This window comes from Gymnoscopelus braueri, assembly GCF_963280865.1.
Source record: "Gymnoscopelus braueri genome assembly, chromosome: 17".
NCBI lineage: Eukaryota > Metazoa > Chordata > Actinopteri > Myctophiformes > Myctophidae > Gymnoscopelus > Gymnoscopelus braueri.
Genome location: NC_137617.1, coordinates 38,283,869 through 38,428,047, shown reverse-complemented (window position 1 = coordinate 38,428,047; position 144,179 = coordinate 38,283,869). Strand labels below are relative to the sequence as shown.

The window sequence follows — 144,179 nt, the reverse complement described above, 5'->3', positions numbered from 1 at the left end:
AGTAGTCACTGTGACTGACAGTTCTCGTTTTTTGCAACTATGCCTAAACCTAACCCTAACCTCAGTAAAACTATGCCTGCCAGGGAGCCAATCAGACACAGGTAAGGCGGGTCTATGCTATAACGTTGGTGGGATTCATAATCACGGGTTACACACCGAGTGCCGCGCTATGAGCTTGTAGAACTGCTATTTTTTAAAGATCTTGAACATTTTTCAAAATCTTTTAATTTGTAAAGGGAACATTTGCTTCTGGGGGTCCCTGGAACAACATATTTTGAGATGGGGGTCCGGGGAGAAATACATATCCTTTTGGGGGTCCTTGACATGAAAAAAGTTTGAGAACCACTGATATGTTGCAACATATACGTTTTTTAGGATTTAGAAGACATGTGGAATCCCCAGAAGCAAAGATTTGAGTAAAAAAAAAATCGCTTTAAAAATATATATTCAAACCAAAGATTTGCACGAATTTTCCTTTTTTCTTTTGCAGATCTACAAGCTCATAGTGCGGCACTCGGTGCTGCGCTATGAGCTTTTGAATAGGCAAAGAAATCTTAAAATGACACAGATGCCTTTCCAGGTCTTAAGGTTGAGGTTTTCTGCCCGACAGCAACGATGTGTACATTTAAGTGCAAGTACTGTAACACAGAGTTAAAAACTACAAGGATGTGTTTACAGATTGAGGCCACATTTATTTTACCTATGGGGCGGAATCTGACAATGCTTTGTCAATGCAAATGCGTGGATTCTCCAGAAAGATGCGCAAGACCATGAATTCACGCGTTTGCATTGACAAAGCATTGGCAGATTCCGCCCCATAGGTAAAATAAAAGTGCGGTGTGACCGTGCCCTGAATACAGCTCGTTTTGTTTAGATTTTTTTGTTTGTTTTTTTGTCCTTCAGCCTCAGGGAAAAACCTCTTCCTGAGCCTTCAGCCCCGGGGCTTTGAGACAAAACTCAGTCACTTTGCCATTCCACACTGTCACAAACTGTCCATTACTCTGGTGTTGTTTGTCCTTCATAATAATACATTGCTATAACAGCCTGATGTCAACACACACCGTAGCAAAACCCTGAAGCAAAACTCAAACACAAAATATTATTATTTTGTTATCCTATTTTTTTTTTTTTTTACTAGTACAACTTATTCTGCTCTTGTTCTCTTCTACCCTTACGTGAATCTTTGTTTCATTCTTACTGTGGTGCCGCGATGACAATTGAATTTCCCTCCGGATAAAGTCCTCTCTCTCTGTCTCTCTCTGTCTCTCTCTGTCTCTCTCTGTCTCTGTCTCTCTCTGTCTGTCTCTCTCTCTCTCTCTCTCTCTCTCTCTCTCTCTCTCTCTCTCTCTCTCTCTCTCTCTCTCTCTCTCTCTCTCTCTCTCTCTCCGTCTGTCCTTCTGTCTGTCTAGCTATCTATCCTTGGGTAATGACTTACTGTATTTTGTAGATTAAATCCAGTATTTTATCCCACTTACAGATATGTTCTAGTACCTTATAGCAGTGGCTCTCAAACTTTTTCATGTCAAGGACCCCCAAAATGATAATTATTTGGCCACGGAGTCCAAGTACATACAGTACAGTACATAAAGGAAATGGAAACTGCTGTTGTCGGGAGGAGGGGACCCCCTTTTGGGAATATTTGACGCTTTCAGAGTTAAATCAACGATCAGGTTTTTTTTTTACAGGGTAGTTGCCAGTACAAATGAAGTCAGTCAAAGTTGAGGTGAATTGAAAACTAAAGTGTCCTTGGGTGGGTATCTCAATAACTCGGTGATCCTTTGAGATCCCTTATTTGCCTCTCTAATCCTGTATGACCCGTCCACAGGGGACGGACACGGACCCTCTGGACGGGAAAGAGACAGAGATACAGTATTATATTAAAGAAAGAAAAATAGCAAAGAGATTGAGTCAAGTCCTCAGTGAGTGTCAAGTGCTAAAGCTCCTCTCACCCCTATGATTTGATTTTAATTATGTCAAGGATCATAGTCTCGCCCCAGGGAGGGCAGGGGATACGACTTGGGGGGGAAGGGGGGGTTGGGCAGAGGTCAACGCCATGCCGCAACCCAATATCAGCCTAATTAGTGGGTGTTAAAGTGCTAATGACTTTACAGATTAACGGTCAGGGTCGCAGATGACGCCTTGGTGGATGATTTTTTTTTTTTCAAATGCGACAACGTCAGCGTGATGGATAGAGTGTCACACCACACTCGCGTCCCCGCGATTAGACGTGAACGTGCACTAATTGTGTTCTCGAAATGCACGATGGGCGCTTTATGTTCTGTGTTGTTGTTGTTGTTGTGGCGGTGGGGTTCTTTTTTTTCTTCAAAACAACAGCACGTGAGAAGAAGGTCATTTCTCACGAGGGAAGCATCTCTTCCCCTTTCAGGCGCCGCTCTTTTAACTCTTTAAGACTGGGAACGCATCTGTGTGTCATTTTTTGATTTTGTTGGGCTATTCAAAAATAGCAAATATACAAGCTTGTAGATCTGCAATTTTTGAAAAATCATGAAAAGTTGTGCAAATATTTGATTTTTTTTCTTATTTGTAACTCAAATTTTGCTTCTAGGGGTTCCTGGAACTAAATATTTACAAATGTTTGCTTTAAAAAAATATATAATCCAAGATTTTGACACAAATTTACACGATTTTTCAAAAATAGCAGATCTACAAGCTCACTCGGTGCCGCGCTATGAGCTTGTAGATCTGCTATTTTCGAATAGCCAAAGACATCTAAAAATGACACACAAAATGCGTTCCCGGTCTTAATGGGTTAATGTGTGTGAGTGTGAAATTGAAAGCCATGCCCGTTGGCATCAGACCCGACGACGCTGGTATCTGAGGCAGCTGCATGGCAGCTCCCAACGGGGGTTGGTCCAGGCTTTGCCTCCCCCACCCCCAGCACACGCTGGGCAAGACCTGGGATGTTGGTTGTGTAGGAAGTTGACAACCGGAAATGGTTGAATTTGGCGGAAGTACTGCCCAAGGAAATGACGTTGATGCTTTACAAATCTGTTAACATTCTACGTAAATGAAACGAGTGTTGTGATTGGTCCAATAATATCGTTTCCGGGGGAAACGGAAATCCTGTCCACTCAGGACTTCCTAGACACTCGCTGCTTTAGGTCGTGACCAGGCTCTTCTCTTCGCAGATGAGTGAGGCTGGGACCGAGGCTACCCCCAGCAGCAGGAAGCATCTCTGCAGGGGGGTGTATAGGGAAAAGGGCACAAAATATTGTACTTTTACTCCACTACGATTATTTGAAAAGTTTAGTTCCTAGTTACTTTGCAGATATAAATTATTACATTATAAAACATGCGTTAACCACTTTAGCCCTATTTTATACCTAGGCTATTTTGAAAATAGCCGATGCCGACGCGTTGTGAGCTTGTAGATCTGCTATTTTCAAACATTTTAGTACTTGGAAGTATATTTTGATGCCAATACTTTTGTAGTTTTACTCAAGTAACATTTTGAACACAGGCCTTTTTTACTTGTAAGGGCGCGCTCCCACCAAGAGTTGGCTGGCCGCTGTTAAACGCAGGTTGTGCGTGGCCACAGTTTTTTGCAGCCAGCGGATTCTAAAAAACGGGAGTGTCGCGCCTGTCACTCACTTTCAGGAGCCTCCCCGTAACCCGCACCGCCTGTGCCTGCTGCCTTGAGCACCATGTTGCTTCCTGAGTCTTGAGACGGTCCGCCTTCGACTCACCCGATTGGACAGAGGGAGAAAATCAGCGCCTGCCTCCAGCAGTTTTATGCTTAGTCGCGGAGAGCAGATAAACGCAAGGTCTGCGCGACTAGCGGAAAAATCTGCTCTTGCGTGAATCAATGCATTTGCATTGACAATGCATTGGCAGATTCTGCAAACAGCGGCCAGCCAACTCTTGGTGGGAGCGCGCCCTAACAGAGTATTTCTACATTGAGGTATTGATACTTTTCTCCTCAAGTAAAAAATTTGAGTACTTTTTCCACCGCTGCTCGAGGGAAATCAAGAGTGAGAGTTTTATGTCTATTCATCATCATCGCTTAACCCTTTAAGACCGGGAAAGCACGATTTCTTTGGCTATTCAAAAATACCAGATATACAAGCTCATAGCGCGGCACCGAGTGCCGCGCTATGAGCTTGTAGATCTGCTATTTATTGAAAAAACTTTTTTTTTTGCAAATCTTTGAATATCTATTTTTTAAAGCGAACATTTGTAACTCAAATCTTTGCTTATGGGGATTCTACAAATGTCTTCTAAATCCTAACAAAAAATAAACATATGTTGCTATAATGTAATGCTAAATAAATCTAAAAATGACACGGATGCTTCCCCGGTCTTAAGGGGTTAATAGACCCTTCATATTTTGATTTGTCTGCCTTTCATCTAAACCACCGTTTGATACTTGTTCTGATGCTTTTGGATTGATCTGAGGTCCCCCCCATCCCCCCCCCCCCTCTCATGAAGTGGCTGGCGGCGAACGTTATGATTTATTAGCAGTGCTGCAGTAGTATATACTGTATATCTTAATGGATTTTGGCATTATGGATGCAAAGGGGAGGCATAACCGGTCGTAATCACTTTATGGATGGCATAAAAGAAGCCTCTCACAGGGCCGTTAGGGTTTAGAAGAGAAACAGTGCATTAACCCATTAAGACCGGCGGGAACGCGTCTGTGTGTCATTTTTTAGATATCTTTGGCTCGTCAAAAAAAAAATCTATTTTTAAAGCGAACATTTGTATCTCAAAGTTTTGCCTCTGGGAATTTTACAAATGTCTTCTATATCCTAGCAGTTTTCTGAAAAACGTATGTTGCTATAATATCAGTGGTTCTCAAACTTTTTTCATGTCAAGGACCCCCCGAAATGATACGTATTTGGCCACCGACCCCCATCTCAAAATGTTTTGTTCCAGGGACCCCCAGAAGCAAAGATTTGAGTAAAACATTTTCCCTTTAAAAATATATATATATTCAAATATTTGCACAAATGTTCACGATTTTTCCAAAATAGCAGATCTACAAGTATTGTATATCTAAGCTTGTATATCTGCTATTTTTTGAATAGCCCAAAGTATAAAATATGAGTAAAGTGGTTATACACAGAATGCGTTCCCGGTCCTAGTGGGTTAAGGACCGTCAAACGTTGAGATTGTGGAAAGGAATGGTGTTTTAAATAACCGGTCTAGAGCTTTCCAAGGTTCTGCCGCTTGGCTGCTGTCCTGTCGGAGATGTTTGAGGAGGCTTCTCTCCAGCCCCTTTGGCGAGGAGAGGAGGAAGTGAATGGAGAACAGATGTAAAAGGGCTGCTTCTCAGGTCCTTATTCTACCCTGTCCTACTGTAGCTGCTCTATCCTCACTCCTACAAGGGTTCTGGATGAAGGTAGATTATGTTGCAAAAGTCGAGAGCTTGTAGATAGATCGATAGATAGATAGATAGATAGATCATTTTATTTCTGTGTCCTGCACACAAAGTGCCCAACCCTCATGGGTTTATAAGACACCATTTTACGCTTACAACATGCTTTACAATATATTCACATCATACATGTGAGTGTTCTGTCTTCTCTCCCAAGCTTGACAAATAAAATCTGCCACAACAAAAGCTCCTTTAACAAGGAACATATCTCAAGCTTCTCGTAATCATCTAACTCAAGGAAATCACCACAAATACCTCTCTTGTATCATCATATTTAGAGCAAGTAAAACAAAAAGTGAACCTCATTTTCAATTTCACCAAGTTCACAAAACAAAACAGTATCTCTCTTCCTCTGGAGTGGCATTAAACCTGCCAGTCTGTCTAGAGCTAATGGTAGGGTTAGATTTGATTTGAGTCAAACTGAAATTTGAACTTGTAACCTGTAATCCACACACGCGTGATCCGAGTTTGAAGTCGCACCAAAAATGTGACGTCACTGAAGAGATATTCACACACGTGTAGATTGACAGTTTTCATTGCGAGAATTGTTTGTCCTTTGTGCCAAATGCCAATGTACATGTGTTTGAATATTGTATGCAAGTGCAAATTTCAATGTTTACGAGTGCTCAAATAAAATGTACAGGCTCTCGAATTTTGCAACATACAGTATAGATGTCCTTTCCTTCTATTTGAAGTCACGCAAAGAAAAACAAGTGAAGTCATGGAAAAAAGTATTCACAAGTTAACAAGCATTGGTTATTCTTTGTGACTTCAAAAGTCAACTTGCATACAGTACGTATGAACATTTTATGCAAGTACAAATGTCAATGTACACGCGTGTGGATCACATTTTATGGGTGGTGCTCAAATCACTCAAATCAATCTAGAAGCTTTCCAATTTTGCAACCTATCTACCTTTGTATACTGTAGATCGTCCTTTCCTTCTTTATACTGTATACTGCAGGGGTCTTCAACAGGGGGTCTGGGAAACTTAGGGGTCCTCAGAGTTACTACAGGGGGTCCCCCGAATCTTTGTGTGACAGGATTCCGAGGGGAGTGAGGGGAACATTAGCCAAAAATAGCCTGATCTACAAGCTCACAACGCCTTGCGCTGCGAGGTCTTGTGGACTAGATCTGCTATTTTAAGAGGTTCGGTGTACTTGGTTAGCTCTCGTTTCCCTCTGCACTGTAGAGGGAAACAAGAGCTAACCAAGTACAGAGCCAACTGTACTCAGTGGTGGAAAGTAACTAAGTACATTTACTCAAGTACTTTACTTTTAATGCTTTTAATTTTGGCACTTTAAGTACATTTTGATGCCAATACTTTTGCACTTTTACTCAAGTAACATTCTGAACACAGGTCTTTTTACTCGTAACAAAGTATTTCTACACTGCAGCATAGACACTTTTACTTGAGTAAAGATAAATTGAGTACTTTTTCCACCACTGGCTAATAATAATACTGTACAGTGTACTGTAGATCCTTGTAGGAGTGAGGATAGAGGAGCTATAAGAACAGAACAGAGCAGAATAAGGACAGAGTGGAGTAGGTAGGGTTTATCATGACCTCATCAGCGCAGATTAGAACCACATGACATCTCTCCTCATCACATGTCCGATGGGCAGCGTTACCATGGTGACGGAGAGGGACGCGGACACAACAAGCATTATACTAGCTCTGATTGGTTGACTTTGACTGCCCCCTGCTGGTGCTTCTCGGGAGTGTTTTTTTTCTTCTTTTTTAGGGCAATGTTTCCAGTGAATGGGGTCTGCTGGGGACCCAGTTTAACCACTATAACCCTAGCCTAATAATAGCCTATCTACAAGCTCACATTTTTTGTATGGGGGGTCCCTGGCACAAAATCATTTCAGACGGGGGTCCCGACTCCGAGGCCAAATTTATATAAATAAAAATAAACATATTTATTTGAAGTTCCTTGAAATGAAAACCATTTACAATAACAATTTACAATTTGAATTTGGTGGAAAGTACATTTACTTAAGTACTGTACTTAAGTACAATTTTGAGGTATTTGCACTTTACTTGAGTATTTCCAATTTCCAATACTTTTACTTCTACTCCACTACACCTCGGATCCAAATATTGCACTTTTACTCCTCTGCATTTATTTGAAAACTTATGTTACTAGTTACTTTGTAGATTTAGATTATTATCACAAAACATACCACTTCAGCCCTATATACATTTCGGCCAGATGCGACACATTGTGAGCTTGTAGATCGGCTATTTTCAAAAGATTTTTATACATTTGATAACTTCAAATAGGACATTCTGCATAGTGAGTACTCTCTACTTTTGGTACTTTAAGTACATTTGGATGCCAATACTTTTGTACTTTTACCCGAGTACATTTTGAATTCTGGACTTTTTCTTGTAACAGAGTAGTTCTACATTGCAGTATCAATACTTTTACTTAAGTAAAAAAAAAAGTTGTGCTCTTTCCAACACCAGGAGCTGGAGAAACCCCTGCCTCCCCAGAAGCCGCTGCCTGCCGACCCGCTGGGACGGAGCTCTCGTCTGGTACGAAGTCCCTCTGCGGCGCAGGGTGCCGCTGCCGGGGACCACCACCACCAGGGACCCTCTGTGGTGGTCCTCCAAGGGCCCTCTACGGTCAGTGGCCATGCCATGGCCGTCCCCCCCGGTGTGCCCAGACCTGTTCGTCCTCTGCCGCACCCCAACAACAACAGGTGACTCTCTCAGCCATCAACGCTTTTTAGACAGTGGTGTAACTAAGTAACTAAGTACATTTATTCAAGTACTGTACTTAACTCTCTCAGTGCCAATGAAATAAAAAAATATGTTCATACTGTGCAAGCAATTTTTTTCTTTTTTCAAAGTAAAAAAAAAGTGCTTAGGAAGCGAGATACAGCCTTTTTCAGTTATAAGTTAAACAAGGAGTGGATGGAGCTGCAAATCTTCAGATAATTATATCTTGGGTTCTGAATTTTTTTTTCCAAAAACAAAAATATATATATATATATTATTATTTTATTTATTTTTTAACTCAGGATTTTTCGTTCTTGGCACTGAGGGCATTCAGGAAAAAACTCGGGATATCTCGTTGTGTGGCACTGAGAGAGTTAAGTACAGTTTTGAGGTATTTTTACTTTACTGGAGAATTTCCAGTTTTCTGTACTTTTACTTCTACTCCACTACATCTCAGAGGCAAATATTGTACTTTTACTCCACTACAATTATTTGAAAACCTTAGTTAGTAGTTACTTTGTAGAGTTTGATTATTATCACAAAACATACAATTCAGCCCTATATACATTTCGGCCATTTGAGAATAGCTGATCTACAAGCTCACAACGCGTCGCATTGTGAGCTTGTAGATCGGCTTTTTTTTAAATATTTTTACTAGACTGGGGACCCCACCGTCGCCCGTCCCCCACCGTGAAGTATTGAATAGGGCAAGGAACCAAATGGGCCCTTATGGGTCTGTAACTCAGATAGTGTACAAATAGAACACTCTCCTGTACCATTTGTACATTGTCTGAGTACACTCTCTTGAGTTCTGCGCAAAATTAACATTGATTTCACAATATAAATTGGGGTCCCAGAGATATGAATGCCATTAAATGGGGGTCCGTAGCCTAATGCATGTCAAACTGGGGGTCCTTCAAATCTAAAATGGTTGAAAATCACTGCTAGAGCCGTAAATATCTTCTCTTATCCCATTGAGACCTGAAGCCGATTCTACATGTCTCCTAAATCTCAACAGTATTCTGAAAAACTTATGTTTCTATATCAGTGGTGTTCAATCTTTTTCATGTCAAGGACCCCCAAAATGATATGTATTTGGCCGCGGACCCCCATCAAAATATTTTGTTCCAGGGACCCCCAGAAGCAATGATTTGAGTTAAAAATGTTCGCTTTAAATATATATATTTTAAAAGATTTGCACACATTTTCACGATTTTTCAAAAATAGCAGCAAGCTCGTAGCGCGGCACTCGGTGCCGCGCTACGAGCTTGTATATCTGCTATTTTTGAATAGCCTAAGTGTAAAATAATGCTTTTTAGCTCAAATCTAAAAATGACACCGTTCCAGGTCTTAATGGGTTAAGGGGGCTAATAAGTGTCAATATGGAGGTCCTTGACGTGAAAAGGTTTGAGAACCACTGGAATACGGCATTCATTTGCAGAGAATAAACATAACGAAATAATAATAATAATAATAATAATGAAACATGGAGATAGAATGTGTCTGCCCGACAGTCGTGATATAATGCATAGTGTGTTTTTACAGACAAAGAGATCATTGTCATTTCTGTAAAGACCCACAATCTTCCAGTGGTGTAAAGTTAACTGAGTACATGTACTCAGGTACTGTACAATTTTGAGGTACTTTTACTTTTATATAATCTCCAATTATCCATACTTTTACTTTTACTCCACTACATCTGGAGGCAAATATTGTACTTTACTCATTAGTTATTTGAAAACGTTAGTTGCTAGTTACTTTGCAGACATAAATTATTACATTATAAAACACATACATTAACCACTTTAGCCCTATTTTATACCAAGGCTATTTGAAAATAGCCGATCTACAAGCTCAGTTGTGAGCTTGTAGATCTGCTAATTTCAAACATGTTACTTTTGGTACTTTGAGTACATTTTGATACCAATACTTTTGTACTTTTACTCAAGTAAATTTTGAATTCCGGACTTTTACTTGTAACAGAGTACTTCTACATTGCAGCATTGATACTTTTACTTTAAAAAAAAAGTTTAAAGAAATATCTCCCACCACTGTGTAAGACCTACAATCCTCTCTTGTCTCTCTCTCTCTCTCTCTCTCTCTCTCCAGACCGGGTGGCAACAACAAGCAACCCCTGACTCTACCAAAGCCTCGTGTAATCGCCAACATCAAGTACAGCAGCTGAGAGAGAGCCGAACCAGGAGAAAAGGGACATTTAATTGCGATATAAAGACATTACAATTTGCACTATTATGAAAACCTCCGGGGGAGGGAAAAAAAAAACCTTAACAAGATGGTGGCTTCTTCTCGTGGAGTTTTTTAAAAAAGAAAAAAAGAAAAGAGGAGAGCTGATGTCTCCCTTCGGTGCTCTGTCTCTGAATGGTGCTACGAGTCTGAGCTCAGGTACATGTAAAGTATTTATGTTCTGTATTTATTACCACACAGTGCACTGTGCCAGACACTTTTACATCATGGTAGCGTCTTGGGGATGTTTTTTTTTTTCATTTTTTTCTCCCTCTCTCTCTTTTCCTTTTAACTTTTGACGTTTGCCTTCGTTCTGCAGTTTGTTTCTGCAAGAAAAAGAAAAGAAAAGAAAAAACGACAACAAAGAAGGTTTCTTGTGGAAATCTGTGAAATTGCGATCAGTGAAAGTAACTGGAATGATGATAATGAAGGGAAAAACTGACTGTTGTTTTAGCATCGCTTGATATGGTTAACAGGAGAGTTACATACCGAAGCGTCACAGATAAAGGATGATGATGTTGTGATAATCTCATTGTGCAATGACTAGGAGGATTGCCGTTTCAGGGAGGCACACAAGGCCTTCGCTCCCAGCGCCATCGCTCAACTCCCCTGTTTGGCTTTCGGGGAAGACCACTTACAGTTAATTTAAGGCCCGATGGAGTTGATGGACGATGACAGCTTTTGTGAAAGGGGCCGTGCTCTCTGGATCGACACAGAGCCAGTTTGGCAAGCCTTGAAACGGACCAGAGGGGAGAGAGAGAGGCCTGCCTTGGTAATAAGACAGAGGTCCTGCAGTATGATTGTGAACAATATTACTCAGCTAACTTGTATGTAATTACACAGTACAATCCGGTGTGTCAATTTATCCATTGAGTCCCATTTTGTACTTCCTTTTTTTTTTTCCCACGATTTTGCAACTCTTTTTCACCCAGTGCCAATTGTCTAAGTAATCCTGGGCGCTACACTCCCCCTGCCAGCCTAAGGAGCCCAGAGCCGAGCTCATGCCTCCTTCAATGCATGAGAGCCAACTAGCCTTCTTATCACCTGACGGGGGGGGGGGGGGTTTCCCCGGTAGGACGTAGCACGGTATTCCAACCAGTTCCTTTCCCCTCCATCAGGCTGACCAGGGGGAGGTCGGTATAGCGACCAGGATTACTGCATGTTGTTGTGAGGGTACCTACCCACACGGGGAGAACATGCAAACTCCACACAGAAAGGCCCTTTCGTCAACCCCACCTAGGGTATGGGCGCTGAAGAGAGGTCACGGCGGGAATCGAACCTCACTGCGCCACCGTGCCCCCCAACAATTTTGTACTTCCACCTACCGTGGTGTCGCACAAAAATAGCAGAACTATACCAGCTCACAATGGGTTGCATCGTGACACTTGCAGATTGGCTATTTTTTGAAAATGTGTGATGACATGCCCAAATTACGGACCCCATGTTGAAAGTGTTTCTGAGAGTACCATTTTTACCTTCTCAGAGTTGCATTGAATTAAAGGGACCTGTAAGGTTCAATCAATTTGTACAGCCGACGGTAAATTGACACTTTGGATTATACTGTGTACCACACCCACCTTCTGTCAGCAGGGGGCAGCGTAACCAACAGTGTGAGGGTAAAAGAGTGCAATTGTCAGAGCTTTGATGTGTTCATTTAACCCATTAAAACCGGGAACGCATCTGTGTAACCACATTGTAGATCTGCTATTTTTTTTTTTAAGAATCGTGAAAATGTGTGCAAATCTTTGAACATGTATATATTTTTTCAAAGCGAAACATTTTTACTCAAATCTTTGCTTCTTGGGGGTCCCTGCAACAACATAATAAATTTGTAAATTTTTTTGGTACATTTGTAGAATTCCCAGAAGCAAAGATTTGAGTTACAAATGTTAAAACATATATATTAAGATTTGCAAAAATGTTCATGATTTAAAACAAAAAAAAGTAGATCTACAAGCTCATAGCGAGCCAGCCAACTCAGTTAAGGGACGTAGGGACAAGGGTGTGAACTGAACAAGAGTCCTAAATGAGTTGAGATCAAGCAAGCATTCGTCCCTTGGAGAGACTGTGCTACACTGAGATATCGCTCTGCTAAAAGATCATGTGTGCTTTGGATAATTTCCCTTTCGGGCTGCATGTGCTGACTGAGGGGGCCCTTTGTGGGATCGTGTGGATTTGAGTCATAGCATCAACTAACCAAACCCTTCCAGGCAGCCGGTGGCCAAAGCCAAGACATCCGGACAGAGCCTGATTTGAGGGTCAAAATGTGGATATCCTCTATTGAACCAACAAGGTTACTAGGGGCCTGTTCCTCAAAAGGTGAATTAACAAAGCCTGGCCTTAAGCCAAATCAAGGCTTGACAAAGTCGGGTCCGAAAAGCCTCGTTTGTTCCGTTCCTCAGACGCCAAGCCAGGCTGAAAAGGAGCAACTTTGTTGAGCTAGACCTTGTCAAGACAGGCTGTGTCCAGCCAGGATAATGAAGCCAGGCTGAATGGGCGGGGATTCGCCGGCGACGTATTTCTATAAAAGACCATGAACTCGAGCACAGATTCCTTGAACTTGACCAATCACGGAGTCCAAAACCAGAGCAGCGTTCTTCTCTGTGGCTGAATAGCAGCACTGCAGAAGCTCATGAAATCATACAAGGAAGTAAAATGTATTTAAGCAAGAAAGGAAACGCGACCGCAATAAAAGATCCAGGGAGAAAGCATGCCAAAGTATTGCACACACACACACACACACACACACACACACACACACACACACACACACACACAGTGTGTGTGTGTGTGTGTGTGTGTGTGTGTGTGTGTGTGTGTGTGTGTGTGTGTGTGTGTGTGTGTGTGTGTGTGTGTGTGTGTGTGTGTGTGTGTGTGTGTGTGTTTGAGACGGACGGGCAACGGGACGAACGGGACGAACGGGAACGGGACGGGACGGGGGGGGTGTGTACTGCGACGGGGGCCGGGACGGGACAGGACGGGACGGGACGGGACGGGGGGGGGGGGTTGACCGCGACAGGGGGCCGTGACGGGATGAGCGGGGGGGACGGGACGGGACGGGACGAGACACGCAATAAATAACCCCACATTTGCAAGACCACTTTGGTAGAGGTTTGGGTTGTGTAGTTACCTTGCCATCATGATGTAACTCCAAAGGTGGACAAGAAATAAAAAATAATTTCTCCATTGACTAGAAATTGATCATTTAAAATATGCTCCTCATTGACTTACAAAGAGGCTCCTTTAAACCCTTAACTAATATTTTATATATATATATATATATATATATATATATATAATATATATATATATATATATATATATATATATATATATATATATATATATATATATATATATATATAAATTATTAGTTACGGGTATATGTGTGTGTATGTATGTGTCAGACATTTTTTATAATATTTAAAAAAAAATGGAATATATATATATATATAACATCTAACAACAAGATGAACTATAGTGTTAACTATAACAGAGTGACAATTACATATCACATGAGTCATTGTGAAACAATTATGATTATGATTCATGGTCACACACTATTTCAGTAATTCATTTTATTATATCTTATTGTATTTATTTCATTTTATTTGAATGCAGGGTCATTAAAATGAGTCCATATACAAACACATGTTTTGAATTAACTGTGGAAAAACTTGAAGAACAAGGCACTAGATTAAGTAAGCTTGGCTGTTAGCCTGCTCCTGACCAGGCTAACTTCACAGCTAAATTGCCATGGTAACTAAGCTAGGCTTGCTTCAATTCTCTTTTGAGGAATCGGATAAGGCTAAACTTAGCCAGGGTGAACTGGCTAAACTAATCTTCAAGATAATTCACCTTTTGAGGAACCGAGTCAGCTCTAATCCTGGCTAAATTAAGCCAGGATAGGTGGAAAAGCCAGGCTTTAGCTCTAATTCACCTTTTGAGGAACAGGCCCTAGGTTAGCTAGCTCTTCTTTGAGTAGGGGATGATTGGATTCACCTGCCGAGGGAGCAATTCCAGATCTGTCAATGCTCATGAAATAAAGTGTAGTGCACATTCAGTGCAGGCCGGTAGACATGACTCGCCTAGGCTACATACAGTTGACTTGATTGTAGTCGTTTGTGCAGACATTTCACTTTACTTTGCCAACTCTCCAAATGAGTCTTTCAAACCTTTCTACATGTTGGATACAAATACAAAACATGACATAGTTCTACATGTGGTGAAGATTTTATTTACTCTTTATCATTTTACTTTTCTTTTGCAGTATTATCGCTTACTCGGCCGGAGTAACAGTACATTGTATGTACATTCATTCACGCAGAACATTTTTCTTTAAGCACACAGATCTTGTTCACAAAATACCTAGGCTGAGAGTAGACATGTTTTTTTGACGCATATCTAGTATCTCTATGAGTTACGGAACAGAAATTCAGTGTTGAGTGATTACGTTACTTTTGATACTGTGTTTTTTTGAACGATGCACTAGTTTTTACATGATTTTGTTTACTTTGCTATTGCAATGCCAATGCCATGTGTTCATGTATCTAGAACAATAGCTACACCAGTATTCTTGTCCAGTTCCATAATGGCCTTTGTCAGCTCTGCCGGTGAACACATTTTCATGTTAAGTGCATTTTTGTATGATACATCAAGTGTAAAGGAAACCACATGGTTTTCTCTATGTCATGTCTGTACATGGAATTTTTCTCTATGTCATGTCTGTACATGGAATTTTTGAACTCTTGGGCGGTATTAGTAAAATTGTTTATTAAAACACAGATGTGTCTTATTGACTCCTGCACTTACATAATTGTTTACTTGTGATTGAACATAATTCACATGTCATAGACTCATAGTTTTGTCAGTACCAGAGTATTATAGTTTCGTTCTAGGCTGTAGTCAGTACCAGAGTATTAGTGTTTTGTCAGTCCAAGTCGTAGTCAGTACCAGAGTATTAGTGTTTTGTACCAGAGTATTAGTGTTTTGTCAGTCCAAGTCGTAGTCAGTACCAGAGTATTAGTGTTTTGTACCAGAGTATTAGTGTTTTGTCAGTCCAAGTCGTAGTCAGTATTAGTGTTTTGTCAGTACCAGAGTATTATAGTTTTGTTCCAGGCTGTAGTCAGTACCAGAGTATTATAGTTTTGTTCCAGGCTGTAGTCAGTACCAGAGTATTATAGTTTCGTTCCAGGCTGTAGTCAGTACCAGAGTATTATAGTTTCGTTCCAGGCTGTAGTCAGTACTTTGTCCCAGAGTATTAGTGTTTTGTTCCAGGCTGTAGTCAGTACCAGAGTATTATAGTTTCCTTCCAGGCTGTAGTCAGTACCAGAGTATTAGTGTTTTGTCAGTACCAGAGTATTATAGTTTTGTCAGTATCATGGTTTAGGAGAATCATAGTCAGTATCATAGTTTAGGAGAATCGTAGTGTCAGTATCATGTTAATAGTTTAGTCAGTATCATGATGAGAGAGCAGTCATAGTGCCATGCATGATAGGAGAGAGATTTTTTTTGTTGTGTTGTTCGTCAAAGAGGAATGAAGACGATGTCACAGCAAGGCCGCCAAGCTCCTGCTCTGCAGTAACTTCTTTGTCGAGGTTGGGCCGGTCCTGCATTCTCTGCTTGGGCGACCAATCCTGATCCTGGATTTACCGTTTCACTGACAAGTTAAATATTTCCCCCAGACCAAGGATGAGCAGGAACAGCAAGGATTAAATAAAGTTTGAATTTTACACTTTGTCAGCTTGTTCTTTTGTCATTCCATGTCATGATCTAGTAGTTTTTCTTTACATGACCCACACGTCCATTTGGAAATTAGTTGGCTGTTCAAATGGCAAGAGACAATCTCTTACTGCCTTTTTTTGTTTTCATTGTCCAGCTCCTGTACAGGATCTGCCAAAATACATTGACTGATCTGATCATAACGTTACAGCCAATACCTTTAATGATGTTGATGGATCATAACGTTACAGCCAATACCTTTAATGATGTTGATGGACTGGCATTATTTGAGGCCCGGAAACAGGATAGCTGACTACGCCACCCTGCTGGGAGTTTCACCCAGAATACCATATGATGCACAATACACATTGAATACAGGACCACAGGTTATTAATAAACGTGCGTTTCCAGTTTAAAAATATTTTTTTTATTTATAATTCAAGGCAGAATAAGCAACTAAAAATGGAAAGGTCAAGTTGAGGAAATATATTTAATTAGCAATTTCACAACTAATTAAAACATACAGATATCTATCAAAAAGGGGGCAATAGCCTAAGATACCAGTTAGGGGGGGTATAGGTGTCCATAGCACACAGGAGTGAGGAGAGAGGGGTTTCACCGCCACCAAAAGCGCACACAAGCACTTCACTCACTGTAAGACACAAGAGAAATATATTAAACTACACTCAACATTGGGTTGTTAAAATAATGAGAATGCAAGCAATAGATCATGCACTAAAGCTAAATACAAAACCCCAAAACTATAAATAACCAAATCAAATAACCTCCACTCACTCTTTACCCCCTAGGGGCTACAGAAGCACTAGTCAAAAGCAACACAGAAAGCAGCAGGATTAGCCGGTACTAATAGTGTGGCGGACTAAGTCACAGCACAAGGCCTAGCAGTTCCACCAAGCAGAGCTTGCTAGGGCTCGTCGCACTAAGGGCCGCGGGTTCAAGTCCCACTGAAGCAAGGGTACTGAAGTTCGTCTCATCCATGCGTGAGCGGGATGGGCTCGGGGGGTTATTCCCCGGGATTTCCAGACAATAAAGCAGAGGGGTTATGGAAAAAACATAAACGGGTAGCTGAAATTTTACAGAAAAATTTAGAGACTTTTTTGTTTTCATTGTACTGTATCTGATGGACAGCAATTTCACAACTAATTAAAACATAGTACAAATATCTATCAAAAAGGGGCAATAGCCTAAGATACCAGTAGCCGGGGGGTATAGGTGGGAGAGAGGGGTTTCACCGCCACCAAAAGCGCACACAAGCACTTCACTCACTGTAAGACACGAGAGAAATATATTAAAATACACACAACACTGGATTCTTGAGCATGCAAGCAATAGATCATGCACTAAAGCTAAATACTACACCCGTGACCACCCACCTATCGGACGGAGCCAATATACCCTTCATATTATCAGTGAGAACAGCTGGTTTGCACAAACAATAAATCAAAAATAAACCTAAATTAAATGACCAAAAATAATAAGGACAAAAACTGCAGAGGCAAACAGAGCTTCTAACAAAACAAAAGGACATAACCTGATCAATGACTTAAACCAAAAATTACAATGTGCGCAGCGCGACTGCGTTACCTCCATAAAGTGGCAGAGACTGGACGGACACGCACCTCCATTTACAAGGAGGTCGGTGAGCACCTGCAGAGTTAGGACAACATTTCTCTAAGCTCACACATCAATACACAGTTAACACACATAGTTACGGTACCTTAAGAAAGACGCTGAAACGGAACGCTCCCACGACCAGGCAGACAAACGTCAAACTAACTAGCGGCCACTTAGTGAGCCCGCCTAGGGAGCCAGAGGCCCTGGTTGCCCCAGGCCAGACCAGCATATGCGTCGATGAAATGAAATTTGTCCCTGAGCAAGACTCTTAACCCCTAATTGCTCACAGGTTCTCATTGGAAACAAGACCGCAAGGACTTAATTGAACGACCTGTTAAAAGAAATTATCCTTATCCTTATCCTGCCTGTTGATTACGGGGGGCGTTGCGTTGCTAGGGGCAACCAGCAAAAGCTCAACCCACTACAATCTGAAAACTTGAAGTGGGGCATAATGAGTACTTTTGGTACTTGGATAACAATGACATGACTGAAAATGTAGGCTATTTTATTAATAGGGAACAGGAGTTCGTCACATTATATATACCTAGAGAGACGTTAATAAAATGAATTGGCGTCTAATATAGACTATTCACCCTGGGAACGAGAATGCAATTGGATGACGTTGATCTTGTGTCGCAAAGTGTAGAGACGCTGCCTTAGAAACTCCACTCACTCGCTACAGAAGCACTAGTCAAAAGCAACACAGAAAGCAGTGAGAACTAGCCGGTACTATAGCGAGGCGGACTAAGTCAGAGTCACCAAGCCTGGCACACCCGAGATTGCTACCGCTTGCCGTACTAAGGGCCGCGGGTTCAAATCCCAGCTGAAGCATAGTAGAGTAGATCTCTCATCCATGCGTGAGCGGGATGGGCTCGGGGGGTTATTCCCTGGGGTTTCCAGACAATAAAGTGGAGGGGTTATAGAAAAAAAATATAAACTGGCAGCTGACATTTTACAGAAAAATTTAGAGCAGAGGGAACAAGGGTTGTAGAAAAAAAAAAAGGGGAGGGATAAACGGTATCACATATTTAGTTTTTGAATATTACACCACTAATAGTTGTAGTTAATGAGACTTTCTTTTAACTATTCCATAAGACGCTGCCTTCATGATCTGATCTAAACTCCACTCACTCTTTACCCTCTACTGCCCTCTAGGGGCTACAGAAGCACTAGTCAAAAGCAACACAGAAAGCAGCAGGATTAGCCGGTACTAATAGTGTGGCGGACTAAGTCACAGCACAAGGCCTAGCAGTTCCACCAAGCAGAGCTTGCTAGGGCTCGTCGCACTAAGGGCCGCGGGTTCAAGTCACACTGAAGCAAGGGTACTGAAGTTCGTCTCATCCATGCGTGAGCGGGGTGGGCTCGGGGCGTTATTCCCTGGGATTTCCTAACAATGAAGCAGAGGGGTTATAGAAAAAATATAAACAGGCAGCTGAAATTTCACAGAAAAATTGAGACAGAGGGAAGAAGGGTTGTGGCTAGAAAGAAAAATAGGTGGGTGGGGTTATATAGGGAGGGGATAAACTGTATCACATATTTAGTTTTTACCACATTTAGACATGTCTTTCTTTTAACTATTCCATAAATGATGGATTATGACATGTATTATTAGTATCACCATGTTTGTATTTTTTATGGTTTGATGGATATTCTATGATCTAATGGCCAATAATGAACCAAATTAGGCACCACAATTACAACAAGTAGGCCTACAGATCCTGTACAGTTACATGGCACATGTTTAAACCAGTTGAATTGAAGGTAATTCAATGTTTGTTATGTCCCCATTCACTGCTGTTGCCCCTGGTGGTTGAAATCTGAAGCGTTCCTGAATGGCTGGGGAGGAAAAGAGGGACAGACCGACCGACCAACAAAGCCTCATGTAGGCCGACCCCCTGGGCCTGGGTGGATGTGCCACACAGATACAAAACAAACCCATAAAAAATGCAAACATGTTATCCACAGCAACATGGTGATACTAATAATACATGTCATAGTGCAGTGTTGTTCAACCAGCTACCATGGAGGGTCTAATGCAGGGGTCTTCAACAGGGGGTCCGGGACCCCTAGGGAGTCCTCACAGTTACTACAGGTCAATGACTACAGGGGTACTACAGGGGGCCACCAAATATTTGCATTTTTTTTTACACTAGCCACTTCAACCCTAGCCTCGGAAACCCTAGCCCTGGTTCAGAGCGTTAGTGACTTCGCTCTAACGCCCTGGAAGACCCCTCGCTCTGTGCATGTACAAGGAATTCCACTGCCCTGCCAGCGCTCAAGAGTAGTGAAAATAAACAAAACCATTTCGCTACTCACCGAAGCAAAGGCTGTTTTGTGTTGTTGAAAGTCTATTCTCCGCACTGGGGAGCCTCTCAGCACCCCACCTACTCTGTAAAATACACTTTTTGGGCAGAAAATAAAATATGTCAGCGAGACGGAAATAAATTGTATTTACTCCACAGTGCCCTCTACAGATCTGGAGGATTTTAACTTACCATTAACCAAAATCTGTAGAGGGCACTGTGGAGTAAATAAAAATAATTTCCGTCTCGCTGACATATTTTATTTTCTGCCCAAAAAGTGTATTTTACAGAGTAGGTGGGGTGCTGAGAGGCTCCCCAGTGCGGAGAATAGACTTTCAACAACACAAAACAGCCTTTGCTTCGGTGAGTAGCGAAATGGTTTTGTTTATTTTCACTACTCTTGAGCGCTGGCAGGGCAGTGGAATTCCTTGTACATGCGCAGAGCGAGGGGTCTTCCAGGGCGTTAGAGCGAAGTCACTAACGCTCTGAACCAGGGCTACGGAAACCCATGCCTTTTTTTTTTTTTCAAAAGAAAAAAAAGGCTGGGCGAACCATGCAGGAACATTGGTCAGGAGGTTAGGACCTTGTTATCTCCTAACCAATCAGAGTGCAGAGTGGCGTCGCTCTAAATTTGGTGACGTCAGCGTGCTCCGTGAACAGGCCGGGGGGGGGGGGGGTAGGGGAGGGGAGGCGGGGACATAGATTGGTGAAGCAATAGGAAGCGCCGCAGGAATCCCTGCGGCTGGGTTTGGATCCGCCCTTCAAGACCATCGATTGGGCTCGTTCTTTCAGTCTACTTCAACCCTAGCATCCCTATTCTGAGGGGAACATTAGCCGAAATACAAGCTCACAACGGCGATTGAATGGATGAGTTGGATTGCGATCAGTTCGATTGATAAAATAGCTGATGTGCAAGTTTGTGACTCATTGTGTGCTTGTAGATTAGTTTGTGACTCATTGTGAGCTTGTAGATTAGTTTGTGACTCATTGTGAGCTTGTAGACTTGCAGATCAGCTACTTTCTCAATTTGTGCGTTACACCATTGTACGTCAAAGTATAAAATAGGGCTGTTAATGTAATTGATTTAATCAATTAGACAAAAAGTCAATTAGAATTTGTTGATTTGTTGATATAAAAATATATATATAAATGTGTAATCGATAGAGTAATGGCTTTGAAAATAATGGATAGTTGCAGCCCTAGTTTGAAGTGTCTGCTGTTGATTGTACTGGAATCTGGAATCTTGTCATTTAAAGTATACTTGATTCAAAAGCTGCACAATGTGTCCAAAGAATTAGTGCACTTACATTTTGCCCATGCCCATGTTTACTAATTATGTGGTTTTGTTCAAGGAGGTAATTAAAAAAGTATTTGGAAGGAAATAAAGCCTGTGAGAATTAAATGGGAGTATATAGTATACAGCAGTGGTTCTCAAACCTTTTCATGTCAAGGACACCATGACCAAAATGAAATGTATTTGGCCGTGGACAAATATGTTGTTCCAGGGACCCCCAGAAGCAAAGATTTGAGTTACAAATGTTCGCTTAAAAATATATATATATTCAAAGGTTTGCACAAATTGTCACAAGGTTAAAGGTAAAAATTATTGTGACGCTATATTAACACATTCCCTTACACCTTACAATGGTCGTACTCCAGTTTGTGAACCTGGTTTAAATGGAATGTGTTGTCCACATGAACTACTAAATATATACACACACACATATATATATATATATATATATATATATATATATATATATATATATATATATATATATATATATATATATATATATATATATTATATATATATATATATATATATATATATATAGTTCCTGAGACACTTGTGAGATTCTCCTTCAAGTCTATGCCTACATGTCTATTAACCCATTCAATCCGGAAACACATCTCTGTCATTTTTTGATTCATTTGGCTATTCAAATATAGCAGATCTACGCGCTTGTAGATCTGCCATTTTCTTTTTTGAAAAATCGTGACAATTTGTGCAAATCTTTGAATGTGTATATACTTTTAAAAACATAAATATTCAAAGATTTGCACACATTTTTCACAATTTAAAAAAAATAGCAGATCTACAAGCTCATAGCGCGGCGCTCCGTGCTAAAATGATACAGATGCGTTCCTGGTCTTAATGGGTTAACCTCCTGCAGCCCAGGTTGCTGGCCATGGTGTCCAGTATCACTGGCACCATGCTGTGATCATGAGCACGGCCCCGAACGCGCCCACGTTGTGCGTGCCCCACGTTGTGCGTGCCCCACGTTGTGCGTGCCCCATCAGCTTCATCTGGTTCCAGAACTCCACCCGCCGGGTACCGTGCCAGTAGCCCAGGTTCCCGTCGATGAGCAGCACCACTAGGGACAGGGTGGTGGCCAGGGTGGTGGCCAGCACACTGTAGATATAATACCCACACATTTTATTAATTTGAGGGTCCTTGACATGAAAACGTTTTCCACAACCACTGCTGTAACACACATGATAAACAGATCTCTGTCTGTGTCTATCAGTCCAAAGCCTGAACTCTGTCTGTATATCTATATATTACACTACTTGGCAGCATAATATGAACACATTATGCCCAATCATCAAGAATATACCCTGAAGAAGGCCATAAACATGTTGAACAACCCGAAAAGTGTTGGCTTTTAGTGCTCAAAGATGAACTAGCCTTTATATTAAAGCTTTTTAAACTTTAAAGGCTCCCTGCTTGTCTAACCAAAGAGCACCTTCCTACCATCTATCTTACACAGACTTTAAGAACACTGCAGCCCTCCTCTTGTGCTTTTTTATTAGATGTCTGTCCTTCTCTATTGGTCCAAACTAAGCCTAAAATAATGTGGTTAGAAGAATCAACATATCTGCTATATTGTCTATTATATAAAATGGCCAATTATTTCCCCTGCATGTTACACATCTTTCTGTCAAGACCCCAACAACTCAAATGAAACTAGAAAAAGTGCTCCTCGGAGCACAGGTCTCCGCCAGGTTACGAGGTTATTGTGGCCTCCTGGTGGCGCTATAATAGGCCAATGTGAAAAGGGTGCCATTTCTTCTTGGGCCTTTCACGGCAATCGGACCTTCATGATTCATTCATGATTTGAGGCATTTTGTTCCAAAAATGTGTGTTGCTAAATTAGACCTGCTGGTGGTGAAAAGGGTGCCATTTCTTCCTAGGCCTAGTGGGAATGTGCGTGCAAAATTTCAAGGAAATCGCATTCTGTGTTCATGATTTGAGGCATTTTGTTTAAAACAAACCAATCCTGCAAACTTTGGAAGGCAATCTTAACCAATTAGGATGGAATATGGAAAATCGGATCTGTGTTGATCACATGACTATAGAGATACTGTGTACCGATTTGTGTGATGTTTGGAACAAATCTGAAGGAGTACTGTCAAAAATATGTTTTGCACAAATCGGCCTCCTGATGGCGCTATAACAGGCCCATGTGAAACATTTGGGGCAGAGGTTCTGAATTGGCATCCAGGGAGTGTGTGTGCAAAGTTTCGCTGCGATCAAGCCAACGGTGCGGGAGATTAGCTGTTCACAGACGGACACACGGACACACACACGGACGGACGGACACACACACACACACACACGGACGGACAGGGGGTAAAACATACTCTCTCGCCATGCCTTCGGCCTGGCGGAGACAATAATGCAATAACATCAAACTTACCATAAGGAAGCAAACTGCCTATTGGACTAGTGACAGATTAATGGCCCCCAAAATGTGAGATCCCCCTACCGGAGGTATTAGAACCAAACACAAGGTTGTTTTTCATCATCTCTTACCCATACATTAAATGGATTCTTGTATAAAAATATTTAAATGCAAAATCTGTTAAATTGGTGTATATTGTTATACACTCCCAAACTAAACAATGCTAAAATAAATACATAAAGCCAAACTCATGTAGATTCACAATGGAAGCTCTGAGAGGTTTAGAAAAAAACATAAAGGAAGTAGGAGTCATTTTAACACCCACCTACAATAGAACAGAATAACTATTTTACATTTAATTTTACATTGATTGTAGGTATGTGTTCAAAGGACTACATCAGACCTATTTCCATTTTTTCTAGTATTTAGAGCAGGGCTCTGCAACCAGTGTGTTACATCAACATTACATTAAATTACAAAAAAACATACATTAACCACCTCAGCCCTAAATCCACAAGTTTCCTAGGGCGTTGTGGGCATCACTTCCTGTCGATTTGATCAGGTATATCAGGGATCAAATCGACAGGAAGTGATGCCCACAATGCCTGTGAGCATGTAGATCTGCTATTTTCAAAAGATTTTTTGAAATTTGATATATTTTAAAACATGTGAAATTGGACTTTCTGCATAATTGGTACCTTCTACTTTTTTGTACTTTTACTCAAGTAAATTCCGGCCTTTTACTTACTTACAGAGTACTTCTACATTGCAGTATTGATACTTTTAAGTAAAACATTTGACTACTTTTCCCACCACTGGCTTCAAGCATGTCCTGTTTTAATCCTCTCATTGTTGAGTTGATGTGACTAAACCCCCGTACAGTCAGGCTTTATTTCTGTTGCATTAGCATTTGTTTAGGGGTGTATAATAACAATACATCAATTTAAACACTTTTGCAGTCAAATATTTCTGCATTTGATCCATTTAATGTATGGAAGACCTAAGAGATGTTGTGTGGGTGTAGCTCCTCTCCAGTAGGGGGAGCTGTTTGTCACTGCTGGGGAAAAAACCTAACCCTGAAACATGACAGTCATACCATGACAGTCATGGAACCACTTGTTCCTGGTTTGCGAATGTTTTACATTTACAACTGCCACATCACATAAACGGAAACAAATTTCAAATATAAAGTACTTACCCCCAAGGCACGGATGTTCCAAGTTAAAGCGCACCGGTTTAAGTACCCGTATCTTCCGTATTGTTCAATAAAAAGTATTTTAATCCGATCGGCGGCCATTTTATTTTTTAATATAATGTATCAGAGTGCAATACAGCTTCCAACCAATAGGGTCGCGTCGTTGAAAGTATCGGAGAAATGGCCACCAAACGGATTAAAAGGCTTCTTATTGAACAATACGGAAGATACAGGCACTTAGACCAGGGCGCTTTAACTTGTAACATCCGTGGCCGTGGGTTCAGCACTTTATATTTGAAATCTGAACGTTTAGGTAGATGTACAAGTTGTAAATGTACAAACTTTGCAGACCAGGAACAAGTGGTTCCATGACGCTTGTGACAGACGAGCGTCATGTGAACCATGTCTACACTGGCTTCAAGCATGTCCTGTTTAAATCCTCTCATTGTGATTCACAAGATTAGCATTAGTTTAGGGGTGTATAATAACAATAAATACATTTAAACACTTTTGCAGTAAAATATTTTGACATAAGAATCCATTTGATGTATGGAAGACCTTAGAGATGTTGTGTGGTTGTAGCTCCTCTTAAAGAGGTTAAAAAGATACATTTTTAACCATTTTGTAGCAAACCAACATAAACAAAGCAGTGACAATAAAGCAGGTTAACTGTGACTCACCGCTCAGTGTGTTTATAGTTCTGATATCTAAAGGAATTGTCTCTCTGGCAGCAAAACAAACACACCGACTGTTGACCTGGATGTGAGTCATACACAACACCCTGAACCCACAAACCCAAAAGACAGAGCGCGAGCGGCATCTAGTGGACTGGCTGTATTCCATCACATGTGTGAATAAACAAGTTTAGTTTGACACAAAAACTAACACAACACAACACAACACCAAACAGTGATAGGATTGAGGAGTGCAGTTCAGGAAGTGACTTCACCTAGTTGACATTGTTACCTTGGTTATGTAAAAGGTCAGGTGGGTGTTATTTGTGTTGCCATAACCCCTCGTTGTTACTGTGTGGAAACACCGGTACATCGATGAGTATTGGCTTCAGTGCCTGCCATGGCTGGACAACCCTGTGCACCTTACTTGCAGAGACGGGAATAGAACCTGTGGCCCGGCAAGCCGTGTGGCTTCCGATGCCAAAGACCACAGAGGTGTCCACCAACTATCCGCTGCCCTACGGCACCTCCACACATGTACACACGTTTCTTCAGTGCTTTTAACTGTGGTTTCTTGACGTTAGTCTTTAAAACATGCTTCAGAGTAAAGATGCAGGGAGATTTGAACCCACAACCCTCTGCTCATGTAGACACTGTCCTAACAAGATGAGCTACCATGCTGCCTGACCTACTCCCCTTTAATATCGGGTTTTAACACCAGTTTTTTTTTTTTTAAATAGCAGATCTACAAGCTTGTTTAGATGTTTCAATGTCTATGGAAACAAGCCTCTGGCTTTTGTGTGATGAATCCATTTGGCCTTTGTCAGACAACAACCACAATAGATTAATGTCCCTCCCCAGATGGCCAAATATCCATTTGGGGGTCTGTGACAACCAAAAATTGAGAACCACTAGATCATTAAAAGCAGCCGTCATAGCTGAATGTATAGAGAGCCCACCTGCAAAGCAAAAAGGTCCAGGGTTTGATTCCCAGTTCCGGTAATGTGTCACCACATTTATGAATGAGACACTGAAACCCTTAACTGTGAGCAGCAATCAACTGGATGAAACTGAATTTCTCCATAGGATCTATTATGTCTAATTATTATTAAAGAAGGGTGGGATCCAAACACATGGATCTCCACAGAAACCATAACATCGGGGGGGGATGGGGAAAATGACAGTAAACTATATATACAAACTGGTCAAACATTGGTTAAATTGTCAAAATGTGAAAATAGCATATCTACGAGGCGTTGTGAGCTTTTAGATCTGCTATTTTCACCATATTTATCTGAGGAACCCAGTCAAACAAAATGTAATGCCTCGACTCCTACAATTCCAAGTGCTTATCAGGGTGGGAGGGGTCCCCAGTTCTAATATGATCATTTTATAAATTTTACATTTTGGGGGGTCGCGGCCTAAAAAGGTCGAGAACCTGTACTGATTAGACTGTTGATGGTACTGACTTAACTATGGTACTGACTAGACCAGTGGTCTATGTTTTTCAGGCCAAGGACCCCCTAGCTGAGAGACAGATGAAGCAGGGACCCCCCACTACACATTGTACAACATTGTGTTGCAGATCTTTTTCATAGATTTCATAGACTTGTTTGACAGCACTGTTTGGATTCATGTGTATTGTTGTCAGACCTTTAACCACTTAAATCCTCAATACTTGACCTAGTAAACTTGACCTTTAACTCTGTACTTAGTCTGCCCTTTTTTCCCTCTACACCTACCAAATGCTGGGGATAAAAAGAACAAATATATACTGTATATTAATATAAGGAATCTCTGTCAGTCTGTCTGATCTGCATGCATCTCCTCAGTGGGTTGACCAATTGATTGTAACATATTAAAGTTCTTTGTGAATTCAGCGCCAACACCACACAGACAACGGCAGAACACACAGCGCTACCTTTCCTTGGAAACACGTTTCCAAATATCAAATTTATTTCAACTTTTCGTACACCATTCATTTAAATCGGTTACAAAATGATTATTTATCCTTTATAGAATTGAGCGGCCGATCCTGTGAGCTGAACAGAACAAAGAATTATGAAGAAAAATGATTGTATAGAGAGCGTACAAAACTCACTCATCTCTCTGTCGGGTGGAAACCTTGTATGTCCAAAACCGTTACTAAATAATCTGTGTTCCAATGTAGTTATTTAGGCACAAGCTCTTGGTAATACTTTCCATTGGTTTAATAATTATAAAAACACACATACACACTTAACCATTAAAGCTTCACTATTCACATGCAATTCAGTCAGTAAAGTAGGGCATAATGATGATGGTTCATTGTCATTAAAGGTGATTTGCATTGGTTTATCTTGAAAAGAACATAATGGTGGCTCATTGGTCATGGTTTGGTCTATTGGTTTACCATTGACTGCTAGTGCTCAGGTCCTCAGCCACCATAGACCGACCACCCGGCGAGATATGTGAGATATTTGCTTTACTGAGCAACCATTTCTAGTTATTTTATTAAGACTAATAAACTCAGGATATATTTGTTGGTTGTTGTAAAATCCATACGCAAATACAACAGATCATTTGTTGCACCCCAGGAAATATGTATAATATAAACCAGGAAATATGTATAATATAAACCAACCGCCTGAACATAGATTGCTCCTCACACAGGTTCGTTGATACAATTAATTTAAAGGCAGAAACGGTGTTTATACAAAGTACAAAAAGCTTTATTGTATTAAAACATCAATAATAAAAGAGCATGACATTCATTAGCTAAAACAATATGATAATGCACTTAATAATAAAACCTATTTGCCTATAGGGCCAGTGCTGGGGGTTAAGGGGGAGGATGAGCAGGCCGGATGACCCAGAGGAGGGGCACCCCAATATGACACAGTAATACAGAACTATAATGACTTCACACTAAAAGCACAGCAAAGGGGGGGAGGGGAATTACCACAACCCAACTGGGCAGCCGTCACCTGCTCCCTCGCACCAAGGGGTCCCCAGCCACAGGCCTGCAAGACAGGAAATAAAGCTTAGGCAGTGCAGGGAAAATAGATTTAACTTGGTATATTAGTATAATACGATGCCGTCTGTAGGCCTATAGTCTCACCAAAGTAAACCAAACAAATAAACAACACTAAATAAGCAATAATAACAATAACAAAATAAGCAATAACACTAAATAAGCAAAATAAACAAGGAGGCTGGCTGTGAGCCTGAGAATGTGGACCGATGCGTCCGAAAAGAGTAGGCCCACGTTAACCCATATAAGGGCATAAGCTCAGCTGGAGGGGAACCTCAGAGTGGAGCGTCAGTTTGAGAGGGTTCGTAAGGCGTGGGTAATTCAAACCCTGCAAAGCAGCAGCAGGTATCACGGTGCCTGAAACAACAAACGGCCGTGTCATTCTACCAATTTATATTACTAATATTCATTAAGACAGGAGCAGAGAGAGACAAACAGTCACGTACCGCGGTGCAGCAAAAGGCGGAAGCCACAATGGCCTGCCTGCAGCGGCGAACACCGGTAGGAGAAACTGTATTAATAATAAAAGGGCCATGTTATTAAGTGCCTGCCGTGACATAAAATTAACTTGCTCTACTGCGGAGAAGGAGGACCGCCAACGTACCCGTTGTGCAGCGTGAAACAACACAGCACGCCCGGCGCAAAACGCCAACAAGAGGGGTAGACACACCGGGGCTATAAAGCACAAACGGTCATGGTCAAGTTCAAGACCATGCACTACGCAGCATAAGACAATAGCATAAACAGCAAGACGGAGAGACATACCTGCGCTGATGCGCGATGTAGATACAGGCCAGGCCAGCCTGAACTGATAGTGGACCAGTATGGAGACAGACAGCTAACTGTGTTTTGGAGGTGCGTTGCTTTAATACTGTTGCCAATCAGCCCACTGATGAGTGGGCGGAGGATGGGCCGTGGGTAGAGTGGGAACCAACGCCCATCCTGCTACGTATTGTTTAATGTGTGATTGTACTTTTTGCATTGAGAAATGTTTGTTTTTGTTTTGATACAGTTAATTAATCCTCTCCAGTAATGCCTTGCAATCAGTGGTGTAAAGTAACTAAGTACATGTACTCATTACTCAAGTACTGTACTTAAGTAAAATTTTTGGGTATTTGTTCCAATTGTTTCCAATACCTTTACTTCTACTCCCCTACATCTCAGAGGCAAATATTGCTCCTCTACGATTATTTGAAGACTTTAGTTACTTTGAATGTACTGACATAGTCACTGGCTATTTGATTTATTTCATATATTCAACTAATAACAGCTACTCCACTGAGATCTCTATAATATCATTGTGAACAGCGTGACAGGAGCTTGATTGGAAAGTAAAAAAAATACACCAGCACAATGTTTAAAATATTGTCAAATTATTCCTTCATATAGACCACCGAAGTCCTGACGTCATTCGTTCATCCCCAGGTTTGCGGAAGTAATTTCTCTATGGAGAATAACATTGGGTCATCTTAGAATCGTCTCATATAAGAATTGTGGTCCAAAAATAAACAAACTGTCCCGGCGTTAGTGTCAGGGAGGAGGCTCTGTATCGTTTATGATAGTCAGTCAATTATATTTGATACAGTCTGTTTCTGGCGAAAATGTAACTAATTCGGCGGAAGTAACATTACTGTTTTCTCACCGTCAGTTGATGCTTCATATCCATAAGAGTCAAACCGCCGGGGTCATTTGTTTATTTTTGGAACACAGTTCTTATTTGACGCGATATTAAATACGTCTATGGGATTCAGAACGGGGGTGGAAAACTGCGAACCAGGTAGACAATGTAAATGTAAATGACGTCAGACTTCGGTGGTCTATGTCATAGATATGTAGACTGACCGCCCAGCCTTGTGGAGATATGCACTGTATTTATAGACTAGTTCTAGTTGTTTAGTAAGCCTGCAAAACTTCATTTTAATGATGTAGCCATATCCGTTTAGACTTTGATTGTATGTGTGTGTGTGTGTGTGTGTGTGTGTGTGTGTGTGTGTGTGTGTGTGTGTGTGTGTATGTGTATGTGTATGTGTATGTGTGTGTGTGTGTGTGTGTGTGTGTGTGTGTGTGTGTGTGTGTGTGTGTGTGTGTGTGAGAGAGAGAGAGAGAGAGGTAGGCTTACTTTGTACTGCAACAGCACAACCATTTCCATGACTTCTAGTTGAACATGTTAGACATCCTCCAGGTTATTTATGTACATGTTTATCTCTTTGTTAGACGTGTGTCTAGGAGCTCAGAACTAGAGCCCTGCCAGTGTGTGTTTACACACAGGTCTGGAGGTAGGCTTGCTTTTGTATTGTCACAGCACAAGCGTTTCTTTATGAATTAAATGAATATGAGTTCTCACCATGGTGTGTTTTATCACGCAGGCGGTGCTATGACCGAGTGACAAACTGTTTGCACCAACAACCTGGACATTCCCTGATCACCAGGGTACGTGTTCACTGGTATGATAAACATTGTGTCATTGAATGTCTTTTACTGCTACTTGTGTTGATTTTTTTTGTACAGAATTAACCGAAATAACCGAATTAATGTAACAAAAACACCCCAAAAAAGTAACAAACCCAGTGGAAAACCGATGTTGGCGCATGTGAGCTTTGCGCACACGTACACGCACGGGACACATGTGTGACGTGTGTGACATGTGTGACATGACACGCACGGGACACATGTGTCCCGTGCGTGTGCGCTTGTCCTGGGGAAACATGTGTTTCCGAAAACTGTCCTTTGCCTAGGGCGCATTCTGACATTAACACGGCCCTGGCTGCATGTCGTTGCCATTCACATGACAACACGTGGCTGTTGCGTGTGCATTCTGCACGCATGTTCCTGTATGGTATGTTGTACTGTACTGTGCCATGAAATGAATAAACCGGTTTCTGCACATATCTAGGGATGAACGCAGCACTCTTTACAAAATATAGTTCATTACGCAACACGCGTGTGTTCCGCTCTCAGATCCATCTTAAGATTAAAAATCTAAAATGACCACAGATGCTTTCCGGGTTTTAATGAGTTAACCATTTTCACCAGAGTCCTTATTTTGGGGAAATGTTTTCCAAAAAATGTAATGTTTCATCCACCCATCCATCTTCAACCGCTCAGTTCAGGGGTCTTCAACAGGGGGTCCGGGACCCCTAGGGGGTCCTCAGAGTTACTACAGAGGTTCCGCCAAAATATCTGTGTGATATATATATTTTTTACATTAACCACTTGAACCCTAGCATCCCTATTCTGAAGAGAACCTTAGCCAAAAATAGCAGATCTACAAGCTCTCAACGCCTCGCAGCGCGAGGCGTTGAGAGCTTGTCAATAACAAACATTTGAATCATATTACAATGTCACAGATGCAAATAAACATAGGGTTACATGAAACAGGTGCAGACACTATGTAGTGTGTCCTCAAGAAGCACCCTGAATGTCTCTATGTAGTGTGTCCTCAAGAAGTACCCTGAATGTCTCTATGTAGTGTGTCCTCAAGAAGCACCCTGAATGTCTCTATGAAGTGTGTCCTCAAGAAGTACCCTGAATGTCTCTATTTAGTGTGTCCTCAAGAAGCACCCTGAATGTCTCTATTTAGTGTGTCCTCAAGAAGCACCCTGAATGTCTCTATGTAGTGTGTCCTCAAGAAGCACCCTGAATGTCTCTATGTAGTGTGTCCTCAAGAAGCACCCTGAATGTCTCTATGTAGTGTGTCCTCAAGAAGCACCCTGATGTCTCTATGTAGTGTGTCCTCAAGAAGCACCCTGAATGTCTCTATGTAGTGTGTCCTCAAGAAGCACCCTGAATGTCTCTATGTAGTGTGTCCTCAAGAAGCACCCTGAATGTCTCTATGTAGTGTGTCCTCAAGAAGCACCCTGATGTCTCTATGTAGTGTGTCCTCAAGAAGCACCCTGATGTCTCTATGTAGTGTGTCCTCAAGAAGCACCCTGAATGTCTCTATGCAGTGTGTCCTCAAGAAGTACCCTGAATGTCTCTATTTAGTGTGTCCTCAAGAAGCACCCTGAATGTCTCTATTTAGTGTGTCCTCAAGAAGCACCCTGAATGTCTCTATGTAGTGTGTCCTCAAGAAGCACCCTGAATGTCTCTATTTAGTGTGTCCTCAAGAAGCACCCTGAATGTCTCTATGTAGTGTGTCCTCAAGAAGCACCCTGAATGTCTCTATGTAGTGTGTCCTCAAGAAGCACCCTGAATGTCTCTATGTAGTGTGTCCTCAAGAAGCACCCTGAATGTCTCTATGTAGTGTGTCCTCAAGAAGCACCCTGAATGTCTCTATGAAGTCTGTCCTCAAGAAGTACCCTGAATGTCTCTATGTAGTGTGTCCTCAAGAAGCACCCTGAATGTCTCTATGTAGTGTGTCCTCAAGAAGCACCCTGAATGTCTCTATTGAGACCAATCGCACCAGTTTCAGAGAGTCCTGAAGTATGTTCCATTTGTGCGGAGCATAATACATGAAAGCAGTTTTTCCTTGTTCACGGTTCTTACGTGGACTGGTATATCTAATGTGTGTTTGTGAACGTGTTGAATGTCCAGTAACCTTTGTTCCAAAAGCGAGCAATAAAATGATTGCAAGACCACGTGTGACTGATTTAGAATAGAGCTGAGTCGTCTAGCATTTTAGCATTTTTGTTTTTGTCATATGTCATATGAAAGCAGAAAATCATGGCAAAATAACGATGTGTTGGTCCATTAGATTGAGTGAATAGTGTTGAAACTACAGCTTATAGAACTAAAGCCAAGTTCAAAAACGTTTAACCAGAGAAATCAACACTTGAATGGCTCGCATTCAGAGATAGTTTTTATATGTGGATATAAGATCTGACATTAGTGTCAGACATACAGTACTATAGTATGTGAAGAGTCTTGCTGTGCTTGCTTTACACACGTTATGGACAGAAATGTCTGCCAAAAATGTGGCAGTCAAATGTGTAGAGCCCTGGGGGACATAGTACAGAGCAGGGGTCTTCAACAGGGGGTCCGGGACCCCTAGGGGGTCCTCAGAGTTACTACAGGGGGTCTGCCAAATCTTAGTGTGATTTTTTTTAAATTATTTTTTTACTTAACCACTTGAACCCTAGCATCCCTTTTCTGAGGAGAACTTTAGCCAGAAATAGCCGATCTACAAGCTCACAACGCCTCGCGCTGCGAGGCGTTGTGAGCTTGTAGATCGGCTATTTTTGGCAAAGAGGTATAGGTGTAGAGGGAAAAAAAGAACAGTAAACGTAAACAAAAAAAGTTGAATCCAAAACACAATTGTATACAATATATAGAGGGGGTCCCTGCTTCATCTCTCTCTCAGCTAGGGGGTCCTTGGGCTGAAAACGTTGAAGACCCCTGGGTTAAATGAATAGTTGCACCGTCTACCCTATCTGGGTGCTTGCATGTCTGCCTGTCAACACAATCATTTGACTGACAGACTGAAACTTCTTCTGCCCGCCCACACGCATAATACACATGTAAGTATATAAGTATATAAGACAGCTGTCCTGTATCAATAGTCACTGAGTTCCAGGATGGAGGCTTACAGAGCTTTGCTGCTTTTCCTCTTCTGTCTGCGTGAGGCTGAGGCCATGCCAGCTGACGTTGAGCTCCAGCTGAGCCTCAACTACCAGGACGACCAAGGAACCGCGTTGGAGCTGAAATTCGACCACGGGGACCAAGGAACGGCGTTGGAGCTGAGCCTCAACCACCACGAGAACCACGGAACGGCTGACAATGACACGGGTAATGATGATCGAGATGCCGATGCTTGTGCAAAACGTGATTTAACCACTTAACCGCCCTACATACTTTATATCACTTTACAACAAATAGCTAAAATAGTTCACAGCTAAGACGAAACAAAAAGCTCACAAGCAAGATTATTACTTTTTACATTTTTAGTTTTTATATTGTATTTCAGTTTAGTTTTAATTCGTTTTTCAAGTGGGTTTGCTAGGTTACTTTAGTTTTGTATTTATTCATATACTGTGTGTGTGTGTGTGTGTGTGTGTGTGTGTGTGTGTGTGTGTGTGTGTGTGTGTGTGTGTGTGTGTGTGTGTGTGTGTGTGTGTGTGTGTTTAAATATATATATATATATATATATATATATATATATATATATATATATATATATATATATATATATATATATATATATATATATATATATATATATATATATATATATATATAGGGTTACTAGACCGAGACTAGACCGAGATGACTAAGTATTGAGAAAAAAACATTAGTTCACACAACACTGATGAAATCTATGAAAAGGTTTAATCTGCAACACAATTTTATACAATAATATGTAGAGGGGTCCCTGCTTCATCTCTCTCTCTCAGCTAGGGGGTCCCTGGCCTGAAAAGGTTAAAGACCCCTGATCTACTGTATATTGGTAGGTGGCAGTCCTGAGACGGGCATTAAATGTGGCATCATGGTCCAAGTCTAATCCATGTTTGGGATTGTGTTATCAGTGCAGACAGTGCTTCCGCAACACATTACATAAGCAAAAGGGGCCACTTAGCTGCAAAGGGGAGTGGGTGCATGTATACTGCGTCATAATTATGGCAACTCTAGGCATTGCTGGCTTTTCAAATGACAGTATGAAGGAGATCAAGTTCTACCAGATATTTGTTGAAGAAACGTCAAGCAGACCCCAGGCTCTATGGGAGGGAGGGAGGGAGGGAGGGAGAGAGAGAGAGAGAGAGAGAGAGAGAGAGAGAGAGAGAGAGAGAGAGAGATTTATGATAAACCAAGTGTAGCGATATGGAATGGAAAAGCAATTAAACCCCTCTTTCTCTTTTTTCTTCTTAAAATAGCTAAATACAACCCACAAGTAGGGAAGACTGGGGTCAAAAGTAACACTTTTTACATTTTCCTTCATACTTGAAATATACTAGTCATCTTTTGTTTTAAGAAACATACATGGGCCCTAATTACTAATACCATGTATAAGCTTTCACTAATAAGGACAAGACTAAAATATTACTTTTAATGCAATAAGTCAGAGTGTTACAATTGCCCCTGTGACGGCCCAATTATTTTATTTTTCAATTCAGTTTTTTCAAATGTACATCTATTTTTTATTTAAATGTATTTTTACTTAGAAATTTAGTGAAATTTAGTGAAATATGTTCATTTACTAACATAAAAGTATGTAATCCCAGACAAAAAAAATCTGCTTGCAGTGAAACACGCAATTGACCCCGCGGTCACTGTGTTACAATTGCCCCCCGATGTTCCAGGTACCCCCCAGAAGCAAAGAATAGAGTTACAAAAGTTCGCTTTAAACAATATATATTCAAAGATTTGCACACATTTTTACGATTTTTCAAAAATCTACAAGCAGATCTACAAGCAGATCTACAAGCTCATAGCGCGGCACTGAGTGCCGCACTACGAGCTTGTAGATCTGCTATTTTTTAATAGCCAAAGTGTAAAATAATGCTTTTTAGCTCAAATGAAAAAGTGACACAGATGCGTATCAGGTCTTCATGGGTTAAATTAGCTGTCATCTAAACTTTAGATAGCAGAAAGAAAATACTGTACATTCAAAACTGTACAGTTACACCTCAAACTCTGTTTTTGTTAAAAACTTCTGCTGAGATTAAATGATCGTTCTAACCTTCCATAGGCAGAGAGAGGACCCTACTGAGCATGTGCACAAGAAGTCTCGCCCCTCTAGCTTATTTCTGATTAGAATTATTGAGTGTGTTACGTTTTGCCACCCGTTACCTTTGACCCCAGTCTCTCCTACTTAGTTGATTATTTGCGTTGCAGAACGATTCAATACAATACAAAGTCAAACTAATATGATATTTTTCTGTTTGCATATAGATATAGTAGATCGTTGAAAATTCTAAATGATTTTTCGATGCAGTTATTATCGTTAAACCTCTACACTGGCCCTCATTTATCAACGCGGTGCAGACCAAATAATCGGCGTACGGGGAGATCACCGCAACTTTCGGCATTTATCAATATATCCTGACGTTGGCTTCATCCTACCGTACACTGAGATCTGACGTCCAGAGACTAGTTGTTGACTTTGGCTGCGCCCGTTTATTCCATTGTAGACCTGCGGAGCAACATTGTCTGACTGTCTGACAGGCATCTGGACACATAATCCACTTCTAAATGTATATCTACACTGATAAATAATCCCTGTGAAAATATAACATTTTATAATGTAATTTAAACAAACTGCTTTAACAGTCATTCGGTTAAGCTTGCAGATCTGGCTGCATTGGCTATTAGAAAATCTGCAAGCTCACAACGGGTCGCATCGCAACACGTTGTGAGCTTGTAGATCTGCTATTTTCAAAATATACGAGCGCTTCTGCGAGTGCATTTTCGGGACTCCCGACCATCTTTTCATGGACAGTGAGGTGTACAAACTTACAGTAGCTTGTCCTATGGTATGGAGTTATGTCATAGAGAGTTATGAAGACTACAACCTGGCTGGGTTAAGGATATAAAACCGACGCTCCAATCTCTTATTAAGCACGGAATCACTGCAGCCTGCCCGAGTCTGACTTCTTTATTTTAGTGTAACTCGAACGCGCACTGCTCGGTATGGGGTAAATAAATTAATATGCAAACGTATTCCATTCATGGCGATGTGATTGGTATCATAATATGTCATTCATGTAGGCTACAAGCCTACGTGACAAAGATTGTACCGCTACAGATTACATGAAAGACACAGTTGGGCGCGTGTGTGTATGTGTGTGTGTGTGTGTGTGTGTGTGTGTGTGTGTGTGTGTGTGTGTGTGTGTGTGTGTGTGTGTGTGTGTGTGTGTGTGTGTGTGTGTGTGTGTGTGTGTGTGTGTGTGTGTGTGTGTGTGTGTGTGTGTGTGTGTGTGTGTGAGAGAGGCGTGTGTGTGTGCGTGTGTGTGACTTGACAGGCAGCGAGGCGAGGCTGCGAAACTCTTTCTTACTGGCATTCCATGCTGTTTTTTTGTCGTATACTGGTTCTTCATGTCGTAAAATCGGGGTGTTTCCAGAATATTTAAGGGCGTGTTATTTAAATGACGCTCGGTTTCAGCCGTGACATTTATCAAGGCTCCGACCCAATGTACGCTAGGATCGGCTGTATTGGATTCGTTGATAAATGTGACTTCGACGTTGGTGTACGGCCGAATATATGGAAAAATATAAGCCGGTTTATACGCTCTGTTGATAAATGAGGGCCACTATGTTCAGTATATTGCTCAAGGTTGTGGGTCGTGTTTTCACTCTCATCAGGATCCTAGCAGCGCTGTTTTGAATGTACTGAAGCCTCTGGAGGCTCCTGCCAGGGATCCCGATGAGTAGTGCATTCTATTAATCCAGCCTGGAGCAGACCAAGGCATGTGGACCAGCCTATTCACCTGTTTCCTAGGCTGTGTGTTTTCCACTTCCTGTCGATTTGATCCAATGAAATCCAATGAAACTGGTCAGATGACCAATGATATCCAATGAAATCGACAGGAAGTGGAAAACACACAGCCTAGGAAACAGGTGAATAGGGCATAGCAGTGGCGGCCATTTTCTGGTTCCACTCCAAAATAAATGCATTTTTCCCATTGACATTTCCAAAAATATTTATATCAATTCAAGTCTAGAATCAAGCCATCCAGGGTCCTGGTGAATCATGACCATAAAACATTTTTTTCTGTGATTTGTATTTTATTTTATATTTAATTATATGATATAATGCCCTTTGTTTTGCCAATTTCTTTTTCTTCACAGAATCAAACGTTTTATGGTCATGATTCACCAGGACCCTGGATGGCTTGATTCTAGGCTTAAAAAAATTGCTATAAATATTTTTGGAAATGTCAATGGGAATAATGCATTGAATATTTTGGAGTGGAACCAGAAAATGGCCGCCACTGCTATGCCCTATATAGTTCCTCAGCATCTGGCAGGGTGAGTGTGAAGCAGAGTTCATGTTGATGACTCCTGCTTCTAGGGCTTCTAGTTAGTTTATTGACACAATCTTATAAAACTTTGGGTCCAAACAATAAGCGAAAACCCATGAATATATAAAAAAAAAGGTAAAATACATTAAAATATACAATACACTACACAAATCCCATTTGTCATACAACAGGAGCTTTCTACATCATCCTATAAATTAACCCTGAAAAAACTAAAAACAAAATGTTAACTCTGACTACAAAGTATCCTACTCAAAGGGATATTTCACTTTCCCAAAAAGTTTGGGTCATTTTATCGTCTGCTCAGGCTTTTGTGAGCACCCTAAGTTGCTTGATTCAGTATTTAGGTATTTGATATTCATTTTATCAGACATGCCCCCTTCCTATACAAACCCATTGTAACTTCAAACTCCCTTTTAACCATGTTAGATTAATCGGAAACACCCATCCTTGGTTCTGGTGACTGATATTGTCCTTCTAATACGTGAGGAGACCGTGTTTTTTCAATTTTTCAATTATTATTTTTTAAATAAAATGCAATACAAAATTTAAACGAAAAAAAGTAATCGAAAAAACACGGCCCCTCACGTATTAGGAGGGCAGGATGCGTCACCAGAACCAAGGACGGGTGTTTTTGATTAATCTAACATGGTTAAAAGGGAGTTTGAAGTTACAATGGGTTTGTATAGGAAGGGAGCGTGTCTGATAAAATGAATATCAAATATCTATATACTGAATCAAGCAACTTAAAAAGTGTCTGGGGGGCTCACAAAAGCCTGAGTAGACAATATAATAACCCCATTTTTTGGGGGAAAGTGAAATATCCCTTTAAGCCAATAAAACAATTAACTAAATGGTAAAATAAATGGTAAATGGTGCATTTATATAGCGCTTTTATCCAAAGCGCTTTACATAGATTGTGCATTACATTCACCCGTTCACACACACATTCACACACACATTCACACACACATTCACACACCCATTCACACACACATTCATACACCGATGGAGGAGGAAACCATGCAAGGCACCAACCTGCTCATCGGGAGCAATCAGGGGTTCAGCGTCTTGCTCAAGGACACTTCGACACAAACTCGCCCCCGCAACCCTTGCGGTTTCCAGTTCACTCTACCCGGCCACTCTACCCCCGAGCCACTGCCGCCCCCAACTAGCAGACAGTCGCAAAGTAGGCCAATGTGAATGCATATTTCTATGCTGTGTCACAGCTTACGTGTATGTCCCTCACGCACATGTCAGTCCTTATTGTGCTTTGTCTACTTTCACAGGAGGAAAATAACTATGCACGCTAAGTCCTGCAGCGATAGGCGGAGCTGTGACAGGAGATCAAAGAGATGCATGATGTCCCCTTAGAAACGGCTTATTAAGTCTACCTGGCAGGCTTTTAAATAGACACCATACTGTATACAGTAGTTACAGTAATGCCAATAAAGTAAAGTTTTGGCACTGAAGCTACGGAGTGTGCGTCTACTTTGATCTCCTCTGAGTTCTTCAGTCGTACCAGGCACATGTCTGATATTTGTAACACACCAAACCAAAATTATTATTCTGCCATGTTAAATCGTTTTATATTCATATCGATGCCATATGTATTCATTTAAACACAATGTCATTGCATTCATTCTGGTTGAAACAGTGGTGTAGAAGTAAACCGGGAGGAATGGGTCATTTTTGAACACAAGTGTAGCTGTACACACATGTACAGCTAAAATTATAACAATTATATAACAGTAAATTACGCAGATTTACAGTGATGAAAATAATAACAATGGCTCTGGATCTAAATGTTCATTAAACCATTAAACGCCCCCTTGTAGCTGTAACTGTGTGCTCACACACAAATAAGACTGGTAAATCCTAATACCCCCCCCCCCCCAAGCATCCCCCACTAAAATTGTGAGCTTGTAGATCTGTTAAATCTTTTCTTCTTTCTTTTATTTTTCCTTTATTTATTCAGGGAAGCCCATTGAGACCATTTGTGAAACTTTTAAATAATTAAACAAAACAAATCAATAAATAAGCCTGCATTCTTTGAGGCATGTCTATAACATATGTACCAAGGGCAAAAACGTCAAAAAGACAGAGAAATAACACTGATAAGTGTAACTCCCACAGGAGTTTAACTCCTGTAGATACAATCACTCAAAAAAATACTGTCCTGTTTTCACAAGCTCCCGTAAATCACTTGGAGAGTCCTCTCTGCATCTTTCTGTTTAATTTGTTGAGGGATTGCATTCTTCTTTAGTTCCCCTAAAGATAAATGACAGAAATAAGCTATTTTAATAACTCTAGCTTGATTTTTACATTATGAAACATCTTTATTGACTGATAGATATCTGTTCAAAAGTTTGGAATCAGTGAGAAATTATGTTTTTGAAATTAACTGAGTTTGCAGATATGAGTACCGTCTCTGATGGAATGGCCATCACAACTGCCTGATCGAAATCCTATGTTGGGAACAGCTGTACCGTAAGGTTCATGAGAAGTTTCATACAAACCAGTCTCAAAATACGGCAAATTCTACTGAAAATATGGGGTGAAATTTGACCTGGATATCTAGAGAATATGACATCTAGAATGTCTAAGGTCTATAAAGATATTGCTGCACTTGGTGGATTATCTAATAAACAGAAATGTTTAAGAATATAAGTTATTATTATTATTATTATTATTATTATTAAATCTTACTATTTTACAGAAATAATTGCAATTCATGATTTAATTGTGTTTTTTTGGCTTTCAATATTGGAACATATAAATCAAAATTACATTTCTGTTAGTCTTCCAGGCTTTGTAAACAAAACATTGCAAACATTGTCATGGATACGCTTCACAATGTGTTGTGAAGCGTATCCATGACAACAACATGCCCTAAACAGGGACTGCAGGGTTGGCCCGGAGTCCATCAGGGCTCTATACTAGGGTCTTTTCTGTTTTCTGTTATTGTGGGGAAAGTTTTAGCTGAAAAAAGCCGATCGACAAGCTCACAACACGTTACGTTGCAACGCGTAGTGTTGCAACGGAAATAAGCCAAAAAAATACTTATTTTCTATCAATTACACACCCCATGAAGCATTGAATTCATGGAGAGTTCTTTTGTTTTTGTTGGATTCCTAAGCCAATAATTTGATGACCGGCGGGAAAATGCTCAAAAGGTCTCCATTGAGTCTTCAAATTATTGGCTTAGGAACGCAACAAAAACAAAAAAACTCTCCATGAATTCAATGCTTCATGGGGTGTGTATTTTTTTGGGTGAACTACTCCTTTAATTATCATTACCTATGTACATTTTAAAATGTGTATCCTTATCCACAGCATGTACATCTGCTAATCCAACGCCTCAAACCACAAGCATCAGATGGTGTGTGAAATCCGACCAAGAATACTCGAAATGTACAAACCTAACTGCTACAGACTCTACCTTCTCCTGTGTGCAAAAACAAGACACTCTTGAATGCATCCAGGCAATTAAGGTGAGAACGCTATAGTGGTAAAACTGTAATCCACAAGGGTTAGGGTTAGGTTTATTTTAATGATATGTTATTTTCAGGGTTCAAGGTTCGTTTTATTTGTCATTTACATGCAATGCACATGAAACAAAGATCCTACTCTGGACCAGCAGTGTGCAAATGTTCTTCAGGAATTCCGGAAGAAGATCCAGCAGGATTGAAACGTTGATTATTAAGCAGCAATAAAACAAGTGGAGCTGAGATACTAGTGTTTTTTTTTACTGTTGATCATTGTTTGTCCAGCAATTGGGTGAGATCGTTTTTTATCAAATCCCGGGGTAGGACATACAATTTACAGATTGCAGTTTTAATCTCGATAGCTATCAAAATGATATATGCACAACTACCGCCAATACCATAATAAGGACACAATCAAGTTTTTTTGTGTGCACATTTACTGACATAACTGACCAAGGCAAACAAGGAACAACCATTTAATTCCAAAACTACACTGGCAATGTTGGTGTCAAGAGAGAGCTACCAGGCCTCTGCAAATGTGCAAATGTTGTTTAGTAGCAAGATGATAAAGATGTGTTTTTGACAGGACAATGAAGCAGATGCCATCACTCTGGATGGAGGAGACATCTACACAGCTGGAACGACTAACTACAACCTGCACCCCATTATCGCTGAGGACTATGGCCCAGGTAAGATGCATAGTTGTAGATTTTTAAAAGATTTTGATTTTGAATTTTGAATAAAATGTAATTTAGTCAAATATGTATGGTAGAGTATGTTAATACAATATAACTTATACATTTGGGTTGGTTGTATTTTGTCTCCCTGAGACATTTTAGATTTTCAAGGCTTCATGGGGTGTGTACTTGAAAGAACATAAATATTATTTTGGGTGAACTACTTCTTTAACATGTCAAGTTGCAACACATTGTGAGCTTGTAATGCTACTCTTGCTATTATTGAAAATTTGAAGAAAAAAATAACATTAAATGTGTTGCCTATAATGACTGATGTGCGTCAAAATAGGGACACCAGGTTGGTTAAATGTTAAATCCTGTGTCCTCTGTATTGGACCATGCAGACTCAGACACCTGCTACTATGCTCTGGCTGTGGTAAAGAAGAGCTCCAGCTTCAACATCAATGAGCTGAAAGGAAAGAGGTCCTGCCACACTGGACTGGGGAAGTCTGCCGGCTGGAACATTCCCATAGGAACTCTGCTTACCCTGGGAGCCAATGGGATCGTGTGGGCCGGCGTGGACCAGCAAGCCTTGGAACTGGGTGAGTTTTTTAATGGATGCCAGAGCAGAACCTCTGTCCCAAACCGATATAAATCGGTTTGGGACAACATAAATGTGTGATATTACTCGTAGAGATTTTGTCCAAATCGGTACACAGTATGTGAACAAGACAACTCTGTCAAATTCTTTATTGGCTAAGAATGGCTTCCAAAGTTTGCAGGAGTGGCCCGCTTTGAACAAAATGCCTCAAATGATGAACCCAGCGTCCGATTGCCGTGAAACATTGCTGGCCCACAATAAGCTACCTGCCCTGGCGGAGATCTGTGCGCCGAGGAGCAAATTTTTCTAGTTTCCATTGTGGACTTAACGGAACACATGACTAATACAACAAAGTACGTTAAATAAACATAATGCATGAGTGGGTCCTTGTACTTGTATAGTGCTCTAGTAGTCCAGCGCTGTGGCTGTGAGGATATTACAAGTGGGAAATAGTCGAAAGTCGTTGTTTATCTGTCTTGGACCCCTATTTTTAGGCATGGGGGACACCCTATTTTCTTATTCGTGTTTTATTTCATTTATTTTATATTCCTCATGCACCATAAAGTAATGCAACTAAAACTCTCTATTTATTCAAAGCTTCACGGGGTGAGTAACTGATAGAATAAAAGTAATTTTGGGGGTGAAATATTCCTTTAAACAAGCCTATGAGCTACGTGCAATAGTTTTTTTCACCATATATGGTGTGGTGGTCAATCCAAGGTTCCATTGGTCTTAGAGACATGCGTACATTATCAATGATTACACTGCGTTATCCATGTCAGTGTGTCATAAATTAAACATGATTATTCTGGCTTTCTAGCGGTGAGTAATTTCTTCTCGGCCAGCTGTGCACCAGGAGCTGACCCTGATACGTTTCCCAAGCTGTGTCAGCAGTGTCCCAGCCAGGCCTCATCCAACGTGACAAACTGTGATCGCTCATCGTCCAACCCTTACTACGGCTATGCAGGGGCATTCCAGTGAGTATATCTCCCTCCTCATTGTAACATGTGCATCAACCTTTTGTGGATTAGGACCCACTTGAAAATCTCGAAGGCGTTCGCGGCTATTTTTTTTACGATATTTGTTGAGCTTCTCTGCCTTAATTTGGAGTACAGTGAAGACTGACAGGGAACAGGGAGAGAGAGACAGGGAGTGACACGCAGCAAAGGCTGCTGGGTTCGGGGATCGAACCTGAGACTCACTGTCTTGGTATGCGCCATGACCACTAGGCCATCGGCGCCCCACCACTTAACTGTTAAGTGGTCAGAAGTGGCCACCACTGCTGAGGTGAACATCAGGGTTCGGTAGACCCTCTCATAAACAAGGTCAACTAAGGTAGTAAGGGAAAGTACAAAGCAGGCTTATTAGTCAATCTATTCTAGCAAAACATAACTTCACATTAGGAAAGCGCAGGCAGTTTGCTTTGCTCTAGTCATTTTCATAACATCATTATACAAAAGCATAACATCATTATAGAATTTTTTTTTTCTTCCCCATATCAGTGTCTGATTTGTTCATGCTTAGTTAAGGTCCTTACACACTGGGAGCGTAAACTATTAACTTGGTGATTCCTCATTCATACAGGTTGATGCTTTCATTCATCTTTTATTCTAAAATCGACCTCTTTTTCTAAAATGAATCACATCACTTTATCGCAGCGTAATATGCACTCTTGACACAAACAGCAGTGTAAATGAATGTGAATTAATTGCATGAAAATATAAATATATAAATATATAAATATATTAAAATAAAGGCTCCAGATGTGTAAGGACCTTCACTCTGCGTCTGCTAAATGCCTAAATTGTAATCGTCTCATACAGGTGCCTGGTGGACGGAAGTGGAGACGTGGCCTTTGTCAAACACACCACTGTTCCCGGTCAGTATTGCAACATGTTCTACACTGATATGAAATAACGGCTGTGTTAATATTGATTTATATACACAAGGCTGTACTAGTCAAGTAGTCTAGTGGGTCGGGCTACAATATTATGTATTTAAAGCTGCAATCTGTAACTTTCCTGTCCTACCAGGGTTTACACTCTATAACATTCGAAGGATCAGACCCTTCCTCACCCAGGAGTCAGCCCAGCTCCTTATCTAGACATCACTCATATCAAACCTTGACTACTGTAACTGGCTCCTCACTGGCCTCCCGGGGATGTGCAATTAAGCCCCTCCAAATGATCCAGAATCAAGCGTGTTCATCAAAAGGAGGTTTTATTTCCCCCTAATGTTATGGATTGACGCTTGATTGACGTGTGTGTGTGTGTGTGTGTGTGTGTGTGTGTGTGTGTGTGTGTGTGTGTGTGTGTGTGTGTGTGTGTGTGTGTGTGTGTGTGTGTGTGTGTGTGTGCGTGTGTGTGTGTGTGTGTGTGTGTGTGTGTGTGTGTGTGCGCGCAGACGAAGTGAAGGACAGCTATGAGTTGCTGTGTAAGGACGGCAGCAGAGCCAGCATCGACAGCTACAAGAGCTGTCATCTGGCCAAGGTGCCAGCCCACGCTGTGGTCACCCGCCCGGACGAGCCGGAGCTGGCCGCCCTCATCTTCACTAAACTCACCTCAGCTGCCACCGTAAGACACAGCTGGCACACACACATATAAATATCGTTGCTGTCGGGCAGAAACCTCTTATCTCCATATTTCAACATTTTGTGTGTGTGTTTTTTTTTTCTCGTAAATTAACGTCTGCCCCATACTGTATCTAACTATCTATTGTGCTCCGGCTAGGCTCAATGGAATAATAACATAGTATATTTTAAGTTCCTATTTATCGGTATCACAATGAAAACTCATGGTTTTAAAGGAAAAATGCCATTTTTTTTTTTTACATATTGTAAAAAAATATTTTTATGTGGGGGCCCACTTGCAATATCCTCACTGCCCACCAGTGGGCCCCGGCCCACATGTTGGGAATCGCTGTGTTACTTGATGCAGATATTGCAGAATAAGACTGCTTGTAGATTTGCCTGCATAATGTCTAATTTGGGCAAGGCCTTATTATCCATAATTTTCAGTTTTTGTTTTTGTGTTTCTTCAAAAACAAATTCTCTTTTTCAAAAATCTTAAGTGTTTTTGAGTGGTGCTAGCCACTCCAAGGAGTGACTTTGTCTGTGTGTCCGTCCGTCCGTCCGTATGAGCACGGCCTCTCTGTATGTTTGAGCACAGCCTCAACAGCTGCGGCTGATTGCAACACAAAGATGCAACCAGTTACACTAATTATATACACACACACACACACACACACACACACACACACACACACACTTTTGAGTAAAAATACTTAAAATGAGTAAAAATACTTAAAATGAGTAAAAATACTTAAAATGAGTAAAAATACTTAAAATGAGTAAAAATACTTAAATATTAGTAAAGATACTTTAAAGTTCCTAAACTGACTAAAAATACTTAAAATGAGTAAAAATACTTAAAATTAGTAAAAATACTTAAAAGATGTTAAAATGAGTAAAAACACATAAAAATCTGTAAAAACATTTTAAAGTACTTAAAATGAGTAAAAATACTTTGAAGTCATCAAAGTCTGTAAAAAGTAACTAATGAAATGAACTCATGAAAGGCACCACTCTCTTCACACTGGGTGTGATCTTTTTTTTAAAATATCGCAAAATATTATTTTGACTCTCAGGTTCGATCCCCGAACCCAGCAGCCTTTGCTGCGTGTCACTCCCTGTCTCTCTCTCCCTGTTCCCTGTTTGACTAGTTTGAATCTATGAAATAACTATTGAGTTGTTCTGTGCCTTGCAGGTGTTCGACCTGTTCTCCTCCTCCTCAGTCAAGAACCTGATGTTCAAGGACTCCACACAGAGCCTGGTGCAGCTGCCAACTGACACTGATGCCTTCGTGTATCTGGGCGCCGAGTACATGAGCATCATCCGTTCCCTGAACAAAGGTAAGAATACCTTACACACACGCACCCACGCGCGCGCACACACACAGTTTACAGTTTAGGCATTTAGCAGATTTACACTAAGCAAGGACGCAAGATAATACATCATAATACATCATAATACACATAATACATCAAATGTATAAAAATAGTAATCTAATAATAAAGTAATACATAAGTAAACCAATAACACACACACGCACGCACGCACCCACGCACGCAGAAACTTGTATGATCATCTATGCCAGGCCGAAGACCGAGCCAGCGATAAAGTTTTCACGCGTGTGTGTCTGTGTGTGTGTGTGTGTGTGTGTGTGTGTGTGTGCGTGTGCGTGTGCGTGTGCGTGTGTGTGTGTGTGTGCGTGCGCATGCATGCTTGTGTGTGAGTGTGAGCCTACATGTGTGAGCCTACATGTGTGAGCCTACAAAACGCGTCGCTTCGCGCCACGTTTCAAGCTTGTAGATCGGCTACTTTTGATACTTTATTTGTGTGACGCTGTAGTATGATCAAGTAGGGCCATTATAATATGGAGATAAGAGGTTCTGCCTGACAGACAGCGACAAATTATTTGATCGTTTCCTTTTTTTCTTCACTATCCAGAGTCAACCGCTGTGGCTGCAACACGTGGTGCCATCAGGTGGTGTGCTGTGGGCCAGGATCAGACTGACACATGTAACCTGTGGAGCGCCAGCGACCTGGTGCATGGCCTCACCTATATTAACTGTCAGAGCGCCTCCACGGTGGACGGCTGTGTGAAGAAGATACTGGTAAACACTTACAAGCTTGGTGTTTTTTTCAAATGTTATTGTTGTTATTGATTGAATGCTTTGTTAGTCAGAAATGTGAACAACACGTGGTACAGTAAGCAGTGGTACAGTAAAAGTACTCAAATGTTTTACTTAGCACCAATACTGCAATGTAGAAGTACTCTGTTACAAGTAAAAGTCCGGAATTCAAAATGTACTTGAGTAAAAGTACTGGCAAGTATTGGCATCAAAATGTACTTAAAGTACCAAAAGTAAAAGTACAAAAATGTTGAAAATATGAAAATGAAAATAGCAGATCTACAAGATCTACAAGCTCACAACGCGGCGCGATGCGACGCGTTGTGAGCTTGTAGATCGGCTATTTTCAAATAGCCTAGGTATAAAATAGGGCCAAAGTGGTTAATGTATGTTTCATAATATCATAATTTATATCTGAAAGGTAACTAGTAACTAAAGTTTTCAAATAATTGTAGTGGAGTCAAAGTACAATGTTTGCCTCTGAGATGTAGTGAAGTAAAAGTATGGGAAATTGGAAATACTCAAGTAAAGTACAAATACCTCAAAATTGTACTTAAGTACAGTACTTAAGTAAATGTACTTAGTTACTTTCCACCACTGACAGTAAGACATTAAGGCTAAAAGGATAACACAAAAAAGTCCTGGGGACTTTCATTGTGGTCCTATGTATTGGTTGATCAAAAGCAGTGGCATGGATTTCAAATCCAACCAACCAACCGAGCCGGATGTAACAGAGGTTTCTGCTACTACTTCTAAAGGACTGTATTTCTTATAGGCTGGTTACGTTCTATTGACCGCCACAAGTGCTTGACGGGAGGCCCGGATATGGGTCCTTAATCACACACCTTGATATGGTGAAAAGGCCTGATATTTATATAGGTATTATTACTATTATTGCTATGGCTACTTATGACTGCCGACGCTGTCCTGTCTGGGAGTCGCGATATTTATAAGTAAGATATGACGTGAGGCGACGTCACGCTACCGCTATGTGTCCATATACGGCGTAGTGCCGGACATCGCCGTCCTTTGTAACACCTACCTAAGAATCATTTGACTGATAAGGATGTGAAATTGTGCAGCTCATTAAAAAATCTTAAAAAATAGATGATAGATGATTATAAAAAAAAAACTAAAGGAATGTGCCTTCTGCATGAACAACTTATTTATTATAACATGTTTATACATAATTGTACAGTACAGCAAACGTGTACATGTAAAGTGTCTTGTCCTTGTACTTTGTTTCTTCTTTTCCTTCCCATTTTGACTGCTTTACTTTAGCTTCTTTGTTTTTCGTTTTTTTACCTTTTCGGTCAGAAATGTGGTTATTTAAAAAAAGAAGAAATTGTATTGCCTATAAAATCTAAACTTTATGTTGCTAGCTACATAATTGACCGAAATAAACTAAACTAAACCCCCCCAAAAAACGAAAGCATTCTCCTGTCTGCTTCCCAGAGGAACGAGGCAGATGCCATGGCCCTGGACGGAGGACATGTCTACACAGCTGGAAAGTGTGGTCTTATCCCTGCCATGGTGGAGCAGTATGATGCAGGTAAAACACTATCTTATCGCTCCATGGTGGAGCAGTATACTGTCTTATCCTTGCCATGGTGGCGGCAGAGGCTCAGGGGTAGAGTGGCCGGGTAGAGTGAACTGGAAACCGCAAGGTTCCCAGTTCGATCCCGGGCTGGGGGGCTCCCCCAGAGTTTGTGTCGAAGTGTCCTTGAGCAAGACGCTGAACCCCTAACTGCTCCCGATGAGCAGGTTGGTGCCTTGCATGGTTTCCTCCGCCATCTGTGTATGAATGTGTGAGTGGATGGGTGAATGTAATCTATGTAAAGCGCTTTAGATAAAAGCGCTATATAAATGCACCATTTACCATTTATGGTGGAGCAGTATGATGCAGGTAAAACATTATGTACTGTAGAACAGTGCTTCTCAAACTTTTTTTGGTTCAGGACACCCCTGTAAATAACTTTTTCACCCACGGCACCCCTGAATTACATTGTTACTGTATGGCACCTTATATGTCATATTATGGTACATAAATATGTAAATCATACGGTATGTGACAAGGAAACATATATAGAATATCCGTTTCCATTGGACAGATTGAAATTAACTATACTTTTAACGACTTGAACCCTATTCTGGGGGCAACCTTCACCAAAAATAGCCGATCTACAAGCTCACAATGCAACGCAATGCATTGTGCATAGACTGCCTTTCTGCGATGCATTGTGCTATTGTGGTATCTGAAGCCACAGACTTCACTATATTTGGTAAAGGTTCTACTGCACTTTTAGTTGCCAACAACGCCCTATAGAGCATCGCAGTTCCCGCCCCTTCCGGGTTCCACCGCAAAATACTCAATGCATTTGTCCCATTGACATTTCCAAAAATATTTATATCTATTAATTTAAGCCTCGAATCAAGCCATCATGACATGACATGAATCATGACCATAAAACGTTTGATTCTGTGATTCTTTTTTTTGAAAACGGCAAAACAAAGGGTATTTATTAAATATAGTATATCATACAATTAAATATAAAATAAAAAAAAATCACAGAAAAAAATGTTTTATGGTCATGATTCATGTCATGTCATGATGGCTTGATTCGAGGCTTAAATTAATAGATATAAATATTTTTGCAAATGTCAATGGGAAAAATGCATTGAGTTTTTCCTTCCGGCACCAGGAAAAACCAGGAAGTGGGCGGGAACTGCGATGCTCTATTGTAGTTAGTTTGATGTTCCAGAGATGTGTATGAATGGTTGAAGAATGGATTGAGGCATCACTCCAGTCAGTGAGGTTACTTGCTTCCGATTTATTTCATAGCTTCCGATTTATTTCATAGCACAAACAGAGTACAAACAGCTTTCCTATGGAGCCTCAGCTCCCCCCATCGGCCCCTCTGCCTCTGAGTGACACACACACTAAGCTTACATTTTAGTACAATCTTTATAGCAGTAGTCACATTTAGGAAAAGAGGAGGTACATGTGTGGGTGTGTCAGCCTTGAAAGGTGGGACCCCACCCCCTGGCCCAATACATTTGCAACTGTATGAGCGAGGAAAGGGGGATGGAGACACAGACCTAGACCTTCTGTCTCCCAGGTAAAACAAAGAGAATGCTAATTGTACCCCCCACCCAGGTCAGAGCCAACAGTCACCTCTCTGAATGCACTCTCCTGTCTGTACTTGTGAAGTGAACATATGGCTTTAGATTTGTATGTTATGTTATGAAATATACAACACTATCTTTGCCAAAGAGATTTGGGTGAGATATAGAAAAAGAACGCACCAAGCACAGTGCATGTACTGAGGGTCTAAGTGGTTAAACTGAAGTGATGTTAATGAATTCCAAATATGGTCAAAGTATTCTACGGCACCCCTGGACTTGCGTCATGGCACCCTATAGGGTGTCACTGGCACTGCACCCACTTTGAAAAACCTTGCTGTTCCCAACCTGTGAGCCAGGGCCCACTGGTGGGCCATGAGGGTAATGATTTGGGACCCCAAATCATTGGCAAAATACTACGATTTTAATCATAATACATTAATACAAAAAATAAATTGTATTTTTCCTTTAACCCATTTAGACATGAAGCCGATTAAAAAAACACCATCTAAATCCTGACCTAAGTTTTCCCAAAAGGGGTTCCCTTCCTGAAAGGTATAGTTACAAATAGGGGTTCCCGCCCAAAATGGCTTAAAACCTTGAATAGGAGTTTTCATTGTGATACCGATCTATGAATAAGAACTTAAAGTATACTACGTTGGTATCATTCATGCATTGATCCAAGTCGGAAAATGTATCCAAAGTCACTGTAAAATATTCAGTTTAAAAACTCCATCAGCTTCACGGATTGGCCTTTTTAGTCAAAACATCCAGTTCCCGGTTGCACAAAGATCCAAATCTGACAGTGACAGTTTGTCTGATGATCACACGGTTTGTGTGATCTCTCAAAACAGATTCAGAGCTCTACAGAAAGGGGGAAAAAAACAGCAGAGGGCGCTGTTTTTTTCCTTTTTTTTCCACTATGGGTTCCCAGATTGGGGTTTGTATGATGATGGCTGTTAAAGGTGAAACTGAAGTCCAGGGAAACCAGTGTGACATTTCCACTTGCGCACATACTGTATACTGTACTGTGTATAACTAATATGATTCTCTTCTATGTCTTCTATGTCAACACTAATATTGTTTACATCTCTGGCCCTCCTGACAGGACGATGCAGTGACCAGAATGGTAGTAAGTACTGTAGTGTACACCTGTCTGTACTACTACTTTATTTATTTATTTATTTACTTATTTTGTAGTGAAGCTGCTAACGTCAGTCCATCCCGAAAAATATATAAGGAGGATGAACCCAACTGACTTTGGTGACCTCCAGAGGTGTAAAGTAACTAAGTACATTTACTCAAGTACTGTACTTAAGTGCCATTTGGAGGTGCTTTTACTTTACTGGAGTATTTCCAATTGTCTATACTTTTACTTTTACTCCACTACATCTCAGAGGCAAATATTGTACTTTTACTCCACTACAATTATTTGAAAACTTTAGTTACTAGTTACTTTGCAGATATACATTATTGCATTATAAAACATACATTAACCACTTTAGCCCTATTGTATACCTAGGCTATTTGAAAATAGCCGATCTACAAGCTCACAACGCGTCACATCGCGATACGTTGTGAGCATGTAGATCTGCTATTTTCAAATATTTTAGTACTTTTACTTGTGGTACTTTAAGTACATTTTGATACCATTACTTTTGTACTTTTACTCAAGCACATTTTTAATTCTGGACTTTTACTTGTATCCGAGTACTTCTACATTGCTACATTGACACTTTTACGTAAAACATTTGAGTACTTTTTCCACCACTGGTGACCTCATGGCCTTTCCTCTAGCTAGCTGTGACCTTTAGGTCACAATGTCCAGTCTGTAATAACTATCAACATTTTGCACCACATGTTTCTTTGGCTATCATTAGTCTGTCTAATCCTTCACCCACAGCATCAGCCTCCTCTTACTACGCCGTAGCCGTGGTGAAGGGTACGTCTGGGGTGACCTGGGCCAACCTGGAGGGCAAGAGGTCCTGCCACACTGGCCGTGGCAAAACTGCCGGCTGGAACATCCCCATGGGCCACATCCATCAACACGTTGGCAACTGTAACTTCAGTAAGCATGTTGTGGAATTGTCACCTACATGCTCTTGCTCTCTCTCTCTCTCTCTCTCTCTCTCTCATTTTAGTGCACAATTAAAAGATGACTGCAAGTTGTATAGCTTAGTGGCCTTGTGGAAAGCTACTTTCTGACACAGTGCTATAGACAGTGCTACAGTACTCATTGCTATAGAGTGTTTTTTCAGTAACAGGAGTCTCCTTTATTAAACAGGAAATTCAGGATACAGATTAAACAAGTGAAATTGGATGTGATGACACAAAGATATGAGCAGACAAAATTGGAACTGGAACACGATAAAAATGAAGCTGATAAATGGGTACTCTATCCACATTGACCGAAATTTTGACACCTACCTGACAATGTATTTGTGTATGTCTGTTTATTAAAGAGCTGGACAGACAGGGAGACCCCTGTTACTGAATATACTCTCTGGTAATGATTACTACAAGAATATAGTACTTTAACCTTTTATTTACCAAAAAACATCACTTACCCTATCTTTAAATTAATGTGTTACTTGCTTACTCAATTAATTACTTAATTAATTAAACTCTTATGTTTAAGGTTAGCCTGAGATGCTGTTAATAAGTTACCTGTATTCATGTGGTCATGTCATGTTGTTTTTGTTTACAGGACCACTAGAGACTGATTCATGACAAATGCTTATCTGAATGTCTGAATACAAACTGTACGCTTTACTTTCAATGAGTGTGCTAGAGCTTTCCTTTTAAAGTGTTAAATTGTGAGACAGTGATTGATCTCTCGGCCACAGACTGAGTGTCTTCTCTTCTCTTAAGCTGAGTTCTTCAGTAGCGGCTGTGCTCCTGGATCTCCTGAAGACTCTCACCTGTGTCAGCAGTGTATTGGTAATGATATGGGACATGGAAAATGCCTAGCCAGCCCTGAAGAGCGCTACTACGGCTATGACGGGGCTTTCAGGTAGGGGGCGCCAGGGCAGTTTTGACCTGTATAAAGTATAATGTTTTTTTGTTACCCTTTCTTCCTGTAAAAACAAAACAAAATTCACCATTTGCTTACGTCAGCACAAAACAAAAGAATTACAACCGGTGATAACATGACTGACATCCATCCATCAATCGCTCTTCCACTTTTAGCTATAACTGTGCTGATTTTTTGTATTACCACTGAGCTAATAGTGCCTACCTGCTTGCTCAGGGGAGAAATTGAATTTTGACCTTTGTGTCAAACCAGAAACAGGATTGTGTCAAAGGTTGTGTCCAACCTAGACACAGGATCATGTGTCAATAGAGGAGCCGGGAGACCAAATACAACCACCCCAATTGAATAAGTTGAATTGTATTAACCATACAGATTGGACAAAAAAACCCCATCATAATAGAGCTTAAATATATTGTACTCTTTCTATTGTTAATGCCATAGATGTCTTGCTGAGGGTGCTGGAGATGTTGCCTTCATCAAACACACCACTGTCCGAGGACTCAGTGATGGTAAGTACTCCCCACATTCTCCTCATGCAGGGCTTCTCCCAAACGTATCTGCTATATCTGCATATGTAATCTTTTTGAAAAGTTTGAAAATATGTGTTTTATTTCGAATGTTTTATTCTTTTCAACAATAATGACATGCGCAATAATAGGGAAGGTCAGGTTGAACATGGTTAAACTGGCACAATAAACATAAATACGTAAATAAATAAATACATTATTATTATCATTCTCTTTGCCCCTCCAGAGATTGAACTGAATTATTTCATGTGACCTAACCTATGATGTACTGTACCTTGAGTTTCCTCTAAAAAACATTTCTCTTCTCAAGGCAACGGTCCCACATGGGCTCAGAATATCTCGTCTGAAGACTACAGGCTGATCTGTCCTGGGAGCGACACAGCCGTCCGCATCTCTGACCACGCCTCATGCAACCTGGCCAAGGTCCCCGCTCACGCTGTGGTGACCCGTCCAGAAACGCGTGAAGATGTGGTGCGCGTGCTCCTCATCCAGCAGGTTGGTGGTAGCACACCTGGTGTTTGCATTTGGAACGGCTGTTTTTTAAAATGTTTTGAAAATGTATGAAAATGTAGAAAAGACTAACAAACCTTGTCGTTTCTGTTCAGGCCAAGTTTGGTACCAACGGCACCGGTGCCTCGTTCAGAATGTTCCGGTCTGAAGGAGCTCTTTTCAAGAGCAGCACCAAGTGCCTCCAGGAGGTACCAACTGGTACAAGCTTTGAGGGATTCCTGGGACCTGACTACATGACTGCCATGAACTCCCTCAGGCAGTGTGCTGGCACTGAATCAGGTTGGTATTACAGTATGGATGAAGAAATGCCAGAGATTACTACATTTTTTAACTACACGTATTTTATAGACTTTTAATTCCCATTCTGTATTTGGCCGCAGACCCCCATCTGAAAAGATGTGTTGTGCCAGGGACCCCCATAAGAGAAGATTTGTGTTGTTAAACGTTAAAGCAAAATGTATTCCACATTTTTCACAATCTTTCAAAGCTCACAACATGGTGTGGCTATGTTCGAATAGCCGAAGTATAAAATACGGTTAAAAACATGTTTTAGAAAATGTGTGCAATTCTTTGAATATGTATACATTTTTAACTCAAATCTTTGCTTCTGGGGGTCCCTGGAACAACATATTTTGAGATGGGGGGGTCTGCGGCCAAATACATATCATTTTGGGGGTCCTTGACATGAAAAAGTTTGAGAACCACTATAGCAGCATCATTTCTTTATAAAAAAAAACTGTTAGGATTTAGAAGACATTAGAATCCCCAGAAGCAAAGATTTGAGTTAAAAAAGTTTGCTTTAAAAATATATATATTCAAATTTGCACAAATGTTCATGATTTTTTTTTTAAATAGCCAAAAGTATAAAATAATGGTTATAGCTAAAAATCTAAAATGACACTGTATGCGTTCCCGGTCTTAATGGGTTAAAGGCCAGGGAGAAAAACATTATTAATGTGTAAAGATTTTAAAAACCTCTAAAGAATGAGCAGAACTAATGCGTAGGTTCAAGGTGTTCCAGAATCTACTGACTACGGATGGCCGAAGCTCACACTGTTTGCATTAGTAGTTTAGGGCAGTGGTTCCCGTACGTCATCATCATCATTGTTGCTGTCAGGTGGAAAACCTTGTAAACCGTTCCTTTTTTAACTATTATTTTAAAAACATTCTCCTTATCCACTAGATCTGGAGAGGTCATGCACCTTCCATTCCTGCCAGCAGAAAAACTAGAGCAGATCTCAGAAGAATCAGAAGACAAAAAGACAAAACCTGACTACCTGCACTGGACCCCAGTGTTTGTTTGTTTGTTTGTTTTAATGATTGGTTAAAAGAAATACACCTGTTGTCTATTTTAAATATATGGAACTTCCATTCTTTTTCTATACAACCATGCTGTGCACTATATCAAGAGGGCTTGAGCGCAAATGCCATGATACTGACATGATACTCAGTGGTGGAAAAAGTACTCAAGCGTTAAAAAATAAGTAAAAGTATAAATACTGCAATGTAGAAGTACTCTGTTACAAGTCCGGCATTCAAAATTTACTTAAAAAAAAAAGTACAAAAGTATTGGTATCAAAATGTACTTAAAGTACCAAAAGTAACTACTAGTACTAAATGTTTGAAAATAGCAGATCTAAAAGCTCACAACGCATCGCGATGCGACGCGCTGTGAGCTTGTAGATCGGCTATTTTCAAATAGCCTATGTACAAAATAGGGCTAAAGTGGTTAATGTCTGTTTTATAATGTAATCATTTATATCTGCAAAGTAACTAGTAACTAAAGTTTTTAAAAAGATTTAGTGGAGTAAAAGTACAATATTTGCTTCTGAGATGTAGTGGAGTAGAAGTAAAAGTATAGAAATTTGGAAAAACTCCAGTAAAGTAAAAGTACCTCAAAATTGTACTTAAAGGGTTAGTTCAGATTCTTTGAGTATTTTCTGTAGGAAATACTTTCCATTAATGTAGTGGTTGCAAAGGTATTAATTGATTGCCCGAGTCCCGTGGTCAGAGTTATGGTCCGGTTCTGATAAATATGATGTAGTTCCGGTAGATTAGTAGATTTGGTGGGGGCCGCTCATTAAAAATAAATCGTCGTCCTGTAAAGTTTCTAAGGTTACACAACAACACACCAACACCTAGACGGTTAATATCTGGAGAGGTCATGCAGTGCATGACACGCACCTTCCATTCCTGGCAGCAGAAAAACTAGTGGAGATCTAAGAAGAATCAGAAGAAAAACAAAGTAAAAACCCAGCTCAACCTACAGTGCACTGGACCCCAGTGTGAGTTTGTTTGTTTGTTTGATTGGTTTATATAAATACACACGTTGTCTATTTGTAATAATATTACAAATTAAGTTCCATATATATGGAACTTCCATTCTGTTTCTATACAACCATGCTGTGCACTACTCCAACTTCTACATAACGAGAGTGCTTGGAGCGCAAAGGGTGCAAGTGACATGATACTGACATGATACTGACCATGATACTGACTTTGATACTGAGCAGATACTGACATGATACTGACATGATACTGACCATGATACTGACTTTGATACTGACATGATACTGACATGATACTGACATGATACTGACCATGATACTGACTTTGACACTGAGCAGATACTGACATGATACTGACCATGATACTGTCCCTTGTGCACCACTCCAACTTCTACATATGAACTCTAAAGGAAAATCCATGCTTTGTTGAATGACCGTGTTGTATGAAGTATAAAATTAGCCTAATAACCTGAGGTGATTAAAGGGGTCAAACCAGTGGTTCTCAAACGCTTTCCTTTCAAGGACCCCCAGTTTGATATTACTTACCCCTCTACGTCCCCTATGGGACATAAGGCTTCAATGAGCGCTCTCCATTGCATTCGGTCCCTGGCAGGATGTTGCGCCTCTCCCCATGACAGGTTCATCTGTTCCAGCTCTTGTGTCACAGTTCTGCGCCAGGTGGTTTTGGGCCTCCCAGGTTTTCTTTTCCCTGGTGGTGTCCATCTTAAGGTGACCTTTGTGATGTGGTCCTGCTCCATCCTCAGCCATCTCAGGCGTCTGTGTGTAATATCCTTGGTGATGCTCCGGCTCCCTGTTTGTTTGTACAGTTCATTATTGGAGATTTTATTAAGCCAAAAGATCTGTCATATTCGTCGGAGGCATCTGTTGTGGAACACTTCCATTTTCCTAAGATATTATTCTATCGTTACACCTCTTAAAGGGAAACTTCGCCGATTTTGCTGCCCATAGCGTCAAATTAAGTTTTCCGCAGCTTCTCACCTTATGTCCGCACCAATCTGGGAACCCATCGCCAACTGAAAATGAAAAACAGCGCCCTCTGCTGTTTGTTCTATGTCTGTTGGCTCTGGGCGGACGATAACGTAACACCAGAGCACAAGGAAACCGGTGTTTGTGATGCGCCTTCAGCGCATCACTTCCGGTTGGTGCGACTATGTTTTCATTCCCACTAACAATATTTCTACACGGAACACTAACACCACTTCTCCCAGAGAACATGGATCGTTTTGGTTATAAGCCCACTTGTTTCTATGATGAAAGAGTAAGTTAAAATGTGAATATATTTCCGTGGTTTTGTCTGCTCCGCGGACGCTATTGTTAAATTAGTTTCGGTTTGTTTCGAGGGGGAAAGATCGACGGACATGTGAATCCCGCCCACTACATGTGATTGGGTAAAGCGCGGCCTACTTCCTGATCTGAATGCGCACTCGTTATGACGAACCTCCCCGACAGATTCCAACGCAGTGCAGAAGCTGTTCTTGAGAGATTATGTCCGCACTACATGACTGCAGGTGACTACAGGTGTAGTTCAAATCCAAACCAACCCCCATAGCTCAAAGGACCGGCCCCGAAGGTGTCACCGTAACATTGTTCAACCTTCTTTCCCCACTCGACCACTCCCATTAGCTACCTCACATGTACTATCATGGCGTCTGCAAACATATCAGAGTTATACTTCAGTACCCGGACCCACACGCAGCTATGCGGACAGTGAGGAGCAACAACCCGTCGGGATGTTTCCTAGTGGAACTGACAGAATGTACACGGACCGTGGACGGTGGACGCTTCTCCCTCGAGTAAGTAAACATGCTGTAAAGTTGCCACTATCACTATAATCTCATGTTGTATCCCTCGGGTAGACTAAACTAGCTTGTGGAGCCGTGGCGTGAACGGAACGTTTGTTATTGTTGACTTGCCTGTAGCCACGGAAACCCATGTCTTTTTTTGGGAACATGACTGTCATGGCGGAACTTCAACCTGGTTTTGGCACTTTCTCCATTCACAACCCTTTCATCTACATAAACGTTCATATTTCAAATATAAAGTTCTTACCCCGTGGCCACAGATGTTACAATTGGAATCGGATGGGTCTAAGTACCCGTATCTTCCGTATTTTTCAATAAAAAAAACATTTAAATCCGAATGGTGGCCATTTTCTCTTAGATGTATAATGTATCACGGTTGGGATGTATATTGCACTCTGATACTGTATCAGAGTGCAATATACATCCCAACCGATAGGGTCGCGTAATTGAAAGCATAAGGAGAAAATGGCCACCGATTGGATTAAAATGCTTTTTATTAAACAATACGGAAGATACTGGTACTTAGACCCACCTGATTCAAATTGTAACATCCGTGGCATGAGGTCAGCACTTTATATTTGAAATATGAACGTTTATGTAGATGTACGGTCTGTACATGTAGAAAGTGCAAACACCAGGTTGAAGCTCCTCCATGACTGACATGTTTCAGAGCTACTCAGTACATGACGACGTCAGGTCCCGAAAATAGCAGATCTACAAGCTCACAACGCGTCGCGGACTCGACACTTTGTGAGCTTGTAGGTCTGATTTTTTTGGTGCGCATGCAACTAAGAATAAATTAGGTATCACGTCGGATGATATCCATGTAAACTAAATCTAATCTAATGTGTTCTTTCCAACGACAGGACAGAAAGTTGTCATCAGCCTGCAAAAATGAAGGAACTGCAGATGAAGACCTGGGACACTACAGCCATATATATTTTTTCTAAATAAAACGGTTACATTTACACACTGCTTGCTCTACTCATTGGTATATTCTACATTGTGTAAGCATTTATAATGACAAAATGTATTTACACCCAATTCTATAAGGGTTCTTTTGAACTGTTTCATGATAGGAGATGGTCTTTCATTTGGCAGAATGGTACATAATTACATGACTGTAAGCATTACAGATATAATAGTGAAAAACTCTTGTACATTCTGTTAGTATTTTACTTCTACATGTAATCATAATTTTTCTGGGGACCCCAGCACATTGGATTCAACTTTACTAGTCTTAGATACAATAGGCTATAGTAAAATCTAATATTATCCATATACACCAATTGAAAGCATGAAACGGTCTCATTTGAAAAAAGAGGAAAAAAACGATTAGGCTGTGTATGACAAGAGTATTTGAACATTAGCATGTCATTCTAAAGTAATGCCCATGTTTTCTATAAGTTTAGTCCAAAGAATATAACTGGAAATGACTGTGAAACATTATGCTCAGAGATAAGGAGTCACACATGACATGAGTATGAAACGTTTTGTTTTATTATTATATTCTTGACTATGCTGCATCTCCATGGATGTCCCGACTCCCAAGTAGAAGATGGACGTCACGTCACCAGCACCGGACTGTCTACATGGTGGGATGGAATGTAGGAACAAAAATTGATGCACGTGCGTGCGCGCACACAGACACACACGTTTAGTGTTACTATGCTAATTTATACATGATATATTTAGTTTACTATAAGATACAATCAAATCAATACAGAACACAATACAACAGCAGCCAAGACTATAGTTTCACCTTGCTGGCGCAACAAAGACACGGTGATGATGGGACTGACATCCTGGGTAGATATAGCAAACTTGCAATGGGTAGGCCTACTGGTCCAACTGTACTGGTTCAACAGAGGCAGATTTCACGTGGTCCAAGAAAGAACATGGCTTTGATGTCGTGTTTTGTGATCCAAAGGTAGACAAAAAAGTCGGAAAAGTTGTAACGTAACATTCATCATTCTTCAGCATTCAGTGTTGTTGCCAGATCTTGTGAGAGAAATAAGCAACCAGGTATATGAAAACAAGCCCAAAAGAAAATACCTGTGCCAAGAGCACTTGAAACCTAGGCATGGGTTATTTGAAAATTGCCGATCTACAAGCTCACAACGCGTATCGATGTGACGCAGTGTGAGCTTGTATAGATCTGCTATTTTCCAAAAAATCTTGAGGGGAAAAAAGTGCAAAATGTGGAATATTTTTTAAACATTTTAACAACACATTTTTGGTAGGGTCTCCCTGGCAAATATGTTGGCGCGCAGTGCACAGATGAGGGTCCGTGGAAAAGTACATGAACATGTTTGAGAACCACTGGTTTAAACAACAATCAAAACATTTGGAAACGAGCCCAAATATCAACTACATTTTAGAAACCAGCCGCTTATAATAAGCAGACATGGCAACACTGGCCAATGTGCTGTATGTGTTTGTTGATGTTGTTGTAGTGAGAACTGGGAGGGGAAAGTTACAATGTAGACCACGCCCCCACGCAGCCTCCTCCCCTCAAGGAAGGGCAGTGCCCCAAAGCATTGTGGTCATTGTAGTAATGCAGCCAAACCCCAGTCATCCAGTCAAAGTCAAAACTTCTATATTTTTCTGGCCATAGGGTGCAAATTTGAAATTTTGCTACTGTTATCTACTATATTATAATAGATAATTAATACATATATTATTAACATTGAGTGACTGCAAGTTCTTCCAGGGGTGAAATGCTCCTTTAATAGGAATGTCTATAACTTTTTTTTTGGTGCATAGCATACTGCATACCTTGATGAATGATGTCTTTCAACATTGCTGTTCTTCAAGTTATCATTATGCCCCATTCTGCACTGCACCAGTATATTAAACAAAGTAAGAAAAGGGACTACAGTTAGGTTAATAAGACCCTTTCTACACCACTATGTCTATGAACCATATGAGAAACATAAATGTCCATCTCAATCTTTTTGACTCCTGCACTTATATAACTGTTTACTTGTTACTGTTTGTGATTGAACACAATGAAAACATAATTCACAAGATTCATGTCATGAGAATATAATATAAAACACTTCAGGGAAAATAGCACATATCTTCACATGTATAGGCTACTGCATAATTCTTAGAATTAACTTTATAGTCACATTCAATGTTTACAGGTGTAAAACCGTTTGTGAAATTAGTTTTTGTGCTAGCTCCATCATTATGTCCATAAAAAAGAAAGGGGGAAGAGAGATCAATCAATAAAAAAAAAAGATTAGTCTACACATTCCAGTATATCTGAATAAAAGGAGATATTAGACCAATATTAAACATGGAGAAAACTGGTGCTCAGGGCACAGCGTTTGCATGGTGTGATCACAATCAACAATCAAAGTCTCATCAAACAAACATAAACACCTGCTATGCATGCATATTACTTAGCCTCTGATTGGACAACAGACCAATGAGGGCAAGACAGGTCAGGTGTATATGCAGGGCCTTGCTTTGCTGTAGGCACGGTTCGGCGGCCGCCTGGGGCCCAACACAGGCAGGGGGCACCATGAGTTTATTTTTATTTTTATTTTTTTATATATATATATATATAAATAGAAATAAACCGCTTTCAAATCCATTCGAGGCCCTTAAAAAATCCAACATGGGGCCCCAAACAATCAGGGGGCCCCATGAGATCTCCTAAAATTATCATCAAAAAATATATATAAATAAACAGCTTTCCATTCCATCAGAGGCCCCTAAAAAAATCCAACATGGGGCCCCAAACAGTCATGAGAACTCCTCAAATTGATCTGTAGCTGAAACCTGAGAACAATAGCCACACATTAGCCAACAGAAACTTCAGACAGCCACATGTTGGCTTTGACATGGTAATGTATGTTTCACTTCAAATTGAATGCCACCATTCCAGTCTGTCTGTCTGTCTGTGGACACACACACACACATTCATATATTTAGTGTGTGAGAGGAGAGGTTACCTTAAGTTTGTATAGTATAGTATGTTTGAGTACTTAGAAAAGCGCCATAAAAATGCAATTCTTTATTATTATTATTATTAAAGGTCAGCTTGGTATAACTTTTGAAAGTTTGAAACTCTCTTTCTCTTTATATTTCTAAATATAATTAAGTGGCCTCCCTCTCATCCCAATTCTGAGGTGGCCATAGCTGAGTGGTTAGTGAGCCCGCCTGAGGAACCGGCGGCCCTGGTTGTCCCAGGTATGATTCCAGGCCAGGCCAGCAGTGTGTTCCTGAGCAAGACTCATAACCCCTAATTGCTCCCTGTGCACTACACAATGTTTAAAATCCCCAATTTCTCAAAAAAAAATTGGAAAACAACTTTATAGCTTGATCTGCTATTTTCATTCCTTTTTTTGGTTTCTATAAAATTATTTTGTAAAACTTTGAGTTAGTTTTAAACTTTTGTAAAACGTTTTTCATTTTTTGCAATAATTAAAAACAAAATGTAGGGAACAAAAAATAAAGGGGTATTTACTCGCGACCCTTAAAAATTGGTCCGCGACCCACATATGGGTCCCGACCCAGGGGCCGCATACTGGGGTTTGCCAAGGCCTCCTGATCCCTAAGCACGGCCCTGTGTATATGCTAGTATTTGATTGTGAGACACCACACAAACGCCCTATACTAGTACTGCGGTCGCGAACTGATGGTGTGTTCAAGAGTTTGATTGATTGATTGATTGATGTACTTTATTTAGTAAGACATGAGAACAACAGTACATGAAAGTACAAATTCACAATACAAGGTCTACTAAACTGGAAGACTCATAAAGCACTAAGCTTGAGAGGAAATCGTAAATCCCATTCACTTCAATGTAAACATGTAAAAATGTAATAAAAATTCTAAAAACATTGTTTGTGTCTAATGTTCTCGTCTGTGATTATTACCAATATGTTTTACTGCACCAATTATTAATAATAAAATATGGAAATATGACAAAATCCCATACATTTTTGTACATGTACATTTTTGGAAAATCATAAAAAAACGTTTAACATGTAGAACCAAAAAGTCCTTGTCCTTGCGGTTTAACACCCTAGAGAGTGTGGCAAATCACAATCGTGCACAGGCGCCAGGAGGGAACTCTGTGTGTGTGTGTGTGTGTGTGTGTGTGTGTGTGTGTGTGTGTGTGTGTGTGTGGGGGGGGGGGGTATTTGGGGGGGAGGAGGGGGGGCAGAGGTGTCAGGCAGGCGTCGAAGGGAAATCAGGGAGAGCGCAAAAAAGTCCACGAGCATAAAGAACAAGACAACCAGTCTCTGTTGTCCACCTTCTGTCCTGTTCCGTCTTCTCTCGGCCCGCCTCGTCCGTTCGTTCGTCCGTCCGTCCGTCACTCACTCACTCACTCAAAAACACACACACACGCACGCACACACACACACGCACACATACACGCGCGCACGGGTGCGTACACACCCATACAATGCACGCAGTTAGGTCCTCGTGGCCTTTTGAGTCAGGTGATCGCCGTCGACAACATCCGAACTCACCCCTTCCTCTTCTCTGTGGGGGTTCAGCTTGTTGTACACGGCCTCGATCACACTGCGTCTGTGAACACACCGACCACACACAATCACTGCTTGGACGACACATACAATATTTGTCCTACATGTATACGCTCAGGGTTGGGATCCTTTAGGAACTGGATTAAATTCCTGTAGGGCAAGTCAACTGTAGATTAAGTAGATTAACTATAATCTTATGATATTTAGTCAACTAGACTAACAGTAAAACATTTCAGATGACTAAAATATGACTAAAACTAAATTGGAATTTAATTCAAAAGTTGTAGTCAAAATCAACCCTGATTCCATGCTGTATTACTTACTTGCTGGCCAGGCCTCCACCGGGCGGGAGGTTGGGGATGTTCTCAGTGGTAATGCTCCTCAGAACAGTCACCAGGTTAGCAGGGACTCCATCCTCCCCACCGCTCCCCAGCAGCTCTACACACACACACACACACACACACACACACACACACACACACACACACACACACACACACACACACACACACACACACACACACACACACACACACACACACACACACACACACACACACACACACACACACACACGTTAAGTTTATTGGAGATAAACAAAGTCAAGTTCAGGTGTACTGTGCGTATTCAGCCTCAGACTGATATATCCTGCTGGGTCTTCCTTACCTTCAACCCGTTTCTCTATGTACTCATCCAGTTCCTTTTCTCTCCTCACGGCCTCCTCGGAGACCTTGGGAGCACCAGGTAAACACACCAGCACCACGCTCATATTGTCCGTGCTCCCCTGGAGAGGACCAAGACCAGAGAGAACAAAAAATAAGCATCAACTTGAGTTAAACACAGGACCACAATGTATATTCTGCAATGGTGTAAAGTAACTAAGTGCAATTTTGAGGTATTTCAAATGTTCAGTACTTTTACTTCTACTCCACTATATCTCAGAGGCAAATATTGTACTTGAAGTGTCAATACTGCAATGTAGAAATACTCTGTTACAAGTAAAAGTGTATTTCTACATTGCAGTATTGATAATTTTACTTAAGTAAAACCTTGGAGTACTTTTTTCACCACTGATATACAGCCATTTTCGCCGCACAACACCGGGTTACAACCAAGGATGGGACGATAAGAAAATGACATGTCACGACGATTATTGTGGCAAAAATAATTGCGATATCGCCATAATCACAATTATGCTTAAAACTTAAAGTGCCACTTTTGTTAACCACTTGAACCCTCAGCATCCCTATTCTGGGGGAAACAGCTGCAGGGAGATCAGAGGAGGGAGAGAGAGAGGAGAGGAGAGGGGGCAAAGTGGTCAACAACAACGACACAGACATGATCCCAGCAGCACTCGGTGCTGCGCTTTGAGCTTGTAGATCTGCTATTTATGAATAGCCAAAGTATAAAATAATGGTTAAAGTGGTTACACAGATGCGTTCCCGGTTGTTTTAATGGGTTAAAACAACATGTGCACATTGATTCCCTTACCTTTTGCAGGCACGTGTCCACCACCGCGTTGCAGACTTTCTCCAGGTCGTCGTACACCTGCAGCCTCGAGCGCACGAAGGCGCACAGCTCCTCGTTGGACATCACGTCATAGATGCCGTCGCACGCCAGCACCACAAACTCGTCGGCCTCGCGCTCCATCACGCACACCTCGGGCTCGGGGCTCACCGGCTGCTCCGTGGGGCCCTTGCCGTCCACGCCCTTGTAGCCGTAGTCCCCCAGGGCCCGGGACACGGCCAGGGTGCCGCTGGTCCTCGACAAAGCCGCCGGCGTTCTCGATGCGCTCCTTCTCCTTCTCGTTGTAGGGCTTGTGGTCCTTGGTGGAGAAGCCCACCCGGCCGTCTCGGCTCAGCACGGCCCGCGAGTCGCCGCAGTTAATGAAGTAGAGGTGGCTGGGGCTGAGCAGCACGCCGACCGCCGTGGAGCCGCTGCGGTCCTCCAGGCCCTGCTGCGGGTCCGAGAAGCTCCGCATGAACTCGTCGATCTTCAAGAAGCCCGACCGGATGCCGTCCTTCACGCCCTCCACGGTGCCGGCGCCCCCCGAGCCGAAGTCGCTCCCCCCGGACAAGATGTGCTCCAGCAGGTGGCCGGAGCAGTAGTTGGCTACCCGGGAGCCGGCGTGGCCGTCGTACACGGCAAAGAAGGACCAGTCAGTGAGTCCGTGGGGGAGTCCCACAACGGCCGTGTGGGCGTCCTCCATCTCCGGTCTCCAGCCCTGCATGGAGCTCAGGCCGTAGCGCAGCCCGTTGCCATCGCCGTGGGCGCTGTGCTTCTGACTGTGCAGCTGACCCATTACTGTCTACAGCTGCAGGGAGATCAGAGGAGGGAGAGAGATTTGATGACATTTTATGACCAGTGGACCGGTCGACTGCGGTTCCGGTAGGAGACACAAAGGAGACTCTTTGTGTCTCCTACCGGAACCGCTGCCGGTAATCAAATTATTGGCTTAGGAAAGCGACAAAAACAAAAAAATATCCTTGAATTCAAGTCTCCAAGGGGTGACTAATCGCTCGAAAAAAAGTCATTTTGGGGTGAACTATCCCTTTAAAGTACCAAAAGTCAAAGTACAGCTCTTAGCACAGCTCTTACATTTTGTACTTAAGTAAAAGTATAAATACTGCAATGTAGAAATACTCAGTTGCAAGTAAAAGTCCAAAAGTATTGGTATCAAATGTACGTAAAGTACCAAAAGTAGAGAGTATGAAGAATGTCCCATTTCACAAGTTTTCAAATGTATAAAATGTATACAAATATTTTGAAAATAGCAGATCTACAAGCTGTGTAGATCAGCTATTTTCAAATGACCGAAATGTATAAAGGGTTAAGTGGTTAATGTATGTTTTGTGATAATAATCAAAATCTACAAAGTAACTTACAATATTTACCTGTGAGATGTAGTGGAGTAGAAGTAGTGGAGTAGAAGTAGTGGAAGTGAAAGAAGTAGTGGAGTAGAAGTAAAAGTACTGAAAATACTGAAAATTCTTCAGTAAAGTAAAAAAAATACCTCAAAATTGTACTAGAGTACTTGAGTAAATGTATTTAGTTACTTTACACCACTGTTAGGCACGATGCAAAAATGTATTACAAGGTACAGGAAACCAACTTTTCGACAAGATAGTCTTCCTCAGGGTTTAACAGAAACTGAATGCAAAGAGATGCTCTTATATAGGGGATGGGACAAAGGTGAGCTCATCTCATGGGAGTGTCCTCATCAATACCCATCAGCATGGGTGGGGTTGATAATCCCATCACTGACAAGTGACCAACATACTATTTCAGTATGCCAAAGTGAATTGTGCACGTTTCTTTCCATTATTTCATTATTCATATTAAATATTTACTCCACTACTAAAATAGCAGATCTACAAGCTCACAACGCGTCGCATTGTGGGCTTGTAGATCGTCTATTTTCAAATATCCAATAGGCCTGAAGTGGTTCATGTGTAGCCCATGTTTTGTTGCGAACGCGGCGCCTCCGACCAAGTGGAGCTTACTATGTAACCGTGCTCGGGTTGTGAGTGGGTGTGTCTGTGTGCAGCCGCGCTCTCATTGGCTCGCGCCCCCATGTGACTCACGTGCGTGAACTGCCTGTGTGCAGCCACCAGAGTGCGCCAGAGTGCAGGAATTTAGACAATGCTCTGATTAAAATGCACAACAGCCTGCAAAACACACACACACACACACACACACACACACACACACACACACACACACACACACACACACACACACACACACACACACACACACACACACACACACACAATGTCAATGTTCTCTCCCCATCACGGTGAAATAACACGGATTACAAGTCCGTAAATACACAATATTTTTGAGCTGCGTTCGCTTCCAGCGTTCGTGCGTCTTACTTGTAATCATATTCAACATTTCCAAAGTAACTAGTAACTAAGGTTTTCAAATAATTGTAGTGGAGTAAAAGTGCAACATTTGTCTCTGAGATGTAGTGAAGTAGAGGTAAAGGTATAAAAAATTGTACTTAAGTACAGTACTTGAGTGAATGTACAGTCACTTTACACACCAATGCTGATAGCACCAGACAAAGGAACAATCATGGAGGAGGTGGAGATATGGGAGTAAACACTGTTACAGTAACACCTTTCCACAGAAATACAATCAGAAAATGATCAATTTGAACAATCACTGATCTTAAAGCCTCACTATTTCTAAATAAAGTTAAATTTTGTCCAATCTGTATGGTAGAGAATGTTTATACAATATAACTTATACAATTGGGGTGGTTGTATTTTGTCTCCCTGCTCTTCTATTGAGACATTTAGATCGTGTCAAAGGTCATGTCTCACCTAGACACAGGATCTGACATGAATTGTGACCTTATGGTCAAGATTCAATGTATCCCCTGAGCAAGTAGGTAGGCTCTATTAGCTCATTGGTAAAAAAGAAATGTCAGCACTTGCATAGGAAACAGAGTTCAAATCCGGGGTTGAAGAGGGAAGTTACATTCTGCTTTAAAAGTGTGGATATCCCCAGAAGCTCAGCTAAACATATTGGTATCATCAGAGGTTAAATAAGCTGTTGTCTGGGAGTTTCACTTAGCCCAACTTAAACCCCATTTTATACATTGGCTATTGGAAAATAGCCAATCTACAAGCTCAAGTCACGAGCTTGTCTGCTATTATTGACAACAGGTTTAATGTGGTTAAACTTTATTATTTTACATTGAGGCCTGATACGTCTTCCCTTCTGGGTTTGTTTGCAGGACTTCACAGGAAGTCTACTTGCTTTCTCTCCTCTGAATAAGGCCTCTGGTATTTTATATTACATCATATTCAATCACTCCCACTCATAATGTCAGGTATTTACACTGTGGAAATACTGTAATACCTTGAGATTGGACCTGCTCCTAAAATAAATAACCCCCAAGAACGGAATGAATTCAACTCTAATCTCCATGGTGGTTGAGCACATAGAGAATCCCCACAACTCCCCTTTCAAAGTAATGATAATGAGCTTTATTTATATAGCATTTTTCATTGTGCTGTACAATACAGCAAAATCCTAATAGATGAAAAACAATACAGCAAAAATCAAAATAGATGAAAAACAATAAAAAAATAAAATCAAACAAACCAGCAGCAACATCTATACACAAAAAAATGGTGCTTCAGCGGTTCTTTGGGATTCTTGTGGTGCTATATAGCACTTCAGGGTTCTTCAGCGGTTCTTTGGGATTGTTGTGGTGCTATATAGCACCTCAGCATAATTACTGAAGTACTATGTAGAACCCCCTCATTTGAGAGGGCTTTAACACAAGATATATAATATATAAGATCATACGCATGTGTACATACACTTTTTTGCACTCTCTCTGTCTCTTTTTTAATTTATTTTTTAATCTTTTTACAGTTTTATTATTATTATCATTATTATTATTACCTATGCTACTGCATTGTCTGAGGGTAGCCGAACAAAAATAACTTTGACTCTTAAGTGCCTGTACAGTACACAAGATGTAACAATAAAGCACAACCTTGAACCTTGAACCTTGAGTGAGGTCATCCGCTGACAATGTCATCAGTTTGCGACTAGATTTAAATTAGGCCATTCATATTATGACAGTGTTGATTGATTGGCTGTAGTAATTGTATTGTATTTTCTAAGTGCTGCTGAGTGAAGTCATTGTCTTTTGCTGACATCGTCATCTTTGCTACTAGATTTAAATTAGGCTATTCATATTATGACAGTGTTGATTGGCCACATATGATAATGACATTGTGATTAGCCTCAGTCAGAGGCCGCAATCAGCTGTAGTTTCAGTTGTGTTCCCCCAGACATGTTTGCTAGCTAAGCTATATGACATTTATAGTAAATGTATTGCATTTGCAAAGTGCTGCTGGTGTTTCAACACAAATGCACAATTCTGCATTTTCTTTGCGAGCTATGAACAGCTTTTTTTCAAAATGAATTCTGCACGTCATACTACGTATATAGCGTAACACAGTAGAACCAGACCCATAGAGAGAGAGAGAGTTATGACACGCTTTGATCTCGCCACAAAGCGGGCCGCTATGGGCTATAGTTCCACACATTGGAAGATAGAACAAGATAGAACAAGCATTTCCGCATTCCATTCTTACAATGGGAGTCAACGCTTGTTTCCGTTGGGGTCCTTGGTATTCATTTCATAGACATAGACATATATAGTAGCAACCAAACAGTTAGATATCAACATATTAGATCACGCTGGGTAGAACACACCACTGGAACAACTCTGTTACACCCTTGTAATTTATTCTTCTACATTTATTAGTCTATCTTTGCTTTGTTTCAATACTGTTTCCGGAGCTCAGGACGTTTAGAATATAGAAGGCCATTGCGGACCGTCCGTTCAGAGTATGGGAAGCCATTGGCGAGCCCTCATTGACTGCCCTTTTGATGAATAGGAAAGAAAGTCATGAGTCATGACTATTAAAAGTCAGCCTGGCCTTACAGGCCAAGCTGTAAAAAAAAAAAAAACATCATGCCTTGTTCCACAGTCTGATGGTAGCTAGGTAGAAACTGTTCAGAAATGGACTGTTCAGGCATTTGATACTCCGTTAGAGCTTGCCCGGCCAATGACCTGAGCCTGAGCCGGCGGCCATCGAATTGCAGCCACCTGTAAGTGCTCTTTTAGAGCGGTTTTGAAGGACGATTTACTCTCCTTTACGACTGTTGGCGTTCCACATTTTTGTGGCATATCAGGTGAACAAATTTAACCCCCTGTTTGTGCCAAATCTGGGTTGAACGTGATCAGTGGAGCTGCCTCTGGTGTTGTGATTGTGGACTTCATTGACGTTTGTGAAGTAGTTTGACAGGTACATGGGTGTCTTTGTGGTGAAGCGTATCTTGTAGACCATGGGCCCATTGCAAGTTGCTGTACTCTGCCCTCGACCCTGAGCCATCCGACCCTAGCAAAGTGAGCAGGGGTTAGATGAGTCGTAGATGTAAGGCCAAGAAGTAGCCGTACCAGTTTGTTTTGGGATGTCTGGAGCCTTATTTTTAAGGCCTTTGTGGTGCCCGTGGTACCATGAGGTGCATGCACAGTCGAAGTGCTCATCAAGTCCACCCCCAACAGTGCATGCACGCTCGTGCGCACGCACACGCACACACACACGCACACGCACACGCACACGCACACACACACACACACACACACACACACACGGGAGGGTAAGCGGGCCACTTTACTTGAACTTTAGGAATTGAAGTGTGTGTGTGTGTGTGTGTGACTGCTCAACCCATTTAATGCCTGAGGGGAGGGAGAGAAAGGGAGGTTTGGGGCGGGCGCGGGTCTCAAATAAATCAAATTCACAAATACATACACGCACCTGCTAAAGACCCACACTGACTGTGGCCACCCGCACTCTCATTTTTCAGCGGGTGGTGTCATATAACACGTGTGGCCTACGTGTGGGGCACAGTGCTGGGGACAAAGCGAGGCGGCTGGTTGTGGATAAACTTTTGGAGGAATGTGACATTCTGTGCTTCCAAGAGACATGGTTACCTAAACAAGATCTGGAAAGGCTGAATACAATACATGCTAATTTTCATGGAGTTGGAGAGTCTACTACTGATCTCTGTGATAGAATAGCACATGGTAGAATACCGGGGTGGTGTGGCGATTCTCTGGAACAGTAAATATGATCCTCTGGTTACAGTGGTAAGATTAGATGTCAACTGGGCCATTGGTATAGAGATCAAGTATGAAAATAGGTCATTTATTATTGTAAATATTTACACACCTTATGAATCATACCAAAATGATGATGAATATCGCTATAGAATGGCATTTGTTAATGCATTCATTAAGGACAATGCCACAACCTGTGTGTATGTAGTGGGTGACATGAACACTGACATCGGATGATAAATCTCTGTTTGGAAAATGTTTACTGCAATTTTGTAATGATAATAATCTTATATTGTCAAGTAAATCTCTACTACCTGAGAAAAGCTATACATATATTAGTGAAGCATGGCATACTGGCCCTCATTTATCAACGGAGCGTATAAACCGGCTTATATTTTTCCATATATTCGGCCGTACACCAACGTCGAAGTCACATTTATCAATAAATCCTACACAGCCAATCCTGGCCTACATCAGGTCGGAGCTTTGATAAATCTCACGTCTGAAAACGAGCGTCATTTAAATAACACGCCCTTAAATATTCTGGAAACACCCCGATTTTACGACATGAAGAACCGAAAAGAAAGAGTTTGGCCGGCTCGCCTCGCCTCGCTGGCGCTGCCTGTCAAGTCACACACACACACACGCCCAACTGTGTTTTTCATAAATCCGTACCGTAGCGGTACAATCTTTGTCACGTAGGCTTGTAGCCTACATGAATGACATATTATGATACCAATCACATAGCCATGAATGGAATACGTTTGTATATTAATGTATTTAACCCATACCGAGCAGTGCACAAGCAGTCATGTAGGATATTCCCCGTGAGACTCGGACGGGCACGGGCGGCAGTGATTCCCGTACCACCACGTTAATAAGAGATTGGAGCGTCGGGTTTATATCCTTAACCCAGCCAGGTTGTAGTCTTCAAAACTCTCTATGACATAACTCCATAACATAGGACAAGCTACTGTAAGTTTGTACACCTCACTGTCCATGAAAAGATCGTCGGGAGTCCCGAAAATGCGCTCGCAGAAGCGCTGTATATTTTGAAAATAGCAGATCTACAAGCTCACAAGGCGTGGCGATGCGACCCGTTTTTGAGCTTGCAATTTTAAAATAGCCAATGCAACTGAATGACTGTTAAAGCAGTTTGTTTAAATTACTTTATAAAATGTTATATTTTCACAGGGATTATTTATTAGTGTAGATATACATTTAGGAGTGGATTATGTGTCCAGATGCCTGTCAGACAGTCAGACAATTCTGCTCCGCAGGTCTAGAATGGAGTAAACGGGCGCAGCCAATGTCAACAACTGGTCTCGACCAGACGTGAGATCTCAGCCTACGGTAGGATGAAGCCCACGTCAGGATATATTGATAAATGCCGAAAGGTGCGGTGATCTCACCGTACGCCCATTATTTGGGCTGCACCGCGTTGATAAATGAGGGCCAGTGTGTCTTGGCTAGATCCGTTTTGGGATCCCGCTGTCTCTCGCTAGATCACTGTATATGCACAGCTGATACACACGCTTCTCTGGACAACATTGACATCTGTTATGAGTTGGCCACCACAGATCATATTCCGATTGTATTGACCCTAGATGTTGAAAATATTCCAGTTGTATCTGTGGATGACAATAAGACATACACAGGGAGGCTGCATTGGTCTAAGTTAAGTGAGCAGGATATAAATCACTATACCTCACGCACTGACAAATCATTAGACTCTGTTGTACTTCCAAGAGAAGCCATGCAGTGCAGTGACACCAACTGTAAAAATGAGCAACACGGTAGATATTTATGTTCTACTTATGATTTTATTATTGATATTTTAAATTAAGGTAAGGGTCAAGTAAGGGTCTTTACAAGGGTAAGAAAAAGTAATATAGTATAAAACCTGGTTGGAATGAACATGTGACTGAGCTACACACTGCTGCTAGAGACGCTTTTAAATTATGGTCAGATTCAGGAAGGCCGAGACAGGGGTCTGTGTTTGAACAGAAACAGGCCACTAATGCCAAATATAAGTATGCTGTCCGCTTCATAAAAAGAAATGAGGACACAGTGGCTGCGGGTACATGGACCATCATGTATTCATTCAGAATGAATTCATTCCGAATGAACTCATTCCGAATAGAGGAATCTGATCCACTCACCTGTTTACATGGGACCTGAATAAAAGTATTCCTCGTTTACATGACCAAAGCATTCATTCGGAATATAACTTTTGACATGCGCAAAGTTGTTCCCGCCTACGCCCGGGCATGGACCAGGGGCCACTACCCGGAGCAGAGCTTCCCCTGGTGGGCATGGGAGGAGGCAATGAATAGCCCCCTTGTGCCTCCGCGGCAGAGGTCTGTCGGTCGTAGACAGGCCGGTAAGCAACGCACCGACTCCTGGCCAGGCAGCGTTGTATGCGGTACAAGCCTGTGTTTCTTTGTTATTGCCGTTTTAATGCAAAAGTAGCAGATCTACAAGTTCAGACCAGTTTATTTTTTTGTATTGGTACCAGACACGGTAAAACGTAGGCTAGCCTATACTATTTGTCACATTTCTCATGTAGGTACGATGACGTCATCGCGCATTCGCACATGGTCATTATAATAATAAATAATAATACATAAACACCGGACCGCTCATGGTCATTATAATAATAAATGGAGAGAGAGAGAGAGCAACACTACAGTCTATGAAACAAGGCACGCTCATTTATGGCAAAAGTACAAAAGTATTGGCATCAAAATATACTTAAGTAGAAAGTATAAGCTAAGCTACTCATTATGCCGAGTGTCACGTTTTTCTTTTATTATTATGAAAAAGCTTTGAAACATGCTGTAACTCATTCACTGTGACGAAAACCCTCTTTCTGCGCCAAGTAGCGCGCAGTGCGCACACGGAGAATGCGGAGTCTGTCGCCCTAAAACACAATCGCCCCGGGTCAAAATCCAGCGACCATGGAGCGGCCGTGGATGGCCCGCTCAAAAGGTGCGTGGGGCGTAGTGTTATTTGGGACGACCGTTCCGGCTGCCCATGTAATGAATTGATTAAGTAAAACTCATCTGTTTTCGCTGCAGCTGCGCCCTAATAATGTAGTTTTCATTTATTTTTGTTCACGTATGCTATTAAAACAATGCAGCTATTGCAGTATTGGGCCTTAACATGTGATTAAAAATGTATAGGCCTACGTATTTGGCCCCTCATATATAAAATAAATGTAAAATCTGATTTAAAATTGAAACTTGCAGCTGATCAATGCGTTTCTATGTTTACGTGTGGACAGGGATTTAAAAAAAAAAATCTTTGTCATGTGGCCAGGGATTCTTTTTAAAAACTGAGGACTAAAATACCCGTTTAGAAAAAGATCCATATAAGTGTAGCCTAGGCCAGCAATCCTTGGAGCATCCGTTCTCCTGGACAAGTCTGGGCTTAACCATGGCTTATTAAATGACGCTATAGAATAGAATCATTCATTTTATCCCGCAGGAGCGACCGTGGCCGAATTAGAGATTTGATAGGTCATTTTTGGACAATTCTGACAGCACTATAAGCACGGACATGCGCAAAGGAATGCATGTATTCCAAACAGAGAGGAGCGTTCGGAATAAAGTGTTTACATGGTCAATTCCGATTGGTATATCCCGATTCAAACGGTCTATACCACCCCTCCTAACCCGAATGAAAATTCATTCGGGTCAGACTGGAATGGAATATTCTATTCCAATTGAGGTGTTTACATGAGCATTTATATTCTGAATGAATTCATCCATTCATTCATTCCGAATAGAAGTGTATTCATTCCGAATGAAACTGTCCATGTACCCGCAGTGATAGACATTCTGTCTATCTGGAGAAGATAATGTTTCATATCCTTCACTATTACATGTTTTTATCAACATGAACTTATTATTTATGCATAAACATGAATTAACATTATTCCATACTTCTGCTCTGACAACAGTTAATACTGTATTGACTTACTAGAAAGACACTTTACAAGACCCTACTGGAGAGAATTAACTCATTTATCAACACCAAAAATAAACATTTATCAACACAAAAGGTGGACTAACATATTTACCCTTTAAGACCGGGAACGCATGTGTGTGTCATTTTAAGATTTCTTTGGTTATTCAAAAATAGCAGATCTACAAGCTCATAGCGTGGCACCGAGTGCCGCACTATGAGCTTGTAGATCTGCTATTTTTTTTTAAAACATGATTTCTTTTTGCAAATCTTTGAATAATATAAAAAAATGTAAAGCGAATATTTTTAACTCTTTTACAACTTCTGGTGGGTCCCTGGAACAAAATATTTTTTGATGGGGGTCCACGGCCAAATACAAATTTTGAGAACCACTGATATATAGCAATATATGTTTTTTGCTTTTTGTTTTTGTTTGTTTTTTTCAGAACAACTGTCAGGATTTAGAAGACATTTGTAAAATCCCCCAGAAGCAAAGATTTAAGTTACAAATATGTTACCTTTAAGAATATATATTCAAAGACCCACGATTTCCCCCCAAAAAATAGCAGATCTACAAGCTCATAGCGCGGCAACACACAACAGGAGCTTTAAACACTAAAGGCAGAAACACAAATACTGTAAAAGTGAAACAAACCAAAACACAGGTGTGTGTGTGTGTGTGTGTGTGTGTGTGTGTGTGTGTGTGTGTGTGAGAGCAGCAGTAATGGCTGCCATCAATCTGACTGCTTAGACCTTTAGATTCAACTACACACAATAAACTAAAACACAATCACCACATTTCTGGTAAAACCCTCAAGACAAGCTTTGTTTTACATCACAGAGCTTATTTTGAACATGTTTTATGTTCTAATACTTTATTTACCTGAACAAACAGGGACAAACTGATGTTGTTCTTTCTCTCTTCCTTGAAGAAAGATGTCACATGACCTCATAAAACCACCTGATTTGCCCCCTTGTGGCGACATGTGGGATAGGGGTCTTTTCCTAAAATGTAAGTTCCTGCTCATTCCAAGACACACAAAGAAACATGCATAACTAGAAAAAGTGCTCCTCGGAGCACAAGTCTCCGCCAGGTCAGGTAGGTTATTATGGACTCCTGGTGGCGCAATAATAGGCCAATGTGAAAAGGGTGCCATTTATTCCTAGGCTTTGCACGGCAATCGGACACTGCATGCATATGATTTGAGGCAAAATGTGTTTTGCAAAAAGCGGCCTCCTGGTGGCGCTATAACAGGCCCATGTGAAAAATTTGGGGCAGAGGTTCTGCTCTGGCATCCAGGGAGTGTGTGTGCACAGTTTCTCTGCGATCAAGCCAACGGTGCCAGAGATTAGCTGTACACAAAATGACAGAATGACGGACGGACACACGGACACACACACGGACACACGGACAGGGGCGAAAACATACTCTCGCCATGCCTTTCGGCCTGGCGGAGACAATAAAACACACATATGTGACATTTGTGTTTTATGTCACATTAATGTCACATGTTTCTAAAATATAAGCCACACCCTCTGTTCTAGACTCACATCTCCAGTTGCTAAAAGACAGCTTGATGGACGCTCCATTATAGCAGTGGTTCTCAATCTGTTCAGGGTGCGACCCCCCAAAATATCCTATTTGTACTGGGGACCCCCCAAAATAGCATGAAATGTAGTGGGGGATCTCTCTCTCAGATAAGGAGTTCTTGGCCTGTAAAACACTGAAGACCTTTGTGCTAAACCATTCACACAACTCTGACAAACACTGATCCTCCATGATCCTGGAGAGAAAGAACAGACCAATCCAGGAACGCATCTGTGTCATTTATTATTTATTTATTTGGCTATTCAAAAATAGTAGATCTACAAGCTCGTAGCACGGCACTCGGTGCTGCGCTATGAGCTTGTAGATCTGCTATTTGTGAAAGAAAATGGTAAAATGTGATCTTTGAATACATATATATATATATATATATATATATATATATATATATATATATATATATATATATATACACACACATTTTTTACTATAATCTTTGCTTCTGGGGGTCATTCAATATCTGTCCTCTTCCTCCCTGGTAGCAGGTGTAATGCAGGTAATCAGATTACTGCAGGTGTAATGCAGGTAATCAGATTACTGCAGGTGTAATGCAGGTAATCAGATTACTGCAGGTGTAATGCAGGTAATCAGATTACTGCAGGTGTAATGCAGGTAATCAGCAGTGTTGCCTTTTCATGAAATGGAAAAATAATAACCTTTGTTCCAATGGATCCAACGTAGTTATTATACATGACCAATGAGCTGTGGCCATGTTGTCATGACAACACTATGAATATCAATACACAGGAACAACGACAGACTGTCAAGAATACATTTATTAAACTATTCATACTTCTACACATGATCATACAATAACATGTGAAGAATGAGAATAATATCACATTCATATTCAATGAAAACACAATAATGGAATGAGTGAGGAAACAATGATGTAATAATGACTCAATGAATAAACAATGATTGATTTGAGTTCATTAACACATTGAGTAGATGTTTGAATCCAGAGTGATTGTCAATGCAAGTCCATGCACTCTGAAAATAACCGATCTACAAGCTCACAACGCGCCACAGGCTCATTGTGAGCTTGCAGATCGGCTATTTTTGGAACCAGCCAAGTATAAGTCAGGCATTACGACGTCATCAAGGCCCTCAAAAATACATTTTAGTCGACTAAATCAACTGTAGATTTAGTCGAATAAAATCTTATGATATTTAGTCGACTAAAACTAGACTAAAACTAAAACATTTCAGAATGACTAAAATATGACTATAATTTGCTGTCAAAATGAACACTGCTCACAATGTGTCGCTTTGTGATGTATAGATCTTAGCTAGTAGATAGCTTGTAGATCTGCTATTTTCACCCAAGAGATCTGGTGTAGAGGGGAAAAAGCAGGGGACCAATTATAGAACCCTGGGGGACCCCAGTCAATAAAGTATATGGGGTTCAAGTGGTTAAAGTATAAAGGTTTATATATACAAGCAAACAATATTATTACTGTCATAATTACATGATCAACTACACAGTTTTCCTCTGTATATTGTGTAAAAATATCAAACATATATTACATAAAATTGGAGTTTGTATCATAAGAGACACAATATGACACTGATATTTACATCATCATCATCATCATCATCATCAGTGTTGATGGACAGTATTTATGATACATATTTATAAATGTATGGAGTGGAGGTTTGTTCACTTCTATTTAATCTAATCTAAGATCTAAAGCTCCCTGTGGTGATGACTAATTTTATGCCAAAGAGTTTGACATTAATATGGATTTGACCCATTTGAACATATTTGTGCCAGGGACCCCCATTTGAACATATTTGTGCCACGGACCCCCGAACAACATTTGTGTTGTTACAATTATTAAAAATATATATATAAAAAATCGAATGTTTTTCTTTTTTTAATAGCAGATCTACAAGCTCAAAACGGGTTGTGAGCTTGTAGATCTGCTATTTTCAAATAGCCAATGTATAAAGGGGGTTAACGTGTTTAAACTGATTTAGAGATGACTGGTTATCAAAGTAGGGTCCAGGGGCCCCCGGGGTCCTTGAGGGGGTTCCAGGGGGTCCTAAACTGTGTGTCATAATCTAATGTCACCGTGATGTCATGATGAGTCACTCATGCCCAAATATGAAGTCCATGACGTCAGACTCAGCTAGTCTCAAAGTATCCTGGCAACAGTGGTAACCTGCACTCACTCAAACATGTTGAGTAACCATGGTGACCTGATGTCATCCTCACATAGAGACTCTATCTCTGCTCACACAGACACAACCTGAACCCAGCATAGAGAGGTTCAGAGAATGTGTTCTGGACGGTGTACAGGTGTGCCAGTGAGTCAGAGGACCCTTTATAAAAGGACAGAGTCCTAGCAGGCCAGTCCAGATACACTGCTACTCTGTTGGAGTCAGAGGGACTGACAGGGAGGACAGTCTCCTTACTATTGTGTCTGAGAGTGTAACTGTTACCATGACGACCATCACTACAATACAGACTCCAGGACTTGTCATTGTATCCAAGCCCACAGTCACCACGTCCTTTCCTGCTGATCCCTCTGTAAGTCACTGCTATAGAAACCTCTAAACTCCACTCTACCTCCCAGTAATAGCGTCCAGTCAGACCCTCTGTACACAGAACCTGATACCATCCATCAAACCTGTCAGGATGTTCAGGATATGATTGAACCTGTCCCCGTGTCACCTTTCTGTTGTTCTCAGACAGAGAGAGGGTTCTGCATGCTGTGTTTGTGTCCAGTGTGAGAGGATGGAAATCTGATGAGAAAAACAACACAGTAAACATTAAATACATCATTCACTGACTGACACACACACACACACACACACACACACACACACAGATATCAGATCAAGCTCACAACGTGTTGTAAGCTTGTAGGTCAGGTCTTTCTTTTAAATGTTGCTGATCTACAAACTTGTTTGTTTTCATTCAAAATAATTAAAATGTATCGTCACTGTCGGCTGGAAACCTTGTATGTCCAAAACATTTCATTTATGTTCTTAATATCATTTTAAAACCATTTCAAAATAGTGAAAATAGCCGATCTACAAGCTCACCACGTGTCAGAGATACAAGGTTTCTGCCCGACGACAACACAGTAAAATGTGAGTCAGAATGTCTTAAAGCCTCCAGGTGAGAAGTGACTTTCTGTGAGAAAATGTTTACATTAAGTTTATGTGAAATGACATCAATGTGGAAAAGTACTCACATGTTTTACTTAAGTAAAAGTATCAATACTGCAATGTAGAAATACTCTGTTACAAGTAAAAGTCCGGAATTCAAAATGTACTTGTAAAAGTAGAATTGATTGATTGAATATTTTATTAGGCAAAAAATGTAAAACAGCACAGTTACATTTAAAATACTTTGTCTAACAGGTCCGTTCATAAAAGTCCTTGCGGACTTGTTTCCAATGAGGGCTTTGGTATTCGATTCATAGGCATATATTAAGGGGCGGCCATAGCTGAGTGGTTAGTGAGCCCGCCTGGGGAGCCAGAGGCCCTGGTTGCCCCTGGTACGATTCCAGGCCACGCCAGCATATGTGTCGATGAAATGAAATTTGTCCCTGAGCAAGGCTCTTAACCCCTAATTGCTCACAGGCCTTCATTGGAAACAAGCCAGCAAGGACTTTCATGAACGTCCTGTTAAAAGTAATTATCCTTATATAGTGGCACCACAGTTCAAATATCATTACAAAATAAACAGCAAAAAAAATAACACTATGTACAACAAAAATAAATAAAAAGAGGGGAAAAAAAATATGTACAAGAACAGAGGGGGGGAGGGTCTGCTGTCTAACGGGAAAATGGTACTACCTCCTCCTTTGGCCTCCTGAAAGGTGATTTTTTTAAGGCTCTTTTAAATGAGCCCAGCAAAGGGATGGAGTTAGACTATTCCAATCCTGGGTGGCAGTGCTGTAGAAGGAGAATTTGCCCATGTTTGTTTTATGGGTGGGTGGTACCAAATTGTTGTTAACGCTCCCTCTGATATTGTGACTGTGGGTGTCGCTAACCTTTTGGAGGTATTTACTCAGATATGCGGGAATAGGGGGCATATCGGGCAAATTTGCATTTACAATTTTGAAGGCCAGTCCCATTTTTAGTTGTTTAACCCCGTCTTCCACCCTGAGCCAGCCTAGGCTGGCAAAATGGGTGGGAGAAAGGTGGGTCATGGGCCCCAATCCGAGGACTAGCCGAATCAGTTTGTTTTGGGAGGTTTGAAGCTTAGTCTTCAGTGACACTGAGGTGTTGGAGTACCAGGAGGTGCAAGCATAGTCAAAAAGTGGTTGAATCAGGGCCCCAGAGAGGGTCCTGAGGGCCTGAGGGTTGACAAAAGAGGAAACTGCCCATAAATTTGGTTCTCTGGTTTACTCTTTTGACCACCTTTGTAGCCATGCTTTCACCTGTCAGGTATTTGTCAAGAACACAACCCAAATAGGTAATCTCTTCTTTGCTAGAGATAATTGTGTCATCGACTTTGACCTTGAAATCATTTACATCCATCTGTCTGAGGGAATGTTTGGTCCCAAAGAGAATGGATTCAGTTTTCCCAAGGTGTAGTGACAGTTTGTTATCGGTACGGATTTTTGAGAGTTCGGAGCTGAGCGCCTCCTCAACTTGCAACTTGTCCTCTCCCGAGATCAGGAGTGCCGAGTCATCAGCGAACAGGAACAATTTGCAGTTACAGGCAGCACTCATGTCGTTAATGTATAGAAGAAACAGTAACGGCCCTAGAATGCTGCCCTGAGGAACCCCACAGCTCACCGGGAGGGATGAGGACATGGTTCCGTTGATGTCAACCACTTGTTCTCTTCCCTCCAGGTAAGATCTCATCCAGCTTAGTGATGTGCAGTCAAAACCAATCGCCCTCAGCTTATCAAGTAAAATTGAATGGTTTACAGTGTCGAACGCTTTTTGGAGGTCCAACATGACCATGCCGCAGTATTTGCCCGCGTCTACCTCACGTTTGATGTAGTCGGTCAGATACAGTAGGCATGTGTCAGTGGAATGGGAGGTTCTGAAGCCCGATCGGAATTCAAACAACAGTTTATGCTCGCTGAGGTAGCTGTTGATTTGTTCTTGAATTAATCGCTCTACAACCTTTGAGATGGAACAAAGGATGGAAACAGGCCTATAGTTGCCAGGTTCTAATTTGCTCCCTTTTTTATGCAGAGGGATTACTCTTGCCAACTTGAAATCCTGTGGGACGTGACACTGGCTGATGGATAGGTTTGTGATTTGGGCTACTATGGGGGCAACAGTCAAATTTTTATGAATTTGTTATACTGCTTTATATTTTGTAATTAGGCTTTTAATAAACAGTTGTACTATTTATATTGAAATATGTTTGTGTCCTACACTTAAATAAACTTCCTGTTTGGGGGAAACTCATGTCTCAGTCCTCATTGGCGAACTTGCTGTTGGGGAACCCGATTTTAAAAGTTATATATTTATTATAATTTCCTTGATTCAAACATCATCAAGGTGGCGTAGTCATACATCATTGTTAAAAGTAAATTCCTTGCTCGACACCCGGTTACACATAGAAAACATTCAGCATCTATAAGTTAGCAACACCTCACACCATGGTGTGAAGCGTTGCTAACTTGTAGATCGGCTATTTTTGTTATTTATGAAATATGGAGGAATTACAAGCTGATTTACAAGTTCATAACGTGTCACGATGCAAGGCATTGTGAGCTTGTAGATCTCCTATTTATTATGTACATTCTATTTTTTTTATGTTTTTCTGTACTGCAGTATTTACATCTACAAGCTCACAACATGTCACATTGCAACATGTGAGCTTGTAGATCCGCTGTTTTTGAACTATAGCCAATCTACAAGCTCACAGCCTGTCATGATGTAAGGCATTGTGAGATGCTATTTGAGATCGGCTATTTATTTTATTTTACCACAACCCAATCTGCAAGCTCACAATCTGTCACATCTCGTTATAGATTGGATAATTTTGTATTCGAAAAATAGCCGATCTACAAGCTCACAACGATTGCATATCGGCAATTTAATTAATTAAAAAGTACACAATATGAGGTGTTGTGAGCTTGTAGATTAGCTATTTTTTAACTATAAATCATCTTCAAGCTCACAACGCGTTATAATGTGACACGTTGTGTGCTTGTGGTATTTTATCAAATATAGCCGAAATACAAATTCAGAACCCGTCACAATGTTACCCATTTTGAGCTTGTAGATCGGTTATTTTTACCTAATTTTCTAATATAGCCGATCTAAAAGCTCACAACACATCATGATGTGATGCATGGTGAGATTGTAGATCGGCTATTTTTATTTATTTCAATTATTGATAATCTACAATCCAATCTGCAAGCTCACAACCTGTCACGATGTGACGAGTTGTGAGCTTGTAGATCCACTGTTTAGAAAACGTAAAAGTCCAAAAAAGTTCATCACGCATTAAACATATTGTGAGTTCATGTTTGAAATAGAGCTGATCTACAAGCTCACAACCTGTCACAATGTGACGAGTTGTGAGCTTGTAGATCCACTGTTTAAAAAAGTAAAAGTTCATCACACGTTAACCCATTAAGACCTGAAGCCGATTCTAAATGTCTCCTAAATCGCAACAGTATTCTGAAAAACGGTATGTTTCTATATCAGTGGTTTTCAAACTTTTTCATTCAAGGACCCCCAAAATAATATGTATTTGGCAGCGGACCCCCATCTCAAAATATTTTGTTCCAGGGACCCCCCAGAAGCAAAGATTTGAGTTAAAAATGTTCGCTTTAAAAATATATATATTCAAAGATTTGCACACATTTTCAAGATTTTTCAAAAATAGCAGATCTACAAGCTCATAGCGCGGCACAGAGTGCCGCGCTATGAGCTTGTAAATATGCTATTTTTTAATAGCCAAAGTGTAAAATAATGCTTTTTAGCTCAAATCAAAAATGACACAGATGCGTTCCAGGTCTTAACACGTTAAACAACATATTGTGAGTTCATGTTTGAAATACAGCTGATCTACAAGCTCACAACCTGTCACAATGTAACTTTTGTAGATCTTCTACTTTTGAGTTTTAAACAAAGCCAAACTATACAAGCTCACAACGTGTCGCAATGTGATCCTTGTGAGCTTGTAGATCGGCTATCTTTGTTATGTTTGATATATTGAGGTCTGACGAAGATCCAGCAGGCTTTAAACATCACATTCATGATGGTAATAAACCATTTAACTTATGGATCATAATTATTCCAGTGCAGAGTTCTACTCTGCATCTGGCTTTTTAAATTAGTTTGGATGAGCGTGATCTTCTACTTGTTGATGTTTGAAATAACTCACTACCTGTCACATTGCAGGTAGTGAGCTTGTAGATCGGCTATTTTTGAAATATAGCCAAAACTCATAGCGCATCATAATGCGAGGCTTTGCAAGGTTGTAGATCTGCTAGTTCATGTAATATAGCCGATGTAAAGGCTCACAACACAACATGATGTGAGCTTGTAGATCGGCTCACAACCTGTCACAATGCGACAAGTTGTGATCAGCAATTTATATTTATTTGTAATGGTCTATCTAAAAGCTCACCACACGTCATGATCAGGCTTTCCGTTAGCCGGTATTTACCAATTAAATGTAAATTTTTAATTGGTCGTTAATTATAAAGATCACAGGCCACCGTGGCGGATTGGGAAAATACTGTTATTAGACTATTTTATGTCTGTCTGTCTGCAATGGATAAAGTGGTGAAAGTTGGTGACACACATACATTGCAGGCAAGTAATGAACCTTCCTTGTACCATCATTCATGATGACATAATTAACATTAACAAAACAAAACAAAATCTGTAGGTTTTGCATATTAAGGTTGAATAAAACATATATTAATGTGTTTATACTGTGTGTGACGTAGTCGCACAAGCTGTTCATAACGCCCACTTTATTCAGTTATTTTTTGGAAAGCGACACCTCTGCATGATAGAGTAGATAGATATTACTAGCCCACTTCATTCTGTGGTATCTGAACACTGAACAGTGTGCAAGTCAAAACATATAAAGAAATAATACTACAGGATACTACAGTTAAAGAAGAAATAGTGTTTGCATAGCTAATCAGGGACTCTGCCGCCCTGGTGTGGAATGCAATGTTGACCTGGAGACATCAGGTCTGGAGATTGTCTCCACTCCCTTCCTCCAGGCACTTGCAAATCATGTCAGAGCTTGATCAGCTGTGTTGGGGGCTCTCATGGACCCCCACCCACATGCTATTGTGTTATAAAAGGGGAACTGAAGTCTAACTCAGAATGGTCACACTCCAGAAGCCGTGAGGCTGCTGGGGCCCTGGCTGCTTCTCTGAATGCTGTTTGTTTGTTGCTGAATCTGAATAAATGAACATGAATGACCTGGAAACCTGACGTCTCTCTTCTTCTCCTCTTCATTATTACAACTACAAGCCTGCTAAACGCAGTTTAATGCCTCATCATATACGACAATTCTTTGGCCGGTAAAATATAATCCTGTCGGTCAAGGTGGATCATACAGCTGATCTACAAGCTTACAACCTGTCTCGATGTGACTCGTTGTGAATTGTTAGATTGGCACATTTTGTTTCAAATATAGCTGAACTACAAGCTCACAACGTGTCGAAATGTCACACGTGAGCTTGTAGATCGGCTTTATTCTAAATATTGCCGATCTACAAGCACACAATGTGTCACAATGCGAGGCGTTGTGAGGAGTCGCGAGGCATTGGGTCTCATTCACTAAGCTCAGGTCCTCACATATTTTGTACTTATGTGCATATACGTGACTTCCCACGTTCAGTATTCATTCATCTTTTTTTTTATCGTGAATTTGGGCGGACACTCACGTCTGCTCAGGAACAGACTTATATGCCTTAAACCTTTCGTATAATATTATTAGAATGCATTATTCTTCATGAAAAATCAATGACAATAGTGCCAAACCTCAAATAATGTTTTTATGTGCCCAAGATTTGTCAACACAAATGATGTCAAAGATATATTGCTTGGATGCATATGGTAGACATGATTCAAATTCAACCGAGTATTTATTTTCAGTTGACATATTTAGAGCTGAATTATTAGGTCCCTTTGCATGTTTTCCGTTCCTGCAAATGTGGCCACAGTTTCACATATTGGACTTTCATACCAACATGTTTGCGCTATTAATTTATAATATTGACCACATCACATCACGCTTATGTCTTATCATCTGATGAGGATACAGTATGGATGAAATCTGTGTCCATAATATCCATTCAACATTCTGACGTAGGACAGGATATGTTGTTAATCCTAAGGACAGGTTTATCCTCAGTAATCAATAAAGTGTGATCTGGTCCATAATCAGATCTCTGTGTTCCTGGATTCCAGCGTCAAAATGTTACCTCAGTCAAATGTGAGCATTATTTAATAGAAAAGGCCTTTCCACGTTTTAATAACCTATTATTTGGTGGTGGGGTTAAACTTTATAACTTCTTATTCTCATTATGAGAGCACTTTATTAACGTTCAGCTGATCCATCGTGCGATCGAGGGACTCACTTCCAGACAGAACAGATGTACAAGTTGTCAATGCGGTGCGACTTGACGCGTTGTAATTTGGCAGATCTGTTTTTTTTTTTTTCACATGGGTTATTTCTGGTTGCCTTTTATGGTGTTAAATGGGGCGTGGAACAATACAAAGGATCTACACGGGAGCACACTAGTGACTTTAGAACACAATGAGATACACCTGTGATCCACACAAATCACGGCTCTGCACCCTCTTTCATGAATCACACGTCAGAATTGACTTATCCCAATATACATATGTTATTTATGACCAGGATATACACCTTATTTATGACCAGGATATACACCTTATTTATGACCAGGATATACACCTTATTTATGACCAGGATATACACCTTATTTATGACCAGGTTAGTGAATGAGGCCCATTGTTTCTGTCAACCCACATGACCTTAGTTTTCTGAAAAACGTAAATGTTTTATTCAAAATAAATAAAAAATATTCATGTTGCTATATACATAACAACATCTAAAATGACACAGATGCTTTCCCGGTTTTAAAGGTATCACAACGTATAGGCTTTCCAGGTCTTAATGGGTTAAGGACCGGGCCAAGAGCAGAGAAACCTCCTGAATTCCCTGGAAGCTCTACTGAAGAGTTTTCAGGACAGTATCTGGGGAGGGGCCAACCCACTATAAAACAGCAGTGGTGGAAAAAGTACTCAAATTTTTTACTTAAGTAAAAGTATCAATACTGCAGTGTAGAAATACTCTGTTACAAGTGAAAGTCCGGTAAAGAAAATGTACTTGAGTAAAAGTACAAAGGTATTTGCATCAAAATATACTTAAATTAACAAAAGTAAAAGTACTCATTATTATTTTTAAATGGCCGAAATGTATATAGGGCTGAAGTGGTTCATGCATGTGTTGTGATAATAATCTAAATCTGCAAAGTAACTAGTAACTAAAGCTGTCAAATAATTGTAGTGGAATAAAAGTACAATATTTGCCTCTGAGATGTAATGGAGTAGAAGTAAAAGTATTGAAAATGGGAAATGCTCCAGTAAAGTAAAATTTCCTCAAAAGTTTACTTAAGGACAGTACTTGAGTAAATGTACAGTTACTTTACACCACTGTAAAACAGTGTATACAATCTTAATGTGTGATATTGACACAGACAGACAAACAGATACTCACATTTTGTAAGCTTGTAATTAAGCCAATCTTCTCCACCATGTTTCACTCTGTAAGAAATAGAACAACAATGCATCAATGGGTCAACCATGTTATTCCCTAGCGTCACCACCGACCACCGCCGATTGCAACCGAAACACCGCGAGCCGGACAACATTACGGGTACACCATTGTGTTCCCTTTAGCATGAGCACCGCCACCGACCACCGCCGAGCGAAACCGAAAGCAACACCACGCAGTCGCTATTGAAATCTCCCCACAACAACAACACACGCGACGCGACCACTTCGCTAACCCCCGCCGTTGCTTTCACTTTGCTCATGTCTCTCTATCACACCACACTCACGCTAATATGTCATGCAGATCCCACACAAAACATTACAATACGCCAGTGTCTCAACGCAGCCGCTCGGCAGTCTGGGTTGCCACGTTGGGGGCAGACAAGCAGACAGGTCAGTGTTGCCAGATGTGCGCCAGAAACAAGCAACCACCTTCAGGAAAAGAAAAAAAAACAGCCGAAAGGGTCCGCAATGTTTCACGGGGGTCCCCAATGTTTCACGAGGGTCCCAAGACTCCCAGGGGGTCTGCGGACCCCCAGGGGGTCCCCCATGTATTTTTTGTTTTAATACTTTTTTTTTTAAACTTTTTCTTGGGAAATTTTTATCCCACGATTTTGGTACCCCAAAATAAGCGAGCCCTCGCTAGAGCCCGGGCGCCCGGACCTCTAGTATTATATAATTCAAAAAGTGAAACTTTCAAATATTCTTGATTCATTGCGCATACAGTGAAATATTTGAAACTTTTTTTTGTTTTTGCTCGAACCTCTTGAAAATACAACCTATTTTTTTACACTGTGGGCAGGTGCCAAATCCTGATGGAAAAGGATATCAGCATCTCCATAAAGCTTGTCAACATACGGAAGCACACAGTCCTCTAAAATCTCCTGATAGATGCTGTGTTGACTCTGGACTTGATAAAACACAATGGACCAACACCAGATGACATGACACCCAAAATCATCACTGCCTGTGAAAACTTCACACTGGAGTCAACACAGCATCTACCAGGAGTTTTTAGGCAGGACTGCCCACAGTGTCAACACTACTAGTAACTGGTGTACTGACCATGATATTACGTGTTTAACTGACCAGACAACTGACCTGACCTGAACCCCACAGAGAATAGATGTTGTATTGTCAAGAGGAAGGTGTGAGACACTAGACTCAACAATACAAATGAGCTTAAGGCTGCTATCAAAGCAAACCTGGGCTTCCATAACATCTCAACAGAACCACAGGCTGATCACCTCCATGCCACGCCTCACTGATGAAATAATGTCTTCATAAGTAGCCCAGACTTAGTATTGAGTGCATAAATTAACATATTTTTCAGATGGTCCACATTTCTGTATTATGTATCCTTTTTTTTAAGCGCAATGAATCTAGAATATATGAAAGTTTCACGTTTTGAATTATATTACGGAAAAAATGAACCTTTCCACAATATTATTTTTTTGAGAAGGATCTGTAAAACCTTATTTGTTTGTTGGTTAAAGTATTAACTAAATATACATACATATTTAGTCTATTTGTGACTTTGTGTCAGAGTGAATCCACCGTTACGGGACACATGAGGGAAACACTGTACATTCACTGTACTATCCAACATGGACACAGTCCAAGTCTACTCACATGCAGTTCTCCAGAACTGAATCTGTCACCATGCTGAAGCTCAGGTCCAACTCTCTTAGGGAGGGATGAGAGTTTACAGCTGAGGCCAGAACTTCACAGCATCTCTCTGTCAAGTAGCAGTGAGTCAGTCTGAATGAAGAATGAAACACCAGATGACAAAAATAAAAATAATAAATAAAACACGTTACAATATACATTATTCCTGGATTGAGAACCTGGACCTGGCCGTGATGGACTGTCAGGGTTTTGGACTAGTGACCCAAGAGGTGGAAAGGAAAAAAAGAAAACATACAAAAATACAACAAGAATACAACAAAACAAGAAAGAAAATAAAGACAGATTCTTAAGATAAAGTTCAGCTCACTTGTCCCACTATAGTTAAGGCATTTTTAGATTTTAATACAAGGCTGTTACTACTGTACCATCAAACACTCATTGCAAGATCATCTGCAAATTGCTACAAATGAACAAGGCTATCCTAATGTTTCTCACAAATGTAATTTTAAATGTTGAGGATGTTCCTGCTCTCTGTGTCTCATAGGTCTTTGTCAGGTCTTGCTTGAGTTATTTGATCCTTTTTAAACTTTAGACCAAATAATAAACTATACGAATGAGAAGTTCATCAACCCCAAATGTTTTCTCCATCACAATGGTGAGTATTAGGAATTCAGATCTACAGAGTTCAGAAAGATGTTTCATAGGAAGGAGAAAAATACCACATTCTTATAGGGAGGAAATCCAGATCACCTTTGTACCTTTGTACCTTGTACAACTTTTTAAGGGTGGTCATCTAGTGAAATCCCTATTCTTGAAATGGACACCTGCATGCACCCATTAATATCTATATAAACAATTAAAACTAGAGGATGATCTGACAAAAGACCTCCAACAACGATGTTTTGTAATTTTGTATCTCAGCATGGCAGGACATGGAGGTAGGCTTGGGTTCCCATGATATCAATCTTATTAATACATTCTCACCACAGCATTCATATTATATTCACATAATACAGTACATAATAAAACAGAATTGATCAAAATAAATAGGGTGAATTAATCTTACTTTAGAATTTCACCCACTTTTACTTGTAAATGTGATATGACAATAAAGTTTGATTCTGATTCTGGATGAGTCCAATCGTCGAATGTTTTTATTAGGCGATAATTTTTTGGACGATATGTGTCATTTTATTTTGCAAAATAAATGTATCCTAATGGTCTGCCTCCTCGAGAATTAAACTCTTCAAATATAGCTAAATTAAATGCAAATCGCAAAATACAAAGCGTGCACGAAATGCTAATCAATTTGGGCCATTCTAATAATGATTGATGATGATGATGATGATGATGATGATGATGATGAAGGCACGCTCTTGTTGCGCTTATTATCGACGAGTCTAGGCTACAAAACTCGCCCCTCCCCAGTAGGTAGGTAGGAAGGTAGGTAGGTAGGTAGGTAGGTAGGCTACTGAAGCGGAAGAGAGCATTGCTTGTTTGATGATATCTGTATATATATTTTTATATAAAAACTAAATTGAAACTACAGCTCTAGTTTCTGCACATCCTCGCTGTGTATTTGCAAGCTTGATGACGCAGGAACACGTGTCCCCTCGGTCTCACAAGATCCAGCACTTGATTCTGAACTTTTATTGTCAAGTCTGGATATTAAAACTTGTGTCAGCTTATGTTTATATCACCTGTCAATCAATGTGATTTGAAATGTGAGTTCACTCACGACCCAACGCACGTTACGAGTCCGTTTAGTTACAGGGGAGGGGGGCGGGGCTGGTGATTTATCTCACAGCAGCACAAGTTATTATTTGTCTGAATATAAAAAGTGAACCTGGATGGGTGTGTTTCACCACATCGTTGTTGTAAACTGAGGTAGGCTTCTCTGCTTCAACTTCACTTCATCTCCTAGCCTGTGATCTTAGCTTAGTCCTAAAAGAACAGTGGTGGAAAGTAACTAAGTACATTTACTCAAGTACTGTGTCAATACAGTACTCAAGTACTGTGTCCAGTGGTGGAAAAAGTACTCAAATTCTTTACTTAAGTAAAAGTACCAATACTGCAATATAAAAATAATCTGTTACAAGTCCAGAATTCAAATAATTTATTTGAGTAAAAGTACAAAAGTATTGGCATCAAAATGTACATAAAGTACCGAAAGTATAAGTACTAAATATTTGAAAATAGCAGATCTACAAGCTCAGAACGTGTCGCATCGTAAGCTTGTAGATCGGCTATTTTCAAATGGGGCTGAAGTGGTTAATATATGTTTCATAATGTAATCATTTATATCTGAAAAGTAACTAGTAACTAAAATGTTAAAATAAATGTAGTGGAGTAAAAGTACAATATTTGCCTCTGAGATGTAGTGGAGTAGGAGTAAAGGTATTGGATATTGGAAATACTCAAGTACAGTACTTAAGTAAATGTACTTAGTTACTTTCCACCACTGACTGTGTCAACACGTTGCGATGTGACGTGTTGTGAGCTTGTAGATCTGCTATTTTCAAAACATTTTAATACACATACCATGTGAAACGGGACATTCTGCATGATGAAAGTAAGTAAATTTTGAAATCCGGACTTTTACTTGTAACAGAGTATTTCTACATTGCAGTATTGATACTTTGTGTACTTTTTCCACCACTGTAAAAGAATATCCTATGGAAGTGATATGTTTTACTATTCTTTGTTGTCTAAACAAGGTTTGGTCAGTGAGAGAGTGAGACAGGTGCATGTCAGTGAGAGAGTGAGACAGGTGCATGGCAGTGAGAGAGTGAGACAGGTGCATGGCAGTGAGAGAGTGAGACAGGTGCATGGCAGTGAGAGAGTGAGACAGGTGCATGTCAGTGAGAGAGTGAGACAGGTGCATGTCAGTGAGAGAGTGAGACAGGTGCATGGCAGTGAGAGAGTGAGACAGGTGCATGGCAGCAGAAATACATGTCGTCTCATCTTGGTTTGTTCATTCACAGCGTTCAGTCACGTTACTATAGTAACCAGACACTGGACATGTTACAGCCCAATGTATACTCTGTCATACGACGGGGTCGTGCGGTGAAAATAGTAGATCTACAACTCACAATGTGTTGCGTCAGCGACGCATTGTGAGCTTGAGTATATATCTCAATTAAACATATATTAAATACAATAACCAAATATTATTTTGAAATAATAAATCAGGTAAATGTATCTTACCTTAGAATTTCCAGTCTACAGTGCACACTCTTCAGTCCAGCAAAGAGCAGATCCAGTAGTCCTGAGTCCAGGTTGGTTTTGCTGAGGTCCAATTCTCTCAAATGAGAAGGATTAGAGCTGAGAGCTGAAGCCACAACTTCAACCTCTGTCTGTCTGAGGTTAAAGCCAACAAGTCTGTAAATACAGATTAAATAAGAGACTATCAAAACAAATTATATCTAGTTCACTGTCATGGAAGTTAACAAAGAGGTCTCCTACTGTATCTAGTTATACAAACATAAACAAGTATGATCAGAGAACAGGGAAGTAAACAACAGATGCAAAGTTAATGTAAGTAAATCTGAGTAACCAAGCTCACTGTTTATAAAGCCATCCTCTGTACACCCCTTCACTAATGGGATGGTCCATTTCTCATATGGTGTGGTCTGTTTTCATGGTAGAATATCTCATAAAGAGGACACATATGAATAGTTTGAGGACTTGAGTTCTCCTGTTGTTCTGTGTGTACTAAGGTTGGGGTTGTCTGTCGGCGATTGGATTAATGTCGAATTAATGTTGGTTACCTTCATGTTACATGTGTGCACTTCACCTACAGTATGCTGAGTATACTAATATAGTTTTGTCTTCCATTAAAGGAATATTTCACCCCCAAAAATACTTTTTCCCTATCAATTACACCTTGAATTCATGGAGATTTGAGTTGTTTAGTATTTGTGACATTCCTGAAGCTAAATCCAATATCCTACTACTTCGCTTGCCTCCAAACTTGCCACAGACTATTGATCAGTGCTCTGGCTAATGCCTAGGCTTCTTTCCCCACCTTTGATGTTACATGTTGTACAGTTAATATAAAACTAAATTATTTTTATTCAGGCACATTTTAGCCACTTTTCTTTTGGCCGCTAGGCCCACCCTACTGGGCATGTGTGACATAGTCGCAGTGTCCCATAAAAAGGACAAGGACCGTAGATGTGAGGGCCACGAAGCGGCCCGAACCTCTAGTTTGACTAATTGACATTAATAGGAAACCAATCTTAACAAGAGCAAAACTATATTTAAAACATTCTCTTTAAACCTGGATCATCAGTAGGCTCATAGTGATTACACTGTGAGAGTTGTTTTGGAGTTCATATACTTTTCTTTAATAGTATTGCATTGGTTTTCTACCACAGCAGACACCGTAAATATTCTATTTTGGCTCAGGAACGCAACCACAAAAAAAAGTTCTGAGGTGGGGGGAGGGGCAGTGTGTGGAACGGTCAACACCACTAGACGTCACAGAAAGACTGAACAGAGGAAGAGAGTAATTTCAACCAGCAGTTGAAGGCGTGAAATGATTAGAGTGAGAATGAGCAAATACATGTCATATTTACTATTTGGTGGAATTCATCATATGATACACCTGAGTCGCGCACAAATCAAGGCTTTACACAGCCTTTGATGAATCAGACGTGGCTATTTATTTACAAACAAACCTACACTAAAGAATATAGCAGAAATGTTAAGAGCTGTGTGAATGAGGACCATTAAAAATAACAATTATCTTGTCCTTTTTATTTTAAGTTCCACTACTGAGAGGATGGCAATGTCAGTGGGTTCAAACCACTGGTCTGGTGGGGGTAACCAGCAGGGCTTTTAGACTGCTTAATTGTGGACTGACCTTTTTTTGCACATACACACAATACCACTAGTCACTATTTGAGACACAGACAGTATTATTGGAACTTTTATGTCAACCTTCATTTCTAATTATAGTCTTATAATGGCAGATTAACTCTAGGATGTTTCTATTCACTTGACTACTAACCGAGCCTTTCTGCAGTTCCTCACAGCTGGGATCAGTCTCCTTCGCCCCCCCTCTGATGTGTTGTATTTGTCCAGGTCTAACTCATCCAGAACCTCCTCAGACATCAGCAGCATGGCGGCCAGAGCTGAACACTGGCTATCAGACAGTTTCTCCTTTGATCCGTTCAGGTACTGTTTGATCTCCTGATGTAATGAGTGGTCGTTCATCTCCATCAAACAGTGGAAGATATTGATACATCTGTCAGGAGAGACACGATCAGTGTTTATCATGCTCTTTAGGTTGTTGATGGCTTTCTGGATGCTCTCTGGACTTTTATCTGTCTGACCCAGTAGGCCTCCTAACAGACTCTGGTTGGACTCCAGTGAGAGGCCATGAAGGAACCGAACAAGTAGGTCCAGGTGGCCGTTTTTACTGTTCATGGCTTTTTTCAAAGCAGCTTCCAGGAAGTCGGAGAGGGAGTAACAATCATATCCCAGGAATGTCTTCAGTACCTTCATGTTCTTCTCTGTGAAACAATGGTACAGGTAGACTGCAGCCAGAAACTCCTGGATGCTCAGATGAACAAAGCTGTAGACCGTTTTCTGGAAGAGCACACCCTCTCTTTTGAAGATCTCTGTGCACAATCCTGAGTACAGTGAGGCATCTTTCACATCAAGACCACACTCTTCTAGGTCTTCTTGGTAGAACAGGATGCTACCTTTCTCCATATATTCAAATGCCAGCCTGCCCAGCTTCAGGAGAACTTCCCTGTCAGACTCCATGAGCTGCTGTTGATTCACCTCATGCGTCTCATCATACTTCTTCTTTCTCTTCCCCTTCCCCCCCCCCTTTCTTTTTCACATTATGAGTCTCATCATACTTCTTCTTCTTCCTCTTTGTCTGAACCAACAGGAACTGGCAGCACATCTCAGTCAGGGTCTTGGGCAGCTGTCCTATCGTGTGTGTCCTCAGCATGTCCAGCAGAACGGTAGCAATGATCCAACAGAAGAGTGGGATGTAACACAGGATGTGGAGCGTCCTTGATGTCTTCAAGTGTGAGAGGATTCTGTCGGCCAGCTTCTCTTCACCGACTCTTTTCCTAAAGTACTTCTCCTTCTGCAGATCTGTGAACCCTCGCACTTCTGTCACCATGTCAACACATGCAGGAGGGATCTGATTGGCTGCTGCAGGTCTGGTGGTTATCCAGAGGAGAGCGTTGGGGAGCAGATTCCCCTTGATGAGGTTTGTCAACAGTACGTCCACTGATGATGTCACTGTGACATCAGAAACAATGTCATTGTTTTGGAAGTACAATGGAAACCTGCTTTCATCTAGACCATCAAAGATGAAGCCAACTTCCCAGACAGCGAGCTGCTCTGCTGTGACCTTATTTAATGTTGGGTGGAAATCATGGATCAGCGTGAGAAGACTGTACTGCTCATCTCTGACCAAGTTCAGCTCCCGGAATGAAAAGGGGATCAGGAGATTTATATCTTGATTTTCCAAACCCTTTGCCCAGTCCAGAGTGAACTTACGCACAGAGAATGTTTTTCCAATGCCAGCGATGCCCTTGGTCAGAACTCTTCTGATGGGTGTCATTCTGCCAGGGAGGGGTTTAAAGATGTCACAGCATTTGATTGGTGTGTCATGGAAGGTCTTCATGTCGGAAGCTGTCTCAACCTGTATCACCTCATGTTGGCTATTAACCCCTTCACTCTCTCCCTCTGTGATGTAGAGCTCTGTGTAGGTCATGGTGAGGGAGGTTCCAGACTCTTCTGTCATGTGGTCTTTCACATCATCAAGACTGTTCAAACTGATCTTATAATCATTCAAATCATCCTGCTGACTGACATCTGAAATGAGAAGAAAATGTATGTTTTAAACATTCCGGTTAATTTATAACTTTACATATTTACAGCACACAATTTGTTAAACAAAAAAACAGCCAAAAGTAATTACACAATATCAGTTTTTGTCGAGTTGATAGCTGTTTAGCTTCATTATTTGAACTTAGATATTGGACACTAATTTGAACATTTAGTCTGACTAGGATTTCTGCAATTTAGCATTATTTATTTAATTAGTGCAAATTCTGTCCAGTCTTACTTTGTCCAGGTGTGGTTCTGGATCTCTTTCCACAATGGGGACAGCCATCGTGTCCTGTTGGAGCAGACTGGTCCCAGTATGAGGTGATGCACTGTCTGCAGAACCAGTGTCCACAGCTGGTAGAGACTGGATCTGTCAGAACCTCCTCACACACTGAACACCTGGACGCCTGCTCTGTCACAACACAACCACTCCTCTTCCTCTCTCTGTGGAGATGAAGACAATGTATATTTATTTGGCTGCAGATCCCCATCTGAAAATATGTTCTGCCATGGAGAGGAGAAGATTTGTGTTTGATCATTGTTAAATTCTTCCACATTTTGTTGAGGACTACCGGTAACCCCCTAAAGGACCCCTGGGGGTCCGCACACCACACTTTGAGAACCACTGCTCTAAAGAGGACAATTACTAAAAATAAATGTATTGTAAAGAATTAACAAAATAATTATATAATTATTATACAACTGTAGAATTGAAGAAAACAGAAGTAGTAATTATTTTGTGCAAACATCAAATTTTCACTCAAATGAGCCTAAGAGTGCTCTCGAGTGCAGTGGGGGAGAATTCCAAAGTCGGCGTTGGCTTGCCACGCAGCCGAGGTATTCTCCACTACTACCTGCCTCTCTAACATTTTCGTCTAGTTTTTATTTGTTGACGAAATTGTCAATATAGTTCAAGTTTTTGTAATATAGCTTAGTTTTTATTTAGTTTTCATCAGTTACAAAAGGTAGTTGACGTACATTTTTCATCATAGTTATAGTCGACAAAATTAACAATACTGTAGATCAAGTATTTATAAATATTGCTATTTACATTTAGCCAAATGAAAGAGACCACAATCACGCTTTTTTATGTACAATGTGACTTCACCATAGAACACCACATTGGGCCTGATTCACTAAGCTTTGGTACGTACACTTTATACTTAAGAACAAATTTCCACATGCAGAATCTGATTCAATGAATGTGATATTTTGCACTGATTACACTGAATCTCACATCTGCTTGGAGGCACTCTTATGTGACTCAAATGCGTGGCTGTTATTAGAATGCTGTATTATTCATGCTAAATTAATTACAATAATGCCAAACCTGAAATAAAATGTTTATGCGCCCAACATTTGAAAATATTTCTGTTAAACAATCTATTGTTTGGGTGCATACAGTATGTGCTTATAGACAATGATCCATTAATGTTTTAGTTGATGCTTTAGAGCTGAATGATTATGTCCCCATGCAGCATGCTTGTCATTTCTCCAACTGTGAACATATTTGGTAAATTGATTACAATGGCCTGTCATGCCTTAATGCTGCAGGAGACCACAGATGCACAGACGCACCTCTAACGTCACAGTAATTATTCATCTTTATAGTTATGACACTGGTTGATCACATGAGCGCTACACAATAGACTACAAGTCTTACCATCTGATTAAGCAGCCTGGATGCCCCTCAATGATCAATAAACTCTATAAAAGCAGCTTTAAGGTAGCAGCTGCCTGGTATATAATCAGGGGTGCACATAACTTTTTAGGTCTAGTACTCAGAAGAGCACCTGGAGATGTGACTTGGTGCGCACCAAATAAATGGTCCAGTCCCGTTTTGTCAACGGGGGGGGGGGGGGGGGAGGTCCAGCACGGTGCCCACCGGGACAGTTTTGTCAACGGGGGGTGGGGGTGGGGGGTGGTTTGCTGCGCGAGAAAAAAGGAGTTTTTCCGAGATTTTTTTTCATTTATTTTATTTAATTTTTGTATTGTATTTATTTTTTTTCATTTTCCAAAAAAATATAAAAAATAAATGAAAAAAGTAATTGAAAGAATACGGCCCCTCGCGTATTAGGGGGGTGGTATGAGTCACCAGAACCAAGGACGGGTGTTTTTGATTAATCTAATATGTTAAAAAAGGAGTTTGAAGTTACAATAGTTTGTATAGGAAGGGGGCGTGTCTGATAAAATGAATATCTAATATCTAAATATTGAATCAAGCAACTTAAAATCTGTCTGCGGGGTAATAATAATTTCTTCTTAAGAACGGTTGGTGAATGAGGCCCATTGGTTCTTATTCATCAACTGTTCTTAAAAAGAAATTGCTTGTTTTTATGCCATTTATGCAGTTTTCACGAAGATTCTGACATTCATCACTTTTCTTAGCACAGTCGCACACTAAAGAGCCCTTTTAGGCACATTTGAGTAGCCTGGGATCCAGCCTGCTTCGCTACGTTCGGCGGACTTTATTTTCTCTCTTCGCTTCTCAGTCTGGAAAGCCTCCCATTGGGAGGTTTTGCAGAACTACACTGGAACTACATATGTTACGTTGGGCAACGTCGTTGCTGATTGGATGTTGTTCAAACGAATGACGAATCACAACGATCACACTGTTTTTTTGGTCCCGCCCCGCACCACAGACCAATCAGAAGCCCCAGGTTCGACTCGAACCTTTTGGCATGTCCCGCCTCCCTTGGAGATAGGAGGCTTTCCAGACTGAGAAGCGAAGAGAGAGAAAAAAGTCCGCCGAACGTAGCGAAGCAGGCTGGATACCAGGCTAACATTTGAGTGCTGATATATTTGCTAAAAGATATTTGGTTCTTCTGATTTATCCAATACTACAGTTGTATTAAAAAAATAAAAAGAAAATAATAATAATAATAATAATAAGGGTAATAATAATATTAATAATAATGCATTATTATTATCATTTCCTTTTTCAGGTTGGATATGTGGGTCATAGCTGTAATTGAGCCTTACGAACCATTAGCATCGTTAAAGTGGTTACAGTGGTAGGGTTGTGTATATTGTATAGGAAGATTCACATACTTTGTGTGTGAATAAATGTTTCTATAATTATCATGTGAATGAAGAAGTCCATTTATTCAATATTTGTTATTGTTAAGTCCCATTTTACATCTAAAAGGGAAAATGTTTTGAGTTTTGCTTCATGATATTGCAGCAACAAGAAAACAGAACAAATCAGCAAAAATAATAGTCATTAATAACAATAAACAGTAATGTTTGACAAAAAATACAGTGTAAGTGTTGTCTATATTGTATAGGAGGATTCACATACTTTGTGTGTGGAGGTCCAGGTTCATTACTGAAGTCGGGAACCAATCCTTTAGACCAGTCACTCTTCAAAGACATACAGCTGGGTGTTGGAGACTCTGGTCTGTGGTACAGACTTCTGGAATCATAAAGAATATATTATATAGTATAGGAGGAGATTAATATACCGTGTGTGTGGAGATCCCGGTTCATTGCTTCTGGACGCTATAAGCCCATAGATTGAGCACATGATTGTCTTTTGCATCACAAACTGTTGTTAAAGAGCCTGTGTGAGCAGATATTGATTTTTTTTGGTCAGCCACGACTGGCTTGTTGGTGGAGGGACAGCTGTGTGTGTCTTGGAAATTGTGAACAAGATGGAACTGATACAATTATGTTCAACTCAGTCACCACTGAGCATCGACAGGTTCAGGACATTTCCCGATGGCCTGCTTGTGTAATAAAAAGTCGCCTACAACCTGCCAATCATTCATTCATTCATGTTTATGCTGTGCCAATCTGGGAACCCATCGCCAACTGAAAATGAAAAACAGCGCCCTCTGCTGTTTGTTCTATGTCTGTTGGCTCTGGGCGGAAGAAAACGTAACGCTAGTGCTCAGGGAAACCGGGGTTTAGAGGTCTGCCTTCAGCTTTCTCTTCCGGTGGGTGCCACTATGTTTTCATTCCCACTAACAATATTTCTACACGGAACACTAACACCACTTCTCCCAGAGAACATGGATCGTTTTGGTTATAAGCCCACTTGTTTCTATGATGAAAAAGTAAGTTAAAATGTGAATATCTTTCCGTGGTTTTGTCTGCTCCGCGGACGCTATTGTTAAATTAGTTTGGGTTTGTTTCGAGGGGGAAAGATCGACGGACATGTGAATCCCGCCCACTACATTTGATTGGGTAAAGCGCGGCCTACTTCCTGATCTGAATGCGCACAAGTTATGACGAACCTCCCCGACAGATTCCAACGCAGCGCAGAATCTGTTCTTGAGAGATTAATGCTGTGCTGACCTGACAGAGAACTACCCACCACAGAATAGACACCTGTCAGTTGTCACGGATAGTGTGTGCGCGTGTGCATGCATGTGTGCCTGCGCGTGTGTGTGTGTGTGTGTGTGTGTGTGTGTGTGTGTGTGTGTGTGTGTGTGTGTGTGTGTGTGTAGGTATTGTGTAAATTCAATTCCAAATTTCGATTGGCTATGATTGCCTTCCAAAGTTTGCGGTCTACTAGCATCACCACTGAACACCACACTGTGATTTGTACGACTTAATATTCACAAACTGCACACATAGTAACTAACAATCTGTACTGTAGATAAACATTGGACAGGGTTGATACAACATTTTATTAGATCATATGTGATGTAACTTAGCATGAGATCACGTCATTATGTTAGTGTTGTGTATGTGGTATAGGAGGATTGACATACTTTGTGTGTGGAGGTCCATCACTGAAGTTAAGAGGATCATCTTTAGACCAGTTACTCTTCATAGACACAGATGGAGACTCTGGTCTGTGGAAGAGCTGTTTGTCAGTTCCCTCCTCCTCTCTCTCCTCACAATGACTCATCTTTGGTCTTTATTAAACCTGTCAAGATTACAGTCAAAATAGACCAGAAAACAGTAAATATTTGCTTCATATACACAATGTACACACACACACACACACACACACACACACACACACACACACACACACACACACACACACACACACACACACACACACACACACACACACACAGCTATACAGGGGAGTGCAGAGAATGTTAGAGGGGCAGGGCTGGCATTTCTAAAAGGTCAGTTTTGTGAATAATAGCCAATCTACAAGATCACAACGCGTTGCAGTGCGATGCGTTGTGAGCTTGTGGAATCGGCTATTTTCGGTGCGCTACACACCGCTCTCAACTAAGTATAATCAAGCCTTTACTGGAGATGTGGTGCACAGCGTTGATTTCTACACTGAGGAGCATTCTGTCAACATAAAATGCTGCTTTTAAAGTAATACTAGGTAACTTTTTCAACAAAACTAAAATTAAATAGTACATCTTTTGTGAGTGGCAAAAGTTTCACAACACTCACTCCATGAATTTCACCCCCGAAAGCCTTTTCTATTATAATTTATATTGAAAAGGTGGCTCGGTGAGCCTTTCCCGCGAAAATGACGTCATCCGGACGGAAAACGGAAAAGGAAATGCACCGATTTCCTGTTTGGCCGGGAACTACCGCGCTAATAACAAAAGGGAAACTCACGCGGATTTTAAGAGATTGTATGATTTGAAGGTCAAAAAACAACAGAAGAATAAAACACAGCTCACGGTAACTAAAGCTCCACTGGCTAAGAGAAACGATCCACAGATCGTATAAAACAATTAAAAGAACGCTTTTTGAAACGCTTCTGTCTTCCGGTGAAAACAAATGGAATTCTGGGTAACAGAGGAGTAAACAAACGTCCTGCAGTGACGGTAATGACCAGCAGAGGCTGCTAAAAATCGTTATTTGTGGACCTGCACTGTATAACTTTAAGTTCATGAGAGTTCAGAATAGGCAATTCTATTGAATGCTGCCTTCGGGTATCAGTCTGTCGATGCCAGGCTAACCTTCAGGTACAGTAATGGAGAAGGAGGCAATTGCATTTCTTTCAACATAGTAAAAGCTACATTCATGGTCTGGAGAGGAAACCTTTACAGACAACTAAGTGCACAGACTGTGCACTATGCTCTTCCTACACCACGCCTACTGCCAGGGCCGCAGGAAGGGTAGTGCGAGCGGTGCGGCCGCACAGGGCCCCGCACTTGGGGGAGCCCCACATTTTTTTTTTAACAGAATCACATTTATTAAGAGTTATAAAAAGAAATAACCGCAAATAACCCCAAAAACTTGGAAATATCCACCCAAAACCACAAAAAAATGGTGGTTTTGGGTTTACGGAAATATTTTAAGGATGCCACTTAAATTCCTAAGCTGTCATTTTTTCCCCTGGTGTTCCAACATGGACATTACAGCCAACAGAATTATCATGTGACTGTCAACAACACTACTGCTCTGACAGCAGCATGCAGGCTACCGTTAGCTTGTTAGCTTAAACACTGTTCAACAACACTACTGCTCTGACAGCAGCATATAGGCTACCGTTAGCTCGTTAGCTTAAACACTGTTCAACAACACTACAACAACGACAGCAGCATGCAGGCTACTGTTAGCGTGTTAGCTTAAACACTGTTCAACAACACTACTACGACAGCAGCATGCAGGCTACTGTTAGCACGTTAGCTTAAACACTGTTCAACAACACTACTGCTCTGACAGCAGCATGCAGGCTACTGTTAGCATGTTAGCTTAAACACTGTTCAACAACACTACTGCTCTGACAGCAAAATGCAGGCTACCGTTAGCTTGTTAGCTTAAACACTGTTCAACAACACTACTGCTCTGACAGCAGCATGCAGGCTACCATTAGCTTATTAGCTTAACATCTGTTCAACAACACTACTGCTCTGAGGCTGTATTTCAACTGAAAGGGTTCCAACACTGGGACATTGATGGTCCTATTTTGTGCGTCTTAAGTACCAGGTCTTATGACTTAACTTAACACCTGGAGACGTGGCCATTGCTGTTTGGCCACTCAAAATAGTGATACAATATTGGCCACGCCTCCAGGTTTTAAGTTAAGTCATAAGACCTGGTACTTAATACGTGCAAAATAGGAACATGTCATATTTAATGAAACATCTGTGATACATGGGATATAGTTGAAAGCCCTTGCACTTGAAGGTCATGCACCGTGTCCACTATGTACATGAAGCTCAATTTAGACTCAACTGCACAATGGTGTCACTCAAGAGTCACAGACAGACAGACAGACAGACAGACAGACAGACAGACAGACAGAGGGAGAGACAGGAACTGAGAGCAGCAAGGACCAACTTCCTCTGTGGTCACATCACATGATTTACAGTAAACTGCTGTGGAGACTCACTGTGATAAATGTCAGAGTCATAACTTATTCATTATTATTATTATTATTATTATTAATTTAACTCATGTTTTTTTCACGAGGCTCTCTATGTTTTCAGGTTCATCTTAAAACCCAATCAGACCTAAAGCTGATTCTACAAACAGTTTTAGCAGAAGCAAAGATTTGAGTTGAAAATGTTTGCTTTTAATAATAAATAAATTCAAAGATTTGCACAAATGTTCATGATTTTTCAAAAATTGCAGATCTACAGGCTCATATGAGCTATGAGCTTGTAGATCTGCTTTTTGTGAAAAATCCTGACACACACACACTCGTGTATCATCATAGCTAAAATCTCAAGGAGACCAAACGTCTTGAGTAATGTAAGTAACTGTGGAGATCATGTCCGGAGGGCTAGGGTGATGAAACACCTAACTGTGTCGGCAGCACCCAGCACCCATCACCCCGCTGAGGAAGAGAACATTTGCAGCAGCACCCCATCACCCCCCATTATCACCCCCACCAAGCCTGGGGGGGGGCAAACATTTTCAGACCCAAGCGCACCAGGAAACCACAAACGGTTAAACCCCATCACCCCCCCGCTCCCATCACAGCCAAACATTTCCATCAGCCCCAAGCGCACCTAAAACCCAGGAAACCACAAACGGTTAATTCGGCCTTTATCTGTCTGATACATGTTGGTGTTGATATGATGAGAGAGAGAGAAGAGAGAGAAAGAGAGAGAGAGAAAGATATATACACTTACCCTATATTAATCTTTAGGGTTTAACGCGATGTCACAAATCAAAATGGAGTCCATGCTGTTCAGTTCTCTGTGATGTTGTGTCAAAATGGTTGACGGTGTATTAACACATTAAGTTCTATCATAGTGGGAGTGTCTACAGTTACAGCGTACATGACGTGTGACATGGGGACACACGTGCACGCACGCACACTCATACACACACACACACACACAATCTAATACTCGTTTGTGATAACATACAAAGCAAAATCACACTAATGTGAGGTGGATCTAAAATAAATGAACAAAGATTTAAAAAGTTAGCAGATTAAATCCCTTATAACCATGGATTATTAGAAGAACTGGATGAGGCGTGGGAAATGGCAGCCTATTAATTTCAATGAAATGTGCTTGCCTTCATATTGTAGATCTATTTTCCTTTCAATGTGCATCGGGTTGATGCATTTATCTTTATATTGTGCTACAGTCTCAAAAAAGCCAGACTGAAACACTAAAAGGGCAGAGAATCATGTCATTAGCTTATATCAATACAAAGGCAGGTGATAAAGTCACTGAATATAAACTATAGTGAATGCAGGAAGCTTTGCTCTTGTTCTATATTTCCTAAAGATGGAGATAACAGCAGTACTGGTGCTTCAGAGCCCAGTGCACAGAGCTACTGGCAGCTACAGAGAAAACTGTCTGCAGTAAAAACTCATTGCTATAAGATCCATTTATTTGCATATTCCATGTATAAGATTTCATTATTAACCCATTAAGACCAGGAAAGCATCTCTTTCATTTTAGATTTATTTGGCTATTCAAAAATAGCAGATATACAAGCTCATAGCGCGACACTGAGTGCCGCGCTATGAGCTTGTAGATCTGCTATAAAAAAGTTTTAATCTTGGAACATTTGTGCAAATCTTTGAATATATATACATTTTTAACTAAAATCTTTGCTTTTATATGAGAGTCCCTGGGACAAAATATTTTGAGATAGGGTTTCGTGGCCAAATAGACTATATATCATTTTGGGGTTCATGACATGAAGAAGTTTGAGAACCACTGATATTATAGCAGATTTAGACATTTGTAGAATCTCCCAGAAGCAAAGATTTGAGTTAAACATTTTCACTTTAAAAACAATATTCAAAGATTTGCACAAATTTTCACGGTTTTACAATAAAATAGCAGATCTACAAGCTCATAGCGCGGCACTCGGTGCTGTGCTATGAGCTTGTATATCTGCTATTTTGGAATAGCCAAAGTATAAAATAATGGTTAAAGTGGTTAAAATCTAAAATGACAGATGGCTTTCCCGGTCTTAATGGGTTAAAGCAGTAAATTGTATTCATTATTATTAACAGCCTCTGTGGGTTCAGAGAAAACTAATGGAGGCTGAACCTCCTAAATCTATAGGCTTAGTCTAATGGTCTTCAGATTGATTTGTAAAGTATTCAATATGTTGCCTTTTATAGACAGCCTTACAGAAACACAGTAAAGAAATAGTACAAATACAGTAAAATACTAGTTACACAGTTATAATGTCATTCCATAGTTTGTTGCATTCAGGGATCAACATTAAACATGGCCTAAAGCCCTGGAAGTCCTATTTAAACCCTCTGGGCCGACAGAATGTTCAGTATCTTGCTTGGGCCAGGCACCAAAAAATATCATAACACTGATTTTGGTGCTTCATTGATGCTATTCACATTCCTGACTTGTCAGTTTGCCCCCGGTGTTCCACAAGGACATTACAGCCAACAGAAGCATGACTACGTCAACAACACTACTGCTCTGACAGCAGCATGCAGGCTACCGTTAGCTTGTTAGCTTAAACACTGTTCAACAACACTACTGCTCTGAGAGCAGCATGCAGACTACCGTTAGCTTGTTAGCTTAAACAATATTAAACAACACTACTGCTCTGACAGCAGCATGCAGGCAACCGCTAGCTTGTTAGCTTAAACACTGTTCAACAACACTATTGCTCTGACAGCAGCATGTATGCTACCGTTATCTTGTTAGCTTAAACACTGTTCAACAACACTACTGCTCTGACAGCAGCATATAGGCTACCGTTAGCTTGTTAGCTAAAACACTGTTCAGCAGCATGTAGGCTGCCGTTAGCTTGTTAGCTTAAACACTGTTCAACAACACTACTGCTCTGACAGCAGTAGTGAAGTAGTGAAATGACAGCAGCATGCAGGCTACATACGTAGCTTGTTAGCTTAAACACTGTTGAACAACACTTCTGCTCTGACAGCAGCATTAACTTGTTAGCTTAAACACTGTTCAACAACACTACTGCTCTAACAGCAGCATATAGGCTACCGTTAGCTTGTTAGCTTAAACACTGTTGAACAACACTACTGCTCTGACAGCAGCATGTAGGCTACCGTTAGCTTGTTAAGTTTAACACTGTTCAACAACATTACTGCTCTGACAGCAGCATGTAGGCTACCGTTAGCTTGTTAGCTTAAACACTGTTCAACAACACTACTGCTCTGACAGCAGCATGTAGGCTACCGTTAGCTTGTTAGCTTAAACACTGTTCAGCAGCATATGGCTGCCGTTAGCGTGTTAGCTTAAACACTGTTCAACAATACTACTGCTCTGACAGCAGCATGTAGACTACTGTTAGCTTGTTAGCTTAAACGCTGTTCAACAACACTACTGCTCTGACAGCAACATATAGGCTACCGTTAGCTTAAACACTGTTCAAACATGTTTAAAGCTAAACTGTGTGGCTTTATTTCAACCGAAAGGATTCCAACACTGGGACATTGACGGCCCTATTTTGCTCGTCTACCAGGTCTTATGACTTAACTTAACACCTGGAGGCGTGGCCAACGCTGTTTGGCCACTCAATATAAAGTCAACATTGGCCACGCCTCCAGTTTTTAAGTTAAGTCATAAGACTTGGTACTTAATACGCGCCAAATTAGGCCCACAGAGTGTGAACACGTGACATGTAATGAAACATCTGTGATACATGGGATATACTTGAAAGCTGAGTCATGCTCTGTGTCCACTATGTACATGAAGCTCAATTTAGACTCTTTTAGGCCATTTGGTTCTCAAACTTTTACATTTCCCCCATAACTCTGAGAGTGTACAAATGGAACCATTTGGTTCCATTTGTAAACTCTCAGAGTTACACAACCATAAGGGTCCATTTAGAACCCCCTCAAGGAACCATGAGGGTCCCTGCACCACACTTTGAGACCCTTCGGTGTAGCAGAGTGTTTCCAGTGAGTCAACACCCTGACTCTGTTTGACCAGAATGGAACACAACCTTTATTACCATCTGTGAAGGAAGTAAGGAAGAGGCCCAATGTATTTCCAATAGGGCGGCCATTTTGTGGTGCCACATATAGAAAACCCACATTATTTTTCCGAAAAAATTTATATCAATATTTAAGCCTGAACCAAGCCATCCAGACTGCTGAATCATGATCATAAAACATTTCATTCTGTAAAAAATGTAATTGAAAACCGCAAAAACAAATTGTATACTATTAAATATAATATAATATAATTAAAAATCCAAATATTTTTCCGACAGAGAATATATAAATTCCATTATGACAGTGGGGGAATTCAGTTGTCAATGTATAAAATAACAATACTCAGCAATTTTTTCAAACATAGCAGATCTACAAGCTGATGAGCTTGTAGATCTGCTATTTTTGAAAAGTCGTGACACACACACTCATATATCAAAGCTAAAATCTAAAATGACGAAGGTGCTTTCCCGGTTTTAATGGGTTAAAGCACAGGCTTTAGAGGATGCAGACCGGTGGGGGGGGTGGGGGGAGGGGCAAACGCCTTGAGTATTATAAGTAACTGTGTGAATATAAATCATGTCTGGAGGGTTAGGGTGATGAAACAGCAACTGCGGCGGCAGCACCCATCACCCTGCTGTGGAAGTGAACATTAAAGCAACAGCACCCCGCCCCCCCCCCCCCCCCCCCAACAAGCCTGGGGGGGGGGGGGGGGGGGGGGGGGCAAACATTGTCAGCAGCCCCAAGCGCAGGAAACCACAAACGGTTAATTCGGCCTTTAACAGGATCTGAATGATACATGTTGGTGTTGATATGATATGAGAGAGAGAGAGAGAGAGAGAGAGAGAGAGAGAGAGAGAGAGAGAGAGAGAGAGAGAGAGATAATAAGTAAGAAGTGATACTTCATTGTTTGCATGTTAACCTTTTATAACCAAGTTATAGTATAAAGACCCAACAATCAACTATATAACACCAGACTAAGGACATTACTTATATTATATATTGATTAATTACACTTACCCTATATTAATCTTTAAGGTTGAACACGATGTCACAAATCAAAATGGAGTCCATGCTTTTCAGCTCATTGTGTCAAAATGGTTGACGGTGTATTAACACATAAAGTTCTCATAGTGGGAGTGTCTACAGTTATAGCGTACATGGTGTGTGACATGGGGACACACGCACACGCACGCACACACACACACACACACACACACACACACACACACACACACACACACAGGTGTTGTGTAACACATGCTTTCCAGTTTGTTGTTTCTTTGTCTGTCTGTAAAAATAAAATACAATATTATGTTTGAACACCACATCTCTTATGGGGGTCCCTGCATGGCAAAAACATATTTTCAAAAGGGGTCCTTCACCAAATAATCATATTCATTTGGGGGTCCTTATGATAAAGTTTGAAACACTCATTTGCACACACGCACACAGACCGTTTCTGTATCGGCTCCAGACCAAGGAAGCTGACTGTGTGTGTGTGTGTGTGTGTGTGTGTGTGTGTGTGTGTGTGCGTGTGTGTGTGTGTGTGTGTGTGTGTGTGTGTCACTGAACCAGACTGACATCCTGTGAAGATGGAGTGATGTCACAGACTGTAGGAGGAGCTAGGAGGCTGCTTGTCACAGACAAGTTTGACAAGACAGCAGAGCTGTGACTGAACATGATATGATGTCACATGAGCTTCTATGATGTCATGTTATAGATCAGTGGTTATCAACCTGTGGGTCGGGACCCCACATGATTTTGGGGGGGTCCCCAGGTGATTTTGGGGGGGGTCCCCAGATGACAGTGAAGTGTCAATTTAAGGACTTAAGACATTTTAAAGGCTAAATAAAAATAAAATAAAAATACCTAAAAACTATATGTAACCCCGCTATAATGATTAACAGTCATCTTGGTAGAATAGAAAACATATAAATCTTTATTTGGTACAAATAAGGAACTGTAATAAAACAGTTTTATTACAAATTAATTTAAAATACATTGGTGAGCAATGACATACAACATTAATAACATCCCCTGTTTACTGTGTACCTGAGACCCACCTGGCCTGTGCTTCACTCTTATTGGCTGCAGCTTAAAGAGGGGAATCTATGGGTGAATCACACAGCACCCTACACTTAGCAAAGCTAACACTGCAAATCCACAGAGTAACATATTAACAGATCTCTACAAACTAGGGCCAAACACCTTGGTTACACAGCAGTCCAATCAATGTACAGAAGCCTCTCACCTTTATGGCAGCCCAACACAAGGAGCTGAAGCACAGCTGTGTTATCTAATAGAGACACTGGGGGAGATGGTTAGACAAAACTAAACAAACAAATAAACATAAATAAATGTTCAAATCAGCTAACCAGCTCCACACTCTACTTATCACCATAAACATGCTTACTCGCGGCAGCCGGCCAGCTGACCTTTAACCTGTACTTAAAACCTACAAAGAAAAAGGAACAGCGGTCATCATTAGCTGCTCACTCAACATGACCCTACAGTCAACACAGAACACAGTTCAATCAATTACAGTGCATCAAGTTATCAACATAAACTGCAATATTAAAAGCATAGATAACAAGCTACTTTACTTTAAAAAAAATAAAAATTTTAAACTCTTCCTTCCGGTGGCATGGACTGAACGCAGCTCGCGTCGTGTCGCAGCAAACCCTCGAATATGTCATTATTCTAAACCCATAGAGAACAAAAAACTAACTTGACTTCTCCTCGACGTTTATCAGCTCCCTTTTTTTGTAAGCAGATTCGTTCAAAACGATCGAATCGTTCTTGAACAAACACATGTCCACGCGTGCCCAAACAAAGTTCACAATGGAGAACGCTGATCTAGCGACGCTTGTACGAGAAGAACTCGCTACAGGACTTGAAGCCAATCTAAAACCGATCAAGGATCATCTAAACAAAATCCAGCTAAAGGTAACATCATGCCTGGACAAGATTGATTCTCTTGAAACGGCTGCCAACGCGACTGATCAAAGCCTGATACAACTACAAGCGGAGAACAAAGTACTATCTGAGGAAGTTAAATCATTAAAACAGAAGACGGAATCGCTCGAGGACTACAGCAGGAATCTCAACGTGAGAATCTTCGGGATACCAGAAGGAAAAGAACAAGGCAACCCGACATTGTTTGTAAATGAAATGCTGAGCGAGCTTTTTGGCCAAGATATAGGTCCACCTCACTTGGTCAATATCGCTCACCGCATCGGAGCAAACAAAGGCAAGACGCGATGCCTAATCGCCAAATTCAACAGCTCTGATATAAGACAGAAGGTTGTACGTCTCGCCGGTGGGAAAGCTAGAGAACCAGGCGGGCTGCAGTATAATGGACAAAAAATCTGCATCGTCCGCGATGCCACGGCAGAACAACGCAAGCAGCAAGCCTCATTTGATGAGCTCAGATCACTCTTACGCAAAACAAATCTACGTTATGGTGTGGCTCATCCAGCTAAGCTGCTCATCACCTTCAAGGATAAGACCCACTCCTTCACCGAAGCATCAGAGGCAATGGACTTCTACACAACCGAGATCAAGCCCACGCTAGACGTGGGGACAAACTCATCATCATCAGCCCCCACCTAGGACGAGACTGCCTACTACTGTATACACATATCATACAGAACACAGGTATGCCTATGGACGCACTGTCCACACATGGTCAACTGAAATAGTGTGAACATTGAGAATAACGTAGCCACATGGACTTGAAGTAATATAAAATCCTCTTCTGTCTGGATTGGTAATGGGTTTAGAAAAACGAAGTTTCTTTTTTTTCTTTCTAAATCCCCCCCCCCCCCCCCCCCTCTATTTAAAAAATAATAATAATATCATTATTATTATTATTATTTGGTTGACATTTTTGCTTTAGTTTCTAATGGTGTTTTTCATTTATTTTTGTGATTATTATTATGATTAATATTATTAGTGATGGTTTGGTGGTAAATGCTAGGTGAATCATTATTGCTAGTATTTTTACTTTCTCTAAAATGTATTATTTATCTTATTACCACTAGTGATGCAGGGGATGGTGTTGTTGTCATCATGCTTAATGGGGACGATAATATCACCCACAGCATTACTATTTTTACCCCTCTTTATCACTGATGTGGTTGACATTTTTGCTTTAGTTTCTAATGGTTTATTTTCATTTATTTTTGTGATTATTATTATGATTAATATTATTAGTGATGGTTAAAAAGGATAAGGATAATTCCTTTTAACAGGTCGTTCATGAAAGTCCTTGCGGTCTTGTTTCCAATGAGAACCTGTGAGCAATTGGGGTTAAGAGTCTTGCTCAGGGACAAATTTCATAGCACATATGCTGGGATAGCCTGGAATCGAACCTGGGGCAAACAGGGCCAGCTGGTTCCCTAGGCGGGCTCACTAACCACTCAGCTATGGCCGCCCTAAACGGTGGTTTGGTGGTAACTGCTAGGTGAATCATTATTGCTAGTATTTTTACTCTCTCTAAAATGTATTATTTATCTTATTACCACTAGTGATGCAGGGGATGGTGTTGTTGTCATCATGCTTAATGGGGACGATAATATCACCCACAGCATTACTCTTTTTACCCCTCTATATCACTGATGTGGTTGACATTTTTGCTTTAGTTTCTAATGGTTTATTTTTATTTATTTTTGTGATTATTATTATGATTAATATTATTAGTGATGGTTTGGTGGTAACTGTTAGGTGAATCATTGCTTTTGTCATCATGCTTAATGGGGACGATAATATCACCCATAGCATTACTCTTTTTACCCCTCTTTATCACTGATATTATCATCATTATTAGTATTTGTTTGACACATATTTTGTTTTAGTTTCTCATAGTTTATATACTCATTTACTTATTTTTGTTATTACTATTATTATTATTATGATTAATGTTATGAATGACTATTAGCGGTAGCTATGATGAAGATGAATTATTATTTCTGGGATTTTTTTATTTTCTATCTCTACAACCATTAGTGCGGCTTTGGACGGTGTTGTCGGCATCATGGTTAGTGAGGACGATAATATCACCCAGGGCATTACTCTCCTTACTTAATATAATTTATCTTAAATTAAAGAAAGAAAGAAAAAGGAAATTCTCTCCCTCTGTTTCGGTCGGGGGATCTTCAATTCCAATTCACTTTTTAAACAATTATTTTACTGATTTTCCTTTCAGAAACCAAATTAAATATTGCTCCATTTTTCAAATAGTCACTTCCAAATTAAACCTCAGATTATACTAAGATCCCCCGGCCTTTTGGTCGGGGGATCTTAGTATAATTTGAAATTCAATTCCGATTCACTTTTCAAATAATTATTTTACTGATTTTCCTTTCAGAAACCAAATTAAATATTGCTCCATTTTTCAAATAATCACTTCCAAATTAAACCTCAGATTATACTAAGATCCCAAGGTCAGTTGGGGGTATCTTAGTATAATCTGATATATTATATTCAATTCAAATTCACATCTGAAAAGTCTATTTTACTGATTTTCCTTTTAGAATCTAAATTAAACATTGCTTCATTTTTCCAATTTTCTAGCCCACAAAAAAATCAGGAAAATGCTCCATTTTTCTGATATTGTGCTTAGTATTTTGGCGTCTTTTGATTTGGGACTGACACTGAGAAAAGCTCAAAATAGGGTTTTTTTCAGTTTTTTCATCCCAGAATAAAAATCAAAGAATGTCTTCATTTTTTCAATTTTCTAGCCCACCCAAAAATCAGGAAAATGCTCCATTTTTCTGATATTCTGATTAGTATTTTGTCATCTTTTGATTTGGGACTGACAAAGGAAAACATCTTTATTTGTCTTTGTTTTTCAAAATGTCAGTCATCTTTTAATCTACATTTTTCATCAAAACAAAGATGTCACGTGACCACGTGTTACATCACATGGTCTTTGTCCTTCAAAGTAAAAGTTGTAGTCTAACATTACATTACATTACATTACATTACAGTCATTTAGCAGACGCTTTTATCCAAAGCGACTTACAATAAGTGTATTCAACATAGGTAGGGAACGAAAACTACTAATCACTAGAAGTCTTTAGTGCATTTTCTGCATAAACAAGCAACCAAGAGTATACCTAGCGCTAAGGTAAAAGTGCAATATATCAGCTACCTATTTCCTTAAACAGATGAGACAAAATAGCTAAATCAAATGAGCATGAGCTAAAACAAATAAGTATATCGACTAAACAAGATCCAATAAACTATCCAATAATCCAATAAACAATACAGCAATAGAAAACAAGCGTTCGTACAACTAGTTAACAACAAGTAGGTCAGGCAGGGAGGAAGGGTAGTGTTTCCTGAAGAGGTGAGTTTTCAGCCTGCGGCGAAATATGGGCAGTGACTCTGCTGTCCTAACATCAGTGGGAAGTTCATTCCACCACTGTGGGGCCAGAACAGAAAAGAGTCGTGACCGTGTGGATCGGCCAGAAGGACCCTTGAGTGACGAGGCAATCAGTCGCCCCGAGGTGGCAGACCGAAGTGGTCGGGCAGGGGTGTAGGCATCGACCATAGCCCGGAGGTAGGAAGGAGCTGTTCCTTTCACTGCCCTATAGGCTAGCACCAGGGTTTTGAACTGGATGCGAGCCGCTACGGGGAGCCAGTGTAGAGAGCGGAGAAGGATGGTTGTGTGGGAGAACTTGGGGCGGTTGAACACCAGACGAGCCGCAGCTTTCTGAACAAGCTCCAGAGGTTTGATGGCAGATGCCGGAGCACCAGCAAGGAGGGAGTTGCAGTAGTCCAGGCGGGAGATGACGAGAGCCTGGATGAGCACCTGGGCTGCCTTCTCCGTGAGGAAGGGGCGAATCCTCCTGATGTTGTAGAGCAGGAATCTGCATGTAAGCAATAGGATCTACAGACAGTCATTAACACCACATCTAATGACTGTATGATGTTGTTTTTAATGCCTTTTCTGTCTTTTTTTTTAGATCAAAGCTACGGCTCACAAAAGTATGTTGCAAGACTACCAAACCTTTCTGGGACATAAAACCGTAAATCCCTTACAACTATATACTTGTGGTGTGGAAGCTCCACCAGCAGGGGTCATTCACTTTCCCCTTGTGCCTCCCAACTTCACAGCACCTTAGTAGTTTTACTGAGGTGCTGTCAACCTAACAACCTTTTTGTTCTTCTATACAAATATTTTCTTTCACATCAGGATTTAAAGGACGAGTTCACCCATTTTCAACCTGTCTTCATATAATTGTTCCTCAATAATGCTCATGATAATATGGCACCCATCGAGAAAAAAATAATCGATGGGGAATCCAAGATAATAGAAACTACAGGCTTTCTATTCCTGTTAGCACGCTATAATGGAAACCATTGTTCTCGCGTTAATAAAAACAAATATATACAATTTTAAATATTGAAGGGAAAAAAATCCTTTCTGTTGAACTGATAATCGGCTGATTCTTTGACCAGATCCGAGAGCCGCTATGAGAAGTAAGTAAAATCGATATGTAAGGCTTAGGCTGTGAAAACCAACTAGGCTGATGAGTTGTCTGATGCTTATCTAATGTCGCTCGGTTTCACTGATGAACTCCCTTAGCCATGATGTCAGTCCTGATGAACTCCCTTAGGACTTTGATGTTTGTCCTGGACGTTTTGGTTATCTCCATATATGGAGTTCCAGTAGGGGTTCTCTGATGTCAGCGCTAGGTATGTTAGGTATCTCCATGATAATCGTCTAGGAGAGATTCTATGATGTGTTGGAGATTTCAGCTATTTAAACAACAGACAAATTGTGCAATGACATAATTTGTCGTGCGTCCGTCCATTGTATTGGTGAAATTAAGAGCAGACAAGACTGTTAAAATTAAGTGTATTAATTAATCAAGCAGTAAGTTAAAAGTTAGAGAAATGTACTTAACAGAGATCTCTGGGCTCACACTAGCTTTCCTTATCAGCAACAAATTGCATCGAGGTCACCTCACTAAGTCTGAGCCCTCTTATCTGTCCCTAGAGCCCCTATATACTGAAATGTGGGATGGTCTTCAGGTTGGTTCGCCACCTGACTCAGCATTTGTCTTCAAACAATGGGGGGGGGGGGGGATTTCTCTCCAACCTGCATCTTTCTAAGATTAGGGAAGGACAGAAAGGAACAGAAACCACAAATGCATACACATGTACAGACAGATGACCTCTCATCACTTCAACGGCCGGGCCATCTGACAGTTTTGTCTTCTTTATTGGGACAGCAATTAAACAATAGTAATTAAAGCAATCGCATATTCTTATAATACCAACTAGTATTAACTAAAGCTTTAAAGGGATATCAATTGCCATCAGATGTCAGACTTGGGGAGGTTAATTGTCTCCATCTATGGGAATCTCCATTTGGGAAGGTTGTGATCAAATAGGTCACTAAAGTCGGGACTGAATAGGTCATTCATCCCATTAGGTTTCTGGGCACCTTGCCATGATCTTGCGGTGTTATCCATCTATGGCTAATGCTGGCAAGTATGCCCTGAACGTTCTTTATACTTTCACTGGTAGATGCGTTTCTGAAGTGTCCATAGCCCTCCTATGAGACACAGACTGAGAAGAAATAAATCACACCATTTTAGCATGAGCATTAGTGAGGATCTATGAAGATAGGTTGAAAATGGGTGAAGTCGTTCTTTAATGATCATTAGACTAATAACCCATTACCCATTATCAATAAGTAACCCACCTATATCCCAAACTCCCTCCCCAGTCAGAGTTCATAGTTTTATTGAATGTAGAATTATGTGCAGGATGTCATTTGTATATGTGAGGGAACTTAATTTACTGTCTTTCCCTATGGGACTGACCGTGGGTAGCTACCTGGGATGTAAGTTGGGGCTTGATCAACCCCGGCTGGGTCACCTGGGCGAGGGTTCATGTTGCGAGACCCGAAACACCCTATGACCCCAGGCTACAACACTGATGATACATCCCAGGTGCATCCATGTGATGTATTCTTTAGTGTATGTACTTAATATCTCAACTGTTCTTGGCTAATATGACCCCAGGGAACAACTTAGGAACTGTGACTAATTCTCTATCCGGAATGAAATACCCGAAAATGACCACGCTCTTTTTTTAAATGACCATAACCGGTGCACTACTTCCAACATGGCTCTGGAGCTACAGATTTACTGAGGTGTTCAAAATGTTCAGAATACTTATGATTAGGGAAACATAGTAAAGTGTAAAATTTCTAATTTGATATTTGACAGAACAGCTAAAAGAAACGTATTACTGTCCAGGGCCATAAGGATATTTTTGCGCAAATCAATCTAAGAGCACCACATTTGTCCCAGATGTAACCCAGGGCATGCTCTAATGATTTAGCAAGAGCGCCCGAGCCAGCAACCTTCAGGGTCATCATAGTGGCCAAATCCAATATGACCGCCACCTGACAAAGTTTTTAGCTATAACGTTTGAACCACATTTTCAGCTATGAATGCAAACTTGGTGTCTAAATCATGTTTTTTGACAATTAAAAACATGTTTGAATGCTTATCTTTATGATTTAATCTATCTAGAGGACACTAATTTGATTATCACAAATATGGCTACTATGTTCTGAAACAACCAATGTATCTTACGATGTAATTTCATTGAAACAAGAATGATTTAACAGTAGAACTAATTCCTATGATGATAGACCTACAGCTAGAGCTAATACAGTATGTTCAACAATGCTCAGCATAAAGTGTAATACTATATAGTATTACTATTCTATACACCATTGACTAGTATGATATCATACGGTACTAGTCACTAGCCACTGTCAGGATTCATCTACTCTGCTGTGGCCACCACGGCTCTTGCCGGCGTACAGTATATGATGATGACCATATACTCCAATCTTTGGACATGGAAAGTTGATCTTTTCAGGCTCCAAAGTAAGGGTGACCAGAGATTCTTTGAGATACCTGCACTCCTTTTCCCATAGTCAGGGAAGGCTGATGTTGGTCAAATGGTAACCAGGTCCCTTGAGAACTTCCTCCCACCCAAGCTGCACTGATTCAGCATGTCCGAACCTGGGAACCTTACTGGACCCATCTCGCAGATGCCAGTAAAGCTTGCGCCATCCTCCTCCACTGTGGCTGCAAAAGTCATGTAGTGGACACAGCAAATGCTGCAAAACTGGAGTCTGCTGCATCTCAATATTTAGATGTTGTGTGATTAGGACATTAAAAACAATCATCACCCGAGGAATCAAAAGGACTGAGCACATGCAACTGTGTGTGTGTGTGTGTGTGTGTGTGTGTGTGTGTGTGTGTGTGTGTGCGTGTGCGTGTGTGTGGTGCAGTATGTATCAGTTATCGCAGAGCTGTTGTTGTAACACCAAGACACATTCCTAGCAACGATTTGTTGTTTAGCAATTCACTTTTCAGATTCTAATTTGAACATATTGTTCAAATTCCATACACCTTTGACTATTATGATAGTATTCACTTTATGCTGAGCATTGATGTTATGGTTTGCTGACCAGCTGCTGCTGGAAGTGCCAACTGCACCCACTAAAGTTACCAGGGGTGACCGGGCCTTTGCCGTGGCTGCCCCCTCTGGAATGACTTTCCTTTACGCATCAAAGCAGCCCAGTCATCTTTACTAAAGACTAAGTTTTTGTCCTTGGCATTCAGTAACAACTAAAGCAGCCTTACCTTCCTCTATTGGCGCTAATGTTTGTTTGTCTGTGCTTACTCATTGTTTACTATTTTTTTGCTTTGTTTTGCTTTTTACCTGTACAGCACTTTGGTTGACCTGGTCATGTTAAATGTGCTATATAAATAAACCTTGATTTGATTTGATTTGATTTTTAAAAGGGCGTGGTCATTTTCGGGTATTTCGTCCCGAATAGAGAATTAGTCACAGTTCCTAAGTTGTTCCCTGGGGTCATATTAGCCAAGAACAGTTGAGATATTCTCTCCTAAATGAAGTGCACACATATCTTAGCCAGGTCCTAGAAAGTGAATGACCCCTGCTGGTGGAGCTTCCACACCACAAGTATATAGATGTAAGGAGTTTACGGTTTTATGTCCCAGAAAGGTTTTAGTAGTCTTGCAACATACTTTTGTGAGATGTAGCTTTGATCTAAAAAAAATGACAGAAAATGCATTAAAAAACACATCATACAGTAATTACATGTGGTGTTAATGACTGTCTGTAGATCCTATTGATTACATGTTAGACTACAACTTTTACTTTGAAGGACAAAGACCATGTGCTTTGACCCATGGTCACATGGCTTCTTTGTTTTGATGAAAAAGGTAGACTAAAAGATGACTGACATTTTGAATAATAACCATTCCAGGCTTTTGGATTCCAGATGAATTAAGAAAAAAAAAGACAAATAAAGAGCTTTTTCCTTTGTCAGTCCCAAATCAAAAAATGCTAAAATACTAATCAGAATATCAGAAAAATGGAGCATTTTCCTGATTTTTTGGTGGGCTAGAAAATTGGATAAATGAAGCCATTATTTGATTTTTGGTCTGGGATGAAAAAACGCCAAAACCTTTTTTAAGAGCTTTTTTTCAGTGTCAGTCCCAAATCAAAAAAAGCCAAAATACTAATGAGAATATCATAAAAATGGGCCATTTTCCAGATTTTAAGGGAAAAAATAAAAGTTTCAAAATGAAGCAATGTTTTATTTAGGATCTGAAACGAAAATCAGTAAAATATACTTTTCAGACGCTTATTCCAATTGAAAAACAAATAATAAATAAGATGCCCTGACTCCAAAAGCCCGGGGGATCTTAGTATAATCTGAGGTTTAATTTGGAAGTGATTATTTGAAAAATGGAGCAATATTTAATTTGGTTTCTGAAAGGAAAATCAGTAAAATTATTGTTTAAAAAGTGAATTAGAATTGAATTTCAAATTATACTAAGATCCCCCGACCCCTTTTGGAGTCAGGGCATCTTATTTATTATTTGTTTTTCAATTGGAATAAGCGTCTGAAAAGTATATTTTACTGATTTTCGTTTCAGATCCTAAATAAAACATTGCTTCATTTTTAAACTTTTCTTGTCTCCCCTAAAATCTGGAAAATGGCCCATTTTTCTGATATTCTCATTAGTATTTTGGCTTTTTTTGATTTGGGACTGACACTGAAAAAAAGCTCTTAAAAAGGTTTTTGGAGTTTTTTCATCCCAGACCAAAAATAAAATAATGGCTTTATTTTTCCAATTTTCTAGCCCACCCAAAAAAATCAGGAAAATGCTCAATTTTTCTGATATTGTGCTTAGTATTTTGGCATCTTTTGATTTGGGACTGACACTGAGAAAAGCTCAAAATGGTTATTTTTTCCATATTTTCATCCCAGAATAAAAATCAAATAATGGCTTCATTTATCAAATTTTCTAGCCCACCAAAAAATCAGGAAAATGCTCAATTTTTCTGATATTCTGATTAGTATTTTGGCATTTTTTGATTTGGGACTGACAAAGGAAAAAGCTCTTTATTTGTCTTTGTTTTTCTTAATTCATCTGGAATCCAAAAGCCTGGAATGGTTATTATTCAAAATGTCAGTCATCTTTTAGTCTACCTTTTTCATCAAAACAAAGAAGCCATGTGACCATGGGTCAAAGCACATGGTCTTTGTCCTTCAAAGTAAAAGTTGTAGTCTAACATGTAATCAATAGGATCTACAGACAGTCATTAACACCACATGTAATGACTGTATGATGTGTTTTTTAATGCATTTTCTGTAATTTTTTTTAGATCAAAGCTACATCTCACAAAAGTATGTTGCAAGACTACTAAAACCTTTCTGGGACATAAAACCGTAAACTCCTTACAACTATATACTTGTGGTGTGGAAGCTCCACCAGCAGGGGTCATTCACTTTCTAGGACCTGGCTAAGATATGTGTGCACTTCATTTAGGAGAGAATATCTCAACTGTTCTTGGCTAATATGACCCCAGGGAACAACTTAGGAACTGTGACTAATTCTCTATCCGGGACGAAATACCCGAAAATGACCACGCCCTTTTAAAAATCAAATCAAATCAAATCAAGGTTTATTTATATAGCACATTTAACATAGAGGAAGGTAAGGCTGCTTTAGTTGTTACTGAATGCCAAGGACAAAAAATGAGTCCAGAGGGGGCAGCCACGGCAAAGGCCCGGTCACCCCTGGTAACTTTAGTGGGTGCAGTTGGCACTTCCAGCAGCAGCTGGTCAGCAAACCATAACATCAATGCTCAGCATAAAGTGAATACTATCATAATAGTCAAAGGTGTATGGAATTTGAACAATATGTTCAAATTAGAATCTGAAAAGTGAATTGCTAAACAACAAATCGTTGCTAGGAATGTGTCTTGGTGTTACTACAACAACAGAACAGCTCTGCGATAACTGATACATACTGCACCACACACACACACACACACACACACACACACACACACACACACACACACACACACACACACACACACACACACACACACACACACACACACACACACACACACACACACACACACACACACACACAGTCCTTTTGATTCCTCGGGTGATGATTGTTTTTAATGTCCTAATCACACAACATCTATATATCGAGATGCAGCAGACTCCAGTTTTGCAGCATTTGCTGTGTCCACTACATGACTTTTGCAGCCACAGTGGAGGAGGATGGCGCAAGCTTTACTGGCATCTGCGAGATGGGTCGAGTAAGGTTCCCAGGTTCGGACATGCTGAATCAGTGCAGCTTGGGTGGGAGGAAGTTCTCAAGGGACCTGGTTACCATTTGACCAACATCAGCCTTCCCTGACTATGGGAAAAGGAGTGCAGGTATCTCAAAGAAACTCTGGTCACCCTTACTTTGGAGCCTGAAAAGATCAACTTTCCATGTCCAAAGATTGGAGTATATGGTCATCATCATATACTGTACGCCGGCAAGAGCCGTGGTGGCCACAGCAGAGTAGATGAATCCTGACAGTGGCTAGTGACTAGTACCGTATGATATCATACTAGTCAATGGTGTATAGAATAGTAATACTATATAGTATTACACTTTATGCTGAGCATTGTTGAACATACAGTATTAGCTCTAGCTGTAGGCCTATCATCATAGGAATTAGTTCTACTGTTAAATCATTCTTGTTTCAATGAAATTACATCGTAAGATACATTGGTTGTTTCAGAACATAGTAGCCATATTTGTGATAATCAAATTAGTGTCCTCTAGATAGATTAAATCATAAAGATAAGCATTCAAACATGTTTTTAATTGTCAAAAAACATGATTTAGACACCAAGTTTGCATTCATAGCTGAAAATGTGGTTCAAACGTTATAGCCAAAAACTTTGTCAGGTGGCGGTCATATTGGATTTGGCCACTATGATGACCCTGAAGGTTGCTGGCTCGGGCGCTCTTGCTAAATCATTAGAGCATGCCCTGGGTTACATCTGGGACAAATGTGGTGCTCTTAGATTGATTTGCGCAAAAATATCCTTATGGCCCTGGACAGTAAAGTTTCTTTTAGCTGTTCTGTCAAATATCAAATTAGAAATTTTACACTTTACTATGTTTCCCTAATCATAAGTATTCTGAACATTTTGAGCACCTCAGTAAATCTGTAGCTCCAAAGGTTTAGCAGATAGAGCCATGTTGGAAGTAGTGCACCGGTTATGGTCATTTAAAAAAAGAGCGTGGTCATTTTCGGGTATTTCATTCCGGATAGAGAATTAGTCACAGTTCCTAAGTTGTTCCCTGGGGTCATATTAGCCAAGAACAGTTGAGATATTCTCTCCTAAATTAAGTACCTACAATAAAGAATACATCACATGGATGCACCTGGGATGTATCATCAGTGTTGTAGCCTGGGGTCATAGGGTGTTTCGGGTCTCGCAACATGAACCCTCGCCCAGGTGACCCAGCCGGGGTTGATCAAGCCCCAACTTACATCCCAGGTAGCTACCCACGGTCAGTCCCATAGGGAAAGACAGTAAATTAAGTTCCCTCACATATACAAATGACATCCTGCACATAATTCTACATTCAATAAAACTATGAACTCTGACTGGGGAGGGAGTTTGGGATATAGGTGGGTTACTTATTGATAATGGGTAATGGGTTATTAGTCTAATGATCATTAAAGAACGACTTCACCCATTTTCAACCTATCTTCATAGATCCTCACTAATGCTCCTGCTAAAATTGTGTGATTTCTGATGTGAAAGAAAATATTTGTATAGAAGAACAAAAAGGTTGTTAGGTTGACAGCACCTCAGTAAAACTACTAAGGTGCTGTGAAGTTGGGAGGCACAAGGAGAAAGTGAATGACCCCTGCTGGTGGAGCTTCCACACCACAAGTATATCGTCGGTGTCCAGCCGGGACCAGCTAACTCCATTTTTTTTTTAAATAATAACATATGAAAAGTATTAAAAAGCGCCTCTGACGAAAACTCCTAACTCCATTGGACCCTCAAACTGTCCGTCAAAAACAAACAACTCCCCCCTCCTCTCAGGCTCTCGAGAAGCTCTGCTCTGTATGAGGCAGACAGGGAGAAGATTTTTCAATGCTTTTGGGAGAACATAAACTGGGAAGAGAAGAGAATGTATGTGCAAGGTTTGATAGATACCCCAGTAAAGAGGAGAAGGGTGTCTTCACAAAGGTCATCTGCTCGTGTTTTCTTTTTAAATGTTAATGGACAGAGAATGAGTGTGTGCAGGAGTTTGTTTCAAACATCTCCAAGAGCTCAAGGAGATCATGCCAAAAGACTTTCACAGCTTTTATGACAATCTAAAGCACTAAGAAACACACACACGCAACACACAACACACAACAGTGTGATAATAAAATGTTGATAGGTATATGATAGGTAAATTCAACTGTGGTTGTTATTGTTAGTGCAGTAGGCTACAGATTTGATAGGCTACAGATTCTATTTTTCATAAATGTATTTTGTATTTATATGCCATTTATTTATTGTTGGTGTGCCATGATCGCTTTTGTTAAATACATGATTGAGTATTGAGGCAGAATTGCTTGTTGCACTCAACTGTAGAAGAACAACAGTGGTAACAGTTAGATCCATGGTTGTTTACAATGCATGTTAAAATAAAAGTTGTTTAAGTACAGAATTCAGCTTGATCTATAGTATATGAGGATGGCACTCACCATAAATAGTTGATCTCCAAGCTCACAATGCGTTGTGATGTGTTGTGAGCTTTGAGATCCATTGCCAGCTGTTCTTATCAATGATGGACAAAACCTCCACTTGCACTGGATTTGGGTAAAGTGGTGATAATATAATGACACATGCAAGTATCTGATAATATATAAAGTCACAATACCAAGTGTGCTGAGGCAGTATTGCTTTGTTTAAAAAATATAAGGTTTTCTTCATTTTCTGAAAAAATGATATTTTGTTTTTCATTTCCTGAACAATTACCATTTTGGATTTAGCTGGTTCCGGCCGGACAGCAGAGATATAGTTGTAAGGGATTTACGGTTTTATGTCTTCATACTTTTGTGATCCGTAGCTTTGATCAAAAAAAAATACAGAAAAGGCATTAAAAACAACATCATACAGTCATTAGATGTGGTGTTAATGACTGTCTGTAGATCCTATTGCTTACATGTTAGACTACAACTTTTACTTTGAAGGACAAAGACCATGTGATGTAACACATGGTCACGTGACATCTTTGTTTTGATGAAAAATGTAGATTAAAAGATGACTGACATTTTGAAAAACAAAGACAAATAAAGATGTTTACCTTTGTCAGTCCCAAATCAAAAGATGCCAAAATACTAATCAGAATATCAGTAAAATTGAGCCTTTTCCTAATTTTTGGGTAGGCTAGAAATTTGGAAAAATGAAGCCATTCTTTGATTTTTGTTCTGGGAAAAAAAAATGGCAAAAGCCGTTTTTATGAGTTTTTTTCCAGTGTCAGTCCCAAATCAAAAGATGCCAAAATACTAAGCACAATATCAGAAAAATTGAGCATTTTCCTGATTTTTGGGTGGGCTAGAAAATTGGAAAAATGAAGACATTCTTTGATTTTTATTCTGGGATGAAAAAATTGAAATAAACCCTATTTTGAGCTTTTCTCAGTGTCAGTCCCAAATCAAAAGACGCCAAAATACTAAGCACAATATCAGAAAAATGGAGCATTTTCCTGATTTTTTTGTGGGATAGAAAATTGGAAAAATGAAGCAATGTTTAATTTAGATTCTAAAAGGAAAATCAGTAAAATAGACTTTTCAGATGTGAATTTGAATTGAATATCAGATTATACTAAGATAGCCCCACACCCCAAGTGACCATGGGATCTTAGTATAATCTAAGCTTTCATTTGGAAGTGACTATTTGAAAAATGGGGCAATATTTAATTTGGTTTCTGAAAGGAAAATCAGTAAAATAATTGTTTAAAAAGTGATTTGGAATTGAATTTCAAATTATACTAAGATCCCCCGACCTGTTTCCCTCTTAATTTTGTTTTTTTCTGTAATGCAGGTAGTTAATAACACAGGGAGACCAGTAGAGGGAGCTGTTTGACCAGCCAACATGTCACAACTCTGCAATAGGCAGAGAATGGGAGGTAGGAAGGTGGCTATGTGGAATAAGAATACTAAGGTATTCTATCCACGTGACCGTCTTCGAGGGGGAGGGGTGGTGGGAGGCTATCGGGTTGATGCTAGACCAGGGAAGGGTTCCATGATGTTTATATAGTATTTATTAATTTTTTTGATTCTATATCTCGACAATTTAATGCAAATAGAAACCCCTCTGTTACTGTGCCATGAATAATTCCAAGATATATATAATAATAATTGCCAAAGAAAATCTTAATCTACAGAATATATCATGGCAAAAATAAATATACTCTCATGGAATGTACAGGGAATAAACAAGAACATCAAATATAGCAGCTGTCTCGAATATCTTGACAGGAAAAGGATTGATATAGCTCTACTACAAGAAACTCACATAATGTCACAAGACTTAGGAAAATTAGAAAATAATAGATACATGGTTGTTTCTTCCTCATCCGCTACCAATAAAACAAAAGGAGTACTAATTCTAATATCTAGAAAACTCAAATTCAATTCTATTGAGAAAGGAAATGATTCAGATGGCAGAATTACTTATGTAAAGGGTATTCTAAGTGACAAAGAGATACTGCTGTTATCAGCATATGCCCCTAACACCTACGACTCTGCTTTTTATGCTCAATTAACACAAATTTTACAAAAATATTCAGACTGTGGGATAATTTTTGGTGCAGATATGAATACAGTTTTATCACCAGACCTGGATAAGTCAGGGCCAACCTCAGTTAACTCATCTACAACAGCATTTAAAAATCTAGTGTCAAATCATTCACTGATCGATGTGTGGAGAAATTATAACCCAAGTTTAAAACAATACACCTTCTTTTCGAATAGACATAAAACATTTTCAAGAATAGATTATATACTTATATCTGCTAATATTTTTCGCGGTGTTAAAAAAACTGACATTATTAATATGTCCTTATCAGATCACCATGCCAATCTGTGTGTATTCACAATTGAAAATTGTCCAAAACGAGCTACTAGATGGAAATTTAATTTAACATTACTGCAGGACCCATCATTCTGTGAGCAATTTAGATCGGACTTCAGCCCTTTCATTAATATCAATAAAAATAGCGTTACAGATGTAAGATTTCTATGGGATGCAACTAAAGGGTTTATCCGCAATAATACAATATCGTTTGCCTCAGCACGGAACAAAGCCCATCACCAAGAAATATCCAGATTGGAAAGTAGACACTCCTTGCTAACTGCAGAACAACAAAACAACTACGATCAAGAAAGAGAAAGGAAGCTTTGGAAAGTGAAGTCCGAACTAAATGCTCTAATGGCACAAAAAGCAGAGTTTCTAACTCACAGAACGAGACAAACTGAGTATTTGAATGGAAATAATCCAAGCTTTGTGTTGACTAGGAAAATCCAATATAACGAACAGAAAGCAGATATTTCATCAATCCAAAATAAAGAAGGAGTGATGATAAACGATCCGGTCAAAATAAATCTCGAATTTAAACTTTTTTATCAACATTTGTTTTCATCTGAAGCCCAATTCTCAAAAGCTGATTTAGACTCCTTTTTCGAAGACTTGGATCTGCCAAAATTAACAGAACAACAAATAACTTTAATGGACTCTCCCTTTACCCTGGAGGAACTATACGATGCACTGAAAGAAATGAAACATGGGAAATCACCAGGTTTCGACGGTATCCCACCAGAGCTGTACTTGACCTTTTGGGAAGAATTGGGTCCAATACTACTCGAGATGTTCCAACAAGCCATTATGAAGGGAAGTTTTAATAGAGACATAAGTACTGCAATTATCACACTGATACAGAAAAAGGGAAAAGATGGAAACATCTGCGCTAACTATCGCCCACTGTCCCTTCTCAATGGAGACTTAAAATTATATGCCAAGGTACTCGCTCGGCGTCTAGAGACGATACTGCCAATAATGGTCCACCCAGACCAAACTGGATTTGTTAAACGAAGATTTGCATCAGATAATTTAAGACGACTTTTACATATTATTGACAAGGCTCCTAAAGTATCACCATGTGCAGTGTTGTCTCTCGACGCCGAAAAGGCCTTTGATAGGTTGGAATGGGGGTATTTATGGCACACTTTGAAAGATATGGCATTTGGGGACACATTCATAAATATGCTCAAAATTTTATATCATAATCCAACGGCCATGGTTATCACATCCAATCAGTGTTCCACACCCTTCCCTATCAGACGTAGCGTCAGGCAGGGCTGTCCCGCCTCCGCATTATTATTTGCGTTATCTCTTGAACCCCTAGCCCACAAAATTTGAAATTGTGCCGAAATAAAACCCATAATAGTAAATAACACTCACCATAACATTTCTCTGTACGCAGACGATCTGTTATTATTCCTTGACAATACACCACTGTCCCTACCTGTAGTCTTAGATATTATCAAAAAATGAAGTTTTATTTCAGGTTACAAGATCAATTTGAATAAATCAACTTTATTCCCCCTAAATACAGCAACAAGTAGTCCCCAGTTACATACAGAAATACCAGTGGGTTCTTGTTTCAGATATTTAGGTATAGATATATACCCATCCATTGACAAAATGGTGACAAAAAATTACAAAAGTCTTAAGAAGGCAATATCTGACGAGTTAAACCGTTGGTCACTATTATTAATTCCATTCTCAGTCAGGCTCTCAGTAGTCAAGACCCATATTCTCCCCAAGATCAATTTTCTGGTAAGCATGATTCATTTACCACCACCTCCAGGATTCTGGGAGAAGCTACAGGGGCTAGTATTCAAATTTATATGGCGCGAACAACATCCACGAATTAGCAACTCTACACTCCAAAACAGTAGGAAGACAGGAGGGCTATCGGTTCCTAATTTCGAACAGTATTATTTCTCTTTTATGCTCAGGCCGTTGCTAAGATGGTTCAATAATGATTCTGAGGTACCATGGGTAAATATGGAGAAGCACATTGTATCTCCATATACATTCAAAGATATCCTCTTTTGTGGTCTATCCCAAAGCTTTTGCCAGACTAAATTCGGCCCAATTATAGCACATTCAATTTATGTTTGGAAACATATTGCCGAAATGGGACAGTGGGACACAAAATGGCACCTAGATACCCCTATTTTTGATAATAACTCCTTACTGTTAGGTGGGAAACCAGTCACATTTCCCAATTGGCAAAGACACGGTATTCACAAACTATCTGACATATACAGCGAATACGGCCTCAGATCCTTTCAAGAGCTCAAACAAATCTATAATGTCCCTAGTACATCCTTCTTTTTTTATTTACAGTTGCGCACTGCAATGCGCACATATGGTGTCCCATGGAATCAACCTTTACTAGTCCATCCCTTGATGCTTATAGTAAGAGGCATAAATGTTAAAAGTGGCTTTGTTTCTGGATATAATAAAATACAAGAAAAATTAAACAAAATTACAGGAAATATCACTGTCTGGATTTAAAAGATTATAACGCCTGCATAAATTGGCAGAATGTATGGGATAATATTCCGTTAACTTCCCGTAATTATAACAATCAACTAACTCATTACAAACTGATACAAAGATTTTATTTGACACCCAGGAAACTCTGCCAAATCAAACATCTACAAAGTCCTTTATGTTCTCTATGTCCGCAAAGAGCCATGGGAACATATGTACATATGATGTGGGAATGTCCAGGAGTACTAGCCTTTTGGGCCAAGGTTGCACTATTTCTCACTGACATAATGGAGATAAATATACCTTGTTTGCCACACATTCTATTATTAAATGATGATTCATCTCTAAGATTAACACCTCATAAAAAGAGGGTGTTTTTGGCTGGTTTAACGGCAGCAAAGAAAATGCTTGTAATGAGATGGAAACCACCTCACAATCTCAATATTTACCGTTGGAAGTTGTCCTTCTACGAAATCTTGAGATTAGAGGCATCCAGTGCTAAAGCACAGGGCGCAAGGACAGAATCGATTCAAATTTTACTTACTACGGCCCAGAAGGTTAAATCAGTACTCCACTAGGTTGAACACATGTACTCTGACATCTGAGACTGAACAAAAAGAATTATTTTGTGCTGTTTTGTTTGTTTCCCTTCCATTCACTATGTAACAAGATTAGAGGGTATCTAACAAAACACAATTATGATTTACTTTGATTTTTCACTTCATTGCATTATCAAAAAAATATCCTATTATTTATATGTATACATCATGGTTTCACCGTCCTATAATGTCTGTGCGAACCCGGGGGTCTGATAGGGGCGGGGGGTTTAAGAAGCGACCTGGGCTCTCTAGCAGCCACAGGATCAGAGGATACAGCACATGACTATACTGACAGACAATCTATGAACTGAAAAGACACTTTCGTATGTCACCGTGAGTAACTGTATGAACTACCTACCCACACAAATGTGATATGTCTGTCACCTCTGAAAGCTTGTTTTAAAAAAAGATAAAATAAAAAAAGTTGGTCACAAAAAAAAACAAGCTACTTTACTTTACCAGGTGTATGCAGTAACTTGACCCACAACAGCCACACCTGTCATGAACTTCAGCCATGAATGTCACCACCTATACATGCAGGTTACACACATGTTACACACACGCAGAAATTGTGAAAATAGCATAATTATCTTTTTTTAAGGGTTTCAGAAAAGAAGAAATGTTCCTAAAAAATACATCCAGACTGGCAGCTAATCTCTGCTCCACCAACAGCCATGACAGATTCTGATCAATTAAAAGTGTATTAGATCTAATATTACACTTAACACATTGAATGCCAATCGCGTAGATCTACGCGAACCTATTTAAAGCCGCAGCGTGCCAATCGCGTAGATCTACGCGAACCGCCGATTCGCGTTGATTTTTTCCCAGGTGCACATACGGAATTTTTTGATCCGGAAACGGAATTATTCGGGTTCCGTTTTTTTCGATCGTATCCGCTTCTTGTCTGGGATCCTGTCTAAAACTTTTCTCGGTTGTTGTTGTTCTCCTCGCTGATCACTGTTTAGCGTATCTTCGCTGTATCTTCAAGATGGCGGCTCGGATTTGGAAAAGGTTTTCGCTGGCCGTTTCACACAGATCCCCTGTGTGTTTAGAACCAAATGAACGCGCACTTTTAACTTATTTAGCGAGGTCTGTGGCGACATGAAAAAAAAAAAAAAACAACAATAAAACGCTGGCACTGGTGAGTACATTATGATATTAACCTCTGGCATGGAATTAAGGGCCTTAGAGACTAGAGTACAGTGAGGAGAGAGAGAGAGAGAGAGAGAGAGCACAGTGGCCCTCATTTATCAACGCAGCGTATAAACCGGCTTATATTTTTCCATATATTCGGCCGTACACCAACGTCGAAGTCACATTTATCAACGAATCCTACACAGCCAATCCTGGCGTACATCAGGTCGGAGCTTTGATAAATCTCACATCTGAAGACGAGCGTCATTTAAATAACACGCCCTTAAATAATCTCAAAACGCCCCGATTTTACGACATGAAGAAGAACCAGAATACGACCAAAGACATCAAAAGCCAATAAGAAAGAGTTTCCCCCAATCGCCTCGCCGCCTGTCAAGTCACACACACGCCTCTCTCACTCACTCTCTCTCACACACACACACACACACACACACACACACACACACACACACACACACACACACACACACACACACACACACACACACACACACACACACACACACACACACACACACACACACACACACACACACACACACACACACACACACACCTGTGTCTTTCATGTAATCCGTAACGGTACAATCTTTGTCACGTAGGCTTGTAGCCTACATGAATGACATATTATGATACCAATCACATCGCCATGAATGGAATACGTTTGTATATGAATTTATTTAACCCATACCGAGCAGTGCACAAGCAGTCATGTAGGATATTCCCCGTGAGACTCGGACGGGCGGCAGTGATTCGGTGGCAGTGATTCCGCCACGTTAATAAGAGATTGGAGCGTCGGGTTTATATCGTTAACCCAGCCAGGTTGTAGTCTTCAAAACTCTCTATGACATAACTCCATAACAGAGGACAAGCTACTGTAAGTTTGTACACCTCACTGTCAGATCGTCGGGAGTCCCGAAAATGCGCTCGCAGAAGCGCTGTATATTTTGAAAATAGCAGATCTACAAGCTCACAACGCGTCGCGATGCGACCCGTTTTTGAGCTTAGATCTGCTATTTTAACATAGCCAATGCAACTGAATGACTGTTAAAGCAGTTTGTTTAAATTACTTTATAAAATGTTATATTTTCACAGGGATTATTTATTAGTGTAGATATACATTTAGGATTGGATTATGTGTCCAGATGCCTGTCAGACAGTCAGACAATGCTGCTCCGCAGGTCTAGAATGGAATAAACGGGCGCAGCCGACAACAACTGGTCTCGACCAGACGTGAGATTTCAGTTTACGGTAGGATGAAGCCCACGTCAGGATATATTGATAAATGCGGCTGCACCGCGTTGATAAATGAGGGCCAGTATCTGGACAGCATCCCTTAAAGGGATAGTTCACCCAAACAAATTACTTATTTTCTATCAGTTCCACACCCCATGAAGTCTTGAATTCATGGATATGTGTTTGTTTTAGTCACATTCCTGAGACAATAATGTGATGAACAGAGTAAAGATGCTAATGTCTCTGGTAGGAGACTCAAAGTTGACTCTTTGTGTCTCCTACCGGAAATACTAATGAATTCAAGGCTTCATGGGGTGTAAATGATAGACAGGAAGTAATGTTTTGGGTGAACTACTCCTTTAATATACCAAAATGCAATGAATTGAGGACATGTTCCATAATGTATGCAGGATTGTCCATTAGACTGGATGGAACTCTCTGCACTGAACATGATGATGTACAAGTGGAGGAGTGGACCAAGTAGAGAGGCCTGGGTCACATATTATAAAGGTTTAAGTCACTGGTTTTCAACCTTTTTCATATCAAGGTCCATTATTTATTCTGCATTTGAGCCATAGAACCACCGTTTGATGAGGTTTAGACTCTCAGACACAAGACTTACAATATTTTGTTATCGTTGGAGAAGATTTTGTCCACAATTCCATCCATGTTGTATTGATGTTGGTTCCATAGGAGAGATAACAGGGAAACCTTCATCAAAATAACAATTCTTCTACATTCTCTAATTGTGTTACTTCTTTTAATTAAGTAATGCAGATGTTTAACAATAATTTAACTCCTGAGAGTGTAAAATGAAACCAAATGTTACGGGTCCATTTGGTTTCATTTTACACTCTCAATAGTTAAAGATCTATATAAGGGTCCATTTGGTTACCAACTCTCCAGCATTTAACTGGGGACCACCTGGAACCCCTTCAAGGACCACTAGTGGTCCCCGGACCACTGGTTGAGAACCACTGGTTTAAGAGGTTAAGCTTTTGATGCAGCTGTTCACCATCACTTCATCAGTGGGATTAAAATACCTGGTCAGATGGCGCCATCAAGTGGCCAACCTAGGCCGTATAAAGTGGTTAAAACCTTTAAAAAACACTATTCATTTACCTGTGTTCATACTGGAGTGACCAAGGGTCCTATCCTGCCTTAACCCTTATCCCTAAACTTATTAGACATATTTCAATATTTTTAAAAACATTTTTAAATAGTTAAACTAGACGATCTACATCAACACGTTGTGAGCTTGTAGATCGGCTGTTTGAACTTTTCTTTTTTCTTTTTTTTCAAAATAGTTAAAATGTCAAAGAAGTTCAGGGATAAGGGGTAAGATAGGACTATTACTCTCACAATACACAAGCATATGGTTTGTATTATGTAATATGTTGGTTGTTTGTACTTCAAGAGTTTGTGCTAACACAGCCGTGGTTATAGGTATGATTCACACTGTGGATAGTCATGATAGAAACATTATTATGTCATTGTAATATAACACAGCTGTGGTTATATATTATATAATATTTATAACTGACCAGAACACCTTACCTGTTACCAATGCAAGTGTTAACACAGCCCTTGTAGGGTTTCTATTCCAACAACCAAACCTTGTAAGTTAAATAACCACCAACAATGATACCTCTGTCCCTAACTGTCCCTATTAGGAACCACAATGAACATAATAAACCAGGTGGGTTCAACCCAAATACCTCTTTTCGTTACCTCCAGAAAATAGTGCAAAGATATTAAAGGTCGGAAATAACTATAAAATAGTGCTGTGGCAATAAACTGTCAACGATGTAAACTTAAGAGCACTTAGTTGGAAAGCGCCCTTTAAAATATACCTTACACTTGAATACAGGTTTTTAAACCTTTCAAATAAACCTGGGTAACCTATGGAATAAAAGGAATTACTATTTTAACTGGGCACAGTAAATTATGAAATAAACAGAAGCCTTTTAATTCTACCTGAAGAAATAATATATTACCGTATTGATACATTTTAGATGTATTATGAAAATACACTTTTTAGATATATACCTCCTATTCTCAGAAAGGATGCAAATGAGCTTACCCAATCATCAATATATCTTGTACAGTAGTGAGCCCACTGAAATAATCAAATAAAAAGCCGTCATAAACATGAACTAAATAACCTCGTTGCAGGCCTGATCAACGCTGGTGTTCAGTCAGTGTGAACAGAATGGAGACGCCTCTTCACTCAACGTGAGCCCAGAGTCAATGGGTTAACTCATTGGTTCTCAAAGTGGGGTCCGGGGACCCCCAGGGGTCCTTGAGGGAGTTCCAGGGGGTCCCCAGTTAAATGATGGATAGTTAGGAACCAAATGGTTCCTAACTTTTAAAAGGACATGGTTCCGAACATGGTTCCTAACTTTTGTAACTCAGAGAGTAACGGGTCCATTTGGTTCCATTTGTACACTCTCTGAGTTTAATTAACATAGCTTTTACAATATAAATTGGCGTCCCAGAGATAGATATGAGGTTAAATGGGGGTCCATAGTCTAATGCATGTCATAACTGGGGGGTCCTTGAAATGAAAATGGTTGAGAATCACTGCTAGAGCCATAAAAAAAATCTTCTCTTATCTTGTCCCTGACATATCTTTTCAAAATGGGGGTCCGCGGGCTAATAAGTGTCAATGTGGGGGTCCTTGACACATAGACGCCGGAGGCGGGGTCACACGGTCCTCCGTGTCCCCCCACTTTTCAGCTATCGACTTCTTTTTTTTATATATATAAAAAAAAAAAAAAAAAAAACATTGTCTTTTTTTTCCTCTACCGGCGCAGTAGCTCCGCAGCCTCCGCCCACCCCACCGTTCGCATTGTCAAGCGGCCCCAGCCAGACATGCTAATTGCCTCTAATAAACAAGTCTTGATCTCTGTGGCTGTGCTAAACATGTTCTGCAGGTTTTGGCTCTGCCGTCTGCCCTTATTGAAATGAAGGGTCGCTATGCTGTGTCCCTCAACTCCCTCGTCCTGTGTGCACTAACAGTCACTCACTGCATGCACTGAATACCAGTGGTGGAAAAAGTACTCAAATGTTTTACTTAAACAAAAGTATCAATTCTGCGAAGTAAAAATACTCTGTTACAAGTAAAAGTAAGGTATTCAAAATGTACTTGAGTAAAAGTAGAAAAGTATTGGTATCAAAATGTATTTAAAGTACCAAAAGTAAAAGTAGGCTACTCATTATGCAGAAGGTCCCATTTCACAAGTTTTCAAATGTGAAAAAAAAGTTTTCTAACCCTTGATACTTTTACTTAAGTAAAACATTTGAGGATGGGACACACTGGGATGGGTAGAGTGTTGTTAACTGTTTTATGGTAATTGCATGAATTAATTAAGCAAAAAAAATCGCACGCATACATGCCCGCGACACAGTGGGTGGGGGGCGGGGGGAGTCATGACGTCATCGGTGTCCCCCCACTATTTAACCCCTTCCGGCGTGCCTGCTTGACATGAACAAGTGTGAGAACCACTGGGTTAACTCACCCAACGATCACAGTTCAGTGTCTCTTCCTGACGTTCCCAACACAGAGCGTTCCAGTGGAATAGATGCTCTCTCCCATCATGACACCAGAGGTGCACCCAGCTTGTCCTGCAGCAGGGGGCGCTATATCTGGTTCTCTGTAGACGAGTCTTAATGTCTCCACAAAGGAACGCAGAGGGTCCTAAAGTATTTTATATGGGCTCTACAGCAGCCATATTATCACTTCCTTCACAGGTCTTACCAATGATACTAATGAAGGCTCTGTTCTCAAGACTTTTTAATTTCCACGACCACCACAACTCTGAGAGTGTACAAATGGAACCAAATGGACCCGTAAGGGTCCATTTGGTTCCATTTGTACAATCACTCAGAGTTACACACCCGTAAGAGGCCATGTGGAACCCCCTCAAGGAACCATATGAGGGTCCCTGGACCACACTGGTGTAGCAGAGTGTTTCCAGTGAGCCAACATGAACAACCTGACTCTGTTTGAGCAGAATGGAACAGAGCCTTCATTAGAATCTTAGGTAACACCTGTGAATGTCTTCACAATATGGCTGCTGTGCAAAGAGCTATTCTAAAACCACCCCCGGTGTAGCTGTTCACACTGGACGTTAGCTCAGCTAGCACAACAGTGTGACTCTAGCCGCCTGCTTACTGCAGTAAAACGTTAAAACCAGGACTCGCCTCGACTCCAAACAGGACAAATATTAAACACTGTCAATACAGATGAGTAAACTCATTCAACACTTAAACACTAAGTGTTCATATTGTCACGTAATGCTCCTGTTTTGATTCACATGTGAGTTCTTCAGACACACCAAAAACCTCTCCCTCCTAAGCTGGCTAAGCACACGCCTCACATCCTAGCTCGTCCCGCCCCCCAACCAATCATACGCTTGGAAAAGTGATGGACCGTCATAATGACCAATCAGAGGTAGTTAAAAGGAACACAGTCTGAAAACACAGACTCAGTTCAAACGTGCAGATCTCCATAATGTCCAGCAGATGGCAGTGAAAGACCACATGCCTGATGTATTAAGCAGAATATATTTTAAATAGATCAATGAAATTGATTGATTATTTCAGTCGATACAAAACAAAGACACGACACAATGAATCATACATAATTATAAATAATTGTGGATATTAATAGAATGTATATTATACACCAGTGTATATTATACACCAGTGGCTCTCAAAGTGAGGTCCTTGGGGTTGGGGGGGGGGGGGTCCTCAGCAAAAGTATTTAACCTAGCATCACAATCATTTTAACCACATTATTCATTTATTTGTTGGCTATCAAAAATAGCAGATCTACAAGCTCGCAGAAAATATTTGAAGAAATATTGAAAATGTTTGGACATTTCCCTTGGAATACATATATATATTTTGTAAACAAATCTTCTCTTCTGGGGGTCCCTGGCACAACATATTCTCAGGTGGGGGTCCGTGGCCGAATACATTTCAATGTGGGGGTCCTTGACATGAAAAAGGTTTGAAAAGCACCGTCTATAAGATGAAGAGTGTTGGTTCACTAATGCAGGAACAATCAAAGGTTCTCTTTGGATCCAATCATTAATAAGAGCAGAAATATATACATATATAATATAAACCCTCCTAATAAATATATACATATATAATATAAACCCTTATTATAAATATATACATATATAATATAAACCCTTATTATAAATATATACATATATAATATAAACCCTCCTTAAATTAAAGACGTTACAGGACAGATAAAGCAAACACCACCATCGACACGTTGACAAGCTCTAGGTTAATACATGCTAAAGGAAGAAAATAACGGATTCCTACTTTACTTTTTTGTATACACTCCATATGTACCATGGGGAGGGTTAGCGAGGGAAATCATAATACATATGAATTGATTATTGTCTCTGCCAGGCCGTAAGGCATGGCGAGAGAGTATGTTTTACCCCCTGTCTGTCCGTCCGTCCGTCCGTCCGTCCGTGTGTGTGTGTCCGTGTGTGTGTCCGTCTGTCACCAGCTAATCTCCGGCACCGTTGGCCCGGTCGCTCCCAAACTGTGCACACACACTCCCTGGATGCCAATTCAGAACCTCTGCCCCAAAATTCTCACATGGGCCTGTTATAGCGCCACCAGGAGGCTGCTTTTTGCAAAACACATTTATTTACTGTACTCCTACAGATTTGGTCCAAACGTCACGCGAATCGGTACACAGTATCTCTATAGTCATTAAACGAAATGGGTCTTTCAGATTTTTCATATTCCATTCTAATTGGCTAAGAATGGCTTCCAAAGTTTGCAGGTGTGCTCCATTTTGAACATAATGCCTCAAATCATGACAGTATCTCTATAGTCATTAAACGAAATGGGTCTTTCAGATTTTTCATATTCCATTCTAATTGGCTAAGAATGGCTTCCAAAGTTTGCAGGTGTGCTCCATTTTGAACATAATGCCTCAAATCATGAGCACAGCGTGCAATTTCCATGAAATTTTGCATGTATATTCCCACTAGGCTGAGGAAGAAATGCCACTTGAAATTTTTCAAATCAGCCTCATGGTGGCGCTATAACAGGCCGATTCATGTTTTTACCTATAACTGCACCGATCTGTGTAAAACTTTGTATGCGCACTCCCTAGAGGTCAAGGAAAAACCTTTGCCCTGCATTTTTCCCATCTGCCTTTTATAGCGCCACCAGGAGGCCGACTTATGTAAAACACATTTCTTTATATTACTCCTTCCGATTTTATCCAAATTTCACACAAATCGGTACACATGATCTCCATAGTCATGTGATCAAGTCGGATGTGTTTTTTCATATTCCATCCTCATTGGCTAAGATTGACATCTAAAGTTTGCAGTAGTGGCTTGTTTTGAACAAAATTCCGCAAATCATGAACGCACCGTCCGATTGCGGTCAAACTTTACACGCACATTCACACTATGTTGAGGAACAAATGCCACCCTTTTAACATTGGCCTGTTATAGCGCCACCAGCAGGTCTAATTTAGCAAAAAAAAATGTTGCACAAAATGCCTCAAACCATGAATGCAGTGTCCGATTACCGTGCAATGCCTAAGAACAAATGGTACCCTTTAAACATTGGCCTATTATAGCGCCACCAGGAGGCCACAATAACCTACCTGACCTGGCGGAGACCTGTGCTCCGAGGAGCACTTTTTCTAGTTATGTATTTTTTATTTGTTATTTTGAGTTATGTAAGTGTATGTTACATGTCTGAATGTTGCATGTTGTATATGGGATTGGAGTGGGGGGTAGTAAGGGCACAAAAAAAAAGAAGTGCTTTTGACATCCTATAGCAACTGTATTCCCATGTACTTGTCAAAAGCAATAAATACACATTTAAGAGTGTGAGCAGAAAAATTAAACAATAACATATCACATGTGTTCTGATTATTGTGCACAGTGTATCGTGTTAATGAGGAATCTAAACAGCACAGAGTAAGGATTTCTAATTAATTTAGAGATCTGTTATTTTTGGGTGCTTCTGTAGGTCTATCCATCAGTGTGACAGTTTACAGTTGGTAGTAAGCTTTGTATCTATAGTGAGCTGTATTGATTGATTGAATATTTTATCAGGCAGAAATGTAAAACAGCACAAGTACAGTTAATAACACTTTGTCTAAAAGGTCCGTCCAAAAAAGTCCTATGAATATTAATACACAGGAACAACGACATGTCAAGAATACATTTATTAAACTATTATTACTTCTACACATGATCATACAATAACATGTGAAGAATGAGAATAATATCACATTCATATTCAATGAAAACACAATAATGGAAACTCAATCAGGATCTAGATTAAACAAGTGAAATTGGAAGTGATGACACTAAGAAATGAGCAGGCAAAATTGGAACTGGAACACTATAAAAAATTGACACCTACCGGAAAATGTATTTTCTGTTTATTAAAGAGCTGACCCAACAAACGCTCTGTAGCAATGATTACTATCAGATTATAGTACTTTTTTACTTTTTTTTACTTTAACAAAACATATCACTTACCCAAGCACGTGTTTTCGATTGTGCCATTCTTGTGAAGGTTCTTCTCACATGCATTGAGCCATGGGCGCCGATGACGTGGGGGCACCGGGGCTAGAGCCCCCACAGTCAAATGATGAGCCCCCTCATCATTTCAGTGTGGGGCCCAATTTAATTCCATTCAAATTCAAATGTTGCCCGCGACGGCCGGCCGCGAGAGAGACGCATTCAACGAGCCGGCCGTTAACACCTATAGAACAATAGCGCAGGAATGTAGGAATGTAACAACCTCACCCAGCCCTTGTAAACCTGCTCTGTAGTTTGATGTGTAAACCGTCCTAATGTGACAATTAAACCTGATTCTTCTTGTTTCTTTGAATTCTTTTAGTTTGATTGATTTTACTGTACAGTATAACTAAAATGAAACGAAAATAGCACCTTTCATAACATGAGTGCAGCTCAAATCTATAAAATAATTAAACTGTTTAAGGTGTTTTTTTTTTAGTTTGATTGCAATTACTGTAAAGTTTATTTTACCCCCTTTACCTTTAGCTCAAATCTCTAAAATAATTAAACTGTTTAAGGTGGTTTTAATTTTCATGCTATAAATAAAGTAATTCAAGTAAAAACAAGTTGTGTGATTATTTTAAGTATAGCCTTTAAGTATAGTAAGCAGCAATGTAGGGGTCCTTGGCATGAAAAAGGTTGAAAACCACTGGCTGATAAATCCCATTTTACTGCCATTCTTTTTAACTGATTTTAAGTTGTCTGATTATTTTAAGTATAGCCTACTTATGTGTGGTATATGTAAAGGGCTTTTATATAAAACTTTAAAATTAATAGAAACAAAAATGAAACAACAGCACCTGGGCTGGCCTGGCTGACAAACCTGTCCCTCATCATTGTCCTCATCATTGTCCACAATTAAAATAGACAAAAAGATATAATTAGCTAAATTATATAAAAAACCTCTACAATGTTATAAGCGTTCTGCTAGTGCTTGTAGCACGTTATCTTTTGTGAGATCATCAATAAATGTCTTCTTGCATAATGTCGGTGCAATGCCATTAATTAATTAGGCCTATAGGCTACTTTGTTGATATGGTGCTGAAATGTTGAAACATGCTGAAAGTGAGTAGTGTGTCATAAAAAGCCCTTGTAAAATCACACCACTGTACTATTGGCAAACTGTAAATAAAGTACTCAATGAAAAAAATTGAGACTTTTTTTTTTCCGGTCGCGACCGCGGGGGGGTGGGGGGGGGGTGGGGGGGTGGGGGGGGGGTGGGGGGTGGGGCTGGTCTAGGTCAAGTTCAGCCCCCATGGTCGCGCACAAAAGTCGGCGTCCCTGCATTGAGCACCTGTAATGCAAAATAAAGTACCTCTGTTCAGTGGTGGAAAAAGTACTCGAATGTTTTACTTAAGTCAAAGTATGTAAAACAAGTAAAAGTCCAGAATTCAAAATGTACTGGAGTATTGGTATCAAAATGTACTTAAAGTACCAAAAGTAAAAGTACTTAAATGTTTGAAAATAGCAGATCTACAATATAATGATTTACACCTGCAAAGTAACAAGTAAATAAAGTTTTCAAATAATTGTGGTGGAGTAAAAGTACAATATTTGCCTCTGAGATGTAGTGGAGTAGTAAAAGTATTGAAATTTGGAAATGCCTAAAAAATACCTCAACATTTTACTGAAGTAAATGTACTTACGGTAGTTACACCACTAAACACTATTCTTCTTTGGCAGGCTAGACAACGCTCCGATCTGTTCACGAGGGCTTTTATTTTCACCCAGTGCAAGACACCGTGAAAAACTGTAAATGAAGTGACATAAAACATTTTTTTCTACAATGAATTATATAAACGTCCTTGTTAGCATCCATTTGCTGTCATCTTTTTAAATGTCCATGAATTGTCCATATCAATCAAATAATACATTTCAAGTTGCATAATCACTATCCATGTTTCACATGACGCTCGTCTGTCACAAGCGTCATGGCGCAACTTGTTCCTAGTTTTTGATTTTTTTCCATTTACATAAACGTTCAGATTTCAAATATGAAGTGCTGACCGCACGGCCACGGATGCAACACGTAAAAACACCCGGGTCTAAGTACCCATGTCTTCCGTATTGTTCAATAAAAAGCATTTTAATCCGATTTTCGGACATTTTCTGATGGATTTATAATGTATCAGAGTGCAGTACACCTCTCAACCGATAGGGGCATGTAGTTGAAAGCATGGCGAAAAAAACGGGAGAAATGGCCACCGATCGCATTCAAATGCTTTTTATTGAACAATACGGAAGATACGGGTACTTAGACCCGGGCGTTTTAACTTGTTACATCCTTGGCCGTGGGGTCAGCACTTTATATTTGAAATCCGAACGTTTATGTAGATGTACGGGAGAAAATGGAGAGAATTCAAAAACCAGGAACAAGTTGCGCCATGACTGTCATGATATGACGGTAATGTTTCAGGGCTGCATAATCACACACAAATAAAACACTGCAATAACAATCATTTGTACAGAAAAACAAAATGATCAGTGACATACCGTGTGTGCCTTCTGCCCAGATTCTTCAGGAGTTACCGTTCTTTTTATCTGTATTTATATTATTTTCAGAGAAAGAGCTCCTTCCCTCTGTTTGTTCTGTCATGCTCAAACACAAATTATACGTAGCCTGCGAGTTAGTTCAGTCAGACAACTCTTAGATTGGATTAGAATATATATTTATTAGCAATATATATTTAGCAAGCTTGAGCATGGTATAGAAACAAGAGGAAGCATAGTTTGGCGTCAGGCCTCTGAATCCATTCATTCCATGTAAGGATAACATTTTAATGAATGTTACATGCCAATTAGCATTTACAGGGAATGAATTAAACCCCCAAGGGGATCTAGAAACAGAGCCTACAGGTGGATGCCGGGGAGGCGGGTGGGATGACTTTCATGGGCAGCAGCAGAGGGAGCAAGCAAGGGCAGCAGATCCGGCAGGATCTCGGCAGCAGAGCAGCAGCAGCAGCAGCGTCGCACGTCAGAGCAGCAGAAGAGCGCAACCAGACTGGATAGGTAGGCAGAGCATTACTTATAACTCACCGACCAGGAGAAGAGTGCATGTGACTTAGTCACCTGATCGGTTAGCCCAATCCCTTGAGTTGCCTGGCCTGAACTAGCTCCGTAAACTGCGCCTCATTTCAGTCAGACAACTCTTAGATTGGATTAGAATATATATTTATTAGCAATATATATTTAGCAAGCTTGAGCATGGTATAGAAACAAGAGGAAGCATAGTTTGGCGTCAGGCCTCTGAATCCATTCATTCCATGTAAGGATAACATTTTAATGAATGTTACATGCCAATTAGCATTTACAGGGAATGAATTAAACCCCCAAAACAGCAAGAACCCCCAAAACGCTTGAGAGCACAGGGCCTGACGCCGGACCAACCATCTGTGAGAATGGTGGAGCTCCATGACTTGTTTCTTACTAACATGATAGTGTTCCTCACATTTCATTTTTAAATTTAACTAAACAAATGCAGCATGCATCCATGTGTTCAGCGAGCCTGATGAATCCAGGTACCCGCTGCTCCCTGAATTCAGGAGTCCTAGACGGTATCCTAATATGGCGTCCACGCTGTGCCGCACCAACTCGGATTCGAAGAGGACATTCTATATTTATTTCTTTTTCAAAGAAATCTGCTATATATATTGATAAAGCTCTGATAAGGAATTAACTTTATAATAATATGTAAAAAGATGGTTTGGTACTAAGACCCCCAATACCTGTCCAGTCAACACCCAAAGAAATGATAGTCAGACACCTCCTGGTAAGTCAAAATTGATCAGTCTGTATTGTCCGAGCGTGTACACAGAGACAGTACAAGTTACAGACAAGAATAATAATCACACTGAAGTTTTAACAACAGACAATGTTATTTATACAGAGTTGGACATCCATGGCATCAGATATAGGTGTATTCTTCTGATTGGTTGTAAGACCCTCATACGTAGAAGGAAGTCATCAGATGGACAAGGCGTCTGGCTGTCTGAATAATAAGTTGTTGTTCATCTTAGGGTATCCT

At 40.4% G+C, this 144,179-nt stretch overlaps 3 protein-coding genes and 1 pseudogene across 5 annotated transcripts in view; 2 read left to right on the top strand and 2 right to left on the bottom strand.

Annotated features, from left to right (window-relative positions):
• Positions 1–8,111, top strand: part of adam12a (ADAM metallopeptidase domain 12a) — a gene marked incomplete at its 3' end in the record, with an annotated part of 211,479 nt that extends 203,368 nt beyond the window's left edge. Inside the window, exon 22 of the mRNA XM_080455765.1 lies at positions 7,872–8,111. Coding sequence (XP_080311891.1) covers positions 7,872–8,111 — 240 coding nt within the window. The remainder of the gene's footprint in view (positions 1–7,871) is intronic.
• Positions 8,112–34,113: 26,002 nt separating this feature from the next.
• On the top strand, positions 34,114–81,301 carry LOC308105131 (serotransferrin-like; the record flags this gene model as incomplete). Its single annotated transcript, XM_080455764.1, has 18 exons — positions 34,114–34,324; positions 41,848–42,005; positions 42,586–42,688; positions 43,081–43,278; positions 44,098–44,254; positions 45,101–45,156; positions 45,681–45,850; positions 47,042–47,186; positions 47,785–47,951; positions 49,425–49,521; positions 52,201–52,224; positions 52,996–53,160; positions 53,964–54,105; positions 54,568–54,635; positions 54,964–55,148; positions 55,259–55,442; positions 56,347–56,647; positions 81,234–81,301. The coding sequence occupies 17 exons, from the start codon at positions 34,114–34,116 to the stop codon at positions 56,391–56,393; spliced, it is 2,277 nt and encodes a 758-aa protein (XP_080311890.1). The 3' UTR covers positions 56,394–56,647; positions 81,234–81,301.
• LOC308105130 (protein phosphatase 1B-like) lies at positions 64,710–67,083 on the bottom strand (annotated as a pseudogene). The gene is made up of 4 exons: positions 66,273–67,083; positions 65,448–65,565; positions 65,105–65,219; positions 64,710–64,824 (listed from the first exon to the last, which is right to left on the bottom strand). The product of its transcript is annotated as a protein phosphatase 1B-like (transcript).
• Positions 78,423–109,620, bottom strand: LOC308104241 (protein NLRC3-like). 2 transcript variants are annotated; one of them, XM_080454620.1, is made up of 10 exons: positions 109,572–109,620; positions 101,989–102,146; positions 100,572–100,685; positions 97,509–97,714; positions 96,264–97,255; positions 95,424–96,202; positions 93,617–93,790; positions 90,413–90,541; positions 88,725–88,771; positions 78,423–80,764 (listed from the first exon to the last, which is right to left on the bottom strand). In XM_080454620.1, the coding sequence occupies exons 2-10, from the start codon at positions 102,126–102,128 to the stop codon at positions 80,244–80,246; spliced, it is 3,102 nt and encodes a 1,033-aa protein (XP_080310746.1). In that variant the 5' UTR covers positions 102,129–102,146; positions 109,572–109,620; the 3' UTR covers positions 78,423–80,243. The 2 variants fall into 2 exon arrangements, with proteins under 2 accessions (XP_080310746.1, XP_080310745.1); XM_080454619.1 differs by lacking the exon at positions 109,572–109,620 and adding an exon at positions 105,283–105,360.
• Positions 109,621–144,179: the final 34,559 nt, after the last annotated feature.

Coding starts and splice junctions, on each gene's coding strand:
- LOC308104241 (XM_080454620.1), bottom strand. CDS start 102,128: ATGAGTCATTGTGAGGAGAGAGAGGAGGAGGGAACTGACAAACAGCTC. Junction 100,686..101,988: donor GATGGACCTCCACACACAAA/GTATGTCAATCC, acceptor TTATGATTCCAG/AAGTCTGTACCACAGACCAG. Junction 93,791..95,423: donor AGGAACTGCAGAAAGGCTCG/GTTAGTAGTCAA, acceptor CTGTATTTACAG/ACTTGTTGGCTTTAACCTCA.